The 144,179-nt window shown below is 41.8% G+C and overlaps 1 protein-coding gene across 1 annotated transcript; it reads right to left on the bottom strand.

The window, feature by feature from the left end:
• Positions 1 to 45,975: 45,975 nt before the first annotated feature.
• On the bottom strand, positions 45,976 to 112,183 carry SNX7 (sorting nexin 7). Its single transcript, XM_054980508.1, has 9 exons — positions 111,970 to 112,183; positions 96,682 to 96,864; positions 92,620 to 92,730; positions 91,804 to 91,968; positions 90,891 to 91,095; positions 87,420 to 87,619; positions 83,259 to 83,345; positions 71,398 to 71,550; positions 45,976 to 46,357 (listed from the first exon to the last, which is right to left on the bottom strand). Exons 1-9 carry the CDS (start codon positions 112,174 to 112,176, stop codon positions 46,277 to 46,279), a joined length of 1,392 nt encoding a protein of 463 aa, XP_054836483.1. The 5' UTR covers positions 112,177 to 112,183; the 3' UTR covers positions 45,976 to 46,276.
• Between the last annotated feature and the right edge of the window lie 31,996 nt (positions 112,184 to 144,179).

Genomic DNA, 144,179 nt, shown 5'->3' with positions numbered 1-144,179 from the left:
GAGTTCAGACAGAGTTCAGACAATCCCTACCTAAGTTGCCAATTTAGTTGCCAATTGCAGGTGCCAGACTGTCTGGCTTGACGAACAGCAACGAACAGGGCTTGCAACAACCACCTGTTTGTTTAGAATGGGGCCTCACGAACAGCTTGTTCACGAACAGAAGATTGGGCTGTTCATGGCTTTTTTTTTTTGTTCGTATTGCTGTTCGTGCCCATCTCTAGTCACAACCTTCTAATCCTGGAGTTAGTAGGGTGTAACTCTTCACTGTAAGTCTTCTCCCTACACCATTTAACCAACCTGAAATGACCTATTTTTCTCATTATGGAAACCATTCTCAGGTTCATACACAGGTCCTGATATTTTTCAGGTTTATTCAGGAGTCTGGATTGGTATCCAAGATTCTCAGATACACTAATTTCCCTATCCCAGATGTGTTTCTTGGTGCCCACTTCCTCCATTTTCTAAAGCATCTTTTCCCTAAAACAAACAGTTCTGCCTTTCCTATACTTCTATGGAGAAGAATGTGCTCAAAAGAACCCAGGAGGCGTCTCCTTTATTAATGGAGGGAGCACCCATTTGGAAGCTGCTCTCTTCATCATATGGCTCGAAACCTTCCCATATGTTGTCATTGGTCCTACCCCTAATGAAAGCCATTATATAGTTGCCCCTCTCCCATATCAGCTATTTTGTGGTGGTACCCTGTGCCTGTTCTCAAAATTCTCAAAGCGCCCATAGGCTCAGCAAAGTTGTGGGTCCCAGGCCTAGAGTATTTCTCCGGAAAAGATAAAGGAAGCTGCTACAGGATATTTGTGCAGTTGCAATAAGTAAAGTTTCACTTGATTGTTGCTAATTCTCCACAATAAAAGTGTGGAAATTCCCAAGGGGTTTTAAATACTTACAAAAGGTCATGTTTTAGGTTTTATTTCTCCTAGTAAACTAGTATTTATCCTAGTAAACTAGGTTTAGTAGTGAATACCTACTTAGAGTCCATCATCAATAAACTTTCACTTTTATTGTGAATACAGCATTTCTCAGTCCTTTCCAGAAAGAATTGAACAGACTGCAGAATAAATATCCCTGAAGCTTAGTTACTTGAGTGTGAAAGAAACACAATTGCCTTATTGAATGGTAAAAGATAGATGAAGTCCAGAAAGTAACCACATTAAGCTTGTAGCAGAACTATAACAGCTGCTGTGATGTAGAGGAGGCAGAATGAAGGTTAAATGTATATTAATTTAAGATGTAAATGGTTTGTTGTTTTTTAATGGTTACATTCTATGGCAATAATTTCAAAGCTCCCAGGAAGGTTTTAAAGAATCTCAAGGTTATCAGGGACTCCTCAATGAAAAAGATAATGGTACAAGACAAAATTACCTGAGGCAAATTGCCTATATTATACGAAGAAGCAAATGTTGGGCATGTTCTAAAGCGCTATGCCGTTGAGGCCTACCAGGCCTGGCTACCTCTCCATGTGAACTGGATGTTTGGCATATAATGTGTTCCATAATCTTATTTTAATTTATCCTGTTTTAACTGGGAGACCATACAGCTAAGAGAGAAATCCCATCCCTAACCCCTGGTCCTCCACTGCAGCACAAAGCAGCAGCAGGAGAGATTGGGCTGAAAAAATTACTAGTGCAGCCCTGGTGACATATGGCGCTATTCTGCCCACCCGACTTATTCCTGTTTTTCTTAGCAGCTGATTCCCAAGCATTGGAATAAGTTTTGGTACAGTTCTTCAGCAGATGTGCCCCCCTCCTAAAAGACAATTCCAAGGCCACCTAATTTCAATAGGTTTTAAGGGAATTCCTTTTACTGAGTTTTTCCAGCTGCTGTGAATTGATTAAATTATATACTCTATTGTTGTGTTTATGTGTAGTATTGTTGGTTGTGTGATCTCAGAGCTGAATCTTGTATTAGATTTGATCCTTGTAAGCTGCCCTGGGGGCTCTGTGTTGTTGGCAGGGCAGAACTTGCAAAATGAATAGAAATAAAAATAGAAATAAAACTGTGTTTTTCTTAAAGAACTACACCTGTAAATCTCTGGGGGAATCTTGCTGGCTGCTGCTGCAAATGAAAGATGAGCTCTGGTCTGACCCAGCAGGGCAATTCTTATGTACAGCACACCGCTGCCTCTAAATTAACATTTGATAATAGTGGAATGACACCTTCTGTCAGGGCTAGGGTTGCCAGGCCTCTTCAACCTCCCAGCGGGGGCCTGGGGCCTGGCACTTACCTGTTTTGGTGTGTGTGGGGGTGCGCGTATGCAAAGTGCATATGCCCCCGCAAGTGTGATGATGTCACTTCCGGGAAGTGACATCATCACGCAGCCCGTGGGCATGCACCCACACTCCACAGGGCCCAAAACGTGCCCGTTTTGGCCCAGATTGGGCTCATTTTGGGCCTGTTTTGGCATGGATTGAGCCCGTTTTGAGCCACTGCAGAGCACGGGAGCGCTCCTGCACTCCACAGTGGCCTGAAACAGGCCTGATCCGTGCCAAAACGGGTCCAAAACAAGCCTGATCTGGGCTGAAATGGGCACGTTTGGGGCCCCTGTGGAGGGCAGGAGCACTCCCGTGCTCTGCAGTGGCCCCGATCTGGGCAGCAGCAGTGCACAGGAGCATGCAGCGCCACAGGGGAGTGCACTTGGAAGGTGCGCTCCCCCCTGCTTGCCAGGTAAGCAGGGGCGGGGGGTGGGGGTGGCGGATCCCCCATCTCCAGTGGGGGGTCTGGCATCCCTAGTCAGGGCAGAAGATAGTTTGGGGCCCAGTTATTAAACTGGCCTTTCAGTTAAGCAGATCTCATCTATTTATATTAATTTATAATTTTGTCAACCATTTCAGTTCCCATTTTTCACTGACGGTTTTGTAAATTTGTTCAAACTGGCCACACATAATCGAATGCTTATTAATCACAATTTATATGGCATTTATATGTGCAATGTATGTCTATTGGATGGATAAGCAGGAAGAGTTGATTTTCTCTGCCATGCCTTCTGAAGTTCTTAGTGTGGCAGCAGTTTTCGTTGGTGGTCAGGGAGTGGGATTTGCTATGACAATATTACCCTTTCTGTTCAAGTTATGAACAAGAACTTCAATTTTGAGTTCTGTGGAGAAACACCATTCTGTTTGTGGAGTTAACTTTCTATGGGTTGCAGAGGGAAGGGGCCAGTTCTGGAGTAGAATGTGACTGGAGGGAGAGCGAGTCAGTGGGAGTTGGAAGTTGACAGTTGATGTCTGAATAGTTGAGGGAGAGATGGCTCTGAGGGGAGATGTAGATCTAAGGTATCAAAGGACTGGGCCTGCCCTACACAACATCTAATTGGGGCATGAGGGAGATAGAGTAGGGGTTTCTTTCTAGTTTGTATTATTCCTTCCGTTCACTGTATATTTGCCTGTGTATAGTTAGAAGTTAAATAAATGATTTTTGGAATTTATGAAGGAAGAAGGCTCTTCTGTTCCACATAGTCCCCCAACCGTTTGGGCCCACTAGCAGAGGAGGGAGGTTAGGAGGCTGTCCCGCCTAACCAGGACCCCATACAGGGACAGTGGTGGCAGCAACTACCCAGAGACAGGAAAGGGAGACAGCCCCTTCAGGGGCCTGGCCAGAGGTGAAAAGGGAGGGGTAGGCAGAGCGGGGTCTAACAGTGGGAGGAAAGGCCCAGTTTTGCCACAAGAGCCTATACTTGAATGTTAAATACTTGGACTGAATGAGGGTGTTTTGTCATAGCATTCAACCCATTGCCAACCAGTCTCTCTGTCTGAGCTGAAAAGAGGTGGGTGGTCTCAGACAACTTTGAGGTCCCTGAGTTTTTCATTGTTTGAAAAGTCAGCATTTGTACTGAAGCCTCCTTTAAAGAGATGGTTTGGCCCCATGACCAACTACTTTGGGATGGTCCCCAAACATCACAGCAGGTCATATTCCCAATCTGCTGGTCTAGAAGGGGAGGGGATTATACATCTATCCCACTGCCATGGTTAGACCAGTCTGTAGATATATAGGGGTACAGAAACTCTGCAGAGATCAGGGATCTATTATAGTGGCCAGCCCTCAGAAAATTCCTTGGACAGTTTCTGGCAGAAATGGTTCGTGCTCCTGCTGAAACCCGAGTCAGACCCTGGAATATACAAATGACTCAGGTGATTGACATAAACTCTCCTAAATATCTTTCTCCCTTTTCGTAAAGCCCTTATGGCTCCACAGAACTGATCGTAATGAAGCAAGCTGGGCGATGACATAAGCTCAGGTGGAGAAAAACCCGGGAAGAATTCAACCAAATACAAGATAGAGCATGCTATTGTGATTACTCCATGAACAGCTGTACAGCAGAATTTTTCTGAACAATGATAGGGTTTCTTCATTTGATCCCTGATGATATAAGCAGAGATAATTGGTGGCTTGCTAATGACTTGTTTGCATGGCTGTGGATAAAATAGTTGGCAACCATGCCAGTATAGTGTCTGCCATTATAACTATTCAGTCTTGAGTTTTTACCAGAGCACAGACGTGTCAGCTTTCTTTGGAGGACTTTCAAGCTTTATCCTTCCTTCAGAGGTAAAATGGGTAGACACAAAGGATGGCGCTTTTTCCATTGTGGTACCACACCTGTGGCATACCCTTCCCCAATCATTTTTATCGTGCTAAATCTGATGACTGAGAAGTGTCAGGCAAAACTTTTATTTTCCTAGAAGTTTTAGTGATTATTTTTATGCCCCTTGAGGGACTCTGGGCAGATAGCGCCCAACAGCCCAGCGGAAAGTACATGGGCCCCCTCCCTCCCCTGCCCCCCCACCTGCATGCCCTGCATTGCCTACCACTGTGTTCTTCCCCACCAGATCACTCACTTGCAAGCCCTCTCCCTTCCTCTGCTCCTAGATACACACACCATACATGCACTCTTCTCCCAGTGGTGTTACACAGCACAGGGGGCTGGGAGCTAGGGTTGCTAGTCTCCAGGTGGAGCTTGGAGATCTCCTGAAATAGAGTGCAGAGATGAGTTCCCCTGGATAAAATGGCTTCTTTGGACAATGGACTTTATGGCATTATACTCCAGTGTTCTACCCCTTCCAAACCCTGACCTCCCCAGGATCCACACTCAAATCTCCAAAAATTTCTCAACCCAGATTGGCAACTTTACCAGCAGCAAAAATGGCAGGCAAGCAGGTGGGTAGAGGGAAAGAATGGAAGTGGGTGGCCAGTGGTGCAAGTGGGAGGGCCCCATCAGAAGCCCGGGGTACAGCAGCTGCCTCACCTCAGTGTATGCTGGAACTGGCCCTGATAATGTCACCCACACTAGGATATAGGTAGCAGGGGTTTTTTTTTCATCCTTTCATTCAACAGCCTTTCCAGTTCAGAAACTATGTAATGTTACCCTGCAAAGCAAAATCATCAGAACGTACAGAAGGATAAAATGGAAAGAGGAGCAGGGAAGAGACAGAACCTTAAAATATATATATTACTCCATACAGCAGCCAGTGTTATACATCTGAAATTAATGAAGGGGAATATTAATAATTGAGATCAGCATGTGGAAAGGAATGGCCTCAATTATTCTGTGGCATCGTCTCAAAACACCAAGAGGTCCCAAGAGACAGAGCCTCCTCTTGCAAACACCATGAATTATTTAAAACTTGCCCTGCATATCAGAGGCACAGAATTCCACCTTCTAGAACTCTGCTGGAAAGGCTGTGCTGTACTGTTATTTAAAAATGTTTACCAACAACTTTGATCACTTTAATAAACCAAAGAGAAAAATGGAATCATCCAAAACAATAACCATATGAACTTTTTAAAAATGCTTGAGACTGGGGGATGAAAGATGATAGATTGACCAATAGGCAAAATTGAGATAGTTGTATTGAATGAAGAGTGAAAGGATCATTCTAAAGGAAGTCTTTTGCCTCTGCCAAAACTGCTGTTCTACAGCATCACTGTATTTGGTGCCATGCAATTGCCATTTAGATGGCAGTAGCAAAGTATTTTCAAAATAAATGCCACTGCCTCAGTCTAAATACTTAACCCACTGTTTCTTAGCAGAGGCTCCACATCACACACTTGGTGTGATATGGAAACTGTGGCTGCCTTTTTCTCTCCTGTATTGAGGTGATGGTGGTGGTGATAAGTTCCACATACATAATAGAAACATACCTAGGATCCGACACTGAAGAAATAGAGGAAGCCCCTGCTTGTATAGGATTTCATCTGCATATTACAGCTCAAACAAATCATGGGATGGCATGTGGGAACATAGCATGTTAGGGAAAAGTGTCCTTTCTGGTCTTCTCCCACAGTTAGTTTTCCATTTACAAGTGGTTTTTCCTCTCGTGGGAGAGTATTCAAAAATGTAAATTCCCCATCGCTAACCTAAAATGCTACAGTTCTTTTGATTTTGTTGAATCTATAAAACTGGCTGTACCCCTCACTCTCCTTTAGCTTTCTTGTCAGGGATTACCATCCAGCACTTACTGTGGAGTATTAGCCTATGCCATCCTTGACTACCTGGATCCATCTTCTCAAACACAAGTTTTTAAGAACTGAAATAAATTCCATTTAATTGTCCAATCTCTACCCCAAGGAACTACACTGACATTCTGACATTATACATCTGCCCCTTCTTATTCTTGAATCAATTTCTATGTCCATTTTTTCTGCTCTGCAGTACGTTGTAGGTCCAGCCTTTCTCTGATAAAAAATTCATTCCTCAAAACTTGTTCTCTGTCCCATCACATCTTTGATATTGCTTAGAGTTCCCAACCTCCAGGTGGTGGCCGGAGGTCTCCTAGAATTACAACTAATCTCCAGGGGACAGAGATCAGTTCCTCTGATGAAAATAGTAAAGTGTCTAGTGGCACCTTTAAGACTAACCAACTTTATTGTAGCATAAGCTTTCAAGAACTACAGCTCTCTTCGTCAGCATCTGACGAAGAGAGCTGTAGTTCTTGAAAGCTTATGCTACAATGAAGTTGGTTAGTCTTAAAGGTGCTACTGGACTCTTATCATTTTGCAACTACAGACTAACATGGCTAACTCCTCTGGATCTGATGAAAATGGCTACATTGGAAGGTGGACTCTATTGCATTATACTCTCCCTTCCCCAAACCCCTCCAACCCCTCCCTCCTGAGGCTATTGCTAGTCAATCTGCAAGACTATAGCCAGCTTTTGTTAATACAGGAAAAGAGGAAAGGATGGATGGGAAATCTAGTTCCGTGGTGGAAATCACAGAGACAACATGCGACTTTCCTCCGGAGGGCTCATTTTAAAGGTTTCATCCTGAAAATTAAAGGGGGGGTGGGACAACTCAAAATAATTGTGGGTGGAAAGGGGTTTTTTAAAGAAGCAAAGACACTTTCTAATGCTTCCATTTCGAAGAGATTGATGTGTGGATCCAGGGATGATATAGTGGTTATTTGACTCCTATATGCAGGAAGCTGGATAGGAATGAGAAAGTTTGGATAGACCTTGAAGGCAAAGGAGTAGGACACTTGGTGACAGACTGGAAAAGAAGGAAGAGAGATATTTTACTGTCCAAGCATCAATTACCCAAAATGGCTGAATATTTTGTTAGATCCTAGGTTGGAGCTATTTAAACACGGATGCTGGATGGCCTGTAAATATCCTGGTTAATAAGAACCCGATTAACAATTTAGTTAATACCTTGTTTCTGACAAAGCTGCCTATGGCTCACAAAAACTTATGCCATAGTAAATGCATTTATCTTTAAGGTGTTACAGGAATTTTTGTTATTTTGGATATCAAATGACCAATCAACTGGTCAGCAAAGGGGCAGGGCAGCTAAATACAGCTGAATTCACAAGTCCAAATAGTTGATCGGTATGATTGCTGCGTTTGAAGAGGGCTTCACCCATAGCAATGCAAGTGGATTGGTGAGAGGAACCATGCATACAGCACTTGGATGGGTATATGGCTCTCCATTTTCCTAGGGATGCACATAACAAAACTAGCTAATCTTTGCTTATCAACCATCAATCAGATCGGAGTGTTTGTTTATCAAACACTATTGAGGTTTTCGTAATATGAACATGTATTATCATTTAAGTGGCAGATGGTTAGTTAATTAATATTCTTTGCAGCTCTGCTATTAGTACTTACTGTGCTTTCTGGTATGCATTTTCTTAGTTTACTGGCATTCAGATAAGTTCATGGCTTTTTCTAGATATCAGCTGAGTGTTTGATGACAGCCCATTTTCTGGCCTTGAACATTCTCTGTTTTGCTGTGTTTGGGAAAGAATCTTGTCAACAGAAGTTGAATTGCCACTTCAGTTGTTGCCGAAAAAAATATATTGCAAAGAAGAGGCTGAAATGGGTCTGAAAATGAAAACTGTTCTGAATGGAGGAGAGAACTGTTGTCAACACTTGCTTTTAAAGAATGAGCTCTCTCTGCACATACCATAACATCTGCAAGGCTTATTAAACTTTCAAATGATTGACACTGTAGATTCTCAGTCATAAAGGGAAGGTTTCCAGTGGAATCCCTGACAGAATTGCAGAGTCTTTGATCTCTGAATTCAGAGCTTGGCCTATGGCTGTCATTTACAGGATTCTAGGGCACATTCTAGGGCAAGGTCTTGCACTGTCTGAGCCAATAATTTCAAAAACCCTGTGCTTACTGTATCACAGAGAGGTTGAGAGTTGAATATATTATCTGAATTTCCAAGTTTATATATTAAAAAGCAGGAGATATATTTTATAGTTAATATAGTCCAATATAGTTAATAACCATTGATCAGACTTTTCCCTCCTGAGGTCTCCATCTCCTGAATTTCTAAGGATATGCCATTATGCTGTGTAAGCTGCGGAACAGAGAGCCCTGTTAAAACTAGGCCCCCTGCCACAGTGTAATTACCTTGGGCTTTGCTCGGTGTATTGAAAATACCTAACTTGCTTTTTGGAACAGGGGTCCTTTAAAATGCCCTGCATTGCAGCATATGGTAGCAGCTTCTTCATATCAAGCTGGAGGAGCAAAGCCATGTTTGCTGCTATAGACAAAATGCACCATAGGGGGAATCTGGATAGCTGTAGATAATAGCTGATTATGCAGCAGAAGAATTTTAGGGTCAGGTGAGCAGCACTGAAGGAGATTCTAAACACATGATTGATTCTGAGGCAACCTTTTTCTTGATTTCTATGTTTTTCTTCTGGAGATCCTGGGTATGTTTTGAGTGTAAATATAGTGGCAAATGTGTGTATTTATGTATTTTATCATATTTCATTATTTTTTATATAGCCCGCTTTTCAACAATAAGGTCCTCAAAGCAGCTTAAAATATTTTTTTTTAAAAAACATTAACAATATTTATCCCATCTTCTTACAAATGGTTTAGAAACAACATCTATGCCCCCTCCCTTTCTCCCTATTTTGCCCTCATAATTTAAAACATAATGACTACTCAGTTTGTTTTATTAGGAACTTGAACTTGTTCTTCCTGGTCCTATATCATAGCCACTACATCACATGAACTTATCGTGCGCATGAAGATCAGTTCCCACTCTTTTAACAGGGGGAACTCCACACACTTTCCCCCTCAACAGGCTCTTTTCTCTGCCTTTTGTATATAGCTCTCCTGACACACCCATTTCCTGGCACTCTTAACAAGTAATCTCTTACTCATGAACAGGACTGGCTTTTCTCTCTGGTCAAGAGAATCAGGGCCAAACTACAAGTGACGAATGACACTTGAACAGCAAGTGTATTCCTCCCTGTTCACTTGCCCTCCACTTGCTCTCCACTTGATCCACTTGCTGTTCGAGAGTCATTTGTCACTTGTAGCTTGGCCCTCGGTCAATGGCTAGAGGGAAGTGCCCACTGCTTCCACAGCAGGAAGATGATTCCCTGTGGCTCCCCTCTGCTTTCCCATCACATAAATTTTACTCAAGAAGAACCTGGAGGCTTTAGCAAGATGACAGGGCTTCTTCAACCTTGCATACCTATCTGCCCAGGCTACAGACTGGTAAGCTCAAACAGACACCAAGTAAATAAATGAATAAATTAATGGGTAAACAAATAGTTCTTAATAGTGATAATTCCAAAGATGTCCATGAAGGAAAACAAGAATCAGCTTTAATTGTATGCATACGTCAGAAAGAAAACTGGCAGAGCAGACGGCCTGATTTATGAGTTGTAAATGTGAGGGCTACATAATACGATTTCAATATATATATATTTCACAGTTCAGCCTGAATAATTTGGCCCTTGCCTTCAGTTCATTCCTGGACAGGAGGGAATAAGTTATACATTAGCTTTTTAAAATAAGTCCGAGCAGGGTTTTTTTTCTGGGAAAAGAGGTGGTGGAACTCTCAAGAGGAAAATGAGGAAGAAACACATGGGATTCTTTGAAATCATATTATTTTCAAGCACTAAAGCCGAGTGTTTTCAAGACGTGCCGGAACTCCATTCCCCCGCGTTCCCCCTGAAAAAAATCGCTGCGTCTGAGTATCACTGAATGGTCTACTTGCCTTCTGCCCTAACAGAATCTTCATAAAAGAAAACATGTATATGTATGCTGAACTATACAGTTATAAGTTGTAAGTGACATTGGATTGTGAATGCAATCCCATGTTGATCTCCCTATCTATAATATGTAATATCACTTATATCTTGTGTGTGCATTCATTTATTATAAGTTCCATTTGCTACCGTCATTATAAAGATAAAAACAAACTGGAAACCTAAGGACATGAGGTAACATCAGATAATGTTTCTTATTCTGGTATCTGACTATATGATTTATATAGTTCAAGCAGAGTTCAGAATGAGAGAGGTGAAGGTAGTTAGGGGGAAAGAATCTGACAGCCAACTATTCCTCTTTTCTATACTGTGATATGTGTAACCTGGGGTCACACAACCATTGCTGTTGCTTGCCTGGCCTGTGAGAGAATCTTTTCCTCTCAACCTTTGCTGTCACCTCATACTTAGACTGAACTAGCTCTGCTTAGGATGGCAGGGAAGAGGGAGATCCAGTCTGAAAGATTCCTGGCCAGAGGCACCAGTTTTAGTACCAGCAAGTGTCTATCTGGATGCATACCACAGTAAGCAGTAGAGGGAGTGGAGAAGGGGATGAAAACAAAATAATGAATAAAGTTCATCAAGTTCTAAAAGTGCTTTGAAATGAATATGAAACTTAGAAGAAGTTGCATATCCTTTCCATAATTTTATTTATTTATTTACTCGGTTTGTACCTCATCTTTCTCCACAACGGGGACCAAAAGTGACTGCTCTCCTAGCCGTCATGTTACCCTTACAACATCCCTGTGCAGTAGGTTGGGCTGAGAGTGTGTGACTAGCCCAAGGCCACCCAACAATTTTCTGTGGCTAAGTAAGGATTTGAGATCCTAGTCCAACACTTTGACCACACTTGCATATGATGCCTCAAAATCACCATCCCTTCAAGCAGCAGGCAATGGTGTGGAGTATGAGCAGGAATGTATACCACATTATGATGCTACATATTATAAAGGAGCAGGGAAAATTGACCCGAGAATGCAGTTTTTTACAACAGTCCCATGTCTTCCATAATATGCAGTCCTGTCCCCCGATACATTAGAGATGAATGGATTTCATTCTGTTTTTTAATTCCAGCATTTGTCTGTACTACATTCTGCTCATCTTTATTTCTAAGAACTCAATTGTGCAATTTGCAGCAGCTTTCTATTCCTTCAGTTCATTTTCATCTCTTTCCCCCCCTCTTCATTACTGATGTGTATGCTGATAAAACACCAAAAAAAGCAATCTTGATGTGTGATTTTATCAAAACAATATTTGTGAGGTGTTTCACTGCTACACATATATGCTCCTCTGCATTGGTAAAACACAACACATAAACAATCTTATACTATTGCACATAGAATCACTTCAAGATTGCTTTTTTTGCAGTGTTTTATACATGCTAATCTGTATGTTGGTAATACAGATGGGCAGAAGGCCATAGCAAATTGCACAAATACTTTACATAATTCAGAAATTAAAAATGGAACAATGGAGAATTCCAAAGTTCATCAAGTTCTACTTTGGACAAGACTCAATAATCCAAAGCAACAAAACTCTAGAAGAAAATCTGAAGGCTCAAGTTATGGGTTCTGCAGACAAAAGCATCCCCACTACCACCATGCATACATTAATATATATATGGCCCAAGAACCCTGCTGAAGCTAAGATGGTTTGGGTCTGAATAGAAGACCTGCCTATGTATGTCACCTTCAAGTCCACAAGAGTTTCCAGGATATAAGCTTACAAAAGTCAAGCTCCCTTTGACAGGTATCTAATGAAGGGAGCTTGTCTCTCGAAAGCTTATACTCTGGAAACTCTTGTTGGTTTTTTAAGATGCTACTGGACTTGAACTTTGCTTATGTACTGCAGACCAACATGGCTACCCACCTAAAATTATTTAATGATACTGATATTTCTGTCTTCACTCTTATAGGTGTGGGGAATTACCTTCTGTTTTAACAAATGTCTTTTGCTTAACAAATGACACAATTTTTAAAAAATACCACTTTCATTAAGATGCCTAGATGTTGCTTCAAGTGATGGGGAATAGGACTGTTTCTTCTTGGAAATAAATGCACCTTTATATACCAAATGGAAAAAAAATGAAGAAAATAGAGATACATTACTACTGCAGACATCCCGATGGCAATCTTGTTTATTAATAGTACAAATAAACTTGTACTGAGGAGATGAAATGAAGTTCTGTATCAACAATAATGCAATTGAGTAACGTTTTAATAGAGCTGAGTGCATCTAATTTGAAATGAATAATTTATTGAGTAAATTTACCCATTTTTGTTTATTTGTGGATTTTTCTTGAGTTTATACTTTTACTCTCATAATTGCATTGTAAATTAGGGGCTTGGGGAGATATGTGTGCAAGGGACTGTGGGAATGATTAAGACAGAACAAAGATGATGAAGAAGAACATGATTACAATAGGCAAAATAGTAAATTATATTCCACTGGGAGGAATACCTATATAATGTTGGAGGAAACAAATTGTATTAAAAGATAACAGTTCCAAGTGTTCCTGGCTGATTTAACACAAAACAAATCATACCGTCAAATAAATCTGCTGTATACTGAGTCAGATCATTGGTCTATCAAGGTCAGTAAAGTCTAGGGTTGTTATGGGGGGATTAATTTCTTTTGCAGAAATTCACTTTCTAAGATATAGCCATGATTCCTCTAATTATCTTTTTTATTTTTAAACTAAGGATTTCTTTTTCATTTCTCTTTGGTTTCTCTTTGAAGAGAAATCATTGCACCCTTTTATAACTTCAGCACTTCCAGATGTTTTATGTTGCACCTCACAGGGTGGCTCCTTAGCAGGAGGACATGAAAGTTTGGAAAGACATTGCATGTCTCTGCACAGCTACAGATTAAAATTCTGAAATTCTGCAGAACCTCTCTTCCTGCCCTTCCTCTCTTCACATTTCTGTTTGACCCAAACAGGTGATTAGCAACTGTCGCCAAATTTTCCAAAAGAGGAAAAGAACAGACTGTTGCAGTTCAGGAAGAAATTGGGTATAGAGTAATTATGAGAATTTCTCTTAACAATGCTGTCTAGTCTGACTGAGAGAGGCTCTCCAAGTTAGCAGATAGAGATCTTTCCCAGCATCCGCTAACTTTTAAACTTGTGGTACCAGAGGCTAAACCTGGCACCTTATACACGCAAAGCAGGTGCTCTGCCACTGAGCCCTGGCCCCTCCTATATTAATATTCATAGTTAATCTTTCTATGGTCAAGAAAGAGGTTTGTGAGTTTGCCTCAGCTGTAGTAGCTGTCCTACACTTTCAGGACAATTCCTTCCATGGTAGGAATGAACTTATGCTTGGCCAAAGAACTTGTCCTTGGTCGTGGTTCTCATGGCCAGCACTTGACATAAGGCAGTGAGCAAGACAGCATCCTTTAGTAACAAAATAAAAGTTGAGGTTTTGGTCCAGATCAGACAGAGGCATGGCCAACTGGTCTTTCATGTGGTTGATGAACAGGCAGACATTTTGTCCCATTATCAAGCAACGACAATGGTAGGCAATGTGAGTTCTCTGCACTGGGGGCTTTACATTCTGGTTCTCCCCCTAAATGTGTTAAATTCCTGCCAGATAATGTTTTTATGTACTCATGTTCCATTGTGGATAGGCCAATGAATGTACTTCCATATCCATTTCTTTCAAAGGATTCTTTTAACCCTTATTTGTTATTAATAAATTGGTATTTTTATTTAGTTAATTTTTTAGTTTAGGAACAACATAGAAAGATGGGTGTATTTATCATTTTATTCAAGAAAAAAAAGGAGTTGGTCTGATTGTCATCTCAAGAGCAGATTGATTCCTGCTCATCCCTGACTTCAAAATTCACCTTTATTTATGAGTTGTCTTCTAACACTACTGGAATCAATCACTTTATATCACCTTAACTATCCTAACAGGTTTGACAAATTGAGTTGTTTTTGAAAAAAGACATTTTCAGTAATGAGATTGATTTTTTTTTTTAGCTGCATAACTCAGTCTTATTGCTATGGGCCATAGAACACAAAATGTATTTGGATCACCAAACACTGAAGCCTAGTTCACACAAAAGAGAAAATGAACATAGTAAACCTGTTTCTGGACTTGATTTTAGACAGCAAGTGAAGAAATCATAGGACTGAATGCTCCGACAGAGATAATGAAATCTGCAGACAGAAAAGTGAATCAGAATGATATGAAATCTAGTTTATTTTTCATCCTGAAATGCTAGATTTCTTTGTGTGAGGAATTTTTGTCACATGGAAACAGCCAGCCATTTGATCTTCCACCTCCAGTTCCTGAAGGGGTACTGTTTAAATACAAGCCTTCTACAAACAAACCCTCTGCACGCTCACTAGGAAGACATGAGTGCACTGCTGGCCCCACCCTTGCCTCTATGGGATTGCCAGCTTATGATCATGGCACCTATGTGTGGAGGCAATGTCCAAGCACGCACTCCCCATGCTTGGGGCACTGGGGGACAGAAGCAAATTGAACCAAGTGGCCCCTCCACTTATGACAGCACCATATGGTCTCTGCAGCTTGGACCTAGGCTGTGGTGTTGAGCACGATGGTTGTCGTTGTTGCCACAGCCAAGGTCTAAGCCATGTGACTCCTATGGCACTGTCAGCACTGCAGGGGCCACTTGGCCCAGCTGCTTGCTCCAGGGGTTGTTTTAAGATTCCAATTCTATCCAAAAGTTCCACTGGGCAACCCAGGGCTGGCTTGACTCCAAACTGTGCTTTGCCAACACCTAACCTTTTCCTTAGCCTAAGCAGCTTTTGCTTTATTTTAGTATTTATTTATGTCATCTATAGTCTGCCTTTCTCACTGAGACTCAAGTCAGATTACATAGTGTGAAATTAGTACAGTCAGTATCAAGGACATTTCAATAAACAATGGCATAGGGTATATACATGCACATTTACGAAGATATATCATCAGCAAAAATCCGATAAGAGTTGAAGAAATATTGAAACGTGTCTAAGCTGCAGCTCCTCCCATGGAACTACATATAGGAACACCAACTGACTGTAGGGATTTGGTCAATGGAAGCAGCACTAAAAGATGAAAGGAACAAACACAGAAGAGGGGTATTCCTGAACAATAAGGGGCCAAGGGGAGGGGAGGGAGAAGATTGGAGAAGCTGATAGTGGCAGAAGATCATTCTTTGGTTGAAGAGGTGGTGGGGTGGATGAAAGCTTTAGAGCAATTTCAGGAGCCACCCTGGAGACAGAACTTGGAATGTTAATGCCTTTTGCCTCCTGCAAATAGAGGTGACTGACAAAGGTTATTGTTTTGTTCCTTCAAGAACCTATGATTCCCCCCCCCCCAAATTATTGTATGGGATAGATCATGAGATTTGAGTTTGCCTACTTGGCTTGCTTATTGTGAAGGATCAATTTTGGGATCATCTTTGTGTACTAGACATTTGAGGTGGCACATAAAGAAACTCCATGCTCAGAACATGTTTTTAAAGCAACATCTACACTCAAAAGGAGTAGCATTTGCTTTTCTTGGACATCACAGCACCACTGCTTTGGGTGGCAGTCATGCACTTTTTGTAACATGTTGGCCCACCTACAGAGTTAAGTGTGTTCAAGTCAATCAGTTTTTTAAAAAAACAGCCAAATGCTGCATGTGTTAACATTCTTAACTTGCACATTATTGTAACATATTTCATGAGGGGCTTCCCTTGAAGATATTCCAGAAGCTTTAACAGATACAAAAACTACTGCAGCTTGTTTGTTATCTGGTTATGATGAGTTGCCAGGTACATATTACACATGCACTAGAACAAAGTCATTCGTAGCCAATTTGTTCCCAGACCAAGGGGCTGGTTTTGACCTATAAATCTGGACCCAGACACTGAAGGACCACCTCTCATTATATAAATCATTGAACCAACTGAGGTCCTTGCAGCAGGAGATGCTTGTTGCACCTCATCTTTCAGTATATTAGATCAACTGTGGCAACATCTGTTGTTGTTCCACTTCTTTGGACAAACTACCAGAGGAAGTTTGTAGGACTCCATCTCGAGTCAGATTTCACAGGCTATGTTAAGCATCACTTTTTAAAAAGGGTTTTGGAAATGGATCATTTTGGGCCATTGATTTGATTTGGTAGATATGGTTTTGTGATAGTAGTGCAAGAATACTATTCTTGATTCCATTTTAAGTAAGAGCCCCGTGGCGCAGAGTGGTAAGCTGCAGTGCAGCTACCTTTAGCTTTACTTTATTAGGTGTTGTGTATTATGGTTTTACATATGTTGTAAGACACTTTGTACTCTTGGAGAATGTATCAGGTATCAGGGGTGCAAAAGCCAAGAGCCAAGCAGACCTTGGTTGGGATTTCTGAAGAGTCAGACAAGGGTCCAAAGGCAAGAGGCAGGAGGTAAGGCCCAGCAACAAGGGGCATAGGCAAAACTTAAACTAGATCTGGAATAGGTCTGGACTAAGTCAGCTGACAAGTTGTCCACACTTAAAATGCAGTCTGCAAGTCTGGAGTCTGAAGTAATCTGATTGGTCCCTGCTGAAGTCAAGTCATGTGTTGCCAGTGGAGATTGCAGCCCAGATGATGCCTTTGGGCTGCACAGGCTCCAGATCCTTTCTGACTTTTGTACTTAAACATGCCTATATATACTAGGAAACAACTAAGTTAAACAGATAGTCTTTTCAACAAATTCTTACAATTATGCTATTGTAGAGGACTTCGTTGTATAATATGATAGGCTGTACTTTATGGCCAAGCTGACAGATTTCTGCAGATAATGTTTTCTATTAAGTTAATTACAGCCTAAGCCATCCAAGATTAGTGCTGGAGAGTGAATTTTGGTAGTGCAATCTCCTCCTGCCCAAAATGCTCAGAAGCATATTTGATTGCTATACAGCTGATTTTCCTAATTATCTCTTGCGTCTCCAAACCCACTCTTTCCTGACTTCCATTCCAGCTGTCTTCACTACATGGACTGTGACAGCTATTTTCTCTTTGATGTCAAGAGAATTGCTGCAATTATACATAGTTTTTCCAAGGTTTAATCTCATCTGTTTTTTCTTATGTTTTAACTAACTGCATTTATGTTGCTGGGTTGCAGAATTATTGATTTCTTAAAGATGTTGTTGAAATTAGAGGTTAAGCTTCCTACTGACTTAGAAACAGCTGAGGTTTCAGTGCCAAACCGGAACTTTGATCAGTCTGAAGCCATAAACATACATGTCACATCAAAAGTACTCCCACAAGTTTACAGATAAATATTGTATTTTATTCTCAGCTCTTTTTCAGTGATCACCTGCTGTTCTGTGTATCAATGAGTAACAATTAAAATATGTTTTAATGCTGGAACCAACAGTTTATATTTTGTGTGACTTTAGGGATGCACTTATAAAGAAGAGGAGTAAATATACTGGGAGTTTCCTGTATGTGACCTGTGCATGATAGACTTCCCACATTAGGCTTTCTGCTCGACTTTATACAAGCTCAGCCAACAGCTAGTAAGGAAAGGGAGTTATTTTTTTTAAAAAATTGCTTCATTTATATTCTGCCTTTTTCCCTAGTAGGGACCCAAAGCAGTTTACATCATTTTCATTTCTTCCAATTTTATCCTTACAACAACCCTGTGAGGTGGGTTAGGCTGAAAGTGTATGACTGGCCCAAGTTGACTCAACCAGCTTCCACAGCAGAATGCAGATTAGACATGGGCACGAATCAAAATATGAATCAAATTTTGTGATGAATTGGGCCAATTCGTGTTTCATGACATGCGTTTCATGGGGCGGTGGTTTTTACAAAATTCACGTGGCTGATTCGTTTGATTCATGAATGATTCATGATGCCAGACAGGCTGGTGCTGATCCATTGATTCCCTAGGCAGCATAGGCCTGGAATGTCTGCAGACCTTTCGTTGCCATTGGAAACCCCAATCTTAGCCCATATAACCTTGATAGGCAGCTCTCCCAGCCAACTGGGGAGCTTCCATTCTGCCCTATACAGCAAGGAGCAGGGGGTTAGTCCCCTAGGCAACTGAGGAGATGGGCCTTCTGTAGCCATGGGAACACCAATCTCATCCCTCCAAACCATGTTAGGCAGGTCTGTCTACCAACCAGAGACCTCCTGTTCTGCTCTATGTGAGCATTTCTTATATAAGGCACAGTTCTCTGCCTCATGCTTTTCAGTTCCAGTAGACAGAGGGAGAGGGAGGACCTGTTGCTGGGATTTGGAGTGAGAGAGTGGAATTGGGAGCTTTTGGCTGGATTTGCTGCTGCTTTAAAAGAGACTGAAAAGCCTCTTTCTTATTTTCAGCTCTTGGTCTTCATGGGAAGGTCGTTGGATGATGGTTCCTTCTTTCCTACACCCCACCCAACTCCAGTCTCAGGACATTGTTTGGCTCTGGGGCCTAGCTTGACTGAGGCCTACCTTTTTAAATTTAATTTTCTTTGCTTATATTCTTATTTAGAGCATTTGTTCTTGCTGGCTTGTTGGGTGAGGGTGGGTGGAGGAGAGCTTGTTGAAGTCTTCCTGCAAGTTTGGTATCTCTGGGTATGAAAGGGGCCATTGAAGTGCCCTGATGAATCACGAAACTAACGAATCGTTTCATGAAATGGAACAATTTCGTGGAAGTTTGTGATTTGTGGAATGCGACGAAACACGAAACACTAGTTTCAGTTTTCCCATTTCATTCCCATCTCTAGTGCAGATTCACTGCTGGTTCTCCTAGATCCTATACAGAGGCATTACAGTGGGAAGAGAAACTATAGACTACAAAAACAAGATTCCCACACTAAACTATTAGCAGACTCGAGAGCAGAAAATTTAGTCATTTTAGCCTATTTTTTTGGTTCAAGCCATCAGAATTTGGGCAGCTTACAAGAAACCAGTTTTTGTGTAGCTTACACATTAACCCTCTCTGGCCTGAATTCTTCCTTTCTTCCTCATATTCCCAGTCATGTTTGATAAACACTACTTAAGACTTACAGGTCAGAGGAGTAGAGTAAGAAAGAAAAGAAAAGAAAGATACTGAGAGTTTTAAAATATGCTAATTTGTTTTAAGCGGATCAGTCTGTTACATGGCTGGTAGTTAAAGATGTTTTTGTTTATTGATTTGTTGATAGCACTGTTAAAAGTATAAAGGATGCACTTCTGACACATGGATATATAGCTAATACCTCTGCCACGAATAGGATGTCACCTATTGTACCTTCAAATTGATTGGAACATGACTATATTTAAAGCACAAAGATATACAAACTTATGCATGGAACCATCAGTACCTCAAAGGATCAATGATATACTGGGACACATAAAGTGTAACCCAACAAGAGATCCCATATTCAGGATTTTGTGGGATAATTTATATTAGATATCAAATTTTTGAAATTTGAATGTGAATCAATGAAATGTGGGAGAAATTGAGTTCATGGACCTTAGACTGATTGAAGAACCATTAGTACCTTCAGTATGACAGGTATAGTCAGGTTGTACATCGTACTGCTGCTTTGTATAGATCTTTGCATAAATGAATCCGACTGGCTCAGAGTCAGGTGGGATCCAGCCATCAAGTGAAGCCATTCTATTATTTGGTCTACAAGAGATTAGTAGAGATGCTGATAGAATTGACCACACAGATTGACAGCTAATCTCTTTCAAGTCATTCTGTACAAGGAACCTTGATGGTCCTTACATCTTAGTTTTAACTTCATGTTGGAACCTTATTTTTTCCAGTTGGCAGATGTATTTTGTTACTGGTTCATTAGAACACTGCATGCCTTGCATGTAGGAGGCCCCAAGTTTATTGCCAGTTCAAGGGATCTCAGATAGCAACACTAGGGAAAACCTCAGCCTGTTGGAGGGTTGCTGGGCTTGATGGACCAATAATCAGACTCATTGCAAGGCAACTCGATCTCTTTCCCATGTGTCTGGCTAATTAAAGGCTAACCACAAAATTATTGTAAAGGAGTTACGGTTTAGAAAATACGTAATTTAAAAAATCAAGTAAGGGAGGAAGAAAAATGACTTGCCTCGTCCTGTAGATAAATACTAACCTGGGTTTTGCACAAACAAAACAAAACAAAAACACTGTATGACATTTCTGTAACCTTTCATGACATGACAAGCAAGAACTCTGTGAGGTTCTGTAATTAAAATGGACATTTGGTTTTCAGTGATATGCTGAAAAAATTTCTTATCTAAGTTCTCAGAAACCAGATGTCTTGCTTTACTATATGCCTGAGGGATTCTTTACAATCATACTCATGTGGTTTCATTGGGCCAAAGGAAAAAATCATTTCCCTAAGGACTTTGTACAGCTGAATAATTGAAAGGTGCTTGGTTAATAATAAGCACTGATGGCCCAGTGATATTCCTGGAGCCTGGAAGGCAGGTCATAACCTCTGATACTGGAGACTACTTTTAAGAATTTTAAGAAGCAGGCTTTGAGAGGTGATGGTGGTAGCTATTTCCTTTGAAGCTGGACCTCTAGTATAGCATCACTGGAAGTGTTCCTGCTCACTTCTGGTCAACCTGTACATTTATTTATTAACTTCATAAGTCTCCAATAATCTAACTTCATAAGGAAACTGATGCTATAAAAAGGTTGCTCTTTCCTAATCTGGGAATGTAAATAATAAAGGAGATTATAATGTATCTCTTATATATTATACATTATATTATATTATATTATAATGTATCTCTTAGACCCAGGGCTTTTTTTCTGGGAAAAGAGGTGGTAGAACTCAGTGGGTTGCCCTCAGAGAAAATGGTCACATGGCTGGTGGCCCCACCCCCTGATCTCCAGACAGAGGGGAGTTTATATTGCCCTCTGCACAGCAGCGCGGAGGGCAATATAAACTCCCCTCTGTCTGGAGATCAGGGGGTGGGGCCACCAGCCATGTGACCATTTTCAAGAGGTTCAGGAACTCTGTTCCACCGCATTGCAGCTGGAAAAAAACCCTGCTTAGACCCATAGGTCTGGATCCTATGATCTCATTCTGGCCGTGCTTTTACCATTGTGCAAGCAAATCATTGTCAGTGTACCAGAAGAGCATAGTGGATTTTGTATCCTGTGGCTTTTGCAAGCAGAAATGCAAGTGGAAGCACCGTCTTTCATGAAGAGATTCTGCTTGCATAAACAATAGCTAACACAGTGATTCTGGTTGTGCAAATATAGTATTCAAAAAGAACTACGGTTAGCACATTAACACTGAAATCCTAAGCAGAGTTACACCTAAGGGCGTAGACTGGCTTAACTCTGTTTAGGATTTCAGTGTGAGTGTTCTGCATAGGATCCAAGCCATATTTCCATACCTATTTCCCCCACATCATCGGATATTATGCTATTATAAGTATTCACTTTCAGGAGTTTCCTGTGCAAATGATGTGTTCACCTGATCCAGGTGGGGTGGATCTTAACCAGATATTCAAATCCTGCAGCTTAGCTTCATTTTCCTGTTATGCATCCACTACTTTGCCATTCAAGTTGTCTACATTCTTTAAAAGAGTGATGCGGAGAGTTCCAACAGGGAGCGACAAATGGGACCATTCTTTCCAACCCTGAATTCCATGGCTAAAAACCAAATAACTGAAAGATAACTCAGTTCAGAAACTGAGGGCAGTAAAAACAACCACCAACATTTTTGTTTCCTCTCCATGTACCTGAACTGATCGAATGGCATGAATGGCACTACATGGAGAGGAGTAGGAACCGGAGTGATGTGAGAGGATTGTGAAACCAAAGGAAGCCCAAGGCAGGAGTAAAAGCCATGGGATGGTGCTTTAAAGACTACCCAAAAGTTGATCCATAGAGGTTGACTGACTACCTATGATTTGGTATGTTGGTACGATTTGGTGAGCAGCTGCTGCAGAATGGATGCGTGATTTTATTGTTCTCTGATAAGAGCTGCATCTGCACATTTTTGGATATTGTGCTATAGCAAGCATTTGTACTTGGAATTTTCCTTTTTTGAACAAGACAATCAAGGTGCAAACAATTGCTATAACATACTGATAGTGTTTGGATACTCATATATCAAACATTATATTAAGTCGGCAAGCATAAGAGTGTAGATTCTTTGGGGCTGCGTGAGCAACACAAAATACATTTCAACTGCTCAGCTTTAAACCTACATATGGCTAAACTAATCAGAGTCTGTTGATTCTTGTAATAATAACAATAACACAATAACATTCAATTTATTTATTTGTGTGAATACAAATGACTTGTGTGACTTTTTACCAGATTGGAAGCTTAATGCAACAAATCAAATCAACTGCAAATCCATCCACAGGCAAAAGCACAGTTGGAAGTGCTGCTTTTAGTCTAATTCATATTTTGGAAATTCTCTCCCTATTTATTTTGTATTCTGCTTCTAAGTAATGTTTTCATTTTTCCTGTCCATCCTGTACTACAATTAGGCTACCTTTCCTATGTAATGCTTTGTGAGGAGTGGTGGTGGAATTAATTCTGCATCGCTCATAATAGTTGCAATTTTTTTTGGTCAATGGATCAAAGCCACAGCTATGCCAGAACATTTTATACATTGCATACACAATAATTGTGTTTAGGAGATAACATTTAAGAATAACAAACTTGACATATGGTAGCAGTAATAAGTTCAAGACTGATAACAATGCTGGAATTCTCTTATGGCCCTAAACTACTCAAATGGAAAACAGAGTGGAATGGCAGTACATTTAATTTTTTTAAAGTAATAAAATGTAGTATAGAGATGCTGAGAGATCAACAGAGAAATATATCATCTGATCAGGACAATGAAGAACTATATAGAAGAGATGAAAGAACTATATAGAAGAGATGAAAGGATGACAGATTCCATCAGAGAACCATTTTTGATGAAAACCCTGCAATTCTGGAAGACAAAATGAAAGCTGCACTCAAAGCAATTGGGATAAGCAAATCTCCAGGAGTAGATGGGATATATCATTAGAGCTATTTCAAGATACAGAAACAGAGTCCATCATAACTTTAATAAGAATATACCAAATAACCCTAACAAAACAGGGGGGACGACGACGACAACAGAACAATGGCCCGCAGATGGGAAACATTTCATTTACATTCCAATTTTTAAAAAGGAGACGTCAAAGATTGCAGCAGCTATCAGACCATCACATTAATTTCTCATGCATGCAAAGTGGCGCTCAAACTTTTACTGTCACACTATATATGGAATGAGAAATGCCAGATGTTCAAGCAAGATTCAGAAAAGGAAGAGGCACTAGAGATCATGCTGCAAATTTACATTGGTTCCTGGAACATACCAGAGAATTTCAAAAGAAAATCAGCTTGTGTTTCATAGACAAAGCCTTCGACTATGTGTATCATGAAAAGCTATGGAGTATTTTAAAAGGAATGGGTGTACCCCAACATCTGATAGTTTTGATGTGCAACCTGTACTGTGGAAAAGAGACTACTGTTAAGACAGAATATGGGGAATCTGAGCCTGGAGCTCAGAGTGATCGCAGCCCAGAGGGATTTCAGCCAAAACAAGGTTCTTTATTGCCCACCAGAACAGACAGATGACAGCAGACACTATTCACTATATGACACTACACAGACTAGCACAGAAGCAGAACAGAAGCCCTCAATAAATACACATAAACCCCGCCCCAAGAATAGTTGGTAACCAATTGGAACACATACTTTAGAATGCCATCATTTGCATGAACTATATGCAATGTATTATACAGGCAGGCCACGGATTGGTCTTCATTGGAGAGGACCGATTGGCTGCTGCCTACGGAAAGTACCCAATGAGTGTGCAGACAAGGTAACCAATGGAAAGTACCCAATGAGTGTGCAGACAAGGTAACCAATGGAATAGCAGGCATATAGAACCCTGGCATAACCTGAAGCTCAATATAGCAATTACCTTAGAGGCCTTGTTTGGCCTAACTCAGCCCAATACACAACACTCCTCCCCACTTAGCTTGGAACACCCTGTTGTTCATAGTCCTACAGATAGGCTGGGGGAGGGTGAACCAGAATGCATTAGAGGCCCTGTTAAGCCGTAGTTCAACTCAATACATAACACCCCTCCCCCCTAACCTTGGAACAACCTGTTGCCAACATAGTCCTGGAGGTATGCTGGGGAAAGCTGAGCCTGCCAGAGCCTGCGCAATGTGGTCGCGTCAGAGTCCTTTGAGGCCGATGGCCCAGAGTGCATTGCTGGTTCCTTTCCGGAGGCACAGTCTCTTATGGGAGCTTCCGAGCCGCTTGAGGCTGCGGATTGAGGGGAAAAGTCACTGTCCTGCTTCGGCTCCCGTGGCGGACAGTGCAGTTGAAGCTGATCAGGTTGAGTGCGGAGTGGACCCGATGCGCCTTCTGACAGCTTGGCTTTACTGCTGGCTTGTAGATGGGTGGCCCTTTGCAGCACCCTGATGAATCGCACCTGGCGGGGAATTTGATGTGTGTGGCTTTGCTTCTGGATTGACTGCCTTGTTGGACTCCGGCGACATGGATACCCAATGCAGCAAACCAATCAAGTCCCAGCAAACTCGTGCAGTGCCCCTTGACCACTACAAGATGAAGGGGGCCATGAAAGTCCTTGTAGCTGACTGCGACTTGACCAGCTCCAACCACTGGAACCTGATGACCCTAGAAGTCCTTCAGGTGTAGATTGCTGGGTGTGAGCTGCTGGTTCTTGCCCTTGGAGCACAGGCGGTTGTAGGTGTCCCTGGAGACAATTGAGAGTGCTGATCTGGAGTCAACCTCCATCATGCATGGCGTTCCCTCAATACAAACCGTGGCATAGATCTTCTTCTCGATGCCTGCAATGAGGTTCATGATGGTTGTGGCATGGCACTCATCAGGCTGATAACGATCCCTCCCTGTTGGCCCTTGGTGGCGTGCAGCGAGGCGAGGCGAGGCGAGGCGAGGAGACTGCTGTGGAGAGTCTCCCTTTCTGGCAGATCTGCACGCCCAAGCAACGTGGCCCTGCTTTTCGCACACCCGACAGTTGGCGTCAAAGAATCTGCACTGTCTGTGTTTGTGGTCTCCCCCACAGCTGGCACACGGGACTCAACCAAATGACTGCTGCTCGAAGTGTTTTGCCTGTGTTGCTTGGGATTGGTGCACCCCGAAATCTTCCATGGAGCTACTCTCAAAGTCCTCATTCATGGGCGGATCCGGACTCCGTGATCGTCGCACCTCCCTGGTGGACAGGTCTGCTGCTTCTGCTGCTAGTGCCTCTGTGAATGTTGTTTGGCAGTCGAGGCTCTTCCTTCTCATCATGAAGGCCACACACCAGGAAATCACACAGGGCATCTTCCAGGTCGGTGAACTTGCACAGCTGGGTCAGGTTCCGTAAGGCCTCGATGAAAGTAGCAATGGTTTCACCTGGCGCCTGGTCCCACTTGTAGAAGGCGTGGCAGCTGGCAATCTTAGAGGGTTGCGGTGGGAAGTGCTCTCTCAGCTTCTCTCGGATCATGCTGAGTGATGCGGCTTGTAGCGTCTCTGGCACAATGAGAGCACAGGCAACTTCAAATGTGGGATGGCCGCAGGTGCTGAGGAAGGCTGCCTTTTCCTGCACTGCACCGGTGATTTCATTGGCTGTGAGGTAAAATTGAAAGCTTGAGATATAGGAGTCCCAGTTCTCCATGGCAGCATCGAATGGCTTGAAGTGGCCCTTGGCAGCCATTCTGTCTGTTGTTCTGGTGCTTGATTGTGGCGGAGGTGACAGTTCCTCGCCGGGATGTAATTCAGCTTTTGGCGGCAGAGGTGACAATTCCTCCCTGGTAAGTGATTCTAAGCGCCGCGGGGCTACCTACCCGTTGGGCATGACTCAGCTCTTGGCTGCGGGGCTGCTTACACGCCTGGAGTGAATCAGCTTCGGGTGCTGTGGGGCTGTGTACCCACCTAGTATCCCATCCTCATCACCAGTGTTGTGTACTGAGCCTGGAGCTCAGAATGATTGCAGCCCAGTGGGATTTCAGCCAAAACAAGGTTCTTTATTGCCAACCAGAACAGACAGATGACAGCAGACACTACTCACTAGATGACACTACACAGACTAGCACAGAAGCAAAACAGAAACCCTCAATAAATAAGCATAAACCCCACCCCAAGAATAGCTGGTAACCAATAGGAACACGTACTTTAGAATGCCATCATTTGCATGAACTATATACAATGTATTATACAGGCAGGCCACTGATTGGTCTTTATTGGAGAGGATCGATTGGCTGCTGCCTACGGAAAGTACCCAATGAATGTGCAGACAAGGTAACCAATGGAATTGCAGGCATATGGAACCCTAGCATAACCTGAAGCTCAGTACGTAACAATAAATACATTCAATATAGCAATTACCTTAGAGGCCTTGTTTGGCCTAATTCAGCCCAATACACAACACCCAACATCTGATAGTTTTGTGCAACCTGTACTGTGGAAAAGAGACTACTGTTAAGACAGAATATGGAGAATCAGAATGCTGTCCAATTGGCAAAGGTGTCAGACAGCGATATATTTTATCTCCCAATCTATATGCAGAACACATCGTATGGAAAGGTGGGTTAGATTTAGATGAAGGTGGAATGAAAACTGTTGAAAGAAACATTTGTGATTTGAGATATGCAGATGACGCCACATTACTGGCAGAAAATAGTGAAGACTTGAAGCAATACTTATAAAAATATATAGTAAGAGAGACATCTATGTAGAAATGCTTAGAAGTAGCATAAGAGATCCATTACAAACTATGGCAGCTCCCAAGAGGGTTATTTTAGTGACCTTTTTGAATATAACACCAACTTCTGAGGCAGTGAGAGCAGAACCACAAGTGACAAAAGGCACAGATTGGACACTTGTCTGCTTCCCTCAAGTTTTGATGGGAAATGTAGGCGTCCTGGTCTCGCAGCTTCAATCTCTGACTGCTGTCCAATGGACTTTTCAACTGTCATTTGTCCAACATTCCGCCAAGCTGCCTACATTTCCCATCAAAACTTGAGGGAAGCAGACAAGTGTCCAATCTGTGCCTTTTGTCACTTGTGGTTCTGCTCTGAGTGGGCCTATTCTAAGGGGGGAGATCACAGATGGATCAGAATGGTTCTGTAAGATACCACTGCTCAAACGGTCCCCTCCACCCTTCATTGTCTCCTGCAGCTGAATTATCTCTTTAATGAAAGCAAATGTTAAAAGCCAGTAGTGATACTCAAGCACCTCTAAGGGACATGGCCTACTAGCACTTTTTGTTTTTGCAAAAACAAAACAAAACACTACCATTTAAAATCATTTAGACAGATGGGGCAGAAGTGTCTAATAAAATGTGACATTTCATTTTATTATCCGTGTTTGTTAAGTGAATTCTTAAGATCCATCACATTGCCATCAATGCTGCGAGACATTCCAAAGCTGACAGGCAGCCATTAATAACAGCCCAAGAAAGTTTCCAATGGTCAAAATAGGGAACAGAGGGCAGATAATTACTAATTACAAATCGTGTAACTAGGTTCTTTTTGTGCACAAGCAGAGAACATGCCATGAAAGTCTGAAAATTTAGGATTACTCCATTGTAAATAGCATTTTTTACTGGACTATTACTTAAAAATAATCTGTATTACTATTAATATTTATATATAAATATAATAGAAATCATATCTACTAAACCATCAAATTACTAAACATTGCTATGGTTGTTTAAAAAGTTTTAATTCCATAAGATTATTACGAATCTCATTACCAAAAGATGCAATAAGAAAAAAGAAAGAAACAACACTCTAGACATCTTGACAGCCAGCAAAAAAAGACAAAACTTTGCCTAGAATGGGCTCAAGAAAAATAAAATGTTCTCTCTAATCCAGTCCCCTAAAAAAACATCATCACATATCACTGATTCTTGTTAAATGACTGTCCACAATACAAAAAGAGAGTCATGCTCAACTTGCATCAGGAAAACCATGGTTCAAAATCTTGCTTGGCTGTGGGTTTACTGGATGTTCTTGGGCAAGTCTCTCAGGAAAACAAAATTGTCAGTATAAGATAAAAAGAACAATGCCATCTAAGCGGTTCCCAAACGAAAGAACAGCGGGATTATACAAATGTGAGGTTTTTTGATGAGGCGAGGGAGAGAAAAAAATAAGAACAGAAACAAAGACTTGAAACCTAAGGGTGTCAGCAGAGTTGTGCTGAAGGAAGGCATCTTCCCTACCTCTTCCTCTCCCTGCAGCCTTTTATGACCCCTGAAACTGTGCTCCTTTAAGTCATTGGACTCCCAGGAACAGTAAGTTGGCCAAAGTGAGAGTCTGCAGTGGGAAGGAAGAATGGGCAAAATCAGCCTCCTCTTCTTAAACAGAAATGCAGTTCTCTCAGAGCCAAGCTACAAGTGACGCCTGATACAGGTTGGACACTTGTCAGCTTCCCTCAAGTTTTGATGAGAAATGTAGGCATCCCAGTCTTACAGCTTGGCTCTCCATTTAATTAAAGTTTACAGAACCCCCCCCCCCCCACACACACACAGCCAACAGAGGGGAAGGGGGGCACCCAGTGAGAGCGTGGCGCCTGCACTCCCCTCCCGACCTCATGTTTTCCCTCCCATAGGCTGCCGCTCTGCATTGAAGCAAACTTCATTGAAGCAAACTTCAATGAAATGGAGAGCCAAGCTGCAAGACCAAGACGCCTACATTTCCCATCAAAACTTGAGGGAAGCTGACAAGTGTCCAATCTGTGTCAGGCGTCACTTGTAGCTTGGATCTCAGAGAACCTGCTGCTGTGTTGATGGAATGATATCTCCAAGCTGTTGAGGGTCTCATAACAACACTTAGCAGATTTGTATGAGACAAGCATAATCACTGCAGATCTGTGTGGCTAAACAGATTTATGGAGGGATATTGCTTGCTGGATTGAAAATAGTAAGCCTAAATTGGATGCACGTTCAGATCTGCTCAAAATACACCTCTGAATAAGAGTCCACGTTATATCACTTTGAATCTAAATCCACAGAATCTGCATTCTGAGTGACTCTAGGACTATCTATATTATATTGCTTTTAATGAGATGCACATTCTGACATGCATTCAACTCCCACCCACATTCTGATGTAACTTGTCAGCAATATATTTAATTCTCAACATGGCCAAATCTATGGATGCTTAAATCTGGCTGTGGAAGCACACTGGGTGACTTTGAGCCAGTTACACACTCTCAGCCTAACCTACCTCATGTGGCTGTTGTGAGGATAAAATGCAGGCGAGGAAAATGAAGTAAATAGATAATAAATATAGCTGAAGGTTAGGTGGCAGATAAAAGGTAAGTTGGTGGTGGAGTGGGAAGGAAAGAAGGGAAGCAGGAAAAAGAGAGAGGCTATGGGGGCTTTCAGGGAAGGGAAAGAAAAAATAGTGCCCTCTGCAAATCTTTGTGGGACCCCACATGTGTTAAATGAGACGTAACATGCAAATAGAACTGGGTCAGAGTCAAATGCCAGTCAGGGATTTGTGTCTTCTCAGGGATGAAAAAGGGGAAGCAGGCACCCATAGTTGTGCCTTGCTTTTTTCCTGCTATGTTGGAGAGCATAGAAACAAGTTTGGTTTCTAGGGATGGTGAAATCTTCCCTAAATGATTTCTTCTTCCCTAAAATGCTCTATATTTTTGTGGGACAAATCAGCAAACATTAAAGGAAAATACCTCTAATGCTTTCAATGAGCAGGTCACAAGGTCAGCTCCGCCATCTTCTTGCAATTGTCTTGTCTGCATGTGCTCTGGCCATATCTGTTCCAATGTATTTGTAAGGGTACATGTGAAGAAATGACAAGCAAGATTTGCAGTTGTTTCCTACTAGTGTAGGAGAGCCAGCATTTATTTATGGAACTGATTGATCAATAGTTCCCCATATTTTCAGACAGCTCATGCAGAGAGTTTCTCCCACGCCCAGAACAAACTTCTGAACTCTGGCCAGTTTCACCATAAGCTTCTCTTAACTTACATCTTGCTTCATAGCAAACCTTCTCAGCCTAGGGGCCTTTTTTAGACCAGAAATCTTCCATTTCCATCTGCAACCTGTGAGCCTTTAATTTCTTAGCCAAGTTCAGATTTGGTCTTGGGGTGGGAATTCTTGGACCCCTGCATTCCAGGATTTCTGTGTAACGTGGAAAGATGGGAAATCTGCTTAAAAGTCAATTAGAGCTACATGGATTGATTCCCCATACTTCATCCAATTGGTTCCAAATCAGCCTCCTATGCTTGACTATGTAATGATAATAGAAATGTCACAAGCTAGGACGTGGTGTCCTTGGGCATTGCCAAGATGTTCATTAAACGAATTGGGGCTGATAGTGGTTACTTATCAAGGTGTGATGAATGATAGTGGGGACCTCCATTACAGCAATTAAGACCACAAAGACCATGCATTCATTTTGTGGAGTGTCACGGAAGGAAAAAAGAAAAAAAAACTCAGGGCTCTTGTTCCATTTAGAGCACAAAATCTCAGAAAATCTTATAGACTTCCTCTCTATCATCTGTTATCTTACTAAGACAAAATCTGAAATGAAAAAATAGTGTCACATTTCTAACCTAAAAGAGAAAGTGAAAACTTTATCAGGATGTTCTGAACACTTAATTGCAAACTGTGGTCAGGCTATACTTTCCCACATAAAACTAGCTGTTAAGTGCTCCATCCCCGAATCAGTCATGGTTGGATTAGGTAGCAATCATACCACTTACCAGTTATTTAAGAGCTAAATTTGGGACCAAGGAGCAGCATATTATTAGCCTTTTAATAAGAAACTAAATTGAAATCAGCCTGTCCAATTGCTGAATATTATAGAAAACAGAGTATAAAATAGGCAAGATGCTTTCTGATGGAAGGATGGATGAGTGAATCCATGGAGAACCATACTTAATTTGCACACAGACAAGATAAACCAATTTGATATTTCATCTTTGGCAGGGCCAGTTTTACTGGTTCCAAACATGGGTGTTTTGGGGGGGGGGGTCTAAAAGGAAGATGGATCTAGATATGCATAAAACAGGAAAGCAGAGATTAAACACATTTCACCCCCCAAACATTTCTTTTGAATATTTTGATGTCAAATATTTCCCAGATATTTTCCGCAAAGGTAAGTCATATTCAGCCACATTCACAATTACTGGGAGCCTCTTAGCCATACGTAGATCTTTTTAGTATGCATTGTCATGATGTTGTCTGAACAGGGATAACATGCATATTTTCATGTGTGTATAACTTCAGCGTGCGGGATTTTTCAGGATTCTGGTTTCCATGTACTGGAACTGTATTTGCATGTAAAACGCATACGCTCCCCTGTTCAGACAAAATGACAACCCCATGTGTTGGGAGCATCACGGGTAGCATACATGGGGATCTGAAAGGGGCTTTTGTCTTCCAGAATTCTCTGAATATGAAGTCTCGGTGTTATTGTAGCAGCCCTTGTGCCTGCTAACTTCTGGACTGGCTAGAGTCAATCTGTCCTTGAGACCTAAAACTTTGCTGCTATATATTACTGTGCTCAACAAAGCTATGTAGCCAGGTTCAGTGAATGGGCCCTAGCTGGAGTGGAGATGGGAGAATAACAGTTCCTTTGCAGCTCTGTCCTCACTGTGCTCCATCAAGCTAACAGCAGCACAACATGTCAAATGAATTCCCGAGACAGCTGTGCAGAAACCAGAACAGTCGTTCAGCAGCAGAGAGAAAACTCTCCTGAGTGAAACCCAGTTAGGACCAGTTATATTCAGGCTAAGTCAATATTCACACCGAAATGTCATTTTCCTTCCTCGATGCCAGCATTTTAGATGTTGCAGTTTAGTCACCCTGCTCTTTCCTGACATGCTTCATAATTGCGAAGATTTTCTTTTTCCAGTAGGAGGTCGGAATTGAAGCTGCTTGTTCCCTTCCCCTTCTTGGTTTGACTTAAAGGAAAATGTGAGACAATCTCCCTAATTATAGGAATTTGGCTTTCTTTATAAACTGGGAATGTTAAGGTCTGTTTACAAAATCACAATCTAAAATGTCATCAAAAAAAAAAACCCCACCACCCAACAGTGTGAATTGATTACATCTTTTGGGGGGAACATCTAGCCATGGAACATTCATTTGTAACGGCTGAACTGCCCTATAATTAAGACATTGTTGCTTCCTCTTCTCCACATGTTGCTGTGAGATGTAGAACAGCTGAGATACTCATTTAAAAAATACTCGTTTGCACAGGCATCACCAAGCTAGAAAATGAAACTAACATGATTGCAATTGAACCATTGAAAAAAACAAAAGTTTGAAGCCCCCCTTTAGCTATGGTTGCCACGTCTGGCTTGAGAAATTCCTGGATATTTGGGGGCAGACTTTGAGGAGGGGAGGAGGCTCAGCAGGGGTATGATTCCATAAAGACTGCCTTCTGAAGCAGCCAGTTTCTCCAGGGGAACTGATCTCCGTAGTCTGGAGACCAGCTGTAATTCCAGGAAAACTCCAGGCCTCACATGGAGAATGGCTATATATCTCCCTCCCTCCAAACTAGGAATCCCATTTCCCTGGAGGGTGTGGGGATGCCCCACTCCCATCCTCCACCCCCTGCCACTCTTACCTGGCTGCTGCTGGTGGGACGGTGTGGGGAATGGGCCTGGAAGCTCTGGAACATGCCCTTGTATCCCCTGGAGGACTTCCTTGTCATGTCATGAATGACATCATTCCCAGAAGGACAAGGATGTCCTCCAGAACCCATGTGAGGTAAGTTCAGCCCTGCAGGCACCCCCCGGTCACCTGGCAATCCTACTCCAAACCACTCATTTTCATGCCATTAACTATAGAGCTCAGCCCCTGGATTGGAAGCTCCTAGAGCACTGCTGTGTGTGCTATAAGAGCTAACGAAACAGAGTGGGCTAGTAGCCTCGTCTCTTCTTCTCCACCCTCAAGAGAACTACTCAGTGGGCTGGATCTACCAGAGCATTTCCAGATGGAAGGATTTCAAGCATGACTTTCTCACCTCCACCGTCCCCTCTACAGCTCCACCTCCCCATGTCCTGCTCCTAGTGGCTCCCTTTCCCGGAACAGCAGATTGTGAGGCATTTTGTTACATAAACCGTCTACACGCCTACACAGGTCTGTCCCTTCTTAGCATGTCAAGTAGTGACACATGTAACTGGGCAAATTATGGGATCCTGTCTATGTATACTGAAGTCTCAGATCTGGGCAACACCTCATATCAGAGACTCCCAGATTCAAGGAGGCAGAAGACAGAATAAAATTAAAATCTTTATTGAGAAACTAATGAACATACGATGCCTGCCTCTGCATAGTGATCCTGGTCTTCCTTGGAAGGCTGTCATGTGGGGGCAGTTGCTGCACAATCAGGAAAAACTGCTGCCAATTCTTGGGGATTCAGGAGCTGTACACTGTAAAAATGCTAGCGGTGATATCAAGTTACTCCTTGCTCCTTACTGCTCCTTATTGCTAAATTCTGTCCTACGTTAAGGATATCAAAAAAACTGATTTTTGGAGAATTGCCCAAATTTCAAGTGGGGTGGAGGCTGATGTGAGAGCTTGTGGTGGAGGAGGTGGAAAGTGCTGTCAAGTTGGAGCTGACTTATGGTGACCCTTGCTGGGGTTTTCAAGGCAAGAGACTAACAGAGGTGGTTTGCCATTGCCTCGCTCTGCATAACAACTCTGGTCTTCCTTGGAGGTCTATGAGAGCCTTAAGGTAGACCCAATTAATCTAGACTGCTTCTTGTATTGTCTGCTTGGAAATGCTGGGGGCTCTTAGGAGAGATACTGGAACCCTGCCCCTTTACTCTTACTGTGCACAGTTGCTACTAAACTTAGGGGATTTACAAAGTCTGGGTTGAGCATGTAGCTGGAGTGTTTGGGTGGGTAGGGTTTTTTCTCTCCAGCTGGGTCCCCATGGCTGGGCATCAGTTTTGGCTAGAAAATCATGCTCTATTGTAAGCAGTCAGCCCTGGACTCTGCCATATTTAATCGCTGTTTGATAGCTGCCTGTGATATAAAAATCACAGGGCCCCTGAATTAATGCATCCTGATCTGCAGCAGGGGGGATTCCAGCTGGCATTGCTGAGTCCCACCTGGGAGATTAAGGCATAAAAGGAATGTTTATGCTAATGCAGAGGACTGAGGTGATTTAATTTACTTCCTCCTCAGCTGCTGGCGTGAGCTGTAACAAGAAAGGGTCTCATTGTGTCACCCCGCTTAGCACATTCCGATACCCTCCTTCCGTGATGAAATCCCCACACTAAGATCGAGGATCAACCAATCAGCACTGATGAGTTTAATTTATCTCTCGGAACATGCATTTTCATATCTAAATTCATCAACCCAGCTCCGGGGAGATTCATTAGCAAACTGCCCCTTTATGAGGCAGCAAGAGAGACTTTGCATTTCCTTTCACACACCCTGACAGCAAGTAAACAAAGTAATCAAACCTTTGTAATTCCCAGGAACTGACCTTTAAGGTCTTTGTTCCAACAGCTGAGGGGGCTCCCCAGTCTCAGGACACGTTTTGCCCTATGAAAACCAGGGCTCTTTCCTCTTTCAAACTGTGCATGCTTACTGGATCTAAGCGCTGCTTCCTTGGGGCCACTTCCCTAAGTCTCTCTCTGGCTGAGAATGCTGGATGTTTAAAGCTCTCTTCCTCCACAGACTGCTCTACTCTCTGAGATTGGTAAATATACTTCCCCCTCCCTCCCTCTATTCCAACTTCTGGCTAGCTTCCTGGGACTCTCTCTGTGTGTTGGTTTTTCCTCTTTGGACCCCGTAAATACTGGTGGAGTTATCCCGTAGTTACCCCTCTTGCATAGCTTTGCTCGTTGCTGCTAATTCCTCCCACTTACTTGCAAGGAGCCCTATTCCAGGTAACACTATGAGCAGACACTTTCCCCTACATCCATGGAACACTGGCCATTTCCACATGTTGTTAAAGCAACAGGCTACTTACTCAGTGCTGGCGTGTTTTTTTTTTAATAGATTCCAGATGCCTCTGATTTCAAAGCGGAAGCAGGCAGTTTGTCTTTCGTCTGAGCAGCGTCTTTTCTGAGACCGGGATTTCCCGCTCTTTCCTGTGCCGGGTCAAGGACGCTGATTAGACGCAAGACAAACGGCCTGCTTCTGCTTTGAAATTGGAGGCATCTGGAATCTGTAAAAAAACACACCAGCATTGAGTAAGTAGCCCGTTGCTTTAACAACATGTGGAAATGGCCAGTGTTGCCAGGTCAAAATGGGGGTGGAGTGGGGTACACATACTCATGCCAGGGTTGATTTTTTAAAGGTTCCAATCAGAACTGCTGACTGAAGGGACCAATAGTAGCTGCCATAGAGGTATAACACTGACACCTCCTTATCCTTGATAATTTTTTTAATGTTTATTTAAAGTTTCATTTAATTGCTCATGACTTTTTAATATTTATTAACTTATTAATATTATTGATCCAATACCTCCAGGCTAGGCCCTTCAGTCTTAGAAGCTTGACATGAGATGGCTCTGCTAGATCTTTGAACTGGACTGAGAAACATGTATAATATTGGCAAGAAGGGGAACAAAGACTAGGAGGCTTGCTACGAACCAATAGCTAAGGAAATGTGACTGTTACTATGCTTAATTCCTACCAAAAGATATATCAAGGGTGAAATCTATCTGGAAACTCTGCCCTATGAACTGTAAGCGTTTTGTTTGCTAAAGCTTGATATGTGAGAACTTGCGATCCTTCCTCTGTGATACAGGCAAATACTTTCTGCATGTATTTCAGGACACTTTCCTCTATTCCTCATTATGTTCTAGGGTCTGAGCTCTAAGACCTGACATGGACAAAGTCCTGGGCAGTAGACATGGTAAGTGATATGAGCTTGGAGCTGACAAAGGACCTAGAATTAAACCTCACATAGGATTTAGGAATAAAAGAGGTCAAGAACTGATGACGGGAAAAGTAGGGTTGTCAGATGTCTGGTTTTGAACTGGAAAGTATTTCCTTATTTATGTATTTATTTATAATCCGCCTTTCTCACTGAGACTCAAGGAGGATTACACAGTATGAGTCAGTAAAGTACAGTCAAAGACATTTCAATAAGCACAATTGGTATACATACCACTTTGAGATCTTAATGGAAGAGAAGCAATATAAAAGCAAATAAAATAAATAAACAAATGCAATTTTGCAAAGATTTAAAACCAGCAGAAATCCAATACAGAGATGAAGAAATGCTGAAACAGATCAGAAGCAATTCTGTGACTGACATATTAAACAATATAGGAACTATCCAGAAGGATCATACTTAATAGCAATAGTAGTAAAGTCAATGGCCCCTCCTTACCCCATTTCTGATGCGTTCCCTATCCCTTTACTGATGGCTGTCTTGAGACCACTTCCTTACAGTACAGCTCTCCTATCTGAGTAAAAAGCCCTCTTGAATAATTCGGCTTTATTTGTGGAAGGCCAGGAGAGTGGGAGGTTTCCTAAACTCCCCTGGTAGGCCACTCCATAAATTGGGGGCCACCAAAGAGAATACATGTGTATGGGCTGCTGTTGATTTTGCCAACTTGCAAGGTGGCACCTGCAGAAAGCCCTGCTCAGATGAACGCTGGTATTTGTGCTTGCTGTCCTGGAAATAAATTGAGAAAAAAACCAAATGCCTGGAATTTTCGAATTAAGAATTCCAAGAAACAGGCCGCTCCACAGGGACAGAATGGGGGCGGGGCTCAAAGGTTAAAATAGAAAGCAAGTGAGAAAATAAAATTGCAAAATAAGAATTCAAATCTTAGAACTTGGCTGTGGAGGGTGAGCTAATGGAAGGCAAACTGTAGCTGGTGCTAGTACTTCCATTGCTCTCCGCCAGAAGAAAATGAAGTTCCCCCTTCTCAAGGAACTGAGTGGTTTCTTCCCCTCCCTAAAAGGGATGGGTACAGTTTTATTATCCATGTATCCAGGCTCTCCCTTGGGCTACAAGGTGGACAGGTAATGTTTGCTCATTTGGGTTGTGTGTTCCCCTCCTTTCCTCTTCTCACTTGGGGATCTGCTTTGCCTGCCCTGCCTCACCCACCCACTCCTCCAAGCTGGCTGCCTCTTCTAGCTCCCGTTGGGGGGGAAAACAGACAACTTATCTCTTTTACCCCCCCCCCCCTCTCAGTGGGAGGCAGCTGCATAAAAAAATGGGGTGGATGGGGGGAACAATCCAAGCAAGTGCTGGGAGCAGGCATGATGAAGAATTTAAATGCCTGTTGTGCCCAACTGTAGTGATATTCCAGGGCGACCAGATGGAGGTGGGGAGTTTTCACTGCTCCAAAATCAGTGCAGAAGTTCCCCAAATCACTTCAGGGGGCATTTCTACCCCTGCCTAAAAACTAGTCTGATTTTTCTCATTCTGCCTCTCGCCTTACTCCCTCCCTTGTCAATCAGTGGCAGCAGTTTTTCCATTAAGCCTCCACTGCCCTGACTCCAGAGGTGATGATGGTAGGATGAAAGAGAGGGCCTCTTCTTTTATACTCAGAATTTCTCCTCAACTGGGAGCCAAAGTGACTTAAAACATTCTTCCCTGATGCATATTATCCTCACAATATCCCTATGAGGTAGGTTAAAATCACTGAGTTATGGGGAGGATAAAGGAGGTGAGGGTACATCCTTGACTTTTGCCTAGAGCCACAGAATCACTAAAGCATCCAGTATCGCACAGGGATCTGCCTGCCTGGGGAGAATGTTGGTGTGGCATGAAGCACAAACCGTAGTGGTGGCACTTCGTGGCCTGCCTCTGCCTCTTGGCACGGGGGACCACCTCGCCAAGCCATGAGGCCCCTGCAAAGTTGACAAATTTTTCTAAGCATGTCCAGTAATTTTGTTGAACCCATCTTCCAACCAAAGAAGGTGAAACTGAAGAAGTGAAAAGAAGAAGTGAAACTGAACAACTGGGTGTCAAGGGGAAATGCTCTTGGTCAGCTCTAGACAGTATAGCTCAGAGTAGTTCTTTGATCGCCTCCTCCTGATGGAGCTCCTGGCTAAATGCTTCCCTCCTTGTGATACTACTGACAAGAATTAATTGGCTGTGCTGTTCAGATCCATGTTGCTACTGACATGCCCCCAAGACAAATGCTCATGCTCTCCAAATGTATATATATTTAAGCAAATCTACCACTGTGGAACACTAGATCACTATGGGAAAGGACACATTTAAAGGGATTGCGTTATCCCTTTATTTTATAACTTTTATGTGTGTTTCTCATAGTTTTCTCATACATAAGGTCACAGTACTAATTTGGATGTACAAACCAATCATTTTCATCATCTGTGCCAGCTGCAAGCTATGGTTCCCAGAGGAATGGAATGGAAGAATTCCCATAGCAACCCTTCCATTGCAAGACAAAAATGCAACCTGAGACCCAATTTCCATACATGAAACAATTTCTACAAAATGGGGACTGTGATTCTTATGATTAATGGCTTACAGCTCTGGAAACATAAATTCAACTTGAAAATAAATATTGGTTCTTATATATAAGGGGCTCAGATGTTGTTTCCCTTTCTTTTTTAAGCTACTGCATTGTAATGTAATTTCTTCCAAGACAGTGGAGATGATTTTGAACCTCAAGAATTTCATGTGGTCATTTTTAATGCTATTTTTGACTCTGTCTGAATATTTAGGGTAATTTGATCCAAATGCAGTAGGTGGTTTGATTCTTAAACATCTGTTAGTCCTTTGGCCAACATAATCATATCTTCAGACTACAAAAACTAATATCAGCACAGGAATGAAAGATGCTCTCTAACAAACATAGTTGTCACCCCACTCCATAAGCCTTTTCGGTCCTGGCTCCAACCTGGTAGACTGCTCTAATGAGACCAGGCCCTGGCAGGATCTGTTATTGTTCCACTGGGCCTGTAAGATGGAGCTATTCCACCAGGCGTTTGGTTGATGCTGAGTAGGGCCCCACCAGCCAAATAGGGTAGAACAGGGCCCTCCCTACCAGAACATCCACCTTCGAAGAGAAATTTTCTCTCTTTCTAATTATCTTTAATGACGGTTGGAAATGGATTAATTGAACTACTTTTGTGCTGCTTTGTATTTATATTTGTATTTTAAATAATTATATTGTATTGTGTTTTAAACTGTGGTTTGCAAGTTTTTAATATGCACTAATGTAATCTGCCCTGAGCCTGCCAGTGTGGGGAAGGCGGAATAGAGACTGAAACAAACAAACAAACAAACAAACAAAATCTTTCCTAACAAGGCTGATGGATGGTTTAACTATGAAGACTGATCCTTGTCTCAGGTAGGGGTGTGCACCCCCTCCCCTGCCCCACCAAATTCAGATCAATCCAGATCTAGGTATCAGGGATATCATAAAAATTCAGTGCCCAGTATCAAGACTAAAGGAACAAACTCTTAAAGAACATGGTAGATTGAGAGAAAAAAATGCAATATGGAGATCGGAAGCATCTCTGGGGGAATATTTACAAAATCTAATTGCAATATCACATAGAAATGGAGCAAGTTAAAACTTGTATGATAAAATGGAAACTGTCTTGATGAACATATGGGAAAATTTATAGACTAAGGACATAAAATTTACAGATTGTCAGTTATTGAGAGAGAATTGGTATGAATTGGTTCTTTAGATGGTACACTGCCCCCGAAGACATTGCGAGAATTAGTAAGAGTTACAGCAGACACTGTTGGAAATGTCAAAGCATGGATGCAATATTTTATCATATGTGGTGGACCTGTAAAAAACCATGAAAATATTGGATAAATATACATGAAGAAATGTAGAAGATTCTCAAACTTAGATTTGAATTAAATCAGAAAAATATGCTCTTAAATAGCCTACCAACTAATGTTAGAAAAGAACAGGGAGATCTTTTCTGTTACATGGTGACAGCAGCAAGAGTATTATTTGCAGCGAAATGGAAAACAGGTATCTGTCCTGATGTGTTAGTGGAGAGATAAGATTCATGAATATGCATCAATGGCTAAACTCATTACCTTGCATCTGACGAAGAGAGCTGTAGTTGGTTGTTGTGGGTTTTCCGGGCTGTATTGCCATGGTCTTGGCATTGTAGTTCCTGACGTTACGCCAGCAGCTGTGGCTGGCATCTTCAGAGGTGTAGCACCAAAAGTCTTTGAAGACTTTTGGTGCTACACCTCTGAAGATGCCAGCCACAGCTGCTGGCGAAACGTCAGGAACTACAATGCCAAGACCACGGCAATACAGCCCGGAAAACCCACAACAACCATTGTTCTCCGGCCGTGAAAGCCTTCGACAATAGAGCTGTAGTTCTCAAAAAGCTTATGCTACAATAAGTTGGTTAGTCTTAAAGGTGCTCTCTTTACTGTTTTGCAACTACAGACTAATACAGCTAACTCCTCTGGATCTATGACACTTAAAGAGTTGGGATTCTGCAAACAAAAAAGTGCTTGGTGTACAAAACAACCCCAGAAGTCTGCATTTTGCCACTGGGACATTTTTTTTACTCCAATCCCATGTAACATTTGAGGTAAAAAATACTCCATGCATTTATTAATAAAACACTGATCCAGGGAACCATTTTTAAGTGCTCTGGAAAGATACAGCCCTTCATGACAACCTTATAACCCTTTCTGATAAACTGGGAAATATTTTCTCACCACAGAGAGATATGTTCTTGGGTTATAAAAATACATGATCCCAATCTGTTAGAACTTATTTTTAGATATTTTTATGTTTTCCATTAAAATTCATGTAAGTTTGTCAGTTTTCTAATATCTTAAGTTTGAAACGTAGTTTTTGTTGTTTCAAATTTACAACGCTATGCATTTTTTAAATAGAAGTCATACTGATGTGAATTATTCAATATACAAATGAGGAGTGGTGAATCTAGCACTTTTCTATGCAAAAGAAACATTCTGCTTAATGTCACAGGATATTTTCAAGGTCTGAATATTTTAGTGTTGTGAATCACAATGACTTCTGCTACCACAAACAAAAATATCTTGGTGGGAATTATTCTGCCACAAGATTCTTTAGGAATTTGGGTTAGGGTAGAAATATAACCCACATCCCGGATGTGTAATTTTTTTTACAAGGTTGCGTAAAGGTTAAAAGGATTAGACAGAGTCACAGCGGATAAGTCCACCAATGGCACAGTAAATTGCACTAGATTCCCCCCCCCTTTTAACTGAAAATGAAATTTGAAAAAAACGATGTGGAGGTAGAACTCCCATAGTCAAACGCTCTCATCTATGTCTGGACTTGTTTCATGCTGGAGTGTTGCCTGCCATTACAGTGGCCTGAGAATCACGAGAAGGTAAAAATGTCCGCTTTTCACATTCTTCTTGCTCCGGGGAGCTTTGGGATACCCATTACTGAATTCCAGCTTTCAATGTGTGGCGGAAGTATTGAGATGAGCAAGTGTGTCTCATTCACCTTTACAGCAATATAGAATATTCCACATGATGAAATATTCTTTTGCCAAAATGAGACAAAATGATGGGAGAAGCATCATGGGAGGCCATGAAACCTGTGCAGCATCTCTGTGGTTTTCCTTAAGGAGAAAATAGTAGCTCCAGGCAGAAGTGATTCATATTGGAAAAGCACCCCAGGGGGTTAAACTTCTTCTCTGCAACACTACAGGTTTAGTCTCATCCCCCTGCAGTTACTTTTAGCTGTTTAAAAAAAAAAAAACCTGAGAGATCTGACCCTGGAGTTCCCAACATCTCTGCTAGTGTGACCCTCGTTTACAATTTTTTTCAGTGCTATCTTCTCCACAATTGCTGGCTGATTGCTTTGCTCTTTTTTGAATCATGTAATAATACCATAATGAAAATATCTTTCCCATTCCATCATTTATAAATATATACTACCTCCACAATCTTGAGCAGTGAAAATGCAAGCAAGATGTTAATAACTGCAGAATCTTTATCGGTCTTTCATGTAGGAATCTTTTTTTGTGTGTTGTCTTGTTTTGCTTTAGAGTGGTTCTTAGTTTTTAAGTTTTCTGGTTCATAAAAAAGCCACCAACTCTTTTGAGTTCACACTCACAGCATTCTGGAAAAGGTGCTCAGGCTCACCAATAAAGATTGAAAATTTCATTTTAAATAGGACAGTGTGTCACATTTGACTTACACTCCCCCCCCCCCACTGTAATGAATCCAACATGCAGTGGAATCTTGTGCATTCCTACTAATAAATAAGCCTTACTATGTTCCATAGTGCTTACTTCCAGGTTAAGGTGCATAGGATAAACCCGTAATTTAGGAACGATACATTTCCAACTGTTCCTCATCTTTCATTAAAAAACCCGATCAATACCAGTCAATGTCAGATTCTTTGAACCTCCGTTTGAGTTCAATTTTATTATCTTCAAAGATTCACTGATTCTTTCTCACATTTTCTAAAGGCCTTGAAACACCTATGCATGCAAGTTGTGTGGCACCATGGAAAACTCTGAATCCCCTATGCATGCATGAAAGATGCCTAATGCATCTGGAAAAGCTGAGGAGTCCACACCATATATTAGGGCCTTCTGGATGACTCAATGGGATGACCTAATATGTGATCCAAAAAGGTTCTTCCAAAAGTGAAAAGTGCGGCATATCAGAGAGTCTCCCTCCCTCCTCCAAAGGCTGCTGAATCCCATCTAGGTTTAACCTGTTGGTATTTGGAAGATCTATGGAACTAGAACTGTCAAATTTGAGAGATGACTTCAGCAATGGAATTTCTCAGTGAGTTTTTGCCATCAGTCTCACACCTGTAGAACACTTCCTCTTAAGCTCAGTGGAGCTAAAAAAAATCCACCAACTTGCTGTTCAGAAGGTTCCAGGTAATACTCAATTGAAAGGTGTCAGACAATCTCCTCACCACAATCAAACAAGAAATGACCAACTCAGTGAAGGAGACTGGCTTTTACAAGGCCAAACCTAGGGCAGGATCAAGCAGGCATTGATCCTGGCAACTCCCACTAAGTTCCATGGAACAAAATAAAACAACTATATGTTCTGTTGGGGAATAAATAGGAATCCTCCCTTGTGGTGCTTTTACCTCTTTGGGAGTCAATACAGCTGTTCACTATTACAGGAGGAAGTGGGACATCACATTTGAAGACAAGGTCATGATATCTCTCATGAAGGCGTTGACAAAATGCAGTGCCTTTGAGATCTACGTATGGAACAGGGATGTTCCTGCTTCTCCCTCCCACCACGGCATACTAATCTCCTCCCCCCAAACTTTGTTCCTGGGAGAGTCAGCAAACTGTCATGAACAGCACAGGGGGCAAAGTTGGGGTGTGCAGGAGGAGGGAACTGGCAGAAATCATTGTTCCCCCATCTGCAAATTGGAAGAGCCTTACGCCTTTGGAACATCACAGCTGGATACAAGCCAGGGCATCTTTGTATTTTCCATGTACATATTAAGGCTCACCATCTTTTTTCTCTGAGCTCTACATATAAAGTATACTGCACTTCCTCCACAGGTTCAGGGGCTACAATATTCAGGTTTGAGTCATACAGACACCTTGCTAGTTTTAAAATAACGTTGGTAAAAGGAGATGCTATATTGTTTTAGTAGGTACATCTACCCCATTTTTCTTGTGTTTTAAGCTCAATTCTGTAGTAACCTTTGGAAGTTTGTGTAGTAAAAGTGCAACGAAATATACAAGGGACACCTAGAATAATCTCACATCTGCCTCAGAATCTCTTTCTCACACACATGCACGCTTTCAACTGTTGGCCTGCAGTTATCTGAACAAGCAGGTAGGCCATAAGGAAATGTTTATAATGGCTGGACTGTTAACAAGGCACTTGAAATGTGTGAGCTGTGGCCTAAGGAAAAACAAATGTTAACACCTAAAACAATTTAAATGCATCTCAAGAAACTAGGCAAAGTAGGCAATAAATTGTCAGAAAGATTACCCCAGAAAAGTCATAAAGTATACACATCACATCGTACAAAGAAATGCTAGTGGCAGTTTGATGACAAAAAGCCTTCTCTCCTCCTTACAATAACACTATAAATCAATCAGGAAAACAAGAATGAGCTGCATAATTTATGCAAGAGTATTAGGAAGAAGAAATTATAGAACAAGCAATAAAGGGATGTGAAAGAGCTTCATGTTTGTGGGTTACTAATGAGATTTTGCCTCCCATAATTTACATCTTTTTTAAATAACGAAAGCAGAGATGTGAATTAGAAAAAATATACAACAAGGCATACAAGTTTCAAAGAACACAGGCTTGGTTTGAGTCAGTGTCTTTCCTGAAGTGATGAATAGATCTGAACATTAAAGGAATACGTACCTTCTGATACAAGCTGCAAGAACCTTTGGGTACTAGGAACCAGTGCCTGAGGGCTGTGCTCTGGTTCCTGTCTTCTGACTGGTCAAGTGCCATTAGTATTCTACTTAAGCATGTCATTCATCCATCTCAGTTCAGCCTTGTTCTTGTCCCATCACAAAGAGGCCCCTTGTATGGCAACAGTGCACTGCACAGAGGGTGAGGAATGGCACTTGGATCTCCTTGCAGCGGTGCTGGGGTGGCAGGGTACCCAATCCACATGAATCCCATTAATATCAATCAACCTTCAGTCTATACATCAGGCTACATCCTATGTTATTATCAGAGCTGTCAACACATTAAATTATCTTAATAAACTAATTGAGGCAGTTGACCAACTGATGAAATGTGTGTGTGCGTGCACATGCGCGCACATGCGTGCACATTTCATCAGTTGGTCAACTGCTTTAATTAATTAATTATATACAGATTACTAAAATCTTAAACACTATTTTGAAATGCTGAAGAATGCTCAAGGTAATTTAGCAGGATGATTTGATGCCCTGAAGAAGGGAGCTTTGACTCTTGAAAACTCATACCCTGAAAATCTTGCTGGTCTCTAAGGTGCCACTGTACTCAAATCCTGATGTTCTACTGCAGACCAACACAGCTACCCACCTAAAACTATCTTCATGTAAGGTAAATTAGAATTTCATTCGCAGAGAGAGACATTGGTTATTATTCATGTTTTCTTTTTGATTCTTCAATTGCTCAACACACCAGGACCAAAATAGTTAACCAAAAATTAACTAGTGTACTCATAACCCCACAAGTCTCCAATGAAATTTTTCTATCACCAGTTAATAAAAGCTTTAACTGATTAATCTAATGAAATAAATTAAAGCTTGCAGCCCTAGCTTTTTATGATTAATAAAGAATAGAGTCATTTACAAGAAAAACACTTTCCAAAAGGACAGCTTTGCATGTGTGGTATGTACCTATATTTCCACAAATGTTTCTATGTTTCTTAAATAAATATTGGGAGCTAACTTCTGTACTGGTTTTAAACTAACTGGTATGGAACCTGCAGGTACCAACATCCAGACTGCACCCGGCAGGGAAGGCTTCACTGCTATGCGTCCCCTCTTATATAGAAATTTCCACTTGGACACTGGCAGGAAGTTTTAAAAATCCCCAAGGACTGCTAATTGTATCAATCAAGATAAGATGAAAAATAAGGCACACATATTTCTATTAAACTTTTTAATATTAAAATGAAGCTATTTTCATATAGCTAAAATATTTATATCCAAATTACAGAGTATTTCAGAAAACAAATATAGGCAGAATACTGTTGAAAATCAAACCATACTTCTCTTACTCTGTTTGCCATGATTCGAAATATGGTCCAGGACTGTAGAATACCTGAGATTTAATTAGGCTTGTTTCCCACAGTTGCTTAATCTTAGTATTTATACAGAATAAATGCATGTGATTTCCTGTTCAGGGCACTTCTTTGGTTGGCACAAGCAACATTTACGAAGATAACAATCTTTTCTTTCAGTAAGTCAAGACCGATCGTCAGAGTTTTCTTCCAAACAAATGTCTGTTGTTTGAGATGTCAAGAAGGATTCCCAAGTGGCAAGGCACTTAAAAGAAAATGGATACACAAGTTAAATGTTGGTAAACCTACAGGCTACGTTCAGACAGCCCCTTTGATGTGCTCTGGCCTCTTCACAGCTGTGAGTTATTTAAGACATTTCATACACATTTCATTCTGAATTGCTTTCCTACACATTTCTGAGGGCTATTATCAGCAACGTTTGAAGCTTCTGTTGTTTCAAAAGTTTCCCCCTGAGCTCGTGCAAAACCAGCACTGCCTAGTGTCTGCCCTTTGAAACACAGATCCAGAGGAGTTAGCCATGTTAGTCTGTAGTAGCAAAATAGTAGAGTCCAGTATTACCTTTAAGACTAACCAACTTTACTGTAAGCATAAGCTTTTGAGAACCACAGTTCTCGAAAGCTTATGCTACAGTAAAGTTGGTTAGTCTTAAAGGTGCTACTGGACTCTTTACTACTTGGAAATACAGTTTTATTTTTAAACTGCCCACCCCCGTTCTGTGCTCTGTGCAGGCCTCCTCTCCAGCAACAAATCAGATGCATTAGCTGCTGGGTATTTTGGAGTGTTTTCCTTCTAAGGGTAAGCTCCCTCTTTCCCTACTCTTTCTTTTAAATGGGCATGAAATCTCCATCCTCACCTCACTCCAGGGAACAAGGCAGCAACAGAGAAGGTAAGTTAGCAGTGTAAAAGTGTTCAGAGAAGCCTTAACATGCAAGTAATAATTTATGCTAGGTGGTGAAATTTCAGAACTCATTAGCGTTTCTTATAAAAACAAGACTTTATGTCTGTTAAATCACAGGGAGCCACCAAAGTTCTTTAAAAAAATGCTGAAAAACTAGGGTACCGGTTACCACATTTTTTTGGCAGGTATGCCACAAAGCCGAGCATGAAATAATCACACCAATATGCCCTTCAATACACAGGATCAACCTTCACTTGGATAGTTTTGCCCCTTAAACCCATGTAAAAAGAATTCACAATGCAAACACTTGAGGCCCATTTCATATAGGTTCTTTAAATACACTCTGACTTCCGAAGACAATTTCTTTTAAAGGTTTCACATACCTAGGACAAAGTGCAACAGCAGCAGCAACAACAAAAAAGATCGAAACAGATTTTGGAAGACTGTGATTAAAGTTCTATTAACTGTGAGAAAACCGTGTTTTATCCTTACTTATGTCATTTATAGTCCACCTTTCACTCTATGTGAAACCACAAAAAAAAGTTCACCTTTAGAAGCCAAAGTGCATTAAAAAGCCCATATGAAAAAATAGCCTGAATCACAACCTATATGCCGTACAATAAGCCTCTTTTACATGGTTACTGGATTCAAATCTTTCTAGGATGGTGTGGGATCTTGCCAGAGGGAAGCAGCTTCCAAACCGCTCTCTGTACATATGACTTGCACCTATATCAGCCTTGAGGGAGAGCTGTCACCAGCTATCAACATTTAAGCCTAGCAAGTCAGTGTTGGTATGAGGTTTCTTTGAAATGCTCTAGCTGGCTTATAAGGAAAGGGAAGTGCCTAATGGCTTCTATCTTGTTTGGATTTTTTAAACAGCGCTATCTCAGCTCCATCAGATGATGGGTATCCCTTTTGCAACTGGGCAATGCTTCATAATATACAGATGACACAGTTCTTATTTCAGTAGACCCAAGATATCAGCTTCAGTTAATTTTTAGATAGCACATACTCAGCTTACTGGTCTATGGTCTTGGAAGATTGTCCCCTTCCTTTCTTATTGTGCATTCAGAATCCAACCATATACACTGACTGCTTATTATAGTTATCTCTAAGAAGTACTATATTTATTTATAGAATGCCTTTCTCACTGAGACTCTCTATAAAAAAAAAACATGGTAATTATTGCCATGATGAGCAGTACCAATACATTACAATAAAAGGTACTTTCTCTCAGGTAGGAAGCTAGGGAAAGGAATTCTGAGATCCAGTCCACCATTCCCTGGAAAAGGCATAGAATGCTGTCCTTTCATTGCCCCATCTGACCTGTCTATAGATAAAATCTCAGGGGAATAGGATATTTGGCACTTCACCAGCAATCCTGAACCATTACCACCCCACCCCCTGCTCCCAGTTGTACTGCTTTGGGCTATAGGGAGCAAAGTTCCTGGCCATTAACAACCTGATTTTTTCCTGCAAAAAAATTCTACTCGGCCTCATAACATTTTTCTCATGGCAGCTCACAATAGAATAAAGCCCACACCCACCATCAGTACAAGCAAACTCACTGAAACACCAGCAAAAATGGTGCCAGGCCAGCAGCCCAACATGTATTAAAGACACGGAGGTTCTTAAAATGTAAAAGAGTAGGCACCAAGCATATGTATACAGAAAGGATGTTCCACAGCTCAGGTGCCAATATCAGACTGCCCTGTTTCTAGTAGCCTCCCTCCTCCCCACAGAAGGTGGGGGGGGGGGCACGCAGTGCTTCTGCTGAAGAGAGAGGCCTGACCTCCATTTTGGTAGAAGTTTTAGACCCATACTTATGCAGCATGACACAAACCTTTCAATTCTTACATGCCAGATACCTGGAATTTTTCCAGACCTACCTAGAGTATCTCATTTGGCCACTTTCAAAACTAATTCACTTATAGGTTTAGACTGGAGTAACTCTGCTCAGGATTTCACTGTCAGTATAGTTTAGTTAAACCAAAGGTTTAAGAACATAACTGAAAAAGTGTGAATACAAGAAATGTGATTCAAATCTTATACAGATGCCTGACTGGGATCCCTGACTGGCTATGGCTCCCTTTAGAGAGCATATCTGGTAGCAAGCCCAGATTCACTGCAGCGTTATAACAAAGACCCCCATTCTTCTGTGCCAAGATGAGCAATCTTGTGCCTTCTGGCAATGAAGCTGTGTCTACTAAATTGATGCAAAGTCAAGGGAGCTAAGCCATTTCACAACAGTCATATTAAGTTTTCTTTATTTCCTCTCCTGGCTGCCTGTTCCAGAGAAAGGTTACTTTAGAAAAGAGAAAATAGTAAGTGCTAAATAAAGAGGAGTTCCGGTAGGAGCATAAAATGAGTCGTGAGCTACAGTTGCTGCCAATTGATCTCTGGAAAACATAAAGTTAGAATGGAATGACTGCAGCATAGCATGCCCTGAGTCATTAGAAATCTTCCCTGCCCCTGAGGCAATGAACTAGTGACTGAGCCTGTGGGAAGAGAGAAATGCGGCATCACGAGGCTATGTTTCAAGAGAGCCGTGTGAATCTCAGGCCTTTTTTCACAAGAGAAAACTCTGGCAATAACATGGCTTTGCTGCGAACAGCCTAGTTGTGTTGCTGTTTGCTGGAGGTACACTCCAACATAGCACATGCACAGCTTCCAAAGCAGCATGGTCATAAAAAAAAATTCAAAAAATAGGTGGAATGGAAAATGAATTGCACTGATAAAAACAGGATTCTTAATTTGCCTAGACTGTGCCCAGTGAATTAACTTCACAGTCTTGTTTGTGGGCTACGAAGTTGGTTCTTCCTTTCATCCACTCTGTGAGTGACGCTCCTCTTTCCTGCTTCTCTTTCTTCCATTGCTGTACTCTATCTCAAAGCGCTGGGAAGTCTCTCTACACGAGGATGCTCAAGTTAAGGGAGAAGCAATGTTAGCCGGAAAGTTTCACCTCTCTAGAGCCAGCAAAGATCGCTCCTCAGAGGGTTTATTTATTTCTTCACCTTCCTGAAGGGGACGTGAAATTGACAGAGTCTTTGGGGAGGCAAAGATGAAATAACTACCCTTACTAACATTGCATCTCCCTTGAGTGTCTTCGTGTGCTTTGTCTCATGTAGAGAGATTCTGGGAAAGTTGCTTGGTTTTCTAGGCAATGCTAGGACACTTGCTTGTCTTCTGACACTCTGCTGTAGCTCAGCACTAGAGCAAGAGAACTGCCTTGGTGTCAGGAAAGAAATATAAAATGGGCATAGGAATCATGCAGTTACGGGCAGTGGCACAAGTTACTGGTTTCAGTTCAACAGAAAGGACACAAAATTCAACACAGAGGATTAAAAACAACTTCATGTTCTTAAATGCTTCATGGTCTTTGCTAATCATTCCAACATGATTATAGTGTAATTATCGTATTTGCTAATGAACTGTACACGCAGCTGTCTACAGTACTGAAACATTTCCCAGCTTTTTTTTCTTCTCATGAAACTGATGTTGTAGTTTATATGCATAATTCACAGTAATATTCCAAAGTAATGCGTAGTTTCAGGCCAGCTCCTGCCGTTTCATTTGTGTGCCGATATCTTTTCCTAGTGACCCGTAACAGTTTTATGAGTAATTAGATTCCAACTTAAAAATCCAATCCTATATATGCAAATTAAATCTCATCTTAACATTTTTGTCTCTCTCTGGACAGCTTGTGCTAATGATCCTTTATTTGGAATCAATCCCTTTTTTTCCTTGCTAAAATATCAGAATAAAATCATTTTAGAGGAGCAAAAATGCATGCCTCAGAAGTAATATCACTTCTGCAGCTGATGTTTTGCAGAAAAAAGACCCAGAGCCCAAGGCACAGAGACCTACTTTTCTATTGGTGTGGTTAATTATATATCTTGCCAGCTGAAGCAGCGCTCTGATCTCTGACAACAAAATAAGCCACAGAAGCGTTTGAATTTTTAGAACATACATTTGGTTACATAAACGAGAATCAGCTTTAAAAATTGAATAACTTATGTAAATAAATGAGGTTTTAAACCTTCGCTTCGAAAATCTTCCCTGTACTGTTGCTTCAAACCACTTGCTGTGATTTTAATTTGAAAATCTCTGTCTTGTCAACAATAAACGAGAGCCTGTTTTAATGTCATTCTAAGCAAGGCTGCTTCATATTTAGCTCACATCTTCACAGTGCTTGTTTTAGGGATTGCTTGTTCTTACACAGTGCATCTGGTCATTCCAGTGTGCTCTGGGGCCTCCAATCCACAGAGATCACCATCCTGCCCACATAGGTGCCAGATCTAATTGTGGTACCTTGATTAACTATTCAGTCTGCATGACTGCCTCCCAAAGGTAGTAATACTGGCAGTATAAACAGTGGTGAAAATAGTTAAGAATGGACAAGTATTGAGTACAAGGGGCGGAGGGAGATGGAGTTCCAGCAGAATGTTTGAGCCACATTTATCCCCAAGTTTAAAGTACTGGAATAACATTATGGGAATAGTATTATGGGATTGTTGTAATCTAGATCTGATATAGGATCTGATATGGGATCTGATTATGGGAAAGTTGTAATCTAGATCTGATACGTTTGAAATGTTACAAGAAACAGACATGTTACTTGATTCAATACATACATGTCAGTACTCAGGATCAGGGCAACTTAAGCTATAAGATTTCTGTGATTAGGGTGGAGGCTCTGATCCTCAAGTCACTGCAGCTCTCTTGAAAATGTGAAAACTACTTTTAACATATACACAACTTAGTATGCTACCATCATTTCCCCCTGACAGAAATGCCCTTCTGTTGGGAGACAGGATTTTTGCTAGTTTCCCTTCCCACTGCAAATCCTCACTTTGTCCCCTGCACCATATTTATGAAAGCTTCTTTGTACCTCAAGTGCAGGTGGCAGCAAAGTCCTATTCCTAGAGCTCTGTTACACCTGTGGGATATGAGCAGGGCTCATTTTGAGGGGGAATGCGCAGGAACACAATTCCGGCAGTTCCCCAAAGAGGTCAGGTGGCCCCGCCCACCTGACTCTCGGCCACTTTGGGCCTGTTTCGGCCTGGATTGGGGCCAAAACAGCCCAGATCGGGCCTCTAACGGGTGGTAGATCACTCTCCCACTTAGCAGCGGCCTGATTCTGACCATTTTGGGCCCCTTTTCAGCCCCTTTTTTGTCATTTTGGGCCCAATTTCGGTTCTAAATGGTCAGGATTGGGTCCAAAACAGCCAGGATAGGTGATGTCAGGGGGTGTGGCATATGCAAATCAGTTATGCTAATAACACACTTCTGGTGATGTCAAGGGGCATGGCATATGATAATGAGTTGTGCTAATAAGTTATGCTAATGAGTTCTTCCAGCTCTTTTTCTATGAAATGACCCCTGGATATGAGACATAATCTGTCCATGTTAAATCCTTAGTGTGAATGAGAGGAATACATACACTAGAAAGTGGAATTGTCCATGGCTCCTAAACAAACTTATGTACGCTGCAAATATATATTTGAATAGCTCTTAGGTATTTAAGGCAGGTTGCAAATTGCCAGGGAAAATACACATTTCCTTATGTTTCTCACATCTTCCTCTTGTACGTTACATCAGCTTGGATCTTAACTACATTTCCTACTCTATTCTTGGAAAGTTCCCTTCTGTAAGCACTGCTGTGCTTGCAAGTATAGGATCCAAGCCACATTTTTGTACCTTATGCGTGCTTGATGCCAGGTGTTCAGTGCCATGGTCTTTATGGGGTTCAAGCTCTGGCAAGGCAAGGCTGAACAGAGAAATAATAAGAGCATTTAAGGAAGTATAGCCCTGTTAGCCAAAGAAGAAGACAGGCAGGAGGAGAAGTTTAGCAACACTGAGGAGCATTTGCTCTGAGGGAAAAGACAGAGCAGGCCTTGAGTTTACACAGGAGGAAAGCAGAGGCAATTGGTTCTTCCTGATCCTTGGCTAAGAGAGGTCTGTCCAGAACTTTTTGCTTGTGATCTCAAAGGGCCCGCAGACCCCTTCTCTGACCAGCAGGGCTTTTTTTCAGCTGGAACGCGGTGGAATGGAGTTCCGGAACCTCTTGAAAATGGTTACGTGGCTGGTGGCCCCGCCCCCTGATCTCCAGACAGAGGGGCGTTTAGATTGCCTTCCGTGCTGCTGAAGCAGCATGGAGGGCAATCTAAACTTCCCTCTGTTTGGAGATCAGAGGGCGGGGCCACCAGCCATGTGACCATTTTTGCCGAGGACGATTTAAACATTCAAAAACTTCCCTCTTGTTCCAGCTTACCCAAAGTGTCGTCATTGGCCCTGGGAGCATGCGTGCACTTTGCACGTGCAAATGTGGTACCAGGGGCACCACCTCCCACCAAGTGTTGCCCCCTATGCGGGCAACCTGCTGAGTTCCACCACCTCTTTTCCCAGAAAAAAAGCCCTGCTGACCAGCTATCCTGGTGGCAAACAAAGAGCCTCTGGTGGAGAGTGTAACTACAGAATATGCCCAGCACATGTCAGGTCATGGGTGCACAATCAAACTAGATACACATCAGGAGAACTCACCTTAAAAATTGGTCATTCATTTGGTGCTGCAAGGGATAGATGTGGCAGGGGGTGGGGAAGGAGTTTCTGACTTCCCTCCAGCCTGGTTTTCACCAGCAGCGGCATAGGGGCAGCCCCTTTTCTGTCCTTCCTATGGCACGTGGAACCAAAGAAAAATGACAAGCCCACCCCCATGTCATTTCTGCTGGCAAAACCCAGATTGTGGGGAGGGGGGGAAGAATTGGAAGCTCCTTGTCCTCATGTCAGTGCTTCCTCACAGTGGAGAACAAATGAGGAGCATATAAGGCACTTTTCCCTGATGTACATCTGACTGCTAGTCAGGTCCTGCATCCATGACCTGATACGTGTTGGGTGTTGTTGTGTAGTCTGGCCCTGAGTACGAAGGGTTCATAATTCGAGTTTTGACACACAAAATAGCTAAAGACTTTTTTTTTGAAAAGTTTTTTATTGGGTTAGAACATTATTATTTTTGCATTACAATCAATTTTCCCCTAATTTTTCGTTTCTAACCCCCTCCCTTTCCCCCCCTTTTGTTGACTTCCAACAGCTTTCCCACCCTCTGTCCCTTTTCCCTTACTTCTATTAAATTCCCCTATCTAAAACAGATATACATTCTCCATTATATTAAGCAGTACATCTTTAACTCCCTTACTTATTATACACCCAAACTATACATCTTTAGATAAACAATTTATCCCATTTTCCAGTTTTGAATATTTCTATATAAACCTATATATCATAAACCATAAAAATTTCCCACATTTAAATCAAACAATTTGATTTGTTCTCTATGTATTACTCATTTCATCTTTTTATGGTAATTCTATATAACTCCTCAGATACTCAATCAGTTTAACTCTTCTATACATTCAGTTTGGTGCATATAAATCTTATCAAAGAAAGAAAATATTATTAGTTACTCAATCCTCATGTTTAAACCTTATCATTAATTATTCTCTATCAGTTAACCTATACATATCTATATATATCTCAATCAATTAATCTAACTGCTTATAAATTCACATTTCTCTTCCTCCCCCGGTAAAGTCACCCCTCTCTTTTATACTTTTATTATACTTCAGTAGTTCTCAAACTGCCACAGTTTTCCTCCCACCTCCCATTTCTTCTCCAAATATTGTTTCAGCTTCTCCCAATCTGTGTTAAACTGCCCTGAGTCCAGATCTCTCAGTTTTCTTGTCATCTTGTCCATTTCAGCCATATACAGCAATTTGTAGATCCAATCTTCAATAGTTGGCACTTCTTGTACTTTCCATTTCTGCGCATACAAAAGTCTAGCTGCTGCAGTCATATAAAAAATCAACGTCCTATGATGGGCTGGAATTCCCTCCATTCCCAAGTTTAGCAGCAGGAGTTCTGGGTTCTTATTTATTTGAAACTGTAAAATTTCACTCATTTCTCTTATTATTTCCCCCCAGAACTGCCTAGCTACCTCACACGACCACCACATATGATAGAGGGAGCCCTCATGTTTCTTACATTTCCAGCATTTATTAGAAGTATTCAAGTTCCCTAGCGCAATCTTCTTTGGTGTCATGTACCAACGATAGATCATTTTGAAAATGTTCTCTTTAATATTGATACATGTCGTTGTCTTCATTGTAGTTTTCCACAAGTATTCCCATGCCTCCATTGTTATTTCTTTATTGAAATTTATAGCCCATTTCACCATCTGTGTTTTAACTATCTCATCCTCAGTATACCATTTCAACAGTACTTGGTATACCTTGGATATTCTTTTCTTGTCTTCTTTAAGAAGGGTCCGCTCTAGTTCCGAATTCTCTGTTCGTATGCCCCCTTTTACAGAGTCCGAATTGTATAAATCTCTAATCTGTCTGTACTGGAACCAATCGTAGTTAGGTGATAGTTCCTCTTGCGTCTTTATTCTAAGTTTAGATACTTCAATTTTAGTTATTTCTTTGTATGTTAAACATTGTTGTTCATTATCAACAGCTCTCGGATCTATCACCTCGTATGGAACCACCCACAAGGGGGTTCCTTCTTGTAAGTAAATTCTGTACTTCTTCCAGATTGTATATAAACTTCTCCTTACAAAATGATGTAGGAACATCGAGTTGACCTTTACTTTGTCATGCCATAGGTATGCGTGCCATCCAAAAAAATTTTTATATCCCTCAAGGGCTAATAGTTTCTTATTCTTTAACGTCATCCACTCTTTTAGCCAAACTAGGCAGATTGCATCATGATAAAGTCTCAGGTTGGGCAGTTGCATTCCGCCTCTTTCCTTTGCATCTTGTAGAACTTTTACTTTCACTCGAGGCTTCTTGCCTGCCCAAACAAAATCTGATATTTTCCTCTGCCATTTTTCAAATTGTTTAGAGTCTCTGATGATTGGTATTGTCTGTAGCAAAAACATTACTCTTGGTAACACATTCATCTTAACTGCTGCAATCCTGCCCAACCATGACAGATTCAATCTATTCCATTTGATCAAGTCTCTCTCTATCTGAGTCCATAATTTTTCATAATTATTCTTGAACAAATCTATATTTTTTGCAGTCAGCTCAACTCCCAAATATTTCACCTTACTAGTTACTTCACAGTCCGTTGTTTCCATTAACAATTGTTGTTTCTGCTTAGTCATGTTTTTGCATAATATCTTTGACTTCTTTTTGTTAATGAAGAAACCTGCCAAGTCACCAAACTCCTTGATCTTATCTATCACTTTTGGCATGTTCTCCAATGGATCTTCTACAATTAACATTATGTCATCAGCAAATGCTCTAACCTTGTATGAATAGTCCTTTATTTTCATTCCTCGTATTTCCTCATCTTGTCGTATTTGTATCATCAGAATCTCCAATACTAAAATGAACAACAATGGAGATAACGGGCAACCTTGTCTTGTTCCTTTACTAATCGTCAATTTCTTGGTCAATTCATCATTCACTACAATTGCTGCAGTCTGGTCTCTATAGATTTCTTTAATTGCTCTGATGAATCTTTCTCCCAGTTGTAGCTTTTCCATAGTGGCAAACAAAAAGTCCCAGTTTAAATTGTCAAACGCTTTTTCAGCGTCTACAAAGAAGAAACCAACCTCTTTATCACAACGCTTATCATAGTATTCAATAGCATTGATCACAGTCCTTAAATTGTCTCTTATTTGTCTGTCTGGCAAAAAGCCTGCTTGTTCTTCCTCTATGACTTCCGAGAGCCACCCCTTCAATCTCTCCGCCAGTATCTTCGCAAAAATTTTATAATCATTGTTAAGTAATGATATAGGTCTGTAATTTTTCACGTTAGTCAAATCTTGGCCCTCTTTAGGGATCAGTGATATATTCGCTTCGCTCCAAGTGTCTGGAATTCTTTGATCCCTAAAAACTCCATTCATCACCTCTTTTAGGAATGGTGCCAGTTCATTGGCCATTGTCTTATAAAATTTAGCCGTAAGTCCATCTGGCCCTGGCGCCTTTCCTAGATTTGCAGATTGTATTGCCTTACTTATTTCCTCATCGGTTACTTCACTATTCAACTTATTTCTCCAAGCTTCCGAGATCTCTGGAAGTTTAATTTTCTCCAAATATGATGCTATTGATTCTTTGGTTACTTCTTTTTTATTATACAGCTTAGCATAAAATTTATAAAAGGCTCTACTAATGGTAGTCTGTTCCAGATACGTTTTGTTTTCTTCACAGATTTTATTTATTATTTTCTTTTCCCTTTTCTTCTTCAATTGCCATGCCAAATATTTCCCAGGTTTATTAGCACCCTCAAAAGCTTTTTGATTCAGTCTTTTAAGGTTCCACTCCAATTCTTTATTACTCATTGCTGTTAACTGTTCTTGAAGAATTTTGATTTCCTGATATACCTTCTTTTTCCCTGGTCTCTTTTTTAGCTGTATTTCTTTGGCTTTTATTTTCTCCTCAATCTCTTGTCTTTTCTCCTCTTTCTTCTTTCTTGCTCTACCATTTAAGTCCATTAGTATGCCCCTTACAACCGCCTTGTAAGCATCCCAAACTTTATTGGTTGGTACTTCTTTATTCACGTTGTATTGTATAAAAAACTTTGTCTCTCTTCTCAGTATTTCCATATTCTCTCTTTCCTGTAACAAGTCCTCATTTATTCTCCATGCTTTCCTTTTTCTCTTTTTTCCAAATTTCCACATAATTGGGTTATGATCTGAGCCTACCATCGGCATTATTTCTACCTCCTTAGTCCATAACGCTAAGTCCTTTGAGGCCCAGATCATATCAATTCTTGATAATGTAAGATGCCTTGCAGAATAAAAAGTAAACTGTTTGGTTTTAGGATATTCTCTCCTCCATACGTCTTCGAGAGTCTCTTGTTGAATCAACTCAAAAAAAAGCTTTGGCAATAGTCCTCTTTTCTTTTGTGCTGTTGTAGTCTTTTTGTCTAGTTCCAAATCTGTCACTCCATTGAAATCTCCAGCAAGAATTATCTGGTCATATACAAGATCATCTAAATGCTTCCTTAAATCCTCAAAGAAGCTTTCCTTTGCACCGTTAGGTGCATAAAGTCCGACTACCAACACTCTCTTTAAATTCCAATTACATTCCACTGCTACAAATCTAGCTTCCACATCTCTCATAACAAATTTTGGCTGCAGCTCCTCTTTTATGTACAACACCACTCCTCTTTTTTTCTTGTTAGAGGCCGCTACAAATTCTTTGCCCAATTTTCCAGATTTTAAATATTTTACCTCCTGCTTTCTAATATGGGTCTCCTGCAAACAAACAATATCACATTTTTGTTTTAGTAGCCAATGAAAAATATTTTTCCTCTTATTCGGTGAGTTTAGTCCATTTACATTCCAAGATAATACTTTACACTCCATATTCATGGTTTTGTTGGTAAGTCTTTTTCATTGTCCTTGATAAATCTCTCCATCTCCCGCTCAGATCTGATGCGTTTTTTTGCCCCTCCAAACTCAAAGGACACTCCTTCCGGTAACTCCCATCTGTACCTGATATTCATGTCCTTCAAAGTCTGAATTAGCACTCTATATTTTTTCCTGTCCAGTAACACTGATCTGGGCAGTTCCTTCATTATGATAATCGTCTTGCCATCAATCTCCAATGGATCTTGAAATTGTTTTGTCACAATCCTCTCTTTCATGTTTCTAGTTGTAAACTGCACAATCACATCCCTTGGTAGTTTCCTCTGGGTTGCAATTCTCGAGTTCACACGGTACGCCACATCTAGGATAGCCACAATTTCCTCCTCCTCCTTCCCCAGGTAATCAGCCAACACCTCAGTCATCTGTTCTTGCGCTGACTTCCCTTCCACTTCCGGCAGACCACGAAAACGAAGCTGCTTCTCCATGTGTTTAGTTTCTGCAACTGACATCCTCCCCTTCACCAGTCTCATCTCTGTTTGTTGCGTGTCTATTAAATTCTCCATCGCGTCTTCTACTGTTTTAACTCTCTGCTGCGTTCCTTGTAATTCACTACTAATCGTTTCCACGCCTTTTTTCACTTCTGACAGCTCCGACTTTACTGTCTGTGTAACTTCTTTGACCTCTTTAATAAGCTCCAGTTTCGTGTCCTTAAGTTCTTTCATCATGTCTATAAGTTTTTTGTCCAAATTTTCTATCGCCGATTGCCACTCTTTTTTCGACATCGTGGGGCTTGCTTTAGCTCGCTCCCACGAATCTGCTCTCTTCCTTAGCTCCGTGGCGTATATTTAAACGTTTTCCTTTTTTTCAAATGTCCCAATCTTTGCCAAAATTAATTTTTTTGTATCCAAAATGTCGGGCGTCTTTTCTCTATGGTTTCTCTATGTTATTGTAATCCAAGATGGCCTACTTCCTCTTCCGCTGAAGCCGCGACCCTTCCCCTTTCAAAAATGGCGATTCCCTGCTTCCTGTCCGTCGGCAAGGGCCGCTTCCCTCCAGCCACTCTATTGTTGTTACGCACTTCCTGTCTCCCGTCTTCCCACAGCAGGTCTCGCGATGGTATCTTTTTCCCACAGCTCCGAAACCACAGGTATTCAAAACAATAGTCCAATTTTTGCAATAACTTCTTTAAATTTAGTCTCTTTTAAAATACAACTCCTGCCGAGTCTTCGCCTCCTTTTCACTAGTCTGTTGCAGTTTAAAAATCTACTTTCTTTCTTCTCTGTTTTTATCAATCTGTCCCGTTTCAAGAGATAGCGATCTTTACCTTCTCTTCAGCTTTCTCGGGTTGTAATCGCTGTTTCGATCTTAAATTCTCCTCTCGACTTCCCTCCCCGATCGAAGCTTGGGTATGTAGGTCTTATGCCAGCCGAATTGGCCCCAAAACTGCCGCAGAGATTATAGCCGACCCGTCGCAAGGTGGGACCTCAAGGATCAGGGGGGAGACTCCTTGTGTAGAGCCCCCCCTCGTCCGAGATCTAACTCACCCTAGGGTCTTGAGCGTTCTTTGCCTGCTCCCCGCCTGAGAGCAGTCGGCCGCGGGTTATTTTCACCCCTCCGGCCGGTTAAAACGGCAGTCCGGTCAGCTCCGCAAATGGAGCTGCGTTAGACCTCCATGAATCCCAAACCGGAAGTCCAAAATAGCTAAAGACTTGTATGGGACATGTCTTTGTTTTTTTACAGATCAACTAACCAAACTAATTTACTTCAACCTGGAAGATGTCACACCTGAATCATTCACAACAGAGAATGCTCGCCAGCCTGTTTGATAATTTGTTCCTATTCTGAACCGCTCCTCTTCATAGCAGGAGATTCAAAACTACTTTTTAAAAAAGCAACAGGCATTCCCCACCACTGGTTGTGATGTCCATAGAAAAACAATAGTTCTTTTGTACTTGTATGTAGATTAGGTTTCACCTTCAGTGATGATAATTTAGTTTGCATTGGTTTAACCTAGGACTCAGTAACTCCTGAAACCTTGGACTCTTTCTGCATGTCTGCTAGGCTCTCCAAACCTCTCCATTCCAGACTGCATTTAGATTTTCCAAGTACTCAAGTAGATTATGTTCATACAACTCATGATAATTTCCTTCATTGCTATTGTCAGGTTGTACATCCAGTGAGTATTTCCTGTGCTGTATTATCCTGCCTTCAAACGCTGTGTGCCATTCAGTGTTCAGAATGTTGGATCAGAAAGACCTCACTTCAAACCCCAACTTAGCCATGAAGGCTTGTAGTGGAAAGCAAAATCACCACCTTTCAGCCTAACCTTGCTCACAGAGTGGTTGTTGGGGAGGGGTGGGGAGGATAATCCCATGCAGAACAACTTGTCATTCTTGAGGAAAGGGAAGGATAAAATTAATAAATAATAATAAATAAATAAATTAATAATAAATTAATTAATTAAGGAGTTTTTCTGTGGTTGGTAAAGCAACCCCAGTGCTGTAACAGTCCTCTCTCTGCCAAATCAGCAGTGTAAATAGATACGTGTTTTTAAGCACTGGATTTCAATTGCTGTATTCATGCACTTCCTCAAGCAGGACATGATTGCTAATGAAGCTATCCTCTAAAATGATGAATTAAGCATAAAAATGAAGCACTATGTAAAACAGAATAAAACTCATCAGTTCTTGCAAGAGAGGCCCTGCTGATAACGTGATAGTATTGACAGAATAATGCCGGTTACCTGCTGGTTTGTGAACAGCATGCTTGGTTTTTTTAGCTGTCAAACAGAATGTATTTGTGTGTCCATGTTTTTATAATTCCCACAACACCTGCTGTAAAGTTTCTAGGGCTGGTTCATAATGCACGCCCATCACTTAATTTCTTGTCATCTGATTATTCAACAACTGGCAGCTGAATATGTGATTGGATTCCATAAGAAAACATTGTGTTTTGGGGTAAGGTGAAAGTTCTATAGAATTATTTGATCTGTGATGGCTTATTCATACAGGCAGGTTGCTGCTTATAAGCTCCTCCAGGCAGGAACTGGCCATTTTTGCTCATGTTATTCTGTAAAGTGTCAGGGATGCTGATGGCACAAAACAAACAATACTCAGTGAACTAGCCCAACATTTAAGTATAACTCTTGATGGCATAACTCTCCATGCTCTTGATTTCCCCATTTTAAATGCAGTGCATTCCTTTTAGGTGCTTTGAATTCTCTGTGATGTTTCCACACATTTGATGCATCTGACAAAGAGAACGGTGATTCTCGAAAGCTTATTGTAATGATTTCAAGTAAATGTGTGCATGTGTCTTTAAATGTTTGGTGTGAGATAGGTGAAGAGAGGGGGTGAAAGAGAGAGATGAATGAGTGATATGATTGGTTGATGACTGAGAGTGTGGGCGGAGTGAATGCAGTTTGAGACTGAGAGTGGGGAAAGAACATTCAGTCAAGAGAAAGGCAAGCTGTGTGCTGCCTGAGCAGTTTAAGCATTTCTGTGAAAAATATTTAGTGAGGAAAAGAGAGGCAAGCTGTGTGCTGCCTGAGTAACTTTAAGGACGTCTGTGAGAAGTATTGAGTCAGAGAAAGAGGCTAACTGTGTGTGAAGCCTTAGAAGAGATCTGTGTGAATGAGTTTAAATGAAGTAACTTTAAGAACCGAGAACTACTGTTATGAAACCAATATGCTTCTTGAAAAAAATAAAAGTTTATTTTGTTTTTGTTACATCCCAGAGTAGCTGTCATTGCTATATCCCATTGCTATCCTCAGGGCCACATAGAACCACCAAGGAGCCTGACGCTTAGGCACGTTACTAAAGGGAAAACGTAAATAAAATATCTTGCAATATATTATTCCTGGTGGCAGCAATCTACCCAGAGGGTGTAAGGGAAAGATTAAAGGCAAAATCTACCCTAGAGAAAGTAAGGGTCATAACACTTATGCTACAATAAAGTTGGTTAGTCTTTAAGGTGCTACTGGACTCTATACTATTTTGCTACTACCGACTAACACAGCTAACTCCTCTGGATCTATGCCTTAAGTGACACACTCTTCTTGATTTACTGAGCCGTGGGCAGAACTATGAATTTTGTCCCTCAAAATGATACCGTCACAGGCAGTTTCTAATTTGCAACATGCAGCAGTTAAGAACTATAGACCACCTACATAACAGAAGAATTACAGGCAAATCCCCAAGAATACAAAAGTATTTAATATCTCTGTTGGTTCCTATTTTTGAAATCAACGTTCTTTTGAATTGAGTAAATCTGGGGCAAAATTTTTAACACCATTATTTTTATTTACTGATTACATTCACATACTTAGATGGAGGCCCCAGAAGTTTCCCATCTAAAAGGCTGATCAGGTCCACAACAGGAATGCTACAGCATCAGAGGGGGCCAGAGCATTCAATCAACCCAACAAAACTAGTAGGGAAAACAAGGGACATCTAAAACTACTTCGAATAGATCTAAGCAGCAGGCCATCAGTTGTCTATTGTGGATCAATATGTTGATGGACCATGAATCAGGTCTATATAATTTTATTTTCCATGGTGACGGGGAGACACAGTTATCTCTGTGTCCTTTTAACTGTTGAATCACATATGCAATTGAGACTAAATCTGCAATTCAGTTCATGACAGATCACCTTTTAGAGATGCACATAAATATATAAATAATTTCAACTTTTTTTAGAAAGATGACTACATCCCTAAGAATCCAAGTGTAGAATTATGCAAAAAAATAAAACAAAAGGGGAGCTTAGCTAGAACTGCTTCGTGAGATGCAAACAGGATCACTTTGACATATGAGAAAGGCTTGACTGAGAGCTATATATTAAAACAAGGACTCAGTCATGCAGAAAAGGGGGAAAAGTCTATTCTTCAAACAATGCCAAAAATAATGAAATATCACTTGTCACCCTGCATTATGGTAAAAAGCCCTATTCTCACTTAATGCAGCCCTCAGCAAATGTAAGGAGGGCTCTTCCCACAAAATGCATGCCCCATTGGTTCTGCTATGCCTTAGGCTTGTGATCTTTCATGATGACTTATACGTGTAGGTGGATGGGGTACTTGGAGTAATTTCTTTCCCTTTTAAGAAAATCCTTGAAAAGCAAGACAAGATTTATGACCAAATCACTTTCTTTGCTTTTGCAAAGTGCTTCCAAGGATGGCAACAAGCACAACAAAAAAGACCCAAAGGTTTTACAGAGCACCTTTGTGGTAGAGTGGCCATTGTGAGCACACTCCACTGTGACGGGGCTCCCATGCATCATTACCATGTAGGAACTTTCCACACCAGAGGCAGTGGCTAGAATGGAGAGAAAAATCAGACATGGAACCTATGCAAATGGGGAACATCTGTATGTTTGTTGAGTTATGCTGTGCCTATCATTGTACGGTACTGGTGAATAAGCCACAAATAAAACATTTCATCCAGTTTACAGATCTTCATTTCTTTCACTCCCAAGTCAGGTCACTTTGAAACTGTTGCATGGAGGATTTGCATGGCTGTTTCTAGTTCTTGTGGTTGGGCACTGTAGTACCACAACAGCAGTATGGCCAATAGGTCTTGATAAAAGGACACACTCTCTCCCTTAGAGCCTTCCTATGCAGAACTGCATGGATTGCACATCCTGCGCTAGTACCAACATTCTGGTCCAAAGTGTATACAACCCACAAACTAAAGTCCCAAGTGCATCTAGCTGTTTTCTGTGAAGATGCACAGTCAGTCCCTAAAAAAACCCCAATCCTTTAGTTTAATCAAAACATTAAGGCATTTAAAAAAAAAAAACTACAGAAATGGAAAGGCACATCTCACGTACAAGCAACAAACACTCTGTATGTATATTATGCTAATTTAGAGCCAGTGTTGTGCAATGGTTAGAGTGTTAGAGTAGTATCTGGGAGTTTCAGGTTTGAATTCCCACTCTACCATGGAAGCTTGGCTGGATACACTGGATACACACTCAACTTAAACTACATCACAGGGTTGCTGTGAGGTTGCACAGAGGAGGGGAGACCAAAGTGCTCACTGGTGAGAGTGGCAGGGTATAAATGAAAGTAAACAGACAAACTTTGCCTTGGCTCAAAGCTCAATACTGGGCTTGGTGGATGTGTCCAGATAGGCATTCTACACAATGGAAGCTGAGGAACAATCACCCTCCCCTAGTACACATACATACCTAATTGCATACCTAATTTCCATCACAAGATGCTTTTTTTGCTGGGCAGGGAGAGGTCATTTTTATTTCATGCGGGCTTTCTAGAGACAACTAACATATATCTCAGCAGTACTTTTAAGCAAAATTAAAATGGAAACTCTGACAGTTCATAGTTTTATTAATAAAATAGTGGATTTTCTCCAAAGCAGCAAATGCATGATCCCTTGAATATCTGTGAATTTCTGACACAACTGAAACTGGAAATAGAAAATGTCTAGCCTCAACTAGAGCCAGGGCCTTTTCGGTCCTGGCTCCCAACTGGTAGAACGCTCTGTCTGCTGAAATCAGGGCCTGGCAGGACCTACTATCCTTCTGCCATGCCTGCAAGACAGAGTTGTTCCGCCAGGCATATGGCTGAGGCTGGGCCTCCGCCAGCCTGAAAAAAGAGGTGTATAAAATCTTAACCCTCCCCGTGAAGGCTGACCACCATCCTGTTTTAAATATGTATGGATTTTATTGTATTTTAATATGTTGTTATCCGTCCTGAGCCCGCTCGCGGGGAGGGTGGAACAGAAATTTGAAATAAATAAATAAATTAAAGATACTAATTTTGTGCAAGTATAAATGTGTGATGATGCAAGCCAGACAAATGGTACCTGTTTTAAGTGTCTACCTCCCCAATTTGGCCAGATTACACCCTTTGCTGGGTAGATTTCTGAGCCAAATTTCAGACTAATAGTACAAATCATTTTACGATGAACAGAATATTCAGATATTACAATATTATAATTTAATTGTTGAACATTGTCAGCACCCTCAGACATGCTGTATCCTTTTTTTCATTTCATTAAGAAGTACCATTTTTGCACATGCAAAGTAAAAAAAAAATAAAGCACTCTCCTTAGATCAAAGATCCTATCTTATACAGAGGCATATGCTCTTTACACCATGTGCTCTTTATACCATGTAGTTGTCAGCTGCCTGGAAAGATAAATGGTCTGTCCCTTTAACAGAGGTTTAATGTATGGAAAGGCTGACCTGAAGCTTTTTAGGGCTTAACATCATCTGATAAATAACATCCCATTAAACCTCCCTTCAAGGGGCAGGACATTTTTTTCTCCAGGCACTTGGCAACCTTATATATTAATTGTGTGTGTGGTATACAGGCAAGCCTTTTAAAAATTGGTGGACTAGTATCTTGCGTGAGCTTGTCTGTCAGACAGCCATCCACTTTGGAGGCTCAATTTTAAATTAGTGGGTCTATGATTTCAGGGCATGCATCTAAAGGCTATTTTAACTCTGATTCATATCTTAATAGGGACTAAAAAAGGAAGCTTTTGTCCATGCAATTCCCATAATCTCCAGCATAGCCTTTTTGGGTGGTTAAAGGGGATCTCTCCTCCATTTTTCACCAGAGGAAAAGCTGGCCAGATCCAACACACTGAGTGTGTTTTCATCGGGAAGATTTGTATTTTACACACTTTTTTAATATCTCAAAAAGGCACCACTGGGTGTAGGTAATATGTAGTACTTCTTTTTAATAAATGACACAAACACAAATTCCATTATTTGGTTGACAGCTCCAATTGTTACATATTTAATAAGGATTCTCCCCCCCCCCCCCCGCCCAACTCTCTTTTGTTATCCAGACCGCTACACAAGCTGTAGGGCATTACTCACAACAAAGAGCACTCAGAAGCTGGCTCTGCAGCTGCTGTTACCAGTCCTAGCTACTCACAGCAACACTATAAGGCTCATTTCAAACCATTCTATGCTCAGCTAAGATCAATTCACAGGTAAACTCTGAAGACATAGTTCATATGGTGACAGCATTAATCTGGCTTAAGGAGGATAAAGCACATTCTTATATACTAGCTAAATGGGGCTTGACAGATTGACAGCAAAAATCCTCCAGCTAAAGCACCTTAGAAAGAATGTGCTCTCCTCTAAGGCCACATCTTTGCCCTGATCTTAACAATGGAGAAAATGATGTTTTGTATGCCTTGATAAGGAGCTTGAGGTACTTTATCAGGTTGAACTACAAATGAAGCAAAAGAATCAACTTCTCGTTTAGTACACTTGGAAATGTACCCAAACAAAATTTAAAAAATCCAAATTCCACTTACATGCCCAGAATAAATTACACAGTTCTCCTTACCTAAATGTAATGTAGTTGTTCAAAGAAGGAGCTTTGAGTCACAAAACAGGAAGTTTGTTCAATTACCATGCATTTCCCTTCTCCATGGTCCTAGCCAGTCTGCACTATATAACCTCCTTCCTGGAAGCAGGCAGGACCACTGGCCTTTTTGACTCCATGTCAGAGGGATTTTGCCCTCCATCTCCCAGACCAGTCCAGAACTGATCTCACTCACTCAACATGCACACCCTACAAAACAGACTAGAAAAACATCCAAACAGCTGTTAAAAGCTGTCTGGATGTTTGAACTTGGAAAGAACAAGAACAAACGGAGAGAGAAACAGCCCAACAGGCTCAAGACACTGAACCAGGGACCAGCAACCATCTGGTTGTTCCTTTAGAGATCATCTCAAGGTTCTCCCTTCAGGACTCCCAACAATGGTGGGTAAAACTGCCCCACCCTAGGGCCACCAAGAAGGGAAATTCACACGTGAACAAACTTTCCATTCTCTGATGGTCCAGGGAGAAGCAGGCTTCATTAATGGGATATTTAAAAAGAAGTGAATCCCTGGATGGGCAAATTGACCTATCATCCTGTCAGAGCTTGCTGAAGGACTCTTCCACCAAAGGATATGTCAGGCATGCACAAACTTCAGGTTGCAGCCTTCCACACAACTTCGATGGATGAGAAAACCATACAGGCAACACAGGCCTCAGAGAATGTAATCTCCATTGGAATTTCCAGTCTAGTTGGCTTTTTAGGTTACAGAAATGCAACTTCTGATTCACCAACTCAAGGAGGATGTGGGAACTCCAGTTCTAAAGGAGGCGCATCTAAAGGGCACAAACATGGTATCAGACTTCCTGAATGACTGAGTTCTATCCATATAGAAGCTTAGGGCTCGTGAACTTCCAAGCAATGCCATTCTCTTTCCTGTGAATGCTTGGGATTGGAGCAAAAGGAATGTGGCATGTGGCAGCCAAAAAAGTCAGGGAGATTTTCTTACGGTTATCCTTCAGCTCTTTTGGAATGTCTTTGCTGGCTGCTGAGAGGTCCAAGGCCAAGAGGTAGACCCCTGTGGAGCAAAGAGATCCCGCTATTGATTCCCACAGGGCTGCAGCCAAAGCCTCAAAGTGTTTTCACAGAGCCAAGTTGATGCTTTTGTCACATGAATCCCTAAGCAGTCTGTCAGCTTTATCTGGGATCTGTGTGTTACAACTCAAATCATCCGCCAGAATGTCCTCCACCGGGAGCTTGAAGTGATACACTGTTTCTTGGACCACGGAATAAAAGCATGAAATGATCTGATGGTTTGCCTTTGGCCTAGCTGGCAACTCCTACTCAGTCTTGTCAAATACACATGTGAGGAAGAGCTCTTGCCAAATCTGCTAGGCAAGCAGGATCTGGTTCCTCTGCCTCTTTCATACTGCTGGGGATCTCCAGGATGCACAGAACCTTGGGAACCATCTTAGGAAAGATTTCTTGGGGGGGAAAGACCTGTCTGTGGACAGTCCAATCCATTTAGAGCATAGAATTCGTACGGCTAAGCTTTGGGGCACATTTCAGATTATGACAGAAAGAAGCCAAGGAGACTTCAAGAAGCAGCAAAGCTATGTGGGGACTATGGTAAATTCTTCCATGGAATCTTTACCGAAGATGTTTTTGTATTACATAGGTTTTGTTTAGGAGACCCTGACTTTATAAAAACAAAAGACAACTATTCACTACTATTTATCTTTGTTATGACAGTTGTATGTTATGTTGCTATGTTATACCAGTTATATTGTTATATGAAAATATTAGTAATAATAAAAATATTTTTTTTAAAAAGAAACAGCAAAGCTGATTTGAGGGAACACTGCGAACTTCTTGATACACAACAGCAGACTGTCAATGAACTGTGCCCTTCTCAGACTCATTAAGCAACTCTGATTATCTAGAGTTCTGTCATTCCAATAACATTTTGCTGAAACCAGGCGTGAATTCAGGGCATAGAGGTCAGATGGAAAATGACCCACATTTTTAAAAATGTGGCAGTTATGGGGGCTGTTTTTTTAAAAAATAATCAATAAAATGTTGTAAATCAGAATATAGATAAAAGTAAAATTACAAGGATTGTTAAGAAAAATGAAGTAATCCTTGTAGTCTATATTCATTTATTCATCCAGCTCAGTCAGTTTCTTTTATGAAAAACACAGTACTAATTAAACCTACTTAGCTTTAAAATTTCAGAGTTGACATCATAAACTTTTAATAAGGCAAATGGTCGTTATGTGTAGGTTTTCAGTGGATTAGGTAAAATACTGAAATCATTTTGATTTTACAGCAAGTAGAAGTCAGCCTTCTAAAAATACTTTTGAGTAAAGATAATTTTTGAATGGTCCTTTGCACTATTTCCTCACTTACTGTATTGGTCCAAAATTAAGCAATTAAATGTTTAAATGCACCACCAAGGATACTAATGGAAGTAGGAGAGTACAGTTTGGTATATCTGGCCTGAAAATATACCCAAAAGATACCTTAGTAGTATTTCTGGGGTACATTCAAGAATTCCAAATAAATCTGGGGTTCTCGGATATATCAATAAATCTGTTACTGAATATACCCAGAATTATTTGGAAAATGTTCAGGAAACAGGGGCACTGGTGATTTAAAGGTTGTAGCACTTTTTAAAATCCTTTGCAGGTTTTCCAGGCAACAGGAAGGAGGAGGTAGCTCTCAGTCAAATGGTTCTGGATTCTTGCTAGCTTCTGTGAGTGGCAATGGTTCTGCTGGGCTTGCAATTCTGTTCCTGGCTTCAGTTGATTCTGCTGGGATTCTCTGGTTTGATGTCGATACTGGTCTTTTCTGGAGGGGACTTTTTCATTGGTTCTGGCCCGTTATTGCATTTATTTGTCTCCAGACTTCTGCACACACCATCAAAATACCTTGATTTAGTCTCCTAATTGCTTCCCAGACTGTTTGCATTCTGTTGCAACTGCCGCAGAATCAATCTTTCCCCAGCTTTTCTACAGCGTTTCTCCCTGCACACATACCCCCATTTTTGTCCCCAGCAAAGTCACCTGGGGTTTTTTGGACGTACAGAATGCTTTCTTCGGTGTGAGGCCTGGCCCTGCCTTTCGCCCTCTCCTTTATTCTCCTGCATCCTGATTGGTTGAACAGCAGCCAATCATTTTTTCCCCTGATTTTTAAAAATTTAATGGCGACATTGCAAGGTTGGTGCCATTAAAAGAGACAAAAAAACTATTAGCTTCCTCAGCAATCAACTGAGGTAACTGACCAGTCCTCAGCCCATCGCTGAAGAGGATGGATTGAGGGACTGAGGAAACTGACAAGTCCTCAAAGCCTACAGCAGAATCAGGGCATTTTTCTAGTGCAGAAATAAAAAAAATAGACACTACTTTGGTTCAACGCCTTCAAAGTGTAGAATTAAAGAATCGAAGCAGCGTGGAGCCAGAACTGATGAATAAAGGGGATCCAGTACACGTGGGTTGAATATACGGAAAGCCCGATGAAGTTCCCCACGTGGAAGAAGCCACTTTTAGGCTCTGTTGGTTCTTTTTGCACTGGGAGGCTTGGGGCCAGTATGGTTACTCTTGTGTGCTTGGCTAAGGCTCTTTGGCTTGTATATTTGCCCTGGAGAAAGCATTGGATTTTTTCCCCATAGGAAGCAACAGAGAGTAGCTGAGGGTGCCTTGTTCAGGGGTCCATAGAATTGGAAGGTCTTTAGTGGACAGGCAGCAGGAACTCTGCTGCACTTTTGTTGTAGTTTACTTGAAAAACAGCCCCTCTAACTCCACCCTGAAAGATTCCTCCATAGGGAATAATGGAATCAAATCTTTTCAGATTCTCCCCAAACCCACCCGTATACTAAACCAATATTTTTGGCCCCAAATATTAGGAATACCTAGATTTACGGCCTTCCTAATACCCAAATGTGAAAAATTCTGATTTTTTTTTAGTATACATTCCTAAATGGAAGTGTGAGATAATTGACAATTTAATAAACAAAAGCTACCATTCATTATTAGATTAAAAAGGTTACCTTTAATAATTTTATTTTTATTTCTTATTACAACAATTCACTAAAGTGAAAAATGCCCTTTAAAGAAAGTGTGCCCTTCAATTAAGGTTGCCACAGTTTTTTTTTTTTATGGACCTTCTCCTCTGCCTTTAACAAAAATCAGATACAAATTTAGTAGATGACATGCAAATTAGTAACAGTTTGCTTGACTGTTACATGCCACACAACAGCAGTGTAAAAAAAAGGCAACTGTACCTTTAATCTTCACTTTCTTTTCAATCTGTCTCAACACTTAAAACCTGCCTCTATCAATGAAAATTTGCCCTGGTGACCAGTCAAGGCCTTAGGCAATGAATCTGCTGACCAATGCTCCTTTTCCACAGAGCCCTAGAAAGCAAAGCCTTTCCATCTTAAAAACCTGCAATACATTGTAGCATCTCTTCACTACCTTCAAAAGCTCACATTCTTGTGCTTTGTAAAACAAGACTGCCCTCTATTGACAATGAACTTAGAAGCAGCTTAAGTGCATGAGCTGATGCAAAGATCTATTTGGGGAAAATAAGATAGCATTTGCACTTATAAACACATTCAAGGTAGTAGCAGGGATTATCTTTTTATAAATAACGTGCATAAGGCTTGAATGTCAGCACTGATTTATTTTAATATGCATCTCACCTGTTCATAATACCGGATATTATTTTCAGCCACATCGCTAAATGCCGTCTTCACATCAAGACGCATGCTTTCTTTCCATCTGTCCCAGTCAGCCTGCAGTGCATTATTGGCACACTCCACTTTGTCTTCAAGTTTTCCAATCTCTTCTGAGAGCTAAACAAAAATTAGATGTGTAAGAAATTAGGGTTTAGAGTTTCAGGTGGGTAGCCATGTTGGCCTGTAGTAGAAAAGCAAGATTCGGGTCCAGTGGCTACTGGATCAGGCTTAGAGAAACCACTAGCAAGAACTCAGTTGTGGAATTTTTTCAGCACCAAAATAAGGGCATTTTCTAAAATGCAGAAAAAAACTATTTTTCTTAATCAGTTATCAACCTATCTTCCATTAAAGTCTTTTGTTGCTTAGAAGCTTCTCAGAGGGATCTCAGGGAAAAGATTGGCAATAGTGGAGCAGCTTTCCTGAAGGACAGCTTGTCTGTCCTTACCACCATGGCTCTTTAATTATTTCAGAAATACTCATGAAAAAGAAGAGAAGCACATCAAGGCAAAAAGCAGTGAGCCTTGCCATCTAGCCTGTCTTGTCCCTTGAATAGGATGCTATTTACCATAGCATGGAAAGCTTATTAAGCCCCTGTTAAAGGGACACGACATGCAGCCTGATTACAAGGCCGGCATAGTCTAATAAAACACTGGTAATGTTCTGAAACACATAAGGTATCATCTCTTACGGTCTCACCATTTACTGATCTTCCCCTACAGTGTGCAGATGCAGAAAAGTGGTCTGATCTAGACTGCTCTCTGAGGTCATACAAAGGTGAGGTCTGCAGGGTTTTTTCCGGTAGGGCCCTGAGTCTTTAACAGATGCATGGTAGCCTGAACTGCAGTAGGCGAGACTTCTCTAGTATGAGAATGAAGCAATAAGAAAAGTGAAGCAATAGGAGATTCAACTGATCCATTTCTGCCTTTCACACAGTCCTCAAACTTGCCTACCACACAAAGTTGCTGTGAAGATGGATAAAGAACCATGTATAGAACTATGAACTCCTTAGTGGAAAGATGGTATAAAATGCACTAGCTAGACAGATAGAATACTAGTTAATAGTTAAAGGGACACAATATGTGGCCAGTGTGAAACATATTTTACTATACCATGTCTCTAATCAGATATATTTCAGGTCCTATTTTGACTACAAACATATTCCCTACAAACACATTCCCAGTCTCTCTCTTTTCACATTGCATTAAAAGCCCAAGTTAAACTCTATGCAATAACCAATTGATGTCCTGTTCAAGGACCATGCACTGTAGCCTTTTATCAGCACTAATGACATGTTTGCCAATCCATCTCTCTGGCAAAAAATGCTCTTCACATTGAATTCAAGTTCCTGCCACTCACTGTCAACATAATTTCTGGCTATCAGCTCTTAAAAGCGAGCTCAACTGGGCAGTTGTATGGAGCTCATTAGGACTTATGAAATGACTGCCCAAGGGGGGCAAAGAATGCAAAACAAATCCAGGTTCTGTTCTGCACCACAACAAAGAAAACTGTGTCCTAAGCTTCATATTCATACTTCAAAATCTACCCCTCAAAAAAGCCCTTCCTCTTTGTGGTTAAAGGGACTTCTCTATGGACTAAGAATTCCCTGGCTTGAATCTTGTTTAATTTCCAAACTCATTAGGCAGCCTTAGGCAGGCAACATGGCAGGAGCAAGAGGGACACAAGGTTAAGGCCAATTTACACATTACCAAAACTCTAGGGTTTCTTGAGCAAGGACATGAGGACTTTCAATCAGATGTTCAGGGAGAGTTTTGTGCCTCCCCAGAGGGTCACATGGCCTTTTCTCCTCAGAATCCAGGTGCACAGGCAGATGCAGCAGTTGCCTTCCTGTTGGTGCTGTTTTCTCCTCTAGTGTCCTGTGGAGTAGCTATTAATGCCATCTGCAAAATCACATAGCAGCATGTTTTGCAGTGGAGCCACCAGCTGCTCCCTAAGGTGCTTCAAGGAGGAGAGAACAGCATGAGGGGAAAGGTACAGCCACTAGGACTTTTCTCAGGTTTTGGGGGCCCTTGGGCAAAGAGTGTCTACCCCCCTACCACCAGGCCTTCCAGCTGACCTCGCTAGGCTGCCATGTGCTCCTCCCTCAACACCCTCCTCCCACTATCTTGCTTTCAAACTCTCCCAACGGCAGTGCATGAAGCCACATCGGCTAGGAATGTTGCCACCATCCTACATCCGAATCTCTTTTTCCCCACTGGTGCTAGGCAGTGTGTACAGATGGGAGCATGGGTAGTGGAAGGCCTCACAAGCAAGCAGGCAGGGGAAGAGTTGGTGGCAGGGGAGGCATACAGATGTGGTTGTGGGCCCCGAGGGAAGCCCTGGACCTCAGCAGCTGCCTCATCTTGAGGTATGCTGACATTGGCCCTGCTGTTCATGAGAAGAAAAGGGTTCGCATGAATCTGATACACACACAACTTCCACTGATTTAAAATCTTCATGACAAGGACTTCACAATGTGTAAATTGGCCTATCTTATATGGCTGTTTGAGAGCAGAACCACAAGTGACAAAAGGCACAGATTGGACACTTGTCTACCTCCCTCAAGTTTTGATGGGAAATGTAGGCATCCTGGTCTCGCAGCTTCGCTCTCTGACTCCTGTCCAATGGACTTTTCAACTGTCACTTGTCCAACATTCCGCCAAGCTGCCTACATTTCCCATCAAAACTTGAGGGAAGCAGACAAGTGTCCAATCTGTGCCTTTTGTCACTTGTGGTTCTGCTCTGAGGGATTACAAAATAATAAAGAATGTTAAGAACACAGAATTCTCCAATGTGTTATCTAAATGTTAAATATGTATTATCACACTAAATTTAGAGTGTCGTCCAGTTCCCATTTTCTTAAAACTAGACAAAGGCCTTGATGTTTTTAAACAGCTATGTGAAAAGCACCTGTCAATATGTGACACCTGTACTGGCACAAGCATTAAATCAGAGGCAAAAACTTGGGCACCGTTCAGTCTCTCATCACTGGACAACTCCCTGCTGAGCAGGTGAAACAGCCTCAATTGGAAATAGTCATGGTCGAGGTGACAAAACAGTTTAGTCTACAGGGGTCTAATCTATCAAGTACATTTTTATCCCACCCTCCTTCTAAAGAGCTCACAGCGGCATATATGGCTCTCCCTCATTTTATTTTTTTAACAGCCCAGTAGAGTAAGTTAGGCTGAGAGAAAGCGTGACTGGCTCAGGGTCATCCAGTGAGCTTCACAGCAGAATGGGCATTAGAATTCCAGGTGTCCCACATTCTAGGCCAACACCCTAACTACTACCCCCCCCCCCCCAGATTCTGATTACTGTTGTGTTTTCAGGTCTGCATCTTCAGCAAAGATATCACCTTAAGAGCTCCCAAAGGAGGACCACATGAGAAAATGTCAGAACACAGACTATACTGTATTTGCAATATATGGAATCAAAGTGGTCTTTTACCGTTATTGTGCATCTATCTTTCCGTTACTATTTCTGAAATAAGGAACAGTTCCTTGAAGAAGCCTAAACTGCTGTCTTGTCAAGCAATTGACAGAAGTCATTTCCTGGCTCAATTCATCGGTCTCCAACTTGATCTCAAGGGCAATACCATTTAGCTCTACCCATCCAGCTGATTTCAGTACAAGCAGACAGATAGATGTACTAAGACTGCATGCTTCTTTTAGTCAAATATAGTTTTTGTTAATTAATTTTAAAGCAACATAGGGCAATTTTAAGCTGGGTTGACGGTAATAAAAGAGAACACTTGATTTTTTTTGTAGTGTTAGACCAAAAGGAAAGTTTGCCAAATATTACAAAAAAAGTTTCGTTACAACCTCGCCAATTAAAAACTGACCTCCATAGTTTTGAAATTAACAAATTGCAAATGACTCACAAACGGAGAGCAGAGCTTCTAAATGTGTGGTAAAAAAGCTCTTTTAATGGAGTTATAAGTTGGCTTACTTGTTTTGCAAATCAAAACAGATTTTAACGATGCTGTAAGCACTCACATAGTCCTCCTTGCACTTTGGAACTAATTTCTTTTAAAAACATTTTGAATGTGTGCATCTCCTACGTGGTAATAAAAGTTTAATTTTTTTTCAAATGCTTCTGCTTGTAAACCTTATTCCATCTATAACCACAAGAAAAAACAAATAAATGTTTTCATTTTGGCAGAATTTTTTTATATAATTTTAAATTTATTATTATTTATTCCTCTCACCTGAGAGCACTCCTATACAATTTGTAAATTATTAAAAAACAACTGATTTGCAATATTCTTAACATGAATTGTGAGCAGAAGGCAATAATTAGGGACAAGGAAGCCCACACTGTAATGCAACGAATTGCTATGAGCTAGGTAAATTCGTATTTCATAGCCCCCTAAAAAGCCTTTAATGGCATTGGGCCCATGTGCCTGCAAGTCCGCCTCTCCTACCACGTTCCACACATCAAAGCAGAGGCAAAATCAGCGACTGCCTGATCACGTGCAGTCTCTGTGGTGGCTCCTACATTATGGAACAATATGCCTGGAGTTATTAGGAAGGCCCTGAATTGTTCAGAAGGGCATTCTTGTAAAGGAAGTAGAACTGTGATGTAATGGATTTATTACCTCTATTAGAGATAGTGTTTTTTCCCTATTCTTTAATCCTTGTCCCATTGCATTATGTTGTTTTACTAGAAATCTTTGATGTTAAACTCAAATGTTATCATTTTGAAATTGGCTTGCTGATTGACTGCACAGTTCCATTGTACTTGTAATTGGCCATCAGTCCCAGTGAGAAAGGTAGACTATAAATGAAAATAAATTATCAACCTGAATCCATCACAGTTATTTTTGAAGCTCTTTTGGCTAGGATATATTACTGCCTTTTGAAATAGAAAATGTTTTACAAGATGGCATTTTCTTCTAACAATGAATGACAGTGTTTGTTTATTAACTTGTGAGTTCTTGCATTTCCTTCAATACCCCCCATCCTGTAGGGCATCGATACTTATGCGTTAATAATGCGCAATTTTTAATTTTTTTTTTAAAAAAAATAATAAATGGACAAATCACTTAAAAAGTGGATGATTCATCAACTAAAAGACCCTGAACTGGTGCAGAGCCTAAGGCGAACATATCCTTGCAATCTAACCAGTGACTCATAAATGTATGAGACTGTCACACAAGAAAATTTAATTTTGAACAGAAACCTTTTGTAAGAGGAACAAGAGACAGTGAAACCATAACCAACCATCGCTTTTGTGCAAGGGTATCTTCAGTTTATAATTACAACCGCTCTTTTTTCACCGTGGAGATGGTAGAGCATAAATGCTTCAAAACATGAAATTAAAAGGTCACCCGTTTTACATCAACAGCCACACTGATGCACTCAAATGCTCAACAAATTAAGATCTCCAAGCTTGTGGAAACAGCAGACCAATTTGCATAACCATTAAAGGATCCTTTTAATTTTCATTCAATCACACTTCTTAAAATATAATTGACATTGCAATTCAGGTTTGGATTTGATTTTTCTGTTAAGGGCAAATAAAATGGCAAAGTGGCCATTAGTGTGCTAAATATTTGGCAAAGAATAATGGTACCTGTTAGGAGCCCAACCTAAAGCAGGTTCTCAACTTGTGGCTTCAGGGGCATTCAGGAAGGGATTTAGAATGTTCACCACTAGCCAGACCCTGGTAAAAGAAAGCTCCTAGGTCACCAGCCAGACGAGCAAAGAAGCACCTTAAAAAGCACAAAACCCAAATGGGTGATGTGATATAAGCCTGACCTCTATACCTTTGCACTTGGCCAGTCTGAGGATGTGGACAGGATTCTTGGAAGTCTGTCTCCCACCACCTGCTTATACGACCCTTGCCGCTCCTGGCTGCTTAAATCTGCAAAGTGGTGGTGGTGGTGGACTGAGTCTGGGAGACAGTAAATGCCTCCCTGAGAGAGAGGGTGCTTGCTCCTTCCTTGAAGTAGGCAGTGGTGTGTCCATTCCTAAAGAAAGCTATTCTGAACCCAGGAAAGTTAAGTAACAACTGCCAGTCTCAGATGTACAATTCTTGAATAAAGTGACTGAATAAGTGGTGGCTGGGCAACCTCAGGCATTTCTGAGTGAAGTGAATTGCTTGGATCAATTCCAATCTGGTTTTAGGCTGGGTTATGGGACTGAAATGGCCTTAGTAGCCTTGGTGGATGACCTGCACTGGGAGATGGATGGGAAATCGTGTCCTGGTGAACATCTAGATTACATTACTGTAATGCACTCTGTGCGGGGTTACCCTTGAAGGCTGTTCAGAAGCTCCAGTTGGTACAGAACACTGCAGCCAGAATACTGACTGGAGTGCATCATAGGGACCATATCACTCCAGTCTTGTTCCATTGACAATGGCTCCCAATTTGCTTCCAGACTCAATTCAAGGTCTTGGTATTCATCTTTAAAGTCCTATATGGCATGCAACCAGCATACCTGAAGGACCACCTTTTCCCATATTAGCCTATCCATCCATTTTGGTCAGGACAGTTCCCGGTCTGCCTCAGCACGACCACAGGCATTTGAACTTAGCTTTACCTCAGCAGAAGTACAGAGGGAATGTTAGTTCTACCTCAGGAGGAGGACTGACAGTTTCAGGCCTGTCTTTGGACATGAGCAGATCTGCCTAAGTCTGAAGCCAGACTTGAGAGAACAGAACCCTTGTGTGTGAGAGGGTCTACTCTGGAGTTTAGGCTGTGGAAGCTTGTCAGAAACCTTCCTGTTCCTAAGGAAAGGCCCCAGGAGATAACAGGCTGAATAAACATCCTCAAAGGCATAGAGAAGAAAGTATCTGTGATTCTAAAAAGGTAATGTGTATTTCAAACCTTACTGAAGCTGTAATCAGAGCACAAGCGTCTCTGTTAGGCTATTTTTTGTGTGTTTGGAAGCTTGTGCCTGCTGAGTTGTTTAAGCAACTCTCATGAGTTAAATAAACCATTTTGTTCTCTTTTACTCTTGCCTCAGAAGTCTCCGAGACCTGCTATAACTCATATAAAATTAGCTCACAACAGCAAATCCTCTATTATACAGCTACCACAACTACGGCTTTTACACAATCTGCTCTACTTTCACTTTGGGGAAGGTTTATTGCAAGAAAGCTAATTCTCCCCCAAATTATAGGAGATACCCCCAAAGGGCTGCCAGACCTTCCTGCAGACAAAGAAACCTTGCTGTATTTTCAGTGGTTCTTCTGCCAGTGGAAGAGCCACTTAAGTTGGGGGAAAGCTTCAAGCTTTGCTACGTAGAAGGGTATGATACATGCAATAATGTTTTGCAGTTGACGGGCTGGATCAGTTATATTTATCAACACTTGGGGATACTACAGTGATGTAGAATACAAATTATGCCTCAGTGCTAATTGATTCAGTATTTGACTTGCAACTAGACATGGGCATGAACAGCATTACGAACAGAAAAAAACAACGAACAGGCCGCTTGACTGCTCGCAAACGGGCTGTGTGTGATTCGCCATTCCAGCCGAACAGGTGGTCATCGCAAGCCTTGTTCGTTGCACTCGGCCGCCGTTTGGGAAGCCAGACAGGCGTCTTCAATCAATTGCCTCGGCAATGGAGGGAGGGAGTGCCTGTACTCTGTCTGCACTCCCTCTGTCTCCCCAGACACCCCAATCAAAGCCCAACTTAGCTTGAAGGGCAGGTCATCCTTCCAAGCCACCGCCTCCCCATGCCCGCCAGGCCTGGCGGCCGCAGTCATCAGCCACCTTGCTGTGTGAGTGGATAATCTGTCTGCCTCCGACCCAGAGACCTTGTGGGTGGGCTCATGGGGGGTGCCACCGGTGAGCAGTGAGCAGGTGGCACGCCACTGCCTCCCCATGCCTGCCAGGCTTGGCGGCCGCGGTCATCAACCACCTTGCTGCGTAAGCGGATAAGTGTCTGCCCGCATGTAGGCCTGGCGGGCGGGCACATGAGGGTGCTGCCGGCCAGCGGCCAGACTCCCCGCCCCTCAGAGGGGAGGCAGCCCGCCTCCAGGTCCACTGCACTGGGCCAAAGTGAACTGGACTGGAGAGGGTGGCTCCGTTTGTATTGAATGGGCGTTGAGTTTGGGAATGTATTAACTCCAAGATCCGTACTGCAATCTTGACCAAACTTGGGTGATGGCTGGAGAAGAGCCTGCTGCACATTCCCTGTGAATATGGGCTCTCTAAGTGCTAAGGGGGCCGCTCTGGCGCTGACGAACACCAAACACGTTAGTTAACAGGACATGTTCGGTCCCGTTCATCTGTTCTTTTTCATTGTCGGGAATGAACACCGAACAGCCTGTTCGGGGTTTTTTTTCCCATTCATGCCCATATCAACTTGCAACCCCTTAAAGGGAAATGTCAAGTTATAATGGAGTTATGTGTTACAAAGCCCTGACTGCCCCCTTTCCCTTGCAGGTAATGTGCCTTGTCACACCTGATACTCTCTCCATGAATCCTTTGCTCTCACAAAGCAGCCAGAATAAGGCAATCTGCAGTGAAGGAGAGAAGGCTTAGCTCATCCCCTGCTGGTCACTTTCCTCCTGAAACTTCCTTCCCCCAGATGTTTGCACCTCCATAAGTAACCCTGCCCAATTTCCCTTTCAACCAAGGATCTGGATTGGAATTCAAGCGGGGGAGGGGGGAGCACAAAGCAGCTGAGCAAGGAAACTTAGGGCAGAGAATAACTGATAGGGAAAAGTTATGAAACACTTCTTTCCCTTCCTTGTCTTTTTTCAAGTGTATTTTGCAAGGGAGAAGGGGACACTGGGGTTTCACAACACACAACACTGTCACATGCCGTATGCCGACATAGGAATGCCATTTGGACATTAACCTCCCTCATTCCAACCCGTTTGGATTTCCTACCGAGCTAAACAAAAAGCTTTCCACTCAGAGAACATTAGGTTCCAAAATACCACGCTTCATAATTAAGCTAAATTCTTTCATGTCACTTCCAGTGTAGTCACTCAGGTTGTAACTATTCATTTTGTAACGGACTTTCAGGAAAGAAGCCTATGTGGAATGAGGCCATGCTGCTTCAGAATACAAGAGGAAGACCACATGTTTGAATAATTCCCCATAACAAAAAGTTCCTACCTGTTGAAAGCTATTGTTAAGGGCACGTGTTATAATTTCACTTAGAAACCTGCTAGTTTTCTAAGTGCAAGGAGTTTTGTACATGGAGAAATGTCCAAACATGAAACACCCTCTCCAGTCTTCTGAAGCAGTATAGTTCCTGGAAGGCTGCGCTTTAACTTTTTTCTGAATGTGAACTTCAGTCATGTCTGCATCAACTCTTGGCAAAGTAGAGGGGGAAAAAAGATGGCGCAGTGGGAATTTTTAAAAATTATGTATCACTCAAAGATACCTATGCATGCTGCTTTGTCAGGGGATCTGTAAGACAACCATCTTACATAAGAATAAAAATAAACATAATAAAAACAATTTTCCACTGCACTATTTTTTCCCCAGATTGGTGAAGTGGTTAAGATCAGCAGGATTCTAATTTGGAGAACCAGTTTTGATTCTCCACTCCTCCGCTTGAAGCCAGCTGGGTGACCTTGAGTCAGTCACAGATCTTTCAGAGCTCTCTCAGCCCCACCTACCTCACAGGCTGATCGTTGTGGGGATAAAAATAACATACTTTGTTAACCGCTCTGAGTGGGTGTTAAGTTGTCCTGAAGGGTGGTATATAAATGGAATGTTTTATTATTTTGTTGTTGTTATTATTCTCCACTTTGACTGTGCATTAATGAAGCCCTCTTTTTTGTGCTTTTGTGTTAACTCTAGGGCAGGGGTGGCCACACTTGCTTAATGCAAGAGCCACACAGAATAAATCTGAGATGTTTGAGAGCCACAAGACATGATGCATTGAAGAGACTTCAGAGGAAGAGGCGGGTTTGGGGGAGTGCCCTGAAATGACATCACAGGAAGGGGTGGGGTTTTGGCACAGTATGCTGGGAGTGACATCATCAGAAGGGGTGGAGCTTGGGAAGGACCACCACCTAACCTTTGACCTGGAAGTGACATCACAAAAAGTGATGTCATCCTTGCAAGGCACCACCTCTAAAGGTTTCTGGCTAAAGACTCCAGGTATTTTTTTAGTTGGAATTGGCAACCCTAATGTTTTATTGAAAATAGGAAATACATGGAAAGAAAGAAGGAAGGAAAAAAGGAAAGGGAGGGAGGGAAAGACACGGAAAGATGGAAAGGAAGAAAAAGACAGACATGGAAAGAAGGAAGGAAAAGACAAAAAAGAAAGAAGATATGGAAAGAAGGAAGGATAAAAAAGGAAAGAAAGAAGGCATGGAAAGAAGGAAGGAAAGGCATAGAAAGATATGGAAAGAAGTAAAGAGGAAGGAAGAAGGGAAGGGAAAGAAGGAAAGAAATACACGAAAGGAAGGAAGGAAGACATGGAAAGATATGGAAAGATATTAAAAGAAGAGAAAGGAAGGGAAAGATTTTGAAAGGTATGAAAAGATATAGAAAAGAGGAAGGAAGGAACGAAGACATGGAAGGAAGGAAAGAAAGAAAGGAAGGAAGATATGGAAAGGGAAGGAAGGAAGATATGGAAAGGTATGGAAATATATGGAAGGAAGGAAGGAAAGAAGAGAAAGGAAGAAAAGAAAAAGAAAGATGGAAAGAAGAAGGAAATGTTAAGAAGGAAAGAGAAAGGAAGGAAGGAAGGAGGGAAGAAAGAAAAATCAAGGAAGGAAGGATCACAAAAACAGAGCCACGCAATCTTAAAGCAAGCACATGTCCTCTGAAGCAAACACATTCCCTGCTCCTCCATCTCAGCTGTCCTGCACACACTTATGGGTGTGCCAGTCCTCCGTGCAACTAACGAGGCTTCCACCCATGCAAAAGACCCCCCCCCCCCGCACAGGCTGTGCTTCATGCCATGAGCGGCTCTCGGCAGCTGCCTTTTCGGGAGTAAGCCAGAAAGCAGGAAGTCCTGGGCCACCTCTGCCTTGGCGCTTCCTCATCGCGTCTTCACTCCTCTCTTTCCCCTTCCCCCCAACTGCCCTTCCCGGGTGCTCTGCAAGCGCGGGGCCGGCAAAACTCATTGCCTGCAGAGGAGTGCCCGGCAAGGCGAGGAGGGGTGGGCTGTCCTCAGCCCTGGCCCGCCCCTTCGTTGCTCCAGCGTTGGGAAAGGGGAAGCACGCTGGGTGCATAGATCGGGTGAGCGGCTGGTCGGCTCTGCCCCTTAAAAGAGCCTGGGGGAGGAGTGAACTTGCAAGCCTCCGGGAGCCGCCAAATAAGACTTGAAGAGCCGCATGCGGCTCACGAGCCGCCATTTGGCCACCCCTGCTCTAGGGCATATTTTGCTGATGTTGGACAGCCTCCAAGAATGCTTTTCTACATAACTCCATATATTTCACAAACAGATTACATCATCAAGTACTTCTGTTTGTACATACTAGGATAAAAAGGAGAAGGCAGTCCTTTAGATAAGTGGAACTTTAGGACAAAATGAGCAGTTTGAACTGAATCTAGAAGTAATTCAGGAAGCTACTGCTAAAGGTCTGGTCTAGGTGCTCTCCACCCTCAACAGTCTGTCCCAGTTCTTAACCAGTTATGTGAGATTATCAATCTGTAGTTACAGCAAGAAATCAACCACTGTATTTTGCAACTCTGTATATACTTAGTAGCAGCCTGAATATCCCAGACTAACCTGAGCTTGTTAGATCTCAGAAGTTAAGTAGAGTTGGCCCTAGTTAGCACTTGGATAGAATATCACCAGGAAGTCCAGAGTTAGTGTGCAGAGGAAGGCAATGGCAAACCACCAGTTATCATCTCTTGCCCTGAGGGGTTCCCACTTGATGGCACTTAATTATACTCACCACATCATTTTCTGTCTTTTTATTATATAAAGCTTCAACTTTGGAATCAAGGTCTGCTTGGATGTGATCTCTCCTTTTCAAGGCTCCCTGGAATTGTAAAACAGTAGACAGATTTATAATGGACAGTTCTATGTAGATATTTGAAAAAAATTCAGATATAAAACTTAGTGTGAGCTTCCAGTGTATGTCACCTTTAAAATTTTTGATAAAGATTTTCTCTCCCTCTCTTATATCACTAGAACACACTACTGAAATGGTCAGGCAGGAACAGAAAGTACATCATCACACAGAAACCACTGTTAACACGGGCCCTACTGGCACACAATGATAACCACCGGGTCAAGTAGTTTTTTAAAAAGGTTATTAGATCAATTTAAGCCCACTAAAGGTAGATCTGTCAACAACAGTAAGTCACAATAGCTAAACAGAACCTCCATGCTCAGAGGCAGTATGCTGGGAGTGGAGACAGGGAGCAGAGAATGTTGCCTTCAAGCCTTGTTCATGGGATTCCTAGAAGGATGGTGCCAGACTCAGTTGGAACCAAGATGGTGAGTTAACAGCCACAGGGTCCAATCCAGCAGGGCCATGTTTGAACAGCTCCAAGCAAGTGATTTCTATCACCATTCCCTTCCATTGTGACTGAAATATATACCGAGATGTTTATTTTTATATTCCAGTCTTTGTCCTTGCTTGACAGAAAAGACTCCGATACCTCATGGTGTGCTGGTAAGTCTGTGAGAGTTAAACAGCTATGCTGATTGTAATCCTTCTAAAAAGGGGTTCATATTAGAAGAATGCTTCCCCCTCCCCCACTCTCAAAAGTACATAGTGGGATGGAGATTGCAACAGCTGAGGGAACAGAATGAAAAGAATACCTCAGAAGTTGCATTAACGCAAGGAGTAACTACACACCTACAGAAACCCATGCAGCATAATGTTAAGGATGAAGATAAAGGTAAGGAGAAAAGAACAAGTCACTCCCCCTATTAAAAATTGTAATGGGCAACAGATTTTTTTTTTGCTTTGGTCAATTCACCACAAGAGGATTTTTCTCATCAGTTTGTGATGGCACTCCTTGTGGAGAAAAATATCACCTATCATTTCAAGCCCACTGTTTTAATTTCTTCAGACCTACTACTTTCACAGCTGATGTGGCTGCCATTCTCCTATGACTTCCGTCCATGTAGCTCAAACATCATAGAAACTACATGGGAGGGATGGAACCATGTGGGAAGTGTCTCCCTCTTATGGGTGTTGACAGGCCTACATTATTACTCAATTAGCATTGGATGTAGACACAATAACCACATAAGTTGACAGATCTTAATGTCTTCCAAACACAGTAAATACCAGCTGTCACCACTTGAGGGAGCCTTTACAAGTATTAATGCTGAACTAAAATGATAAAGCTTCTCCCACCCCAACCCCCACTCCCAATTCAATTCATTCAATATCGCAAGAACCAAGTACTTAGTACTGAAAGGATTCTCAGTTCGGAATGTCCTTATCTGAGAGCTGTTCTCAAACATCTCATAAGGTGGGAAGATCAAGCTCATGCCAACCAACCCCTCATCCATGTCAAAGAAGAAGAGCCCAGTTCAGATGGTTGTTGATATTGATTATGCGGGGTAATGACTTTGCATATTGAGGCAATGCACACTGAGCTCTACATGATTAGGCCCTATGTGAATGCAACTCCAACATACAAATATCAGGTAGGACAGGACAGCAGTATCCAAATTCCTCCCCCCCCCCACTATATGCCAGCATCGGAAACATATGCCTTAAACAAAAAAAAAGGCCACGGCATACATATTTGTAAAATGAAATGCAGAAAAAGCAGATTTTGAAGCTCTCCCTTGCAAGACCCTTCTCTTTTCTGCTCTTTCCACCCCACCCTCACACTTTGTACAGAAACTTTCAGTAACAATAATTGGGGAACGACTATATTTTAAAACTGTCCTTTCCAAACACTGCCACTAGATTTCTGTACAAAACATAAAGAAGGGGGGAGGGAGATAAAGCCCTTACAATATTGAACCTGGCATTAAGGGCCACGTGACAACTTTTTTTTTATCCTAAAGGAGAGTCATAACACTACAAATAATTAGAACCCTTTGTTACATCAGCAGTACCATTCAGCTTTAAAATAAGATCATTTTTTACAGGTCTACATTAGCTAGTTTGTGAGCAGATGTAACATTTCCACAACAACTTCTGCTGTAGCCCTGTGATGGCTCTACTTCCAATTCCAATTCGTCCAAGTCTGATTTTCTCTCCCATACAAAAACACCTTATTGCAGGCAGCAAGGGTGCTATTTAAATTGTTCCCCTAGGATCCAGGAACATGTTATCAGTAACACCGCTATGAATAGGAAGAGCTCAACGGTGATAAAAAAAAACATGTAAAACGAAAGACACCCAAGTTCTTTTGAAGCTAATGGAACTTTAGGCAGGTCATGATTGACATGAATGGCACTCACTGGCCTCTCCTATTCCAGAATCTCTTACCTCTGTATTCCAGTGAAATTGTACATCCGCAGCATATGTCGATGATAATATTTAAAACTCTGAGATAATGAATAAATACATTGATAGGTGGATTGGATATCACCTTCATGTGGGAAGAGAAGGCTGTTTCACAGAACAGGTTGACGTACACAGCACAGTCTAATGCAGCTACATGAGTATTTTCATGATGTGTCCCAGTGTCAGGGAGATGCAACTAATCCTGGGTCATACAGGCCCTGACCAGGAGGACCCACATGAAAGAAATGCACCCTATTCTTTTCAATGTGATGGAGAACACTGTGCATACATGCAATGCATGCTCAAATTCATAATATATGAAGTGGCTCAAAGTGACAGCTTTTCCTTTGGGTGGTGCCAAATTCCTGCCAGGGAAGCCAAAGGGTTTCTAAACTTAAAGGTGACAGACAATAGAAATCGGGCAAGGTAGTGAAATACACAGGGCATTTCCACATGGAATTTTTTGCTGCAGATTGGCTTCTAAACTTCACTGTTCCCACCTCCTCACCCAGCCTTACACACAGTATCATCTGCCATCCATGGCCCTGGCTATTCCTTACAACTTTTCCTTGTGTTATCAAAATGTGATAATGTCTCAGAAGCCACTGCACTCCCATCAAATCGCATGGCATAACCATGCCAGACATGGTCTTTCTCACAACTTCCTGGACCCCTTGAATCCAGGAGACCCTCATCTAGTATCTGCCACAACCATCCACTACATGATTTCTAAACTCTTAAGCCCTCCACCATGATCCTTTAGGGCCCTTTCACATATCTGCCCTAATAGAAGCTACTGGGGTTGAGCAAGAAGAGAGGGATCCTTAGCAATCAAGATGGCATGTTGGCTTTTAGGTTCATGTAAGTTCTATTTATGAATCACCACACTTTTTTTAAAAAAAGACATCATACTATGCTTGTGCTGGAGGGGGGAAAGTGCAGGTTCAATTCAAGGTGCTGAGTATTACCTACAGAGTCCATCATGGCCAGGGACGCATACATCTGCAAAACCGCCTCTCTAATATACTCCAAATGTGGCAACTTTGCTCACTGGAGCAAAGCCTTCTGCAGGTGGCCCTCTGCAAATGGGTAAGATTGACAGCTGCCACTCTCTGTTGGGGGTCCCACCTGCTAGAGTGGTCTACTTACCATCATTTCACAGATGGAAAACAGAACTGTTCCAAAAGGAGGTCTTATAAAGAGAACAAGGATGTAGTCAAACTGAATTGTTCAGGAGAGAGCTGTTTAATAAACGGAATTGGACTGTAGCTTAAATGTCTGTGCAAAAATGTAGGCAATTCCCCCCTCTTTCTTTCTCCCTTCATATTGCATTGTTAATTGGATGGATTGCACTGTTTTCATTTCATTGTTTCTGTAACTATGATCTAGTTGTACTGCATTGTTTTTGTATGCATCATTACTGGTCTTAATTAACTGTTTGATAACTATAATCTGCCTTGAGTATCAATAAGAAAGGTGGACAACAAATGAAGGAAATCATCAAACCACTCCCTAAGTACTTCACCACCCACGTGCTGACTGTAGCTCTTCAAAGGATGTAGCAATGCAATCTGTGCCTTTAAAAAAGGGTGCCTTATTAATCAAATCTGTGCCATCTGTATGGCAACTTACCATTAATATTTCACTGTAGAGCACATATTCGTGTAGAGTGGGGAACAGGGTTTCAGAAAGTGCTGCCATCTGTTTCTGTGTAGCCTTGCAGCACTGGTCAATGCAGCTGGCAACGCCGTTTAGGGTGTCTACTAGGTCTTCTTCAGAAGCAGACCAAAGTGTGTAGACTGAGCCAAATTCCTTCATTTCATACAAATAGTCTTAAAATAAAATTTTAAAAAACACTTATTAATGACTTGCACTTTAAACTGTTTAAAACAATGCATCCATGAAAGACAAGAAATTAAACTGGATTTTTAGAACATATCCAAAGGAGGAATATGTTCTGCTGCTGCTTATTCTTTTTGAATGAAAACTTCATGAATGCACTCTATAAAGACAGAGTACTTCACGTCGGCTGGATAATATGAAAGCACATTAAACATAAAGATTAAACAAAATTAAATATATATACTCCTAAGGAGAGACCTACAAAATGTCACTGGAAGGGTATTAACTTCACATCCAGCTGATGAATATACTCTTATATTCTGCTCAATCTTTTCTTCCTGTATTTTCTCTCACAAAGTTGAGACAGGTTGCTAGACTGGAATTTATAGCAGCAGCACAGCAAAATGGAGGATATTTATCAGTTGAAACTCCTGCACAGGGCTTTAAAAACTTGGGAGTAAAGCCTTCTGCTCAGTCCTTCGCCTACCATGCTTTAAACCAGGAGTGTTTCATGGTCCACTGTTCTGAATCAGCCACATAATGGAAGGTCAGGGGGGCAAACCTGGTCATCATGACCAAATATACTGTGGGTACCTGCACATCCATACCTCAGTCATTACAGACTAGGAATTCTAATATCAAACACTAAAGTAAGAGTAGCTGGTCAAAGACCCAGTCATACATGAACACTTAGCAGTCCCATTTCACTGATGAGGAACACCAAGGCTGAAAAGTATGATTATCAAAAGGCCAGCAATGAATCCATAGAGGATTGGGGGAAAAAACCCTTGGTCTAAAGAACAGCAGTTTGTATCAATGCTCTTAAATACAAAGCCACATTTTATAAGTGGGAAATACAGTGTCTCAGAGACATACAAGGGTCAGGTTGAAATATTATACTTGAGATCCACAAGGCAGTTACTAAACATAACTTCACACCACAGACTATTCTGGGCATATGTGACTGGAAATAACAGGGCATTATTTGGGAGCCAGGCAATATTCGCAGAAAGTTTCAAACGCCTGTACTTGAATATATTCACATTGCAAAAAAGCAGTATTCTTAAGAGCATTTGTAGTTACTTTTTATACTTTCTAATTATGAACTGCCCTGACCTGGACAGCCCAGGCAAGCCTGATCTCGTCAGATCCTGGAAGCTAAGCAGAGTTGGCCTTGGTTAGTAATTGGATGGGAGACCTCCAATGAAGACCAGGGTTGCAGAGGCAGGCAATGGCAAACTACCTCTGTTACTCTCGCCATGAAAACCCCACCAGGGGTCACCATAAGTCAGCCATGACTTGACATGATGTCAAGTCAGCCTGACATCGTAAGTCAGCCATGACTCCACCACCAATTATGAACTACAACAACAACATTCGATTTATATACTGCCCTTCAGGATAACTTAATGCCCACTCAGAGCAGTTTAGAAAGTATCTTATTATTATCCCCACAACAATAATCACCCTGTAAGGTGGGTGGGGCTGAGAGAGCTCCTAGAAGCTGTGACTGATTCAAGGTCACCCAGCTGGCTTCAAGTAGTGGAGGAGTGGGGAATCAAACCTGGTTCTCCAGATTAGAGTCCTGCCTCTCTTAACCACTACACCAAACTGGCTCTCACCAAACTGTCTGGAAACTACACCAAACTGTCTAGAAAGACAGATGCTTCTGAGTATAACCATGTGGCCTTTTCTAACACAGATAATCTGAAACAATTATCTCTTAATGTTGATGATGATTATTAAAAATAAGCATCACATTACACACACATCCCCATGTCTGTCAGCCCCATGTACTTCCCCCCACCCTGTATACAAACTCCCAGCCTCACTTGCTTTATGAACAGTTCACGTTACAAATTTCACACGGTGCTCAAGTGGCCACTACAAGGATGCTGAGTCAGATGCAAACCGAGAGATCTATGCTGGGGGCTCAGTTACCAGGTGTATATGTACCTGATTAGATTGGGACCTCAGCACACAAGGAGAAGAGCTTTAAACCCCTACTGTCTTACAGTTTTCTGAACTAAAATGGCACTAGGAAGCTGCTATTTGCCCCAGTGGCAATACCAGTATATAAGCAAGTTCTTCCAGTGGGGCAAATGGTAATGCCTAGAGGCCATTTCAAGTAGAAATAACAGCATTGGCTGCAGCCCCTTTGCCTCATGTGCTGCAGTCATAATCCAAACTGGGCCACATACATCTGGGAATTCTCAGACCATGACTATACAATATCCTGTCTAACGTGTGCCTTGGCTCTTACTTGTTGAGACTTCTGTTTTAATAGCTGGCAGGTTCTCACAGTACAGTCACAATGACAGCAGGGATGCAGAGCCTCAGAACTCCTGTAGCAACCCCATCCATGCACTAGCAGGCACATCTTATGCTTTTAGGTATCAGTGGAGGTGGTGGCAGAGAATGAGCTAAGATTCAGATGGTTGCCAATTCAAATCTCTTCTCAGCCACAGGCTCACTTTAGACAAGCAATTCTCTTTTAGCCTGTTCATCTCTAAAATGGGGACAGCAACCTTCACCTATCTTAAAGGGCTGTTGAAGGATTACTACATGTAAAACAACTATATGTCTTCAGCGATACATTTGCTGGCTACTCTATGGGATGCTGACTCTGACCATTTTCCCCCCACAAGCAGTCAGGGGGGCTGGCCAAATGGCAGTGAATCAGACATGCAGGCAGCAGTTTGGTTGGCAAAAGTGGCAGGCTGAGTGGTGTTCTACAACAGTGCCAGCCACCTTTTCCTTCCAACACAGCCTCTCCACATAGCCTCTCTTCTTTTACATAGGGCCTTTTTGCAGATGGAGGGGGCTGCTGCATCCTAGCACTCTACAGAGCATGGCCATCGTTCTGCTTTGAGTTCTACGTTGCTGCCACCAAGGAATAGCCCCAGAGAGCAGACTTCAGTAGGCTTCTGAGTAGACTTACTTAGAATTACATTGTAAATGCTATTCTAGAGTGAGTTAGACCCCAGCTACTGTTATCTGCACAGAGATAATTCACTCCTGCAGCTACCAGCAGTCACAGGGGAAAAAAAGATAATCTAGTAGTAGCAATGTCTACAATTTTCTCTTTGCAAGAGTGGGGCAACAGTGAATAATTCCAGTACTGAGTAGAGTTGCTGGATTCTACCTTCCCTTAGTACACCTATCTGGAGTCTGGAAGAAGGTGGAAAGCAACTGGGACTCAGCAAGTGATCAACCCAGGGACCATGATCGACATGTGCTTGGCTTTACTTTCCTACCAACCTTTTTCTTCTTTATAAACTCTATGTGAGATTTTGTCCAAGAGACTGATTTTCTGACTAAATACATCCACATAGTCATTCATTTCTGTGAATGCATCAGGACGGTTTTTCACAGCTCCTCCTCGCATCGAGGATGCAACCGCTTTGACCGTTTGTCCCATTCTGCTCAACAAACCAGGCCCCTGCTTTTTGTGAGAGGAAAGTTCCTGAAAATTAAGGGAGGAAAGCAAAGGTTTATGTAGGTGAATGCTTCTTTAGTCACATCAAATTAAAATAAAATGCACTCAAAAAGCCCCTACATCATAGTCTACATCTCAGTTTCATGTAGTATATGTACAAAATGTGGGGGGTTCCAGGTAGTCATCACAGCTACCAAACTACGGATACCTGGGACTCATTATCCTATCCACTGGACTCTTTGAGCATTTCTTTAGATTGCCCAAAATGGTTTCATCCATAATCCCAGTAAGAACCTCCTAGCAAGAAAATGGGCATCCTTGGAGAATCAAGGGGATTCCACACAATGAAGGCAGTTAAGTTTTTGATGCACAACCAGAGTTTTCTAGAAAGTTACATGATTTCATGGCAACTTCCTATAAAAGTTCAGTAAGAGGCAACACATTTGCCTTCTTAGCACAGTACCAGACCAGACTTCATGACTGGAAAAGACCTTACCTGCACTTGCTGATCTCTTTCCATCATTCCTGAGTGAAATACAGAGAGGGCAGAAAGAAACACATGAGCTTAATGCAAGCTCCTAAGCTCCCCATAAATACACATCTGGAGGAAGGGGAATATCACCTGAAGGTCATACTTACAGATGTCTTTCTAAACTCATCCAATACCTATTTTGGACATTTGTGGCAAATCATACATTCTAATAACAACAGCAGTAGTAACAAAAGCTTATTTACCCAGGCTTGTGCAGTAAGAAAAATTTTTAAATCTTCATTAAAAGTTAAAGTGGGATGATCGGCAACTCGGTTTAAAAATTTATGTAGTGCTTTTCTTCGAGTCTCAATGAAATCGTCATTAAATCGTTCCATAACTCCTTTCATTATGAATTTTTCAGGCAATGGCTAAGGAAAAAAATGAGGGGGGGGGGAAAGATGAGCTGCATAATTGTACGCATATCTAAAAATATCTAATTTTAACTAAAGGAAAGAAAGATATATTCCATAAGCAAAACTGTGCCTTAAATTTAAATAACTGCTGTTAGTTTTATTATTAGAAGAAATACAAATATGGGACTCACAAAGAATCACAGGGGTAGTGAAATCCCATTTTCCCATCCCTTCCTCCCTTTCCTACTGTTTACTGTCATATGCCTCTTCTCTTTCTGGTCACAATCCCTCACTCCACCATTCTTCGTAGCAACTGGGGCAACTGAAAACACCACATAAACTCCAGAAATTTATTTTTTACATTTATTTTTTCTTGGGAGAGGGATCCCACAATTGCGGGGAGTGACAACACTGATTTTTTCTGTAAACTTGAAGGATCCTCTGAGTTTGCAAAAACCCTTGTTGGTAACTACAGCTAGCCCTGATGTATGGTTTCTATTATTTGCATGGGTGTCACTGCATCAAATCATATATAATAGTAAGGCACATTAGAAACTGACTGAAGAACTGCAGCTGCAAAAACTATGATGTTCTGTCTGGGTGCACAGTTTTCCATACAAGTGTCTTATCACAAGCTAGGAAACAATGACAAGAGTCTAGACCTACAGGAATGATCAGTGTTGGATGTGCTTCTTCAAGTTTTCCCTTTAGCCAAAGGAAATCCTGATACCGTCGTCGAACTTCATACTCGCTGGAATCAAATTCACCACGGGTTGTCTGAAAATCATTTTTAAAAGGGACAAATTAACATACCTAAAAATGCTTAGAATTGCATGGGGTATAGTTGCTCCTTGGGGACATGCATAGGAAATCAGATGGAAAATCACAGGTAATAGTTATCATGGCGCCATTCTGAGATTCTTCTTTTATAAATTCTTCTGTTTCTTAGCAAATGTCTGCCCCGCCCCCCACCAAAGCATAACTAGAGTACATGACCCTGCATTGGAGGTGGAGCCACACAGATACTGCTCTACCTACATTTGCAGCATAATTTAAGGGCCTCTAAAGAGAAGATCTTTTCAGAAAAAAAAATTATGAAAAAAACTGATGACTTCCATAATCTTACACAGTGTAGATGTTTGCAATGCCACCACCACCCTCTATACTTTTGAAAGTATGCACACTTTCCTGGGAACAAATCCATTGGTACTTAGTCCAGGGGTGCAATTTTAACTCAAGGAGGAAGTAGGCACCCACAGAAAATATGAAGCCTCCACTATCAACCTATCTTAATCCTTCATAATCCTATCATAATCCTATTATAAATAAATTGTGTGCCACAATTTATTTAATTACTTAATTCATTTTATTTTTTATCCATTTTTACTTCATTTATAGCTCATCTTTCTCCACAACGGGGATCTTAAGAGGATTATATAAATCTCCTCTCCTCCATTTTACTCTCACAACAAATTTGTGAGGTAGGTGAGATTGAGAGTGTGTGATTGGCCCGTAGTCACTCAGCGTGGCACTCCATGGTACTCTTAGAGTTGGCCTTTCTTGCTCAGACTCGAGGCAGGGACTGCACAACTACCGAAGCATACAAAAACTAGAATCTCTTGATTAAAATGAAATAAAAAAGCAAACAGATATCCGATGTTCTAACTACTGCTATTATTTCTGTTAACCTAACACAAATAACAGGTTAAATGAGACCCTAAGATAGTAATAACCATGTAGATTGGACTCACCCTTTTAAATTAACAGCCTGAATTCTAACCTTGACTTATTCCTACATAGGCATGCATCAAGATCAGTCTTCCTAACTTTATGCTGCATTAACAAACAAGGAAAGTACTTAAACATCTGCTCACATAAAATCAGCGGTTATCAGGGATATCTCAGTAGAGGCTGGTTATGTGTTTTTTTTTATTAGACAATCTAAAATATCAAAAATATATATTCTCTAGGCTTAAAAATACCTTTTAAAGCTGCCTTGTTAATTGTCAAGTAAGTATGTATATGTCAGGGGAAAGCTTCTCAAAGGTCATGGAAGAATTCCTTGCAGGGGCAACTGGCATCGTTAAAGGTAGGATAATTAAAAGGTGTCTGGAGGGGAACCTACCACATTCCTCACATACAGCATTAGCAACCACTTGTTACTTAGGAGGTGCAGTTTCCCGAAGTACGAGTCCTTTTGAAGAGGTCAATATGTCTGGAATAAATCCCGTTGCAAACAGCAGGACCCTTGCAAATCACTTCCTTGTGATCTAGGCATGCTACTAATACTTATGAACAAGATTCATATATTTACATTAATAATGACCTAGAGCACAAGCATACCTGAGGGACTGTTTCTTCCAATATACTCCCCAGAGGGTGCTGAGATCAGCTGGTAAGCACCTACTGGGGGTCCCTGGCCCCAGGGAGCCTCAATTGGCCTCAACCAGAGCCAGGGCCTTTTTTTGGTCCTGGCCCCAACCTGGTGGAACTCTCTGTCTGAGGACACCCGAGCCCGCCAAGATCTTGTCTCCTTCAGGCGGGCCTGTAAGGCAGAGATGTTCCACCAGGCATATGGTTGAGGCCATCAGGGTTTCCACCAAATGAGCCTCTTTCCCAGTCTCCTCTATGTCTGCAAGGGGTATTGACCATCTACCCCCCCCCATATATGAGCGACCACACATCATTAAGCTGCACCTCCACCTCCGTCAGATGCTATATGGTTTTTATGCGGTGAGCAGGTGTTTTATTAGAAAGTTGTATTGATCGATTGTGATTTTATCTTGTATATATTATCTTCTGTTGTGACCTGCCCTGAGCCCACTTGTGGGGAGGGTGGCATATAAATAACAACAACAACAACAACAAATATAATAATAATGAGGTGTCTGAATATTTCATTCCTCTGCCATACTACAGGTTGGTTTGGAAAATACCTTTAGTAAGTGGCAAGCCATATGATGGAGACTGCTGTTGTCAAAGAGAAACAATCCCCTGAGGGTCAGAAGAACTAGGTGAATCCAAGCTTATGTCACCAGAAGGGGTGTGTGCTTCGGGTGTCTGATTCGGGAAAAATACCTGAATCAGTCACTATATGTAAAGATTTGGGATTCCCGAATTGGGGCCAGCATTGTGGTCCCGATTTGGGAGTCCCGAATCAAAGCTTCCCCGAAGCATTCGTATTGCTTCGGGAAGCTTCGGGGCAACTTCAGAGGGCCCCTTGTATCAGCCCAGTTCCCACCTCCAGCCCCCACCCCAGCCCCCCAACTTCCCTCTGATGCTGGTGTGGAGGAGGCTTCCTCCGCTGCCCTGCAGGCCTGTACGGCAGCAGAAGAGGCGGAAAGCGGCCCTCCCGCTCCTCAAATGACAGCCACAGCTGTCATTTAAGGAGTGGAAGGGCCCTTTTCACCTCCTCCATTGCTGCGCAGGCCTGCATGGCAGCAGAGGAAGCTTCCTCCACCCAAGCATCAGAGGGAAGGTGGGGGGATAGGGTGGGGGATGGGGTGGGAACTGGGCTGTGTAAATGGCCCTGCCACTTGCAAGCAGCAGGGCCCTTTAAAGTATCAGCTGCTAGGTGGCAGGGGGAGATCCCCCTGCCGCCTGCCAGCTGATAGTTTAAAGGCACTTGCTTGTAAGCAGCAGGTCCCTTTAAGCTATCAGGTGCCTGGCAGCGGAGGGGGGAGGGAATCCCCCCGCTGCCTGACAGCTGATACAAGGGGCCCTCTGAAGTTGCACCAAAGCTTCCTGAAGCAATCCGAATGCTTTGGGGAAGCTTTGATTCGGGACTCGCGAATCGGGACCACCATGCTGGCCCCGATTCGGGAATCCCAAATCTTTACACAGTGTCTGATTTGGGTATTTTTTCCGAATCAGACATCCAAAGCACACACCCCTACTGGTGACATAAGCTTGGATTCACCTAGGTCTTCTGACCCTCAGGGGATTGTTTCTCTCTGATCCCCCCAGCCGCCTGCCAGCTGATTGTTTAAAGGACCCTTTCCTGCAAGCAGCAAGAAAGGGCCCTTTAAATTATCGCTGGCAGGCAGCTGGGGGGATCCACCCCAGCCGCCTGCCAGCTGATAGTATAAAGGGACCTGTCCCTTAAACCAGCAGGGGCGGTGGGGGTGCTGGGAGAAAACCCAGCGCCCTGAATCACTTTGGAATGCTCCGGATCTTTAAGGAGCATTCCAAAGCGATTCAAACACCCGAATCTGAAGCCGCTTGCCGCTTCGGGTTTTGGGTGTTTCCAAATGTTTTTCTTGCTTCGGGTAAACCCGAAGCAGGAAACCCGAATTTTTTCAGGTTGCACACCCCTAGGCACCAGTCCGATGGTGGTGGAAAGTGCCATCCAGTCATAGCTGACTTATGATGACCCCTGCTTGGGTTTTCAAGGCAAGAGACTAACAGAAGTGGTTTGCCATTACCTGCCTCTGCATAGCTACCCTGGTCTTTCTTGGTGGTCACCCATCCAATTACTAATCAACCCTGCTTAGCTTCTAAGAGCTGACAAGATCAGGCCTGCCTGGGCTATCCAGGTCAGGGCAGTCTACCTCTATAAAAGCATTTCAATTATTTAGCCTTTAGAAAATTCTTTTATAAGGTCTTTATCTACAGCATCAATTTCCATGTGCAAACATATACGAAGCACAAGCTGCTGTTTGCATCATCATTAATGACTCACAGAGTTTAAATGATAGAAACCACAATGTACCATAACAGAAAGCTCACCTTTGTGACAACTCTGTAGGTGATAAATGTCTCAATAGCAGTGATGTGGCTTTCTGGATCATCAACAGTAATGAAAAGGTCCTTTAATTCTGGTTCATCTTCAAATTTGTACTGGTTTATCATAGAAGAAGGAGATGTCGGCATCAAAGGACTAAATGAATTTACCTCCATTAGTGATGCGTCCTGTGGATAAACAAGATATTTGAAAGTAGCTTCATTCCCTCCCCAAAGATACAGCTTGCTGCCTTCTGAACTGGTAGTAATTGTTAAAATATCCAAATGATTAGTTATAATTTGTGGGTTCAACATACCATCAAGGGCTACACATGGTCTCTCCATATTGTGAGTCACAAGTATTCATATTATATTAATGAGACTATGAAACATTCATGTTTGTAGCCCTCAAGATTGGAGGGCTGGGAGGAGGAAGTGTTCTCAATATTTATAAAATTCTGGATATGCAGTTTAGTGGATTGGACAAGAATTACTGCCTTAAATAACAGCTTTAGTTTTTACTTAGAGATAAAGCACACTATCAGAAGCCCCCAATTATATATCATTTTTGGATTCCTGATAATATAGTTTGGCAACTTAGCTCTTTAAAGGATCTCATAACACATGAAAGAAAACTCAAGTTATTGACTCATTGCTCTCCAATTAACTGCTTGTTCTATATACAGCAGGATTTTATTCTCGAACTCTTTCAAGAAACTCTCCCCTCCCTGCTGATATCTCAACCAGCTGCTCTTTTATTGTCAGGCAACAGCAACTCCTAAAACTGGCTACTTGGTAGCCAGTGAAGCAGCAAGGGGAAAGGGGGTTATGAATCAACCAACACGTCACAACTGCCTTTTAAAAAAATAGTCTTGGACCCATGGCATCGCTCTTCCTGACCCACAAAGGTCACACGTTCTAACTTTCATATTTTTTTCAAGCAACTGAGGGCCAAACTACAAGTGACGAATGACACAGGTTGGACACTTGTCAGCTTCCCTCAAGTTTTGATGGGAAATGTAGGCAGCTTGGCGGAATGTTGGATGAGTGACAGTTGAAAAGTCCATTGGACAGCAGTCGGAGAGCCAAGCTGCAAGACTAGGATGCCTACATTTCCCATCAAAACTTGAGAGAAGCTGACAAACGTCCAACCTGTGTCAATCGTCACTTGTAGCTTGGCTCTAAGATCCTTTGGAAGTAAGTGGACAAATGGAGCACTGGAAAGGGAATTTTTACAGTGCTTTAAGGGCCAATATTCCACATCTGTCTTCTAACAGATCACTACCTGAAGCGACCAAAAGGAAACTTCCTGAGTGGCTGCAGGAGCTCCTTGTTGGCCTCAGAATTGTGGGAAGAAATGAAAAAACCAGCAACCTACAGCCTCTATAATTACAAGAAGTGTCACGAGAGTGAAATGGAAAGTCCCACCTGTGCCATAAATTCATTAGGTTATTTTAGGCAATTAACCCATCTCTCATCTCATCTGAAATCCAGGAATAGTATAACTTGAGTTACAGGGTTAATACAAAGATTAAAGAGATAGCACTTTGCATACATGATTGTTTCCCAGCCTGTGGGTTGGGATCCAAGAGGGGTTTCTGAAGCCTCTGAAAGTGGTTCAGAGGCTATCCCTCCCCCTTTGCAACAATACTTAAATATTATTCTAGAATCTTCATGGCAGAGGCAGAACTTCCTATTTTCTCTCTATATATGAACAGTGCAAGAGACAGTGCGGTGCAGTGGTTGAAGAATGGTGTGGTATAGCAGTTAAGAGTGTTGATCCTGGGCTGGGGAGATCTCTGCAATAAAGCTTACCAGGCCAGCTGTGCTCTCTCTCTCTCAACCTAACCCTAACTTATCTCACAGGGTTGTTGTGAGGATAACATGGAGGAGGGGAGAACTGTGTTAATCACTCTTAACCCTTTGGAGGAAGAATGGGAAAAATTGTAACAGACAGATAGAACAGCTGATGGTTCACCCCCTTCGCCACTGCACAACACAAGCTCTGTATGCACCACAGAAGATAATATGAGGCAAATTATGAGAGGTGCCAATCAGATTTTAATGCAGACGTGTAACAGAAACAAACTGCTAAAACAGTCTTCTTAGAAAGAACTTTGTAACCTTTTAAAACAAGATAGCCTTGGTTCCAGGGAAAGAACATAAAAGGTCCTGCACATCTAATGCCAACTGGGCACAATAACTAAGGCAGAAGGCATACCTTATTTTCTTCTAAGATAACGCTCAGGGTTCCTGTGCTCCAGGGGCACCATTAGGCTACATAGCCAGGTATTTTATAAAATGTATGTACTTCATGTTTATATTTTGAGTAATAATGTGGATTATTAAACTTGACAGCTTTAAGATTCTCATTTTTCACTGCTTAGAGGGCCATTTTATTTTCATTGTGAAAGCTGCAAGAAATGATATATGAAGTCAATTTACTTCTAGGTACTCATGCAGTAGGGAAAAAAATAATGTTTTGGTTAGGCAGCAAACTTTGCAGATGAATACATGGAAGGAGCAAAAACAGGGCAATTCCCATCCTATTGATACTATGTTTGGAGGAACGCTTCTATTAACGTTTGCAAAAACTACTTTTTACAATCCAGAGACAAAGACAGCTGGTGGCTCCCCTTTGAAATAAGGTATGTAAATACCTCAAGTGGTAATTTGACACAATAACTCAGTCACATGTGTAAACTCTTGGAGCTATCAAAGGTGGAATGAAAAGCTGACCGATCTGGAAATTACTGATACACCTTGATCTTACATGTATTAATCATACAGTGGCCGTCGTCACACGGGCTTTTAATTAGCGCTAAAATGGCGCTATTTCCTGGCAAACACCCACCTTATTCGAACACTGTAGCGATTTTCTCTCTTCTGCTTTGTGCTTGATAGTCGCGCTATTTTGTGCCTCAGTGTGAATGCCTCACATCGATGTATTTTGCCTCGCAACGTCCTATGCCCTCCCTTCAATCCCAGAATCCATTTCTTCCTGCGACTCCCCTTTTTTTTATTTTATTATGTCCTTATAACGCCATAACGACACAACACAATGCAAACTTTCTGCGGAAGTAAAAATGACTCAATCACCATGGCAGAGTCTTCAGTGATGGGGATCATGTCAGACAGGGAGTTTTCTGTGGGCAAAGGGCTATTTATATCATTTCAAAGTTGGAAAAACAAAAAGGTCGTAATGTTTTGCTCTAACGGAATGTTTATATGCTGTTATTCCGTTATAGCGGAATTAAACGCCAGAATATTTTTTTTAAAAAGGGGGAGGAGCTGCTTCTGCGCAGTTAGAGAGAACAGAACAGAGTGCTTCGGTGTGGACAGCTGGTGGCGCGAAGAGCCATTAGGTGACCCAAAGAAACGTTACTGTGCCAATAACAGGTACGACGCTATATGCTGTAAATTTAACGGAAGAGATGCCCGTGTGACGACGGCCAGTAAGCCAAAGATATTTAACTATAGATTTTGTCTATAGTGATCATATCCCAAAACCTGGGCGTGAGTCTAAAATGTCAAACTACATCCTTCCACCCCTGCCACATTGGGACTGCCTCAAAGAAGGGTACATTGCTGATCAGTGCTGACTTTATATCTTTAGAGTTCAAGGAGGGGAAGAACTTCCCTCTACTACTGTCCACCCCCCCCCCCACACACAAGGTTATCCTGCATGCCATTACCCTGACTGTGGATACAATAAGGGCAGAGCGGCATCCCTTATCCTTGATTCCTGTTGCTATTTCTTGTAGAAACAAAAAAGGACATAGTGGCTACCTGTAAGGGCAGCATTCTGAACAGCCACATTACAGAGAAGGCCCAAGAAATGATAGGAAAATGAGAAAGGAGGATGGCGGAGAAAAGTTTGAACAAACAAATGGGGACTGGGAATGAGGAATGAGCTACTGACAAAAATGAGCGTGGGATAGGTGAGAAGTGGATGAGGCAAAAATTGAGGGTGGGTCAGGGACTGAGGGAGAGAGGAACAACCAAATTAGGGGAGGGCTGATGCCTATCCCATAGCACCTTTCCCTAGTACATAGCTCACCATACCAAACTTCCTGAAATTTCACTAGACAGAAATTGCTTTTATTTTCAAAAACCCTGGAGATGGTACATTTAAGTATTAAAATGTTGACTTACAGTGTGTGTGTGTGTGTTCTAAAAATTTTGTACACAGAGCAGAAATATTATTTCTGCATTAGCTGGATTTATTTTTAAACATTATGAAGGGTACAATTCATAAATGATTCATTAATGCCTCTTAGGCTTATATTCAGTAGCAAATCTCAACCGTCGAATTGAAGATGCTGACATTTAGATTTTTCACTCCATAAATTTCTGTCATAAACAGATCTGTGAACATGTATTTTTCAAGAATGAAAAATGTGTGTTGCCTCCTACAGCTGCTCTGTGAATGTTCTTTTGCTTAATTTTTAGGGAGACAGCAGCTTTAAATGTCTACCATGTTGAACAGCTGATTTTCAGCCAACAGGCTGAACAGTGTAGCACCTTGACACAGCTTTTCATTGCAGACTGGAATTGTGGAGTTAGCACTGGTAGGCAGCTACATCAGAAGACCATGCAACTGACTGAACCGTATGATGCCGCTGAGTGACAGCAGAGCTTCCTTAAGGCCCAGCTGACTTTCATTCCAGTCTTCTGTTTGGTCATACATAAATTCCCTGCCTTGGGATAATCCTTGTTCACGGACATCTTGCCTGCAAGGCTTTGTGTATATTCCAATCCCAACTGATCAGCCTTGCCTGGCCCTGCTTCGAGGGACTCCACCAACAATCCTACCATTGCCTGTCCCTCTGTCCTAACTGCATGCTACTTTGACATACCTTATGCTTCATATACTTCGCTACGATGAGTTTTCAAAATCTAATGACATAACACCAAAGCTTGGGGGTTGGGTGTTATCAATGTGCAGATTACACCCTCATCTATATTTCATTACGTAACCTCCAGGTGCATCGGTCATGGCTCTGAACCTTGGTTAAGTAGCTAAGGAAGAACAAGCGGAAGCTGAAGCTGAATCCAGACAGGACAGAGTTAATGCTGGTTGGGAAGGCACTGGATCCACTTGAATGGAGTGGAATTGGCATCCACAGAGCAGTTTTAAGAGCTTCAGGTTATACACAAACCCAGTCCTGACGTTTTGAAAACAGGTCGAAGTGGCCAGATGTGTCTTCTACCAGCTGCAGGTTCACCAGCTTTCTCCCTTCCTACTCTCAGTTGACCTGACCACACTGATTTACACTTCTGTAACCTCACAGTTGGACTACTATAATGTGTTTTCTGTTGTGTTCTCTTTAAAGACAACTCAGAAATGTTAATTAGTTGAGAATGTGGCAGCTCAACTGCTGTTAGGGTCTTGCTGTTGGGAATATATTTTGCCTATTTAAAACCAGCTTCATTGGCTGCCAGTTTTTTTCTGAGTTCAATTCAAGATGATGGTTGTAACCTTTAAAATCCTTCCCACCCTAAGATCAACATATCTAAAGATTATCTTTCCTTGTATGTCCCTGCACACCAACTATGACCTTTGGCTTTCCACTTCTCTCACTTAAAGTGCCCTTCTGGATATTGACGAAGTCCTGTGGTTTCTGGGTTGTTGCTCCCAATATATGGAACAGCACCCTAGAGGTGGTATAGGGGGCACCATCCTTGGAAAACTTTAGGTGGCACAATGAGGTTATTTTATTCACAAGAGCTTTTAGTAGTCTTAAGTTGCAGTCATTTTATTATGTTATATGTATGTGAGTGGTACTGTTATTTGATATATTTCATTCTGGACTGTAAACTGCCTTGATCCATAGGGAAAGGCAGGAAATAAAATGTTTTAATGAACAAAAAAGTAAATAAACATGGACAGAACCTGGACCAGATTATTTTGGGCTTGAATACATTCCTGCCTAGCAGGAGTCTTGACATTATGATTAAAGAAGCAAATTCAAGTACAGAACCCACTACTTAAGAAACCTGAGAAATAAAAAAAATGTCTATTAGTCACTAATTTCTTCCATAGTGAAAGATGTCATGCTCAATTTACCAAGATGTATTTCTGCAAGCATCTGTAATATTACTCACTCTCCACTCAAATCAAACTCTGTGTCAAAATTCCAAAATGTTGTACTCTCGGAATAAATAAATCACTCTTAATGTTTTAGGCTCTTCAAAGCATTTCACATGCATTATCTTGTAATTCTTAAAAGAACCCTGCAATGCAAGTCGCTATTATACCCATATTGTAGATTTATTTTATGTATTTATTTAGGACATTTTAGATGCAAGGGGTTAGGGAGGTTAGGGTGTCCTGAGGTCCAACCTATATCTACATTGTTCCATGCTTATCCTCCCCCCCCCCCAGTGAAAACCCGGCAAGGGAATCTTAAGGAAAAGGAGGGGGCTTTGTTTATTTACTGTTCCATTAGCCATAGTTTGTCTGTGTAAAATCACCCAAAACTGCTTTTCTCCCTGCAGAGAAAAAGATACAAGGACTCATGTTTTTTTCCTGTGGTAACTGGGGATGATTTTGAATAAACAAAGGACTTGCAGGAAAACATTAAATGTCCGCTACCTCCTTAAGATTCTAGGCCCTTTTCCTCTGAATCCTCACCCTGGGGTGAAGGATCACAGGGAAACATGCACAGGTGGACTGACTCTAACAGTGGCTTTATTTAATATTATTTACTTACTGTACTTGTTAGAGCCCCGTGGTGCAGAGTGGTAAGCTGCAATACTGCAGCCCAAGCTCTGCTCAGTCACGATCTGAGTTCGATCCTATGGGTTCAGATAGCCGGCTTAAGGTTGACTCAGCCTTCCAACCTTCTGAGGTCAGTAAAATGAGTAGCCAGTTTCCCGGGGGTAAAGTGCAGATGACTGGGGAAGGCAATGGCAAACCACCCCATAAAAAGTCTGCAAAGAAAACATCGTGATGCAACGTCCCCCCATGGGTCAGTAGTGACTCGGTGCTTGAACAGGGGACTACCTTTACTTTTTTACCTTCTGCACTTGTTATTTAATTAATTTACCCCAACCTTCCTCCAGTGAAGTCAGGTTCATGGTTCTCCCCTCCTCCATTTTACTGCCATAATAATCCTGAGAGGCAGGCTAGTCTGAGTGAGAGAGTAATAGCTGCCTGTTACAGAATCATAAATGTTACAGAACTTTTAGAGGAAGTCGCCATGAAATCATGTAACTTTCTAGAAAACTCTGGTTGTGCTTCTGACTGGCATACAAATTAGCTTGAGTCACTTTAGAGGAAGGATACAAGCTGATTTTTCCCTTCTCCCACACTGCACTGGCTGTTCACAACACTCATGTATTAACGCTACTGCATTGCCTTTTCCTGTCTGACCAGAAGAGAATTAAAATTTCCAGAAATGGTGGGGTGGGTGGGGTGGAATTTGAAACATATGCAGTACTTGCTTTCCTATCAAACCAAATCTTTTTATTTTTTACTGATTTAACAACTGTGTTGGAATTGTATCATTTGCTATAGCTTTGGAGCTAATGTAATAAAATATTTGATTTAACAGCAGGAAATGCATTATTTATAACTTAATTAGCATATAAAATGGTACAATTTGACATATTTATGGAATTTAAAAGTAAGTATAAATACCTTCATTTTCTGTAAGATAAACTGCAAGTGCACCCAATACTTGAGAAAGAGTTGCAAATTGCTGCACCCTATGCTACATAGCACGTGTATCTTTAATTTTTCCTATCTGAGAGGTAGGAAGAAATAATATTGAATGCAAAAAAAATTGTAGTAAATACAAAAAACAGAAATTCTCTCATAGTCAGAAAAAGTAGGACAGCTAGTAGGTTTGGATATCAAACTAAGCTTCACAACATCACAATGTATTGTTTGTTGCCAAAATTATTTTAACAAAACAAACCTTGAAAATACGGTATATGTCAACAGTACAAGAGATTTTCCCTTCCATTGCTCTCTGAAATTGACCAAATTGAGGAAGTCCTCAGACCTTTTCATGCTGTACATTTGGCAGGACCAGATCGAGGGGGGGCAGGGGGGGTAGTCTGCCCCCAGCACCGCCGTAGAGGGGGCGCCGGACACGGCTGCCAGCCGCCAGGCGTGCGCCGCGGCTTGCAGCACAGGAGGCTGAGCACAAGTTTGGGAGGCCCTCGCCTGCCCCGCCGATGGGGTGGCTGGCTTGCCGTGCATGCAGGACCTTCCAGCCCTGCACTCAGCCGCCCCAGTGCATGCTCACACCACCGCTGCCAGCTCCACAGTGCACTGGGAGGTTGGGCAGCTGGCTTGCCATGTAGGTGGCATGCCTCCCGCCCCGCGTGATGACATCACAGAAGTGACGTCACAGAAGTGACGTCATCATGCAGTACCGGGAGTGCGTGCATGGAGGGCCATGCAAGGGTTGCACTGGGCGCCGGCAACCCTAGATCCGGCCCTGACATTTGGAGTGAGTGAAATGCTCTGTAAGACCAGGATTTTCTCACTAAAAATGGGAAAATATTTCACAGGAGGTTTTTTCCAGTGCTTCCCCAAACTCTTCATTTTTTCACCTTTGGAAAAACTGAGAAAAACCTCAGACATTATCATACTATAAATTTTCATTGTGAAAAACCTTGCCTTAAGAAGCTTTTCCCTTTTAAGGACTGGGAAAAGGGAAGGGCGGGGGAATAGAAACCTTTTCTCTCAATCTAAAAGGAAAAATCATGGGAGTCTCTTTTGTGTGTGAAAAACTGAGAAAAATGCTTTGAACCACCCCCACCCCCACTCCATTTTCCCATTTGCCCTCAGGCTCATATCTCTAATGACCAAGTGCCCTGCTTGCTGTGGATGGAGGGAAGAAGCCTTTAAATTCCATGCTGCTATTTGCAGGGACTCCAATGCTAATTATGGCTAGCAGACAACTACAGACTCTACTAGGGAACATGACAGGGCTACCTGGATACATGTTTTAAGTTCTTTGACTATAACACTGTATCTGCCATTTCTCACTGCATTAAGTTCACAGTTCACAGCATTATTCCAACTCAAAAATCCTGTAAAGGAGGAGAAAGATCAAATCCCTATCAGGTCTGTCCACCATCCGGTTTTAATTAACAAAGCTTTGGTTGCTGCCATCTGAAGAATTATTTCATATTTTGTATGAAAACTGATTAATTGCATTTTATACCATTTTATTGATTTTATAGAAGTATTGGTTGACGTATTGAGTGAAGCAATTGCCCCTATACTGAATATGGAAAATGAAGAATTCAAAAAAGAACTGGACGCTGCTTATAGAGTGAACTCAACCTTTACAAGGGAAAACCAGCTACCAAGAGAGGTGTATGTGAAATTTACAAGGAGAAGGATGAGAGAAATAATATTGAAGGAAATGAGAGACAAAACCTTAAATATAAGAGGAAATGAAGTAAAGATACTTAGAGATGTACCATGGTCTATGAGACAAAAGAGAGTATCTTTTTCTCTCCTCAGTATTGACTCAAAATGACATCACCTACAGATGGCTCATGCCAGAAGGCCTCCGCTTTACACATGATAGCCAGAGATCCAAGATTGATTCCATGCACAAGGCAAGAGATTTTCTGGACAGGCAAGGGAGTAACCTCAAGAAGGGGAGAAGGGAGAAGAAAAAAACAAAGAAATCAGGAGAGGAGAAGGTTTCACAAGAAAGCTCAAAAGAATCAGAATCGGAATTAGAGGAAAGAACTAAATTATCCCCACCGAAGACAAGAGGACAGAAGGGAAAAAATGGTAGTAAACCAGAATTGGGAAATGGATAGGGAGCAAATGAAGTTGCTCTCTATAAATATTAATGGATTAAATTCACCACAAAAAAGGAAAAGAACTTATGCACAGCTTACGAAGCTAAAAGTAGATATAATTTGCTTGCAGGAGACACATATTGGAAAGAGTGATCAGAGAATGTTGGAATGTAAAAAATTGGAGAAAAGCTTTGTAGCCTCGGGCCGGAGCAAGAAAAAGAGAGGCCTTGTAACGTATATCAAGGAAGAATATGATCCAAAATTAGTATATGCATCAGAAGATGGAAGATGACTGTTAACAGAGTTCCAAAAAGAAGGAAAGAAAATACTATTAATAAATCTATATGCACCAAATGAACAGCAAGAAGGTTTTTTTAGAATATTACAGCAAATAATAAGAAACTATGACTACTCCCAATACTGCTGGATGGGGGACTTTAACGCAGTATTTGACAGAAAAATGGACAAAAAAGTTTCCAAACCGACAAAAAAAAAGCAGTCATCTTCAAACTGCACACGAGGACCCATGAGTGGATTGTGAGCTCCTACAGAGTAGCCATTTTTTCTGCCTTCTCGAAGAACAGATCACAAACAGAAAAGGTACCATGATTCCTGTCTCTATTTGCATGCACATTGGTAAGAGCAGTAAGACAACAATGTGAGGTAATCTAGTGGTAGAGAATATTCCTTCATGATTCTGACACTCGGATTGTTTCTTACTACAATATGCTTCCTGGTGCTTGGCTTGTTTCTTGTCCCCAGTTCTTTTGGCCTGTTATCCATGGTCCTGGCCTTGATACCAGCGAGGTCGTAATGTCGACTTCGCATAAACTTATTACATGACTCTGATGTCAGTGAACTTCCTGTTGTGCGATAGTAGCTCAGCAGACCTGGAAAAATTCTAGGTGACTGGGTTACCATCTTGACTGGCCCAAGTCTACTAAATGAGCTTCCAAGCCGAGTATGCACTTGAATCCAAGTCTCCCTCATCCAAGCCAAAGGCTACTGGCTAACTTCCTATATACCTCCTATAACCTCCTATAATTCCTATAACCTCCCCTGCTCGTGGGGAGTGCGGAATACCAATACGATAAAATAAAATAATAAAATAATATGAAAACAAAGATAGATGTTTTTGACACAATCCTATTAGAACTGAGTCCAGTGGTGTAAGAAGGGGCATCACACCATTTATGAACCTCTATTTTATTTATGGTTCCTGAATTCAGAACAGAAGATGCAAATAACAAAAGCTACAGGCAGAACTTTTAAGTGTTGTGCTCTTCCTTTCTTCTACTCATTTTCAAAGCATGCTTTGCTCCCTAAAAGCAAACCAAGTGGCAATGTTGTAACATGATGTTTGTTCAGCACTTTGAATGTGAAAACTGACTTTAATACACCAGGCATTATTGTCATTATCTAGCTATCTACAACTTGCTGGAGGAGCATTAAGAGAGAGGTCAGGACCTGTGGCAACCCATTTACAGTGCAGCAATGCCAGGGATTGCTCATGTAAAAAGTATTCCATAGGGTGTCTTCCCTAACAACTGTCTTGGATCTTGGCAAATTTCAGAAATCATGGTAGGTAACACAGAGATGCAAAGGAAACTAAGTACCTGCATGAATACAGACTGACAAACATTCAGGTCACTGCAGACTATGCTGCTGAGTAGGGCTAATTTTTTTCTTGCATTTTAATCAATAAACTAAAATAGCTTCAGTCTGCAGGTACATGCTTCTCAATCAGGCCCTAAACAGCTTGGGGCTTGAAGGCTTGCTTGCTCCCCTATGACCCTACTTAAGAGCTCAGATCTGCATCAGAGGACCCGTTCCGAGTGCCTCCCCAATCAGAATCACGGTATTGCCTTTTGGAGGGTCACATCCTTTCTTTGGAACACCCTCCCCACTGCTGCACATTTGGCATCTAATCTTTGTAATTTCTGCCTCCAAGCTAATTTTTACCCAGAATTTTGGCTAGTTTATACATTTTATTATTTCTCCCAATTTTAGATGCAGTTGCATGATTTTAAAATATTTTAGAGCTAAAACTGTGGCATGCTGTTAATTAAGTGATGATCAGGTTTGAAGGTATCATGTTTTTCAAGGTATCATTTTTTTTTATTGGAAGCCACCTGTACCTCAAGTCCATGATGGAGGGCAGAAGTTTTTCAAATACACAGATGTACTTGGAAACAAGCACTGCTAATTTTAAAGGAAAAATGCACAATTGCTAAGTGACCACCTGCTCAGAAGCAGTCAGTAACTCATTTTGCCAGCAATCTTGTTTCCCTTCCAAGCTGATTCCTCTCAGAGGCAAGATGAGGCCCAACACCTATAGCAGCACAGCGGAGAGACTGGAGCTTTTGCCTCTCTCTAACCATACTTATTTCTAAAATGGCACCTGATTAATACAGGAGCAGTTTCAAAATCGTTTGAAAGATCTTTAATCGGTTTTGTTAATCAATCAAATTTTGCAGCACTACTGAAATGTTTCTGTTAATGCTGTGATTCACTTTCTAAGTTTCCTCACATCTGAAAATATCGTGTTAGTTTTGGGTGGGTAGCCATCTTGGTCTGTACTAAAAGAGCAAAATTTGGGTCTAGAAGCACCTTAAAGACCAACTAGATTTCCAGGGTATGAGCTTTTAAGAATCAGAGCTTCCTTTGTCAGATTAATTATACCAAGGCCCCAGTAATTTTTAGGGATATTTTAATACCCCACTGAAATTTTTTGGAAAGCATGAGTTATTTTTTTAAAAATAATAAATTCTGAGTTTTTAAAAAAATCTAAAATCAAGCTATTTACTCGTGTATCATTCTGCAAGTTTTTAAGGGCTGTTGATTTTAAGATCTTTACTCCCTTACTTTATATATAGTTCTATTTATGCTGCTTTTCTTGTGATCCTATTTTAATTGTGTTTTCTTAGTGCTGCTGGATTATGATGTCTTACTGTTTTTAGATTATTAGTGATTCCATAATATGGATTTGACTACGTTTGTAAACTGCCTAGAAAACACTTTTGTTGAAGGGTAGGATATGCTAAACAAATATCCTATTAAAGCAGATGTGATGATTACTCTACCCAAGGTAATGCTGACAAAACCACTTATGTCACATATGGCCTGTCTGCAGTTTGGGTGTGCTTATGTTTCCACACAGGTAACAGAGACTGCAAAGTATCAACTCCTGGAAATGGTCACTCCATGGAGCGGCCTGCATGAAGCATAGATCATGTTTATTGCAGGAAAACACTTCGTGATCACTTCTTGCAAAGAAATGATACCATTAATAGAGGCAACATGGCTCCCCTTGCTGGGTCATAGAAGAGTTTATAATGACCATACTGCCTTTATACATAATATTCACTGTAAGGGCAACAAGGACAAGCTGAATGCACCAATAATTGGGCACATCTGTCCTATTCAAGCCAAAAGGCTCCCAAATGCATAGCACATGGCATCCCATAGTGTTCTGCATGGCACCTTGATGGACTTGAGAACAGATGACTCACTCTGCACAATGAAAGAAAAGGTAACATGGCAATACATCTGAGTAGCATTTCCTGCAAAGTGGGAGATTCCCACATAGTCCTAATCCTCAACAGACAAGAAACAGATTTATGTCATGAAAGGTGGAGATTAATGTATGCTAGAGACTGCCACCTAATTTTTTTGCTGTGGCGACTATTTGTGTAAGCTACAGGTAGACAACTAGAGACTCAATGATGAAATCCATCTTGTAGGTGACCACCACATGGACAACCAGTTTTAATTATATCCATATAGTGATTATTTTACCCCGCCAACCATAATCAGCTTCAATTGCAGAAAGCTGCCATTCAGAAAATGAGTCCACCTATTTTCTGTAGCCTTCTCTCTTACCCAGGAAAGACCAATAACTAATCTGAGGCCTTCAATCTCAGACAGTACAAGCATTGAGAGAAACAGACAACCAGTTTAGCTGATACTTAAGCCTACTGGGCAAGTTTTTTACACTGCTGGAGTAAGTCAAGTAATGTAACACTAGGAAATACTGAGGACAGGCTACCATGTGAAGTAAGAACTATAGTATAAGTTATATTTGACAGAGAAATCTCTCCTGAGGCAACTAGTTCTTTCAGTTTCACAAGCCTACTTGGCAACTTACAAAAAGTGCCCCTTGCTCTCAAGAAAGGGCTCCCTTTCCTGAATCTTCCAGTACAGAGGAAGAGGGGGTCTGTCATATTGCACCCACCTTGGCTGCAAGCAGAAGCAGCAACTGAAACTTATACTTATGTTTTGATCTCTCTCACTATGTAGAGAACTTGGGGAAAAGGAACAGTCAGCAGTAGCCAAAAGTTATGCCATGATAGTACACCAAAGCAAAATCTGTGGGCACCTGCTTTTTCAACTCTAGCGTCTGGAGCAGTTGACAGAATGCTGAACTTGAATTAAGAAGGTAGTCACACCACTCATCAGCTACAACATTCACAGGGAACTAACATCTGTCATCCTAACTTACCTCATAAGGTTTCTGCAATGATCAAGTGAAACTACGCTCATTTACCGTTTCAGATGGGTAGCTGTGTTGGTCTACAGTAGAAGACCAAGATTCAGGTCCAGTATCACCTTAAAGACCAACTAGATTTCCAAGGCATGAGCTTTTGAGAGTGGGCGCTCTCTTTGTCAGATCTGGAAATCTAGTTGGTCTGTAAGATGCTACTGAACCAGAATCCAACACTCATTTATGCCACCCTAAGCTCCTTGGGAAAACAATAATGTGATAAATGCAATAAAATTGAAACAATCACCATATGAATTCAGGCCATTGCATGGTTTATGTCCACAGCCTTTTCCGAAACAGAAAGGAACCCGGAACACAGGCCCGGAGATTGAAATGGTGGTCCTGATTTATGTGATGCTGTAACAGTGTAACTGACACGATTCAGTGTTGAGCTGTGAATAATCTTGCCACTTCCCTGTCCCATGGGTGACCAGCAGTTACCAGGAGGAAATGCACCAAAGGATTCCCTTCTCCGGCCTAAACCCCTCAAAGAGTTCTGTGAAAGCCCCCTAGGCTAACGGGGCGGACCCAACCGCGCTCATCACTTCGACCCCGCCTCTCTCGCTCTCCAGTCCAGGCGGCTCATCCAAGTACACAGAGCAGCTGAAGGCCGACGTTTCCCGCTGATGCAAGGCGGGCCTCTCGAGAGCTTCCCGAACTTGCCCCACGCACAGCGACGTCCCCGAGGGCCCAGCGAGGGCAGAGGGGAAGCTACTCGCCCGTCGCGGCTCCAGGGCACGGGCAACTCCCTTCTACCCTGTCATGCACCTTGGAAAAAGAAAACAAACTTCTCCCCGTGGAGAGCAAAGGGCAGCCGCGCAAGAGGCGGGGCGGCCCAAGCCCGGCCAGAGAACCTCTGCCCAACCAAAGGGGAAAGGCGCTCCCTGCGGGAGTGCCGGCCCCCGACGGAAAAGCCACGGGCTGCCAGGCTCCCCGGGCGCGGCAGGGAAAGGCATTCCCTTGCCCTGTACCTTGCTGAACACTTCCAGGTCCTCGTCGTCGTCGAACTCCAGCAGCTCCGGGGAAGAGGCAAGGCGCGGGGGCGCTGCTGAATGCGGGGCCCCAGCGGAGGGCTCCACGAGGGCAGGGACTGCAGCCTCCTCGCCGCCAGAGGGACGGGAGGGGGAGGAGGAGACCAGCGGCGACGCCGGCCGCGGCCCGCAGCGCTCCGTCTCCATCCCTCCCTTCCTTGTGAGCGCTCCCGGGAAGGAGGCGGCGAGGCGGACTCCGGCCCCTCCTCCCTGCGCGGCAATTGGCCGCCGCAGCTTCGGGCCTCGCTTCGCCGGCCCTCCCACCATTCCGGAGTGGAGAAGAGTCCGAGCACGTCTGGAGGGGCGCCGGGAGAAGGTGCGATGGGCGAAGAGGTCGAGGTGGCTGGAGAGCCGTCTGCCTTGGGCGCCAGGCGTACAGTGCAGTCCTATGCAGCATTACTCCAGTCTGAGCCCATTGTTTTTAATGGATTTAGACCGGAGTGACTCTGCATAGGATTGCACTGTTAAGGTGAGCCAGAAAGTAGCTGCGGGACCGATTTCTTTCCCCCCAGCGCGCACAGAATACGATGAGGGAAACTGAAAAGAAAACCTTGTGGATGGATGCCTCCACCAGGGTCTTTTCCTAGATGCGTCTCTCAAATAAGCGTGCCACTCTTGACACGGGTCACTTTTATAGGCATGTGTGGATGCAGTGGCACGGGGGGGGGGGCGGGCGGGTAGCGGTTTGGAGTAGGTCTGAAGACATCTGGGTACAAAATCCCACTCAGCATTGACATTCATTTGTAGACCCTCTCAATCACCCTCTCTCAGCCCAGCCTATTTCACAAGATCGTTAACCCCAGGAGCTTAAAAAACGGATAGATTTATAGATCCACCTGCCATGCTTAGAACCCTTGGCAGGAAAAAAGAAAAGGATCGATCTACCAGCTAGTTACTCTTGGAGGTATAATATTGGACCTTTAGTTTGAACCAGAAATTGCCAGCGGTTCTGGGGCAATAGACGTCTTGTTATTACGTGCGTATTTATACACTTATTTATTTATTAACATCATTTATGCCCTACTTTTTTCTCCAATGGGGACCCAGAGCAGCTTACATTGTACTCCTCTGTTTTATCCTGCCAAAACCCCTGAGGGTGTGACTGGCCCAAGGTTAGCCAGCAGCCTTCCCTGACCAAGTGGGGATTCAAATGTGGGTGTCCCAGATTCTAGTGCGATACTCGTAGCAACCACACAACGCTGGTATGATATCAAAAATGCCATTTATTGCCAGGTGATGTAAAGAAGTGCAATGAGTTTGAAGGATTTAAAAAAAAACAACTTAAGGAACACAACAGTTTGTATCAAAACTTACAGATAACTAAACCAAGCAAAGATTATTGGATGATATATTCAGTTCTAGAAGCAGAATGGTGGAAGGAGAATGCCTGGAAAAGTGGCTGCATTGTTATGCCACTTGCCTCAACTCCTTGCTATATAATTTATTTTACTTTTCATGACTATTTAGTTTGAAGATCAACCTTCTGGATAGCAATCTAGTAATAGAGAAATGCATGGCGCACTAATAAAATGCTTGTGTGCGCATCCATGTTTCCAAGTGATTGGCTGTGAACTAAATTGCACAGCTTTGCATTTTTGGAGTGCCAGTAACAATATTCTTAAATCCTCTCTGCATAGCCCAGGCCCCAGTTTATGCTGTCTGCAGCATCTCTGAATAAACAACAAATCCAGCTGTAGATAGATTGAAATCTCAGTTCCCACAGTCAAGAAGAGGGCTGACTTGAAATCATTCACACCTTTTTATGGAATGCTATGTGTTCGTCTTAAGGATTTGCTGAAAAACACACCAGCCTATCTTTCAAACTCTGGTAAAGCATCAATGTTTTGCTGTTGCACCGGGATAGTACTTGGTTCTAGGCAGGAGACCATTACCATAAAGAATCGATTATGTCATGCTGATTTCTTGTTGGATGTTTTAGCTACATGTAATAGGAATTGAGCCTGAAAACCAGCCCTATAGTAAGACTACAGCATTACTGATTTTTTTTTTTTTTGCCATCAAGCTGCAGCCAATTTATGGCATCTCCTGTTGGGGTTTCAAGGCAAGAGACATTCAGAGGTGGTTTGCCATTGCCTGCCTCTACATAGCAATTCCAAATTTCCTTTGTGGTTTCTCATCAAGTACTAACCAGGGCCGACCCTGCTTAGCTTCCAAGATCTGATGAGATTGGGCTAGCCTGGGCTAACCAGATCTGGGCATTACTGAATTAGGAATCATTAAACGGTTTGACAGATTCTTTCTGTGGGGTTAAACAAAGACTTGAGATTTCTTAATGTATTTATTTATTTCCAACATCCCACCTTTCTGCAGAAGCAGAGCCACCAAGGCAGCTAACAATTTACACATAATAAAAATACATCATAAAACCAATTGAAAATTAGAGCTAAAAATACATATATAAATCACAAGACAGAAAAGTATAAGGCAGGAAGGTTGGAATACCAGACCAAAAAAAAAAAAAAGGTCTTCACTCACTGGTAGAAGAGTGTTGACAGAGAGAAGCAGATGAAAAACCCTGGGGAGAGAGTTCCATAATTTTGGCACCATGTCTGAGAAGTCTGTCTCTTGGGTTGCCACCCACCGAGCCTCAGTAAGTGGGAGCTTTCAAACAAGGCCCTCAGAAGGTGACCTTAGCAGTCAAATAGGTTCATACAAAGTAGACAGTCCTTAAGGTGTGCTGATCCCAAAATGTGAAGGTCAGCACTACAGCCAGTGTGGTGCAGTGGTTAAAATGTTAGACAGGATCCGGGAGAACGAGGTTCAAATCCCCACTCTGCCATGGAGGCTTGTAGGGTGACCTTGGCCAGTCACACCCTCTCAGCTAACCTACCTCACAGGGTAGGAGGAGAGGAGAATGATGTTAGCCACTTTGGGGCCCCACTGGGGAGAAAGGCGGGGCTTAAATGAAGTAAATAAATAAATAAACACCAGCACTTTGAATTGGGCCTGGGACAAATTGGAAGATTTTGTAGATGGATCAAGACTGGAGTGATACAGTCCCTATGACACACTCCAGTCAACATCCTAGCTGCTGTGTCTGTACCAGCTGAAGTTTCCAAACACTTTTCAAGAGCAGCCCCACATAAAGCATATTACAGAAACCTATTCTTGATGTTACCAGGGTATGTACCACAGCAGCCAATCTTGTGTGCCCCCCAAATGCCACCTGCCTATCCAGCAGTAGCACCATGTCTAGCAGCACCCCCAAACAATGGACTTCCTCCAAGTGGGGTGCAACCCCATTCAGAGCAGGAGATACTTCAAATCCTGGGTTGTTCCTTCTAGTACCACTACTCGGGATTAAGATTCAGTTTATTAGATATATCCATCCCAAAATTGTCTCCAGGCACCTATTCATGGTTCCTACAGGCTTCCTTGGATGTTGGAAGAGAGAACTGAATGTCATCTGCATATTGGTGACAATCCAGCCCAAATCTTCAGATGACCTCACCCACCAGCTTCATACAGATGTTATGGGGGATATGGGATAAGATGGAACTTCATGGGACTCCATAGGCCAACAGCCAAGGTAATAATTAGGTGATAATGGTATGAGATTCCCCATTCATTACAAGTGTTAACTAGTTTAGCAGAACTGGTGAATGGTATCGGTATCTTTTTGGTTAGATTTGAATTTTACGTAATTGAATTTCATCAAGTACTTCCTGCATGTCATGATGACCCCTTAACTCTGCTGTTTGTTTATTTTTGTACCTCTTATATAAAAGGTCTGCCTTATTGCACCTGAAGAAGTGAACTCTAGTCATCAAAAGTTTACACTGGTATAAAAATGCATTAGTCTTTAAAATGTCACAAGACCCCTGCTTATTTTTGCTGCCACAGACTCACAGCTACCCCTCTGGAATTATTAGCATGCCTTATGGACTCCAGTATCATTGAAAACAATTCTAGGTCAGCAATATATTTTATCCATAATAATAAATTACTTAAATTACATAGTATCGTTTAACATGAGAAGATACATCTATGTTCTCATTAATTTAGATGAGTATCTACAGGGATGATTTCGCTATAGTTGCATAAACTGCGACAGAAAGCCAAAGCAAGCAGTAAAAACTGAGGCGCTTCAGACTTACCAAGTGTTCCTTACTGCAGCAAAAGAAGAATGTTTTTCCCAACAATTTCACATTCACTTGTTTCTGGCAATTTATACTAACTAGAAAATATCGGTGGGCATTTAACCTGTCAGTTTTCATTTCAGTCACTTTTAACCCACTAACCCAGCTTCACGCTTTAAAGGTGTCAGCTGTTTTCTAGCAGCATTTTCTCCCTTCAAGCAAATGGAGTATATTCAGCCAGCCATTCTTTACAGAATGTTGAAAAAAAATATTTCTGTGACTAAATGCACAACTGAACTTTCCATATTACCTATTTATGTTTTCTGCAATTTTTGTGCCTGAAGCTATTAACATGCATATTTTTGATGTGCAGGAATCTCAGGATCAGGGCTACCCTGTATAAGCCATTGATTCTCTGTTACGATACCAGATGCACCACTTGAAAAAAGCAAAACAGAAGAAGGTTCGTTCACTAAAGGCTAGTTTACATTACAGTCTGTGAATAAGTAGCCAAGTGCAGAAGCCTCCAGGGGACTATAGTAGTTACCAATCCTGACAGCTGCAACAGCCACCAGCTAAGAACTCTGTGCTAGTCCTGCAGCACCTCTGTCCACTCAACCTCTCACCCTCAGGACCTGGCCTCATCAGGAAGGAAAAAGGAAGTTACAGAAACATTTTCCTCTCTACTGCTGAAAAAGAATCTGGGCACTGCCAGAGAGTAAACAAACAGGAAACTGCACTAAGAACGTGCTAGAAGAGGGTTTTCTACTGGTACTTGTAGCAGCTGTCAGAACTACTAGCTACTGTTGAAATCCAGAAGGCTCAGATAAATGAGATGCTCACTCATACGTTCAGGCTTCACTGTGTAAGAAGTGAAGGACTTATATGCTGACCCTTGTTACTGATCTCAGGTTACAGAGGGGATTACAACAGAGAGAGGAAGACCCACTATACTGCTGTATCTGATGCTATCCCTTTGATGTGTGGACTGTTGCTCTCAGGGAAATTCTTTCCATCCTTGTCTTCTCCCTCACTTGCACACAAACATTCTCTCTCTCCATCTTGCCACCATGGAGGAAGCAGGGCTTGCTTCCTGCATCCACCCGCATCCTAATTGACATAGATCAGATCAGATTCTATCTCTCCTCTTTTCTATCTTGAATTAAGTTCCTAAATAAAAGGACTCTTATTTCTGTATTATAGCAAGTAGGCTCTGTATGAGTTTATTGCCTCATCAGCACGCACACACACATGCACTTAGCTGCTTTACTTAACTTGCTTTGCTTACACACTGAACACACCCATGTATTCTGCCAATCACTTCTTTGTGTAAGCTAATCACTTCGTTGTGTAATCACAAACACTCCTAAGGGAAGTAAAACTAATTAAACAGGTGTTTTCACAGAAAGGTGTGCAAAGAAAGGGAGATGATACATTCGGTCCCAAAATATTCCACTAGAGTATTGTAGTTGCACTTTTCAGAATTCCAGCAAATGCCTAGTTACAGGAAACAAAGCATGAAGGAGGTCTAATAACATCTCTGTCGACCTCCAACATTAATTTCTAGTTGGAATCTGTACCAGTTCTATGAAACCAACTTCCAGCTTCTTCCACAATGGTCATACAGACCAGAACCAGGGCCTTTTCGGTCCTGGCTCCACCCTGCTGAAACGCTCTGTCTAAAGAGACTAGGGGCCAGCCAGATTTGCTATCCTTTTGCTGGGCCTGCAAGACGGGGCTGTTCTGCCAGGCGTACGGTTGATCCTGGCTGGGCCTCCCTGCCAGCCAACTAGAGGAGAGTGTGCCCCCCTACTGGAAGCACTTACCGCCCAGCCTTGTTAAATACTTTTGGAGATGGTTGGGTCATGGTCTTTGGAGAAGTCTGCTGCTGTATGTTTTTTTTAATATTAATATAGTTTTATTGGTTTTAAAGCTATTTGTATTTTAAATTATTATACCGGTTGTAATCTTCCCTGAGCCTACTGATGCGGGGAGGGCAGAATATAAATTGAATTTAAAAATAAATAAATAAATAAATCTTGCAGCAATGGGGAGCTCCAGTGAATCTCTTGTCTATTTTCTTGTACTACTGCTGTGCATAATTTCCCCAGATATCTGGGTATTAAATAGCTCGCAATTGAGCACAATGAGAATCCTGGAAGGTGGAGGAGGACAGAACCAGAATTATTTGAAATGGCCTCATGAGTAAGCATGAATTGTAGATACTTTTCACTCACTGAATTTCAGTACAAGAAAGGCTATGCTGGGCCATCCTTTTCCACTTAGTGATCAACCAGATGTTCCTGGAAGGCCAAATGGCTGAAGGAGAAAAATACTCAGGCAGTCTTAAGCCTAGGGCTGTCTTGTTCCCATGGAAGCAAGGGATCTCCTGCCCCCAGTGGGCTTTTCCTGCCACCACTTACCTGGGCAGCAGAAGAAAAATGAGACGATAGAATTGGGGACGATAGCTAGCATCGTGACATGCAGACATCATTTCCTGTGTGACTGGAAGTCACATCAGTATGTTGCCGATGGCACTTTAGGATTCAATCAAAACTCTGTGGTTATTCCATACAATTTTAGCAGAATGCTAGCGTCTCACCAGTAATGCCTGGTGAATAATCCCTAGCACAGGATTTCTGAAATGAAAATGATGGAATAACTATTTTAATTAAGTTACCATAACGCAGTAGATAAATGACTGAATGTTAGGACAGGAAAAAAATAATATTAAATAATGGCCAAGTAATTTGCAGTTGCATTTGAAGTCCTTGAGCTATTGTACAAAAGGGTGACATTATATAACAGCATTAAATCTGTCTAGCAAAGGCGGAAAAAGCACTTTCAAAAGTGAATTAAAGAACCATATCTATGCAGATGGCAATGGAAGCCATAACAAAGGCTGCCCCTAACCCTGAAGAATGTTTCAATGGAATGCTGCAACAATGTGGAGGTGGGGGTGGCTCTCTACCATAGTGAAAAATATCATCTGTGCCCTGTTTCTAACCATCTACGTTAGGAAGAAACTCAGAACTTCTTTTTCATTCACCAGCCACAGTCATTATTGAAATATTTATATCCTACCTCTCCCTGAGGTCAAGGCAGCTTCTGATAATTAAAACTGTAAGACTCACAAAGGAATTCCAAAACAATTAAAATGCAGCAGAAAGGATATTTTCAAAAATACTAGTCAATGAGAAACCGAGATCCACATCAAAACCAACCAGACCCTACACTCTAAATGCTCTAGAAATAATAACCAAGCTTGCACACACATACCCCCCACACAAAACAGCTAGGAAGGATGTCCACCTCTTATAGCAATGATTGATTCGTCTGTCCGAGAACTTGTTTTTGGATAATTCCTCCCTCTTAACCTCACTTGTTGGTGTTTTGGTTTTTTAAAAAATCAAATGCCATCAAAAGTAAGCCTAGGCAAGCACCAGAATGCTGCTCTGTTAAAGCTTCATGTTAAGATGTAGTCTCTTAAATAAAATAAAACAAGTTGGGGCAAGCCACGACTCTTGACTGATCGAGATTTAGACCAGAATGAAGAGGTTGTATTCTATAGTGAGGGTGTAATTAGTTTTGGGATTGGCACTCATCTCCAAAACCAGTTCTAGGAGTTTTGCTGCCAAAAATCAATGCATAGTACTACAAAGATCAAAAAGTAATTTTCATTAAGGTGGCAACCCAATCCAGCCTTACAAGGAACACAGGCAGCAATCCAAAGCAATTTTACTTGGAAGTAAGTCATATTATTCAATGGCGTTTACTCCCAGGGAAGCGGTCTAAGGATTGTAGCATAACAGTGCAGTCCTAAACAGAGTAATGTCCTTCTAAACCCAGGATTTAGAAGGGTGTGACTCTGTCTGAGACATCATGGACAGGATTTAGCAGCAATTTTGTTCATTTGATGACAGTAGTGATTGCTTATTTTTGCTTTGTAGCATCATGTTACTGAATTCTGCATTGTCATGCTTTGCACCAGATCTTTGACACAGTCTTTAATAAGTGATATTTCTATTAGTCTTATAATGATACCATCCCTTAATTTTTATATAACACTTTCAGTATTCAAGGTCCTTCTCATACATTTATCTTGTTGTAATCCACGTAACTGTGATGTAAAGTAAACCAGTATCAGCCTCCTCATAACACAGTAGGGGAGAGGCAGAGCATGGTTTGCCTAGGCCATCTAGGGAGTTATTAGCAGAACCTGAATGAGAGATCTCCCAGATTGTAGCACATTCTTTTAGCCACTAGACTATAAATATGCTGAAACGTGTAATGAATTATCTTCTCTACTCAAAAGTGTGGTGCTTGCAACAGGCTAGTCCTCTGACATAATTTCTGACAGAAGAAATACAGTTTGTCAATATCATAATCTCTCCCGACTTCCTCCATGGTTGGACCAATAAGAGACGCTCTGAATTCAAGATTCTGGTCTGGGAGGACTCAGCATGGCAACTAGCTCAAGAAAAAACTGTCAGGTAAGCCAAGAAAATGTGATATGATACATCCAGAGCCCTGAACAGTGTCAAATATCTGCGTTAATGTGACAGTCCTCTATCAGAAAAAGTTTGAGAACTACAGACTTCATTGCATTCCATTTTTTAACTTCACAGTTCTGCCATTCTTATCTGCAAAGGAAGACTGCACGTTTTTCTGCTCTACTGATCTCCTGTAGCCTAACAGACTAATGCATTTCTTCTATAGCATATCACTTAAGACAGCAAATGGATATCTCCCATCTCCCATTTTTTTCTATCCAGCAGGTTTCCTGGCTACCACATTTGATTTTTTACTCTGCAGGAGGCCCTCTTTAAGTGGATTTAACAATATCTGCTGGGGAGAGGGTCACATTTTGGAAGCAGTTTTTGCCCCCTAAATTGGAGAAAACAGCATAGAATTCTGCACCAGTGGCCTGTCTTGTTTTTAATGTAATATTCATGTAGCTATTCTGTAAATGTAAAAACCAAGCAGAAATATGTTATTGGGGTAGGTAAGTTGGTAGAACTTGCGTTTCCATATGTCTTCAAAACTTTTTTCTCCTGTTCCTAACAGAATTTGATCCAGTTTTCCTAGTGGTTTGGGGTGATCTAAATATACAGAACAGGCAAGGGAAAGTGAAGTCCATTTTAATTGATGTTAGTGAATAAAATAATTTGAGGTTTAATTTTTATTGGATTGGCTGTCATTCTATTTAGCTTTGTCATTAAAAAGTCAGAACTTTTATTCATTTTATTAATAATCTTTATTAATAAATAATTGTATTAATTTTATTATTTTTTGTTTATTTCATACATTTTGTTGGCATAGAAGTAACTCAGCATGCATGGACACTGGTTGGGGGCAGCACTATTCTCCCCTTTGCACTAGAACCAGACTGTATATATTGTTACCCAAAGAAGTCTCCTTGTAAGTTCAGGGAACTTCGCAACAAAGAGAAGCAGCGAGAGGAGGGGTAACTTAAGGAACTTTTATGCCTGTGTATATGGGGATTGATCCTCTAGAGAACTCTTTCAATAAAGAAGCAGGTGTTCAATCAAAAAGGAGTTTTTATTTAAAATAGTAAAGATCAATTGCATACAAAACACATACACACAGAGAGCTAACTAGAAAAACATGGAGGAAAATTGGAGAGAGTTGCAGAGTTGGGTTATAATTACCAGTTCCAGAAGATAGAGGGTGTCCAAGTAGGAGCAGCTTCAGTGACCAGCACAGCAAGAAGAAGGAGAGGCGGCTCAGACATGCAGTTTGAGGGTACATGGGTGGGTTCAAAGCACACACACCAAACTATGGTGAAGGGCAGTCCAATTATACTGTGGAAAGTATCCTGGGGTAGTGTTGCATCTTCTGCCCCCACAAATGGCATAATGGCTGTCTTTGGAGGTGAGACAAAGGATTGAGAAATTGTCTCCAGGGAAGACAAAGAATTGGGAAGCTGTCTCTAAAGTGAGACAATAAAGTTGAGAAATACTGATTGTGCCATCTTGAGAGTAACTAAAGATGTAAAAAGATGGCTGATGATCCATGGTAGCTGGATAAGTGAGGCCATCAGAGCCCTGAATGGCCCAAATGGAAGAACAGATAAAGAGAGGAATGAAAGAGTTGTGTGAATGGACTAATTCAAGTACTTCTGGAGACCTCCATTGTTCTGTGGTTTTGCACATCTCTGGGGAATGGGGCTGAGAGCTAGTTTTACATCACTGCTCACATTCCAGTACTTTTCCTTTTCATGCCTAGCCAGGCAGCTTGTCTGTGTTTTAAACACACAAGGAAAGGGGCTTAAGATATTCCATAATCATAAATTGCCCTATTATTGTGGGAGTGGGTAGGACCATGTGTGTGTGTGATGCTTCTCCTTGATTCCTCCTCCTCATTCTGTGCCTTTGTTCTCTCTCTCCTGCTGGTCTTGCAAGAAGTAAGGCAGTTTTTCGGAGGTCTCCATGCTCTCATATGCCTGTGCATCTGAATTAGCTGACCACTTGTAATAGGGAATAATGTTATTTAGATTACAGTTTTTTAGATTAGGGTTTTTATGTTTTTTCTGCTACAACAAGAATGCAAGTGAATGCAAAACAGCTTCATTAAAAGTAAGTTTTATTGGTTATAATATATGGGCTTCACTACATGTGATTCCATGCTTTCCTAACAGTGCACCTTTGATACAATAATTAACAAATATCCCCAGTACATTTATGGGCCACTTCACAATTAAAAATGGTTTTAAGATAGCATGTTATATGTAAGCTAGAATGTTATATTTAAAAATGGCATTAAAATTACTAATACGGCACTAAATGAATGGACTAAGGCTTCATGTTTCAGAGACATGTATCTTAGTTTCAGAACCCACTGCAGATAACTTGCCAGGGCTTTTTTTCAGCTGGAATGTGGTGTAACGGCATTCTGGCACCTCTTGAAAATGGTAACGTGACCGGTGGCTCTGTCCCTGATCTCCAGTTTAAAAAACTCCCCCATTGCTCCAGCTGACTGGCACCAGTCAGCTGGAGCAAGGGGAGGAGTTCAGATCACCAGCAGCATGAAGGGTGATTTAAACCCTTCACCCCCTTGCAGGAGCGGTTGTTACTGGAACTGCTCTATTAATAGGATGGGGGAGTTAGCTTAGCAGTCCAGAACTAAAACAGCGCGGATCTAGCCAGCTATACCAAGGTCCATTTTCAGAAATCCCCGTGACAAAGAGGCAGACTACAGATGTTCAATCAATAAGTGTATTTTCTAATAGTGTGATGTATGCCTGAAATTACACACACATCCAAGATTACATACAAGATCTAAGAAATACAGAGTATGAAAATTAGAGACCTGAGCAGGAACCCCACGATGACAAAGGGCATACTCACAAGCAGTAGGCATGTCAGAGATATAGACGTGACATGATCCAGCGCCCGCACTGGAATCACGGAGAGACAGCAAGGAAGTGGGATGGGGCTGGCGCGTGCGCACCCTCAGGTTTGAGGGGCTAGCTTATATACTTTCAAAGCACCCAGGGGCTGGCGCCCCTGTCAGTGGTTCTCACGACTTAAATCAAAGGGTTTGAGCCCATCGGGACAGCCTTGAGTGGACCATGTTTGAAGTCTGATTAATTTATAAATGACACTTTTGGGGAGAGGGGAGGGGAGGAGGAAGGGGAACCGGGCCGTTTGCTCGTTCCCAGCGCCCATCCTGGTGCCTTCAAGTCCGGAGTGCAAAGGTTGCTTTGATGTGCACTTGTTGATTGCCCTGGCTGACTGATGATCAATCTCCATTCAGGATAGGTGTTAAGAAATGCGGAGGAGAGTGGGATTCTCTTGCAGCGTACGTGATCTGCTCGCTCCTTCGCAATGGCTTCCCAAAGCAGGCTGTTCCCCTCGGCTTCTTGGCTGTTGGCCAGGGCTTACCAGCAGATTGTCTGGCAGTGAGGACAATCAGCCCATGGGAGGCTCCCGGCAGGAGCTGGCCAGGGAGCGCCTGGCCACCCTCGCAGAAGGTTTCCCCTGGCTGGCATCTGGCTGCTGGCAGCGTAGCTGGAGCCCAGAGTGAGGCAAGCTCTCATGGCAAGCAAGGGAGCAGCGTTTAAGACACAGTCCATGGTTGGCAACAGGGCAGCATCACACAGGAGAGTCCAGATATAAGCTTGAGCAGGGCAGTGCCACGTAAGAGTTTTGAGAGCAATTGTCCAGGAACTGTCAGTCTGTTGCAGCATCAGATATGAAACTGACATGTGTATTAGAGGCACACATGCACGGCAATCTTTTAGTGTAGAACTCAGACCCAGTTCGTGGCTGGCCTCTGGAGGGAGGGGGGGCTGCTTGGTAACATGGTCCCGGGGGGGTGGCTACACCCTGCACTTCCTGGCACGGTCCCGGGAGTGTGCGTGCGCTTTGCGTGTGTACATGTGGTACCAGGGACACCACCTCCTGCTGGGAGTTGCCCCCTGTTCTGGCAACCCACTGAGTTCCAACACCTCTTTCCCAGAAAAAAAGCCCTGCCCTCCCTGTAACTTTGAATGAGCTCTCAGAATTGTTGACAGGATGGATCTGGGGGAACAAATTCTAAGAGCCCCGATCACCTTGGGCGCTGATGGAATTGATCTAGTTGTGTGATTATTTTCCTTATGGTATTCTAATTGAGCCTGGATGGTGTGTGGGTTGGAGGAATCTCTGGGTGGGGGACCCTGGGGACCATAGTTTAAAGATACAGAACAAACCTTTTGTATGAGGAAAGCCCTAGGTTCATTACCTGGCAATTCAGATCCCATGTAGCAGGGCTGGGAAACTTCTGTGTCTGAGACCTGGAACTGCCTGATAGAATCGATAATACTGGGCTAGACAGACCAACAATATACAGCATATTAATGTCTGGGGGCAATTGATGGTGAAGTATTGTTGAAACTAGGTGAAGTATGGCCCTGATCACTTACCTGTATGGGAGATCCCTGGGAGAGATATGGCTATTATTATGATAAATATTTGTTCAAAACACTCATTATTGAAACTGTATCAGGCACTGACCCAAGTCAAATACATGCCAATTTTTCAAGTGGAAGGTTGCTACAGAATCATGGGCAGGAGTGAGGCCCATTCTGAGTGGTGGTGAGACAAGACTGTGAAAAGGGCTTTAGATTGCTCCCCTTGGCTCTATATTCTATATCCAATTGGCCTCAGTATCCTCTTTAGCATTGTTATGGAGAGTACGATTTCTTTTTCCAAAATTAATCTTTTTTCATGTAGCCATTGATTCCTTTTATTCTCTCTTTTTCTTTCAAAAGAATAACTTCTCTTTAATTTCTCATTGCAGTTTTCTGTTAATACCATGTATGTGCTTTTTAAAAAAATCACCCCTTACCAGCTTTGTTGTTGTTGTTGATATTACACAACACACAGCAGGTGCTATAACAAGAGGATAGGAAAGTCTGAGAAAACATTGCCAGCCTTTGAGCATCTGCAGAATGAAATTCTGAAATTTTGCAGAACCTCCTTTCCTGGCCCTCCTCTCTCTGAATGTCTCTTTTGACCAAAAAGAAATCAATTCAGAACAGACTCCAGTTTCCTAAAAAGAGGACAATAAATGGATTGTTGAATTTCAGGGAGAAATTGGATAAAGAGGAATTAAGATCATTTCTCTTAACAACGTGAATTCTACACTGATATTTTCATGGCACATGCCCATTGTTTCCATCTCATATTAAGTATTGATTATGATCAGAATGCTATTATGGATATTTAATAATTTAAAACATTTATATACCACCTTTCCACTCAAATAGGGTCCCCAAGGTGGATAAGAGATAATGGGACTGAAGAAATGTTGCTGTTTATAAGTACAGATGCACAGTTGTAGTTCCTTGACCTAAAACCGACAAGAAATAATTGATCTGCATGAATATGACTGTGATCAATTAGATCCTATTCATACATTAACCTGGTAACATGGGAGCTACTGTACTGCTTGTCAGTTTCCATGGCCATCTTTTAATACCGTGGCTCTTCCCCATGCCATTCTGGAAAGCTGACACTGACAGCGAGAGGAGCATCAGTGTGCTTTACGGTTCTAAACAGGGTATGATGTTTGGAGTTTGAAGCTTTGGCTGCCTGGGAAAACTGGCTTTAAATTCCTGCTCGTTCATAGGGTGATCTTGAGCCCATTGCTTCTGCTCAGCCTGACTTACCACACAGGATTATGTTAGGGATAAAATGATGAATGGGAAAACCATGGGAAGGCCATCCTGAGCTCCTCAGGGTGGGATATTAATGCAATAGATGGATAGAGACAGTTTGGTGTAGTGGTTAAGAGCAGCAGGACTCTAATCTGGAGAATTGCATTTGATTCCTCACTCCTCCACTTGAAGCCAGCTGGGTGACCTTGAGTCAGTCACAGCTCTCTCGGAGCTCTCTCAGCCTCACCCACCTCACAAAGTGTTGTGAGGATAATGATAACACTCTTTGTTATTATGGGTGTTAAGTTGTCCTGAAGGGCAGTATATTATGATGATGATGTTGTTGTTGTTGTTTCAGTGCTGCAAGAAACAGCCACCCATGCAGAACTGGTGGGACAAGATACATTTGTACTTAATTGGCACATGTAGAAAATGAGTATGCTTTCACCATGAAAGTATTTGGTCACCTCACAGTTTAAATACCCAAGCTCTGTTTATTTGACCATGCTAGTTTTATTTTATTAATTATGCTTTTTTATCTAAAACATGTTCTATGTTTCTCATTTCTTTCTCTTATTTTTAAAAAAGGCCTAGTCCTCTATTCATTATTTTTAAAATTCAATTTAATATTTTTTAAAGATTATGTTGGACTCTTTTCCTTGTTCTGTAATAACTGATGCATTCCAAGGGCACTTTAGTAATCTCTATGCAGAGAATTTCTAGGTATTGTATTAATCTACCACAACAGAGCTTACTTTGGAATTTATCTTGGTAGCTTTGCCTCAAACAGCTGTACGCCCTAAGTTTCAAATCATTGGCCATAAATCAGCATTGTTTCCTAGTCTCTTCTCATCAATTTGTTATCTAGATAAACCCCACTACCTCTGACTGTAATGTCCCATTATCCACAATTCTGGCTGTTTCGTTCCTTATACTTTCATCAACTCCCACTGAGGTTCTTTACTCCAAGACATATCCTGTTGCTATCCTTGCCACTTTTTCACATGGCAGCTTGGAGAGACATTCTCTAATAATGAATAATTCTAAAAATGGAGCAGATCGTGTGACTTGCTTCATCCATGATACAGCATTGTAGATCTAGGCATGTATAGAGACATAAAGGCCTGAAGAAAAAAAAAACCTGGATGTTTTTCTCCCCAAGTACTTTTCAAAGGAAAAATTTGGAATTTTAGGGAGAACTGGGAAAACTCCAAAGAATAATTTTGTTATTTTTACAATGAGTGAAATTAATACAAGGTTTTGTTCACTCAAAATGCATATTATGGAGTTTTGTATGTTAAACAATCTACAACGTTAGATAGTCATGAAATAGCTCTGTCTGTGGGGGGAGCATTTCATTTAAAATAGAGATGAAAACTAATGTGTCTCTTCATCTATGTCCAAGCAATGCTCTAACCACTATACAACAAAACAGTATTAAAAGGGTTCTTCTCTTCTTCAGCCTCTTTCTTACAGGCTGACAGCTTTCTGACTGAAGAAAAGTTTATTTATCTTCCAGGTATCAAGAAAATCTGTGTCCAGCCAATAATGACTAAAAGTTGTCTTTTAAGACTTTCATTTAAAATCAGTCTAATCAATCTTGAAATTATCAAATATACAAAGACTGGATATATACACTTGCTGGAGGAATGCTCCTAGACTTTGGGTAGGGCTGATTTTGGCCCCAAACAGCTTGGTTTTTAAGGAACTGCCCCCACACAAAGCATAGGAGCATTCCCACAACCAACATGGTAATGGCCCAAACATTTGATCCCAGGTGAGGAAGGAAATGCCCCACAGGAAGCACTGTTAGTAGATGCAGGCTGCAGCAGAGGTACCCTTTGTAACATACTGGAACTAGACTGGGCAGGGTTCCCGTCTGAGTCTCATGCAAGGTTTATCACAGCAATAGTGAGCAGGGAGATAGTGAATCCAGGGAAGTCTGCACTTCCCTCCCCCTTGTTAAAGTAGCCCAGCTAAAGAGGATCTGTCTGCAGCTTCAATCAATGCGCATAAAGAGGGAGCAGGCACAAGCACACTCCCCTAGTCCTCTGTCTCCAGGTGACGGCCAGCTTGTGAGGATGGTGCCTGTGTGTGGAGGAAGTGTGTGCATGTTCAGTATTCCTGATGATCAGGATGGCACCTCCATGTATCTCCTCCACAGATAGAAGCTGTGCTCAGAAGCCAACAGAGATACTCAGGCAGAGGCAGAGCCAACAAGCTCATGCTTGTTCCCACTTTATGAACTCTGATTGACCCTGTGGATAAATCATCCCTAGCAGGCGAATATAACTATGCAGACGGGTAGCAGCTCTCTGCCCCCTGTCAGTGTGGATCCCATACTGAATACAATTGATCCTAGTAAGGACAGAGAGTGGGCATAGATCCCTGTCTAGCAGATCCTGTTAAAACAGTCACATGCAACATGCAGAAAAGTTACTTAATCTTCAAAGCCTGAACAATAGGCATCGATACTGATATCTAGTTTTTCTGTCAAAGCTCATCAGTAAGTCAAATGTACATTTGCTTCCCTCAGCTTAAAAGAACTCACTTGACCATCAAAATTCAAGTCTAATCAGAAAACTTTATAACATTCTTCTGCATTTACAGTAGCAGCCAGAAGTATATATCTATGACAGTAGAACAATGTGCTGTGATAACTCCCTTAATTTTTTTAATGTAAAAAGCCCCCAGTTGTTAACATTTTCTTGTAGGGAAGGTGCTCCAGCTGCATGATTATTTTAGTCATTATTTTCTGTACATTTTCCACCTTTATACTATCTTGTTTCTTAAAGTTTTTTTTTAAAAAAATCACAGCACAACAGAAAAAAAAACAGCTGTTGAAAATATACCTTCATGATCCCATCTCTCTCACACAAGGCAAAATAGAACGAACGAACGAACGAACAAAAAGGGAGTGAGAGAAGAGTGAAGGTGAAGAGCAGAGAGAGAGGGGAAGAGAGAGAGAGAGAGATTTACTAGGCTATCCTTTATGAGATGTGGGGGTGGCCAGAACAGTACATTGTATTCAAAATGTGGCTGTGGCATAGATTTATAGAAAATCAGAACAAAGAAAATCAGATTTCCAATGTCTTTTCAGAAGTTCTCTTTGTTTTGGTGGTGTTTTTCATCTTCTTTTTTTATTTTTAAACTGAAGACACTCTTGAAACATTATTGAAAATTGTATCAGCATTCTTTGTTTCCACTAACCAATGTGGAAAACCCTTCAGCAATTAAAAATAAACAAGAGAGAGCAAGCCAGATGCAGAGAAACAAACCCAAGGGTGCTTATAGCTGTGTTGAAATGCTTGCAAATACAACCCCCCCTTTTAAAGATTTCCCCCCACAATTTTTCTCTCTTCAGAAAAACAGAAGATGCCGATTCCCTTAGCTTCCCCACTGCTGCTGCCCAAGGCTTTTTTGCTATGTTGCAGCTGTGATCTGATAAAATAAATGACACTTCTTGGGGCCCATGTCCTTAGTAACAGTTATAATAGAGATTATAATGTGCAATAATATTCAAATGAATATTAAAACACCACAAAGCAATAATAAAATCACAGCTGCGCCACTTTAGAATGTCATGGATTCTAGAGAAATAGAATTCAACCCTGTGCACAGTTATGCCTGGGTACCTGCGTGGGATTGTAGCCAATGTATTTGAGGGCTGTGAGGAATGGGAATTCTGCTTGAAGTGGGGGGAAAAGGCCTATAGGAGCCAAGAGTATGGAAACAAAGGAACTCTACTCAGACTGTTGCTCATTCATCACCCATCTTCTTTTAAGCTGCAATCCTACTTGGCACCAAAGTAGCTGTTAAGTTAAATGTGTGGGCAGTTGTCCAAAAGGGCACCTGACTATTTGTCTAACCTTGACTTCCTGTGACTGCTGGTAGAACTCAGTCCTGTCTTGATAATGTGACGTGCCACTTTTCCATTTGTCAGCCAGCCAAGGATTTATTTATTTTCTTCCTTTATATCTGTTAAGGTATTTTAAGACTAGTGGCTTCGGTAGTTGCATTCAAACTGGAAATTTTGGTTCATTCCCAATACATGATGGGATGAGCCTTAGATGATTCCATCCCCATGCCCTCTCTTTCACCTAAATTATAATGGCATTGCAGAGTGGAGAATCCCCCTACAATACTCCATCTTTCTTCCCACTGGGGGGGGGGAGCACACCAACTTTCATGATTCTCTTCTCCATTTTATCCTCACAATTCACAACAACCCTGTGAGGTAAGAATAATCCTGTGAGGTAAGTTAGGCTGAGAGTGTATGACTGGCCCAAGTGATAGGAAATGATTCTACTATTGGGTACTCAGTGAAATATATTGGAATGTGATTCAATGACTGTATTCTTTGACAAAGATATTATTGAAACGGGATTGATAAGGATCTAGACCACCCGTTAGAAGAAGATTTATTATCACAAAGAAAGTAATTTTGTAATGCAATGTCTCCAAAAGGACTAGTTTGTTCTGTGATCCAAACGGTCAGCTGGAATGGACGTTTGAAACCGCACTTAGCCCCTGGTCTGAATACGAAGCACCTTGGATCTTGAAGTTGGCTGCAAGTATTAGTGTTTGGATGGTGCTAACTCTGCATTTGCACTTTATTTATTGGTGCAATAATATACTATGGAAGCACTTAGAGCACTAAGCACTCTATTGATTGAAATGGAAGCCTAAATGGTGCCTGTATACATGTATTTCTAACTCATATTACAGGGGCAATAAGAATAGATGTGGTTTAACAATTAACTATGCCATTGTGCTAACTATATGTATTATACATAGTGAAATTAAAATACGTGTTATATATAGTGATATTAAAATTTGAATGCATTAGTAAGATTACGCGGGTAAATTTTGTTTTGCATTGTTCAGTTTACCGCGTTACTCTTTGTTGTGGTAGACCATTTTACTTAGCACACAAGGCTGATTCTCTGTTAGAGTAACCAGACACATGCCTGAGGAGCGGGCAGTGCCATTGGGACTGGTGGTGTGGAAGAAACTGAAAGAAATTGCTTATTCCTGCCATTGGCTCCATGACCCTCACAGCCAAAGCACAGTCTAAGGTGAATAGAATCTGAAAAACTAGCATCCCTGTTTTGGCTTGCCTTGCTCCTAGTTTGTGTAGTCAAGTTTGGTGTAGTGTTTAAGACTGGCAGGACTCTAATCTGGAGAACCGGGTTTAATTCTCCACTCCTCTACTTGAAGCTAGCTGGGTAACCTTGGGTCAGTCACAGCTTCTTGGAGTTCTCTCAGCCCCACCCACCTCACAGAGTGATTGTTGTGAGGATAATAATGACATACTTTTTGAATAGCTCTGAGTGGGTGTTAAGTAATCAAATGTTGTTGTTATTATTATTATATAAAAATCTTATCTTTCCATCTACTACTGTTTGCTGGCATACCACCCTTTTCACAAGTTTGGATGGGGAGGGGTGATCTGGTAAAAAAAGTCACCTATTTGTCTACTAAAGGTAATGGTGGGAGAGGAAGAAACCAAATATGCAGATTTATGGTAGCAGCCTCAATTTAAAGTAGTATCTTGCTTAACCCTAGGAGATAAACTTCACCGAAGACAACCCCCTCACCTTAATCTACAATAGGGGGATTATTCGACCTTACAAGTTTGTTGTAAAAATTGATGGTAGTGGAAAGTGCCATTAAGTCATAGTTGAATTATGGTGACCCCTTGTGGTGTTTTTAAGGCAAGAGACTAACAAAGGTGGTTTGCCATTGCTGCTTCTGCAACCCTAGTCTTCCTTGGAGGTATCCCATCTAAAGTACCTTTCACACTCATGGGTTAACATGCCATTTGCGAGGAGTCTTCATGATCACAACAGATTCTATTCAGCACCTATGCGTTTCACACTGTCCAAGAAGTTTTGAATTGGCATCCTGCATTTTGTTTCACACTTGCTTCAAAGCCCCAGTTTTGTTGCAGGCTTTGCTGACTTTGGAATTTACGTTACCCTTAAAAAAAATTTTTTTTCGCATGTGTTGTAACATTGTTATATTACCACTTGAAACCCCACCCCTCCCTACGCACATCAATAGTGCATCTCTGTGCGGCCATTTTCACACCCTAACTTTTCACATTTAATAGCGCTGAGGGGTGTTGAGAGCTGATTGTCCCTGCTTAGCAAATGTTTTGGCCACCATTGGTCTCACATGATCATGTGAACCCTGAATGGGTTGGGTGTGGTGATCTTTTTGGAGAAAATGTAGACTCCTCATGCTTGTTTGAACACTATTTTTAAGGCCATCATTATCATTTATATTGAGCATTAAAAATCAAAAGGGCAACGTGTCCAATGTTCAAATAAACAGAAGTGGTAAACAGTAATAATATAAGAGCGTTGCTTCCTATCCATTGATAAAAAAGATGCAAAACCTGGAACGTTACTGTCCTTTAGAAATTAAAAAAAAAATTACAGAAAAAGTGGACATGGTGTTGAGGATGGTCCACACAGACTAATCAGCTCAAGAAAAGGAGAGAGCAGTGTAGAGAAGCAAACAGCTCAGATGTGATGAGGAAGCTTAAGAGGAAGCTGCAGCATCAGTATGCAGTAGTGAGGGGGGCACAAGGATGGGAGCCAGAAGAGAGGAGAGGCTGAGCAGAGGCCTTGCTGGAGGGAGAGTCCCCCACACCCCTTGCTCATTCCCAGCCTTCCGTCCTCCTTCGCTCAAGGCTGCAGATAATCCCTGGTTCACAAACTCACCAGGATCTGGCAAGGGCAAGAGGCAGCTGAACAAAGATTAAAGTCAGCTCAGCCCCAGACCTTGCAGCGAGTGCCTCACGTGCTGCACAGCCAAAGCCCTCCCCCCTGCCAGGACTACCCGCTAAGCCAAGCCCAAGGTCTTCGGGGGCGTTGCTTGGATGGAGGCGCCAGGGCACAGAGGGTGAGCACGCACACTTGCATTCCGTGACCCCAGCCCTGCCCACCTCCCTCCCACTCTAAGCTCTGCTTTTCTTGCTTGGGCCAGGCCAGGCAGGTGCCCGGCTCCCTGCTGCCAGCCAGCTAGGCAGGCTGGGGGTGCTTCGCTGCACTGTCACCAAGGACTGAAACATAAAAAAAGGGGTGGACAAAGGTGTCGGGTTGCTGAGGAGAGTGGGTGTGGTCAGCTCCTGAGGAAAAGGAGATGGGGAGGAGAGAAGCAAAAAGGGGACAAAAGTGTTCACACTGGCATTAATCGGGTCAGCCACGAGTCGGCAGCGGCTTCAAAATTAAAATCGTGGTATGTCCGCAGGGGTAAAATCAGGGATACCTCAGACTAAGAGTGGCATTATGTCCCATGAGTAGCTTGCAAGTGTGAAACCTCTGCAAACATGAGACATGAAACAGGTGCAGATACACTGTAAAGTACGAGTGTGAAAAGTACTCAATTACTAACCAAGGCTGATCCTACATAGCTTCCTTGATCTGACACGATGAGGCTTGTTTGGGCTATCCAGGTCAAGGTATTATAAACACTACAACAAGATAAAGTGTGTGAAGCATTTGGTACACTGCAAGTGCAAATGTATTATTGTTGTTGTTATTAAGGAGATTTGTGGTCAGAACATAAATCGATTTCCCCTGGATGATACTACTTCAAAAGCATATCTGTGTGAGCTTTTGTACATTTGAGTGCTCCTTAAAAAAAAAAAAGCTGCATTTAGGAAAGCAGCATGCTTGGGTGAAGGCAGGGTGGCCCCTTTTCCTTGAGAGCCTAGTTTCCATCCTGAAGCAAATTCTTTGACCCCCCTACCCCCCATAACTACTGAAGAGATAATATCTAGGACAAGGTTTACACTCAATCATGCTAATTGTATAAACTGGTCCTTTCTTCCTGTTAAAGTGGTTCATATCAGTGTAAATCAGGGGGTCAATTGGCAGGGATAGTAGCACCAAACAAAACAAAGAAATGCACATTTCAGCCACAGTGGCTTTGATTAGTAGATCATTCTGCTTCCCAGTCAGGTTCTGGTTCTTGCTCTCTTCTGTCATGAATGAATAGGCCAGTGATGAATAAATAATTGGCTTAACTAAGGATAAGAAAGGGCATGGAAAAGAAAAGTTGTTACTCACTGTAAAAGAAATCAGTATGGAATTCATAGCATTATAATTCATATCTATAGAACCCCTTTAATGGGCAATGTGCTACAGCCTGTATTTTGTTTATCTTCAAAATCAGTACAGGAAAGGGGAGGTTATATTTATGCCCATTTTACAGACTGAAAACTGAGCCAGAGAGAGAAGAGAGCCAGAGGTAGCCAAAGGCTACCTAATGAGTATGTGGTTGAAGTGGGACTTGAACCCAGGCCTCCAGATCCACACCTGCTATTAAGAGCCTACCTTAGAAATCTTTAAAGGAATGCAGATAGAAACTTCAGCAGCAGTTCCCAAAGAGTATACAAATATGAAGCACAAAATGTATGTCAAATTAATATCAGCTAATTAAGTGTAGCAATTATTGCTGGTTAGCTAACAGCTACCTTAACATCTCGCAGGATGGTATGCTCAGCTATGATATGCCAGCCTGATCCTGGGCTTTTCTAGATAAGCTGCAGTGGTGAGGAATAGATGAGTAGAGGTCAGGGGAGCTTTTCTCCTTCTGATTTGGAGGAGAAATCAGTGGCCATTTATACATACATTGAATAATGCCCTTCCAATGCATTTTGGCAGTCCTTTGGAAGTGGATTTTTGTTTCACAGACGAAAACCCAATTCCAAATGATCATTAAAAAGCATTGAAAGTGCATTATCCAACATGTGTGGAAGCAGCCAATGGGTGTTTCCAGACACAATTCAATGAGCTGAAGACCATAAATTGCTTAGTGACAGGGTTCACAAAGGACAGCCGCCTCCTGCACTGTCCAACTAGGATTCCCAGTCCCCCAGTGCATCAATTTCCTGCATCAATATACAGGAAATGTAAATGGGGGGCATCAAACGGGAATTTTTTTGCCGTTTGGAACACTTTTCTTTACCTATACATGAAACAGTAGGAAACCATTTGACGATACTTTGATTAAAATTTGGTAAGGCCAGCAGGGTTCAAGTAAAATTGTCTCTAGGGTAGGTCTGACTTGCAAGCCTCTAGTTAACTTCCTCTGTTCTGAATCATAGTTACAGTCACCCATTATTGTAATGAAATCTAAGAGTTTCTCTACGCAAGACATCTTACACAGGGATGCTCATGTGAAAGATCTTATACTTCTTCTCCCATTGTGGATACACATGCACTGCTAGGGAGATGGAATACATTTGAATATAAGACCACACAGAAAGTAAGTCACTTGAGCGTCCCCATGTAAGATATCTTGTGTAGACGGACTCTAATGCTCAGCCAGTCTCTGGCAGTGTGGAAAATAACTCTATGTGAATTATCCATATATGTTTGTGTAGTTGAAAATCTGTGTATCAGATTACATCTTTTATAATTTGTAAAGGAGTGGATGGGAGTGTTTATCAGAGTCATATCTGCACTCATTTGGACAACAAGTACTAATGTCACGCTCTCCACAAGATCGAACTTTTATTGCAAATCTAAAGAGTTTCCATGGCAATTCCAATTGTTGCAAATGTTTTGCCTTTGTGCTTTACTCTGACATTCTGTTGCAAAGTGACAATCATGAAGAAGCACACAAACCAGAAGACAAAAGTCTTTGTTACTTTTGAAAAACAAGTCTTTGTTACTTTCTAGAATTTCTGAATTTTATTTGCTATCTGCTGCTCTCTACTCTGTTCTACCAACAGTTTACATACTATGTAAGTCTATCATCACAGCTTATGGAGCGAGACCAAATCCAGAGTTTAATAAATAAGACATAGGAAAGGTAAATGGATCCGGAAAAAACAGAGTTGGATTGCAAATGCAATATCCATCACTTGCCATCTCATTTATAATAATGATGATAACATTTGATTTATATACCACCATTCTTTACACTTCAATATGTGAACACCAATGAAAAACATTGTGTTTGAAGCAATCCTCCCTGTGGGATTTGTTCAGTGAGAGTTAGCTCAGAAGGGCAAAGCACTAGTTGGTATAGCTCATATGTAAACCAGCCCAAAGCCTCAAAGGTAACTAGCTGCTACAATATGGTTCGTGATTGATATGGCCCACGGTGATCAAGATCTGGGTCCAATAGCAACTTAAAGACCAACTAGATTTCCAAAGTATGAATTTTCAAGAGTTAAAGCTCCCTTTATTCGATACCTGATGGAGCTTTGACTCTTGGAACTCATACCTTGGAAATCTAGTTGGTCTTTAAGGTGCTACTGGACCTAGATCTTGGTCTTCAACTGCAGACCAACATGACTACCTACATGAGGCCCACAATAATGTTTGCTTTAAAAGGGCTGAGTCTTGAAGGCTGTGATTCTTTATTGTATGGAAGAAATCAGCAATCTCATGTAGTAGTTGGTATACTCACCTGCCAGAAGACAGCAGAGACCAGGGAATTTGATGTGGAAGTCCTCTGCAGACAGGCAAGGGAAAGCTTGCAGTTTTGCAGATATGTTCTAAAGATGATTCTGCTGCCAAAGTAACATAACGTGAAGGATGTTAATCATATAGAAGGTGGGGATGAATCTAGATGTGGTGAAATCAAATGACTACTACGCAATTAGAGGGAGGTGTGTTGCCTGGCTTTCTTTTTAAGAGCATTGGCACCAACTGATCTCCCGTGAATCTCACCAATTCTGTGAAATGGACAGATGATGAGGTCCTTAGCTTAGTTCCCAGGTAAGGCAGTGTGAGTGGGTAGAGGGAATATTAGATTTAGAGTAATTTCCAAAAATCATTTAATATGACAAGAGTTATCTTGAGCTGCATAGTCCTTCTGAACAGTTGCATTCAGAGATGTTGCTCAGGTTTCTGCAACATCTGGCTAGAAAATGGGGAAGGTCCATAGCGCGGCAGCAGAACACATATGCTGCATATCTAAGGTTCTGATCTCCAGGGCATGGGTGTCATGGGCTGCAAAAGACCTGGGAGGAAACTGTCAATCAAATTGTTGACAAATTGGACTTGATGGAAGAATGTCTTCCTGACTCACTATAATGTACCTTCCTATGGCTGATACTTGTAATGGCTGTGACATTCAGGCTGAGCATGGATAACTTATGGCATATGTGTAAGCTTTGCCATAAAGTCATAGCTCCCCTGTGCCCATGAGTTTCTTCCCAAGAACAATCCATGAGCATACGATTTATGCTGAATATAATTATTTTTGGATATGCAAGTATTTTTTTTTAAGCTGGGAGCAAGAGAATCTCTTCTGTAAGATGTGTTTGAAAGGTACAAAGAAGCAGGGCTACATTCTCTAGAAGCCTAGCATCCTTTGCCAACCTCTCCTAATAATCATACATTTAGAATTAGTGACTCAGCCAACAGCTTTCTAGCCCAAACTAACAGCAGGGGTTCAGAAAATGGATGCCATTGTCACTTTCCAAATAGTGCCATTTCCACAAGAAAAATCACAGCGGAGGGGGAAAAATGATTGAAGTTCAGCCTGCATTTATTTGGAATCAAGGGCTTACAAGCTGTTTGGCACAGTGCCTGGCTTTACCTCCCCAAGTCCACTCATTGCTAAACATCTCATTGGTTTCAGAAGGAACAGATTTTAAAGGCCTGTTAAAAGGTGTAATGATGCACAGCTTTAGAAATGATTATTTTAAATCACTTTGTTTTATGGAATGGGCTCCCCCCCATATTTATAGTCTATGGTTTAATTCCAGCCTCTTCTTTTGCCTTCCAATAAAACAAATCTTCCTAGCAACATCCACTAGATGGAAGTGTTGTATAAGGACGGCAAGCCTTACCCACTGGTTTTAACATCAACCAATTTGCCTCCCAAACATATATGTGTATAATTAGACATTGTCAGTGTCTTTCTTTTAAAATAAGTTTAACATACCTAATTGGCTATATCTGATAAGCTGAGAATCACTTTAATTGGGTAAAGTTATGTTACCAGTTTAAAATATTGGGGGGGGGAGGGGCATATTTATATCTATTCTCACAGGGTTTATTCCCCTTTTATTTATTTTTTTAAAAATGGATCCGATTACACGTTTAAAACTGACATTCTTTCTAACAGGATAGGGATAAACAATTGTGTTGTCACTGGCATCCCTGCATAGTATATGGGCACATATCAACGTGAAAAATTCCTGCACCAGCCCCAAATAAATAAATGGGATTTGCACAAGAGCGTTATGTGCTTTTTCACAGCTCCCATTCATTTCAAAGTGTTTGTTCAGGAGCCCTTCCCCGTGGACTATGCCATTTGTCAATAATATTCCATCTCTGTCTTGAATTGTCCCACTTATCCTGCAATTAGATCCTCATAAACACTCTGCAATGGAAGCAATCTATTTAAGAGGCAAATGCCAGCTTCCATTCCATAGCCCTACACAGACGCCTTCCAAGCTGCACTTGATGCCAATAATTTATGTTTAAAACGATTTGCAATAGAAAATTCAGTTGGATCTATGATTACACACATACACACACTTCCAGGGGTCTTGGTGAAAGATCTGAACTTCCTCCCCATTGATTTTCATTATACTGAAATAGAGCATTTAAAAAGTCCTGTCTAATAAAAGAACATCTTTTATAATTAAAGGTTCAAGGACACTGGTTCAATGCCTGTGTATGCCTGTCAGTCTCTATTTAACTAGCAATCATGATTTTGCATTTACCAAACATATTGCCCAAGAAGTCTCTCAATAATCTTTCTATCTGTTATGTACGTTATGTGATATCCATGCCAAATACAACTGTGAGCAAGAAATGTTGTAAGGTTTTCTTAAAATGACTCTTTTGGTTCATGGCAAAATCATTGTCTATAGTAAGGGAAAGAACAAAAGGCCTGATTTCTCCTGCAGGACAGCAATGGAAGGGGGGAAGGAAAAAGAAACATCACTGCAAGCCAAAAGTCTGAAAAGGAAAGAGTATGGCAATAGGACAGAATGGAGCTAAGCTATTTAGTCAGCATTCCTAGACCTTCTCTCTTAGACACAATGGGCATGATCCAGTTGAAGTAAGCACTCATTGGTCTAATGAACAGAGATCAGAATGTTTGCTTGCTAGAGATAAAGGACTACTCAGACTGCAACAGCAAAATAATTTTTGATACACAGGCAGTCAAAATCAAGTGGGATATGGAATATTGTGTGATATTTGTAGGGATACTTCTGAAATTTCTCCCTAGATTTTGGACTGTCAAATAATATTGTTTCCAAAGCACAACTGATGCATTACAAATTGTTTCAAATTTTAAAATCTTGTGCAAAGCACCATGCCCATTTAGCTTTTTGTAGCTTTCAGTTCCTTCCATTCATTTGTATCGTTCCTCTTGATATGCATGTATGAAACACTGGAGGAGGGAGCAATCTTCATGCAATTGTATATATTATTATATTAACTTTTTTTTGTCCATTTGGTCACCATCCATGGTGACCATAAGGGTAGAAATCTTTACACATTCTGGTATAGCCAGGGCTTTTTTCCAGCTGGAACGCGGTGGAACTGAGTTCTTGCACCTCTTGAAAATGGTCACATGGCTGGTGGCCCCACCCCCTGGGCTGGTGGCACCCAAACTACAGGAAGCCATGTGACCATTTTCACCGAGGGCAATTTAAACTTTAAAAAACTCATCCTTTGTTCCAGCTGACCCCAAGTGACGTCATTGTGCGGTCCTGAGTTCCACCACTGAGTTCCACCTCCTCTCTTCCCAGAAAAAAGGCCCTGGATATAGCCATGAGAATTATAACTAGCAGGCAATGACCACACTGTACAAGAGGTAAAGAGGATCTTACATTACAAACCTTCTGATAAAGAGATAATATAACTGTGGGATTAAAAACCCTCAAGCACAGGATGCTTCCATATGAAGGTTTTACTCCAGTTTGGCACCCAAACTACAGGAAGTCCCCCTACCCCCTGGGCACCAGAGTTTCCACCCAACATCTTCCTTGCCCACCTTACAGATTTTCTCCTGCCTTGCTTTAATCTTGTCCAAACCAGTTTTGATATTTGAAATACTTTTTTATTTTGCATGCCGTGTGGACAAAGAAGCATTTTTGAGGATTGCACCCACACAGTAGTCTTTTCATCATATCCCTATCACCATTACCTCCAAATGTTTTGGGCCCTTTTTAAAAAAGTAATTGTAGCTCCACTGAAAAAAGGGTTAGAATACTTCCTTTGCTTTAATGAAAGCTGGGAATTCAGAAGAGCTAGCAGATTGTGTCAATAGAGCATTCAATCATTATTGCGCTATAGCAATGTAGTAATTGCCGATTCTTCTTTTTAAAAAGCCTGGAAAATCCCTCCAGTGGCTTGAGAAGAATAGCAGTTATTGGGAGCTGAGGCTAAGAAAATGTAGGGAAAATTGCCATGTGGATGTTTCATGATCCCTGTGAACGCAGAGGCATTTGCAGGGGCAACTAGAGCTATACAAAGAATTGGTGCCGCATGAATGCAGCCTCACTTTTACTTCTTAATTTCATCAGACCACATTTTCTTACTTGTGCTTAAAGAAACAGACCAATCCCAAACTTTTCTGCAGCGCTATCGAGAATACTGAAAATGTTATCCTATCCAATTACACTTTCAATTGACAAAAGGGGTCAATGAACATTTTCGGTCCCCACCTAATTAATTGCTATAGCTGGCTGCACATCATCATCTCTGGTGCTGCTGCCACATACTAGAGCGTGTAATTGTCTAACTTTAGAACTACTAAACATGCAGTTTTCATTCTCCTCACACGTTTTAGAACAGTGCACTTTTGCGTTAATGCAATGGAGCTGCTCCAGGTTCGTGCTGGTATATAAAACTCCATGGGCAATGATTTGGACGTGTGTCAATCTTGCTTAACTACAGCTGATGGGCTCTTCTCATACAAAACGCTGTGCGAGAGGAATCCCTTCATTAGATGCACAAGGCATCCAGTTGGGAAGAGAAGCATTACCACAAGAAGAGAAGCATTACCACAACATATCTTCAGAAAGTCACTTTTTGCCTGTGGCAACGGGAAGAGGACGTTTCCTTTGCATAGCATTTGGTCTAGGAAGGCCAGCTTTTTCATGATTAAGTAAAGTCCTGGGATTTTTTTCCAAAGAGCTTGATTGATTTGATGTGCTTAAATTATTTTTATACCGCCTCTCGATAACTAGGCGGTAAACACAGCAATCAATACTCTAAAAATAATGCAGCAGATACACATTAACAATTCAGAGAGAAAACCATTGTAAATGAAATTATTTAAAAACACTTAATTTAACTGCAGATGATTGGAATTAATTAACACAATAGTATATATTCTTTGCAATACTGTGCACTTTAATTGGTGCTTTTTAACCAATTGTGGTGAGGTACCTTGGGGTAATTGGTACAGAAAAGTGGGATAGAAATACTTAAGCAAATGAATAAAAGCAAAAGTAAACAAAAGTGCAGTTTAAAATGTGTTTTGAACCAGCCCTGTGATGGCTATCTATCACCAAATATGAACATAGAAATGTTAGTGCTTCACAGGCTCACTGCCACACTGAAAAATCCGGTATCTCCTGTCCACTCAATCTAAGCCAATGAAAGCCTCTGGTTAGCAGTAGCTCGGCCCGGCCAGGGCAAAGGGTTGGGTCGTGGCCTGGCTGGCAGTGCGAGCTGACCCGGTGGCCACCTTGCCCTGCTGGGCTGAGAGGAGCCGGGAGCACTGCCGAGGCCGTGGATGCTCACACTCCCTTGGCGGCTGCCTCTGAGTTGTGGTGGCAGGATGGGCCATGGCTGTGGGGGGGGGGGACTGCGGTGAGGGGCTCTGCCCATGCTCCAGTACCCGGGCACCTGAGCTGGGGAGCTGGAAGGGATGCACGGCAGGGTCCTCTCTCGGGGGGGGGGGGCTTTCTGTCTCACCTCAGTGCAGCCCAGCAGCCTGTTCTGGCAGAACCCTACCCAGATCAACAGTTAGAGCCAAGCTATAAGTCAGACAGGATGCCTACACTTCACGTCAAAACTTGCAGGAAACTGACATGTGTCCAATTTGTGTCAGGCATCACATGTAGCTTGGCTCTCAGATGCAGAGCTTTGTGCTTGAGCAGATTCATATGGAAGAGGATGTCTGTGCAATACTCTAGTCCCTGGCCATGTTTGGCTTTAAACCAGGGATATGGCCAAGTTTTATGAACACATGGTTTTGACTGGAAAATCTCAAGTTTAGAATATCTTTGGAGGAAAGGTGGCTAATAAACACTTCAGGGGATTAAACTTCAATCGCCTTGTTTCCCTTTTAATATACTAATGACATCAGATAAAATTATGTTAAAATGGATGAGGCCGTGGCTCAGTGGTAGAGTATCTGATTTGTGTGTAGAAAGCCCGAGCAATCCTTCACACCCCCAGTTAAAAGGACAAGGCAGTAGGTGAGATGAAAGACCTCTACCTGAGAACTGGGAGAGCCGCTGCCGGTCAAAGTAGACAATATAGACCTATAGTCTCATAGTATAAGGCAACGCCATGTATACATGATGCCTGCTTTGTAAAATAGCATAAAAACGAAGGTTTAACATATAAAGGAGTGTGAGCATGGTGTGGTGGTTAATGTCTAAGTAGGAATGGGGATACCCGAGTCTGAACTCCCACCCAGCCATGGAAACTTGCTGGGTGATCTTGGGCCAGTCAAAATCTCTCAGTCTAATTTATCATACAAGTTTTTCTTGTGAGGATAAAATGGAGGAGGGAACAATGTTTTTGTAAGCTGCTTTTGCTTTCCATTGGGAAGGGGGGAAATGGTCGAAATGTCAAAATAAATAAACTGGCACTCAGCCCTGAGCTCCTTGGAAGGCTGGATAACAATTTGATAGATATATAGTATAAAAATGATGTAAATAAAACAAGAACTGGAGTAACCAAATGGGATAAAATGAAAAGGCTCATGATGGTTAAAAAAAAATGAGAAAGGCCATGGCTGTATAACCCTACTTTAAAGAAAAACATCAGCACTGAATCATGCTTGGATCTAATGGGCAGCCAGTGCAGCCTTTTTTGATTCAGGTGAGGCATATTCCCATGCGGGTGGAGCAGCTGGCTACCTTATTGCAACAGTCTGAGTTTTAGCACTTGTCAATTTCATGCCAGCTCAACAAGATGAGATTGTTGAGGGGCTGTACTCTACTTCATACATCACAAGTTTTAAGGGCAGGCAAAGTGCCCCTCACTATTCAATTGTGATCCATTTTAAATGGCAGCCATCTATGGAAACATCTCTCTTTCTGTGTGGGGAGGTAAGTCCAAGACCAGCTTAAGGAAAAGGGAACAAAATTGTCTTGAGAAAAATGATTTGGTACACATCATTCACGTATGTCTGGTCTGGAAATAGAAAATCAAACGGGCACAAGGGCATTGAATGCTAAGGGTCTAATCTCTTATGTAAAATCTATGCAGTATGATAATGCAGTTGTATTGAATATTCAGTTTTGATAGGTAACCTTTGAAATAAATTGGAATATTCTTTTCTCCTCCTCTGCCACACACCAAGAAAGCATAAACAATAATCTGATAAAGGTCACTTGTTCAGTAAGAACTTACAGCAATGATAGCAGAGGGCTATTAAAAGACCTTTCTTTTGGGATGTTGAGAGGTTAAATCTTGTTTTTCTTTCTCCATTGCTTTTGGTTATGTTGACTCCACATGAATCCGCTTTGTGGGCTTGACTGTACATCTTTTATTTGTCCAGCCCTAAAGTTTTCCCCCTTTTGCCTCATCAACAGTGGTTTTTGTGACAACATAAGAAGAGTCCTGCTGGATCAGCTCAGAGGTGCATCTAGTCCTGCATACAATTTCACAATCACACAATGGCCAGTGGTTAGTCCTGCATACTAT

This window comes from Eublepharis macularius, chromosome 5, assembly GCF_028583425.1.
Source record: "Eublepharis macularius isolate TG4126 chromosome 5, MPM_Emac_v1.0, whole genome shotgun sequence".
Taxonomy (NCBI): Eukaryota; Metazoa; Chordata; class Lepidosauria; order Squamata; family Eublepharidae; genus Eublepharis; species Eublepharis macularius.
This window is presented reverse-complemented; position numbering and strand designations above follow the sequence as displayed.

Bases quoted from the DNA above. Each gene is read 5' to 3' on its own strand.
- SNX7 (XM_054980508.1), bottom strand. From the start codon at position 112,176: ATGGAGACGGAGCGCTGCGGGCCGCGGCCGGCGTCGCCGCTGGTCTCC. The intron at 91,096-91,803 runs GTAAATAAGCTT...CTTAATTTTCAG, and splicing joins TTCTTACTGCACAAGCCTGG to GAACTTTCCTCTCACAAAAA. The intron at 83,346-87,419 runs GTAAGTTGCCAT...TTACAATTCCAG, and splicing joins TCTACAGTGAAATATTAATG to GGAGCCTTGAAAAGGAGAGA.